This window comes from Gossypium hirsutum, chromosome A05, assembly GCF_007990345.1.
Source record: "Gossypium hirsutum isolate 1008001.06 chromosome A05, Gossypium_hirsutum_v2.1, whole genome shotgun sequence".
Classification (NCBI taxonomy): Eukaryota; Viridiplantae; Streptophyta; class Magnoliopsida; order Malvales; family Malvaceae; genus Gossypium; species Gossypium hirsutum.
The window spans coordinates 5,634,394-5,776,543 of NC_053428.1; the positions used below are offsets into that span (position 1 = coordinate 5,634,394).

At 33.8% G+C, this 142,150-nt stretch overlaps 16 protein-coding genes, 2 long non-coding RNA genes and 3 pseudogenes across 22 annotated transcripts in view; 12 read left to right on the plus strand and 9 right to left on the minus strand.

Annotated features, from left to right (window-relative positions):
* Positions 1-3,862, minus strand: part of LOC107959011 (uncharacterized) — a 5,309-nt gene extending 1,447 nt beyond the window's left edge. Inside the window, exons 1-6 of one of the 4 annotated variants that reach the window (XR_005926951.1) lie at positions 3,068-3,860; positions 1,282-1,338; positions 1,114-1,176; positions 938-1,006; positions 314-795; positions 88-174 (exon numbers count right to left, since the gene is read on the minus strand). Coding sequence is in view for 1 of the 4 variants with exons in the window: in XM_016894955.2 (XP_016750444.1) it covers positions 559-795; positions 938-1,006; positions 1,114-1,176; positions 1,282-1,338; positions 3,068-3,421 (780 nt within the window). In the remaining 3 variants the exon portion in view is untranslated. Of the gene's footprint in view, positions 1-87; positions 796-937; positions 1,007-1,113; positions 1,177-1,281; positions 1,339-3,067 lie in introns of those variants that run through there. The other 3 variants (XR_005926953.1, XR_005926952.1, XM_016894955.2) reach the window with 3 other exon arrangements.
* Positions 3,863-18,295: 14,433 nt separating this feature from the next.
* LOC107959010 (probable receptor-like protein kinase At1g80640) lies at positions 18,296-21,928 on the plus strand. Of its 2 annotated transcripts, XR_005926954.1 has the most exons (11): positions 18,296-18,831; positions 19,179-19,352; positions 19,462-19,712; positions 19,806-19,938; positions 20,042-20,105; positions 20,185-20,281; positions 20,428-20,530; positions 20,744-20,862; positions 20,965-21,054; positions 21,273-21,391; positions 21,468-21,644. XR_005926954.1 is itself a non-coding variant. In XM_016894954.2 (10 exons), exons 1-10 carry the CDS (start codon positions 18,669-18,671, stop codon positions 21,606-21,608), a joined length of 1,335 nt encoding a protein of 444 aa, XP_016750443.1. In that variant the 5' UTR covers positions 18,298-18,668; the 3' UTR covers positions 21,609-21,928. The 2 variants fall into 2 exon arrangements, 1 of the variants encoding a protein (XP_016750443.1); XM_016894954.2 differs by lacking the exon at positions 21,273-21,391 and having other exon boundaries at positions 18,298-18,831; positions 21,468-21,928.
* A 15,732-nt stretch (positions 21,929-37,660) lies between these two features.
* Positions 37,661-39,679, plus strand: LOC107960826 (probable receptor-like protein kinase At1g80640; annotated as a pseudogene).
* A 126-nt stretch (positions 39,680-39,805) lies between these two features.
* Positions 39,806-43,560, minus strand: LOC107959008 (aspartate aminotransferase, chloroplastic-like; annotated as a pseudogene).
* Positions 43,561-45,109: 1,549 nt separating this feature from the next.
* LOC107961371 (uncharacterized) lies at positions 45,110-45,961 on the minus strand. The gene is made up of 3 exons (XR_001701274.2): positions 45,685-45,961; positions 45,430-45,552; positions 45,110-45,349 (listed from the first exon to the last, which is right to left on the minus strand). It is a non-coding gene; the product is annotated as an uncharacterized lncRNA (long non-coding RNA).
* Positions 45,962-49,201: 3,240 nt separating this feature from the next.
* On the plus strand, positions 49,202-50,428 carry LOC107959007 (protein PPLZ02). Its single transcript, XM_016894951.2, has 2 exons — positions 49,202-49,556; positions 49,657-50,428. The coding sequence occupies exons 1-2, from the start codon at positions 49,474-49,476 to the stop codon at positions 50,129-50,131; spliced, it is 558 nt and encodes a 185-aa protein (XP_016750440.1). The 5' UTR covers positions 49,202-49,473; the 3' UTR covers positions 50,132-50,428.
* An 8,748-nt stretch (positions 50,429-59,176) lies between these two features.
* LOC107960825 (uncharacterized) lies at positions 59,177-63,853 on the plus strand. Its single transcript, XM_041112988.1, has 2 exons — positions 59,177-63,447; positions 63,521-63,853. The coding sequence occupies exon 1, from the start codon at positions 59,371-59,373 to the stop codon at positions 60,523-60,525; it is 1,155 nt and encodes a 384-aa protein (XP_040968922.1). The 5' UTR covers positions 59,177-59,370; the 3' UTR covers positions 60,526-63,447; positions 63,521-63,853.
* Positions 62,867-64,332, plus strand: LOC107959006 (uncharacterized protein At2g39795, mitochondrial). The gene is made up of 3 exons (XM_016894950.2): positions 62,867-63,447; positions 63,521-63,852; positions 63,951-64,332. The coding sequence occupies exons 1-3, from the start codon at positions 63,229-63,231 to the stop codon at positions 64,108-64,110; spliced, it is 711 nt and encodes a 236-aa protein (XP_016750439.1). The 5' UTR covers positions 62,867-63,228; the 3' UTR covers positions 64,111-64,332.
* A 2,028-nt stretch (positions 64,333-66,360) lies between these two features.
* On the minus strand, positions 66,361-67,903 carry LOC107959004 (zinc finger protein 3). The gene has a single exon (XM_016894949.2). The coding sequence runs from the start codon at positions 67,370-67,372 to the stop codon at positions 66,494-66,496; it is 879 nt and encodes a 292-aa protein (XP_016750438.1). The 5' UTR covers positions 67,373-67,903; the 3' UTR covers positions 66,361-66,493.
* A 5,115-nt stretch (positions 67,904-73,018) lies between these two features.
* LOC107959002 (two-component response regulator ARR12) lies at positions 73,019-77,192 on the plus strand. The gene is made up of 6 exons (XM_016894947.2): positions 73,019-73,387; positions 73,833-73,985; positions 74,228-74,620; positions 74,929-75,005; positions 75,092-76,246; positions 76,841-77,192. The coding sequence occupies exons 1-6, from the start codon at positions 73,258-73,260 to the stop codon at positions 76,910-76,912; spliced, it is 1,980 nt and encodes a 659-aa protein (XP_016750436.2). The 5' UTR covers positions 73,019-73,257; the 3' UTR covers positions 76,913-77,192.
* An 87-nt stretch (positions 77,193-77,279) lies between these two features.
* LOC107959003 (brassinosteroid-related acyltransferase 1-like) lies at positions 77,280-79,561 on the minus strand. The gene is given in 4 exon segments (XM_016894948.2): positions 77,280-77,956; positions 78,258-78,725; positions 78,930-79,285; positions 79,288-79,561. Coding segments are annotated over 4 exon segments (1,413 nt in total). The 5' UTR covers positions 79,379-79,561; the 3' UTR covers positions 77,280-77,458.
* A 3,180-nt stretch (positions 79,562-82,741) lies between these two features.
* LOC107959001 (probable CCR4-associated factor 1 homolog 7) lies at positions 82,742-85,617 on the minus strand. The gene is made up of 2 exons (XM_016894946.2): positions 84,015-85,617; positions 82,742-83,910 (listed from the first exon to the last, which is right to left on the minus strand). Exon 2 carries the CDS (start codon positions 83,800-83,802, stop codon positions 82,978-82,980), a length of 825 nt encoding a protein of 274 aa, XP_016750435.1. The 5' UTR covers positions 83,803-83,910; positions 84,015-85,617; the 3' UTR covers positions 82,742-82,977.
* A 75-nt stretch (positions 85,618-85,692) lies between these two features.
* LOC107959000 (uncharacterized protein At2g39795, mitochondrial) lies at positions 85,693-87,707 on the minus strand. The gene is made up of 3 exons (XM_016894945.2): positions 86,687-87,707; positions 86,281-86,612; positions 85,693-86,169 (listed from the first exon to the last, which is right to left on the minus strand). The coding sequence occupies exons 1-3, from the start codon at positions 86,903-86,905 to the stop codon at positions 85,992-85,994; spliced, it is 729 nt and encodes a 242-aa protein (XP_016750434.2). The 5' UTR covers positions 86,906-87,707; the 3' UTR covers positions 85,693-85,991.
* A 1,846-nt stretch (positions 87,708-89,553) lies between these two features.
* On the plus strand, positions 89,554-92,186 carry LOC107958999 (U-box domain-containing protein 45). Its single transcript, XM_016894944.2, has 2 exons — positions 89,554-90,551; positions 90,933-92,186. Exons 1-2 carry the CDS (start codon positions 89,932-89,934, stop codon positions 91,858-91,860), a joined length of 1,548 nt encoding a protein of 515 aa, XP_016750433.2. The 5' UTR covers positions 89,554-89,931; the 3' UTR covers positions 91,861-92,186.
* Positions 92,187-95,995: 3,809 nt separating this feature from the next.
* On the plus strand, positions 95,996-97,769 carry LOC121229256 (uncharacterized). The gene is made up of 2 exons (XR_005926955.1): positions 95,996-96,175; positions 97,387-97,769. It is a non-coding gene; the product is annotated as an uncharacterized lncRNA (long non-coding RNA).
* Positions 97,639-100,019, minus strand: LOC107958998 (stromal cell-derived factor 2-like protein). Its single transcript, XM_016894943.2, has 6 exons — positions 99,340-100,019; positions 99,115-99,255; positions 98,535-98,675; positions 98,384-98,433; positions 98,167-98,296; positions 97,639-97,932 (listed from the first exon to the last, which is right to left on the minus strand). Exons 1-6 carry the CDS (start codon positions 99,451-99,453, stop codon positions 97,849-97,851), a joined length of 660 nt encoding a protein of 219 aa, XP_016750432.1. The 5' UTR covers positions 99,454-100,019; the 3' UTR covers positions 97,639-97,848.
* A 79-nt stretch (positions 100,020-100,098) lies between these two features.
* Positions 100,099-103,146, plus strand: LOC107958996 (NADP-dependent glyceraldehyde-3-phosphate dehydrogenase). Its single transcript, XM_016894942.2, has 9 exons — positions 100,099-100,513; positions 100,647-100,840; positions 100,922-101,050; positions 101,217-101,336; positions 101,479-101,615; positions 101,873-102,028; positions 102,135-102,513; positions 102,615-102,731; positions 102,855-103,146. Exons 1-9 carry the CDS (start codon positions 100,366-100,368, stop codon positions 102,966-102,968), a joined length of 1,494 nt encoding a protein of 497 aa, XP_016750431.2. The 5' UTR covers positions 100,099-100,365; the 3' UTR covers positions 102,969-103,146.
* Positions 103,147-103,552: 406 nt separating this feature from the next.
* LOC107958997 (uncharacterized) lies at positions 103,553-104,439 on the plus strand (annotated as a pseudogene).
* Positions 104,440-107,426: 2,987 nt separating this feature from the next.
* On the plus strand, positions 107,427-115,828 carry LOC107958994 (midasin). The gene is made up of 15 exons (XM_016894940.2): positions 107,427-107,627; positions 107,793-107,905; positions 109,640-109,843; positions 109,932-110,113; positions 110,703-110,829; positions 110,912-111,106; positions 111,457-111,504; positions 111,614-112,513; positions 112,649-112,756; positions 113,708-113,781; positions 114,135-114,186; positions 114,317-114,403; positions 114,474-114,517; positions 114,782-114,859; positions 114,937-115,828. Exons 2-15 carry the CDS (start codon positions 107,804-107,806, stop codon positions 115,505-115,507), a joined length of 2,772 nt encoding a protein of 923 aa, XP_016750429.2. The 5' UTR covers positions 107,427-107,627; positions 107,793-107,803; the 3' UTR covers positions 115,508-115,828.
* A 3,344-nt stretch (positions 115,829-119,172) lies between these two features.
* On the plus strand, positions 119,173-127,766 carry LOC107958995 (E3 ubiquitin-protein ligase RBBP6). The gene is made up of 14 exons (XM_016894941.2): positions 119,173-119,726; positions 121,504-121,707; positions 121,798-121,979; positions 122,565-122,691; positions 122,774-122,968; positions 123,335-123,382; positions 123,538-124,437; positions 124,573-124,680; positions 125,649-125,722; positions 126,061-126,112; positions 126,242-126,328; positions 126,399-126,442; positions 126,726-126,797; positions 126,875-127,766. The coding sequence occupies exons 1-14, from the start codon at positions 119,625-119,627 to the stop codon at positions 127,443-127,445; spliced, it is 2,766 nt and encodes a 921-aa protein (XP_016750430.2). The 5' UTR covers positions 119,173-119,624; the 3' UTR covers positions 127,446-127,766.
* Positions 127,767-141,425: 13,659 nt separating this feature from the next.
* LOC107958992 (transcription initiation factor TFIID subunit 5) overlaps positions 141,426-142,150 on the minus strand; it is a 5,152-nt gene continuing 4,427 nt past the window's right edge. Inside the window, 3 exon segments of the mRNA XM_016894937.2 lie at positions 141,426-141,695; positions 141,822-141,897; positions 142,001-142,096. Coding sequence (XP_016750426.2) covers positions 141,642-141,695; positions 141,822-141,897; positions 142,001-142,096 — 226 coding nt within the window. The 3' untranslated portion in view covers positions 141,426-141,641.

The following is a 142,150-nucleotide window of genomic DNA, read 5'->3' on the forward strand; positions in this document are numbered from 1 at the left end:
ATCGCTGACAAAAGCTACTGAGTAGCTACTAGCACAAAACCAAACGCCGATTGTGGCCATGTATACAGCATGTGGTCCAGGAAAAACTTATAGAAATTTGACTAGCCATGAAGATTATATAGAAATAATATCGATCCTGTCCCCGAGTTCCAAATAATAATTGAAAAAAGGGAGCTGAAAACAGAGTTCGTAACAACAAATTTCTGAAATCAGTTTTTAACAAGTTAAAAGGGCCAAGCCATCACGTTACACCTACAAAGAATCACAGTTATTTTCTATATAAATCCGTAAACATCAAGCAACGAGGGTTTACCCCCAACGAATATTGGAGGAGCTTGGATTTCTACACTGCCCTCAATATCTTCTCTGTAGCTGGTCATCTTCTTCTGCTTTTCAAGGGTTGGCGACTGGAGCATGCTCAAACTGTGATTTTGTCGCTTGGCCTGAGTTAATCAATAACAGTTCATTGCCTTGGCCAGTGTCACTAATTTCCTGCAAGACCACCTATTTCCTCACAACCTTCGGCTGTGAGAAGGGAAAAGTAGTCAACTCATCTTTTCAGCTACTCCCATGTAAAGTCTCAGCGCCAGATTCATCTTCAACAGGCATCATATTGAGATCAGGCAGTAAGGCCTTTCCGATATTGCAAGAATCTAACATGGCTTTGCAATCATCAATGGCATGTGAGGGTGAAGTTGACATAACATAGTCAAGAGACGAGGGTACACGTGGATGGGGTTGACAAGAAGGTACTTCCTCAGGTTCATTCTTTGCAGTGCTCAAGTTCAAATCACGCTGCAATAAATATAAGTTTACATCAAACAATGAGGGCAGCGGAAGAGTATTTCCCAATAAAAAGTAGTTAGTTTTGGCCAATTATAAGATATTGATCAATGAATTGCCAAATTAGTACTTATTACAGAGACATTTTGCTGACCTTGATTCTTTTCAAGTTCTCATTCCTGGCTCTCTGTTCTTTGCAAGTAGCACGCATTGATGCTATCTCCTGTTCAACGAATAAGAAAATGACAGTAAGATCATCTAGCTGCAAGCTGCAATCAACAGCACATGATGAATTATGTAAAACACCACGACGTATAGCCTTCAGCTCACCTTTTTCAAATAAATACTTTCCTTCACGAGCAGACTCTCCTCTTCCTTAAGTTCAGCAAAAGTCTGAAAAATGACGGATTCTTCCAGTTAATAATAATACCCATGAATGAATCATCTTCGGATTTTCTTTCATAAAACATTAACCACCAAAAACATGAATCACTTTACCTTCTTTCTTCTCGATCTCTTAGTGGTTGTGCTAGTGGTTTCATGAGCAGCAACGCCCTGCAAAATACATCAACTGATCAATATAATTTTAAACGCCCACAGCAAGAACCAACAAATTGAAAAAAAAATGCTATAGGATAATTTGGAATACTAGATGGATTAAAAAGAATAAATTTCAAAAGTGGATAAACAACTGAACAAAAGCTTGGAGATTTGGTGGCGGCCCACCAAAAACCCAGGCACAATTAAAATCTAATTTTGATAATAAGCTTTCAAGTGTGTTCCAATGGCGGATTTGGAGATATTCGTGTACGACAGCGGCGTAGAAATTGGGAAGCCAAAGCCAGTCTACTAACCCAACTGCTCCTACTCACGAAAGTGGGCCAATAGTAACACGGCACGTCACGATGTTAACACATGCTTGAATTTAAAGCCTATATCCATCTATTGTATTTCAACTGTCCAGGTCACGTGACTTTTTTATCATAGGCAACCAGTTATTGGGTCACTACCTGTGTAAACCTACGGTTCCCAACACCTAATAAAAAATTCACTTCCACCTTACAATTTTCCACAAATCAGACGGTCCAGGATCCATCATACTCATAATCATATATGTTGAGGAAGTGTGGCGCCCAACGCTAAAGATATTCCCATCTCGGAAAAAGGAAAGGCTAAGGCCATGAAAAAAGTAGAAAAGATAAACGTGAGAAGAAAACCCCGATAATAGATGCAAGAGGCAAGTACAGTTACAGATAGTGATGGGAATGGAACACCCACAAAATTCGACCGCACCCGCGACACACCTGATAATTTTTCTCTTCACAAACAAAAATAAAAACGCTCCATCCGCCTGCCTCTTAACAACATTACACCAAACCCGAAACGCAGACCAACACCCTTCTTTGGTGGACCCTACGTAATTTATTATGACCAAAATGCCCTTGAAGGAGATCCCCTACGGGGAAGTTTCCTGGCTCTTACGGTGAGGAGGTAAAAAGGTTCCTGTTGAGAACTTTTTTCTCTCTCCTGACGAAATTGTCCGGTCTGGTGAGTATAATCTAAGAGGGGTGTACGGTTTGGAAGGGCGAAATAGTAAATCTAAAAATAGCCAACAATAGTATGACAGGTGACCAAAAACGAGGCGAGAAGAAAACGTCAAAGCAGTTCCAATCTGCTTAAAGTGATGTCCTCGCGTAGAAAATGTAAAATCTTCAAAAACGGCAGGGTATTCTGGTCCAGTGGCAAAAAAATATGGCACTGCTTGTTTAATGGTTATTTATTTTATTATTAATGTTATCCTGTTAAACAGATGGTCCGAGAGATCGAGTTCGAGCCAAACTGAAAAGTTGAAGATGACGAGAAACATATCGAACAGGGCAGATTTAAGTCATTGAATCTCGGTAAGTTCTTGAAAGGGAAGTTTCGCCGGCTGGAAATGAAAAAAAAAAACGGTGCAATTGAGATTCTAGAATTCCAAAATCATTGGTTAAACATGACGCGAAAAGAAAAAGGAACGGGTAAATAAGGAGATTAAATAGGGGTTCAATGGTCATTTGACCTGAAAACTTGGAATTTTACCCAAACAAAAAAAAAAGAAAAGAGAAGTGAACCAGATAGAAAAGAATGTCTCGTCCACGGGATACAAACGGAAGACGACGGTGGTGGCACGTAATTTGACATTCCGTACAGGGACATTTCCGTCAATACCGGCCAAGGTATGATACAGCGAAAGATTAGCTCCTGAGAGCTGAGAGAAAAAATGAGGGAGTATGTGAAAACAAACCTTGGATCTGGAAGGTGCGGCTAGTGGGGAGCGTAAGACTTGTTTACTGGTCTCTTCAAAGCCATCGGCAGCGGAAGGAGATGCAGCGCCGCCGCCACCACTCCAAGAAAGGGGCGTAGTGGGGCTACGTCTAGTGCTAACGTTGAAATCTCCGTCTCTCTTGGCGTCACACCGCATCAACATAGATTTAGACCTCGGCTGACGTATCCCCCATTTAAGTGCAACCACCGCAGATTTCGGAGCCGGTGGCGCCGCCTGCGCTTGTTTGAGCCTCACCAACAACTCCACCACCACGTTGTCATCCGTCATCGCCGCCCGAACCCACTCATCTTTCACCGTCATCCTCGTCATCATTACCAGCACCAACACCAAACGAAACAAAAAGAAGAAAAAGAAGAAGAAGAGGCCAGATGGTGACAAAGAGTGAATATGAAGAAAAGATGATATATGGGGTTTTGAAGAGAGAAGATATTAGGGGTGGCGAGGAATGAGAGAAAAAGGTTAAAAATGTGAAAGAAAGTGAGGGAGATGGGTGTGGGCAACGTATACATACGATACGAGGGTGCCTTTTTCTCTTTTTTTTTTCTCTCTTTTATTTTGATTTTGATAGAAAATAAAATAATAAAAAATGTTCGGAAAGTTGTTTTGTGTGGTGGAGTAGATTCCAGTTATTCGGTTCGATTTCTCGTTTGCTTAATATATAAACAACACTTACACAACCCTCTTCCCATCTCTCGCTGTTGTTTTAAGAGGGTGGCGAGAGAGAAGAGAGCGATGGGTGTGGGTCTGACTCTGACCTTAATTTTTTTTCCAATGAGGAAAAATATATATATGTGGGGTCCAAGGATGACATGTGGAGCTGAAAGGTTTCAAAATTCAATTGTATTAGGGTTCTAGGGCTTCGGAAACTGATAAGTGATGATAATCCACCGCCGTTCAGTGCCCTTTCCAACCTTGGTTAGCTATTTAACGTTTTCTTCTGATCTTTTTAAAGGAAAGGGGCTAACAGAATACCCTTTTTGGTCATTATACCATTATTAATGGATGATGAATTGAGTTTGAATAATTATAAAAATATTTTATTAATTTTAAATGATAAAACAAGCTGAAAAATTGGCTTACTTTTGATCCTGTGTAAATTATATATACTATATTCAAAAAACTATAATTGAATTATATCTAAACTTAAATTAAATTAGAATAACTTTTATAGAGCTTACGTTATATTTACTTGAATTGAATTTGAATTACATAAATCTCAATTTTTCATTAACCCACCAATTAACCTTAGCTCTATTTGATTGCAATAATTTAATAGCATGTTAAATGTATACGTTTTCTATTTTATATTTTTTTATAAAAAATTTATCATTAAATCAGAACGTTAAAAAAAAATTAGACGTCTACCTTTTCCTTTATTATTATTATCACTTAATTTAAAATTTTCACTTTTGAAAACAGTGATATACGGAAACATCGTGGAATTAAAACTTTTGTCTATCTTTTGAAAATTCATGATAGCCGATTATCATTTCTTTCTCAAACCAAATAAAATTTTGACTTATTTTTCAAAAATAAATAAATTTGAACTTGTTTCTAAGTTCATCGCAAGTGTTCATTACCAATCACGTGATTCATCTTATAAAATGAATTTCCCATGTTGGGGTTTCATGCCTTTCTCGGTTTAAGCTATCATAAAGCCCAATTTAATTTGGTTAAATGTATTATTTTACGAGCTTAAATTATAAGTCTCTATCTTTTTTTTATATAATTAAATTTTAATCTGTTTACTTCTACCAAATTATTTTTGGATTTTAAACTAAAAATTTAATCATTAATAACATTAAATTCTATTCTATTAAATTTAAGTTCATTATTGTTGATTCAAGTATTCAACAAGGAATAGAAGTTGATGATATTAAAGAGAGACAGTTCATCTAAATAGGTGGAGAGTCGAAACAAGGAGTAAGGGACTAAATAAGGCTATATGCAGATGAAGGCTTAGGGCTGTTAAAAGGCTTTATATCCTTCTTTCATCGTCTTACATAATATTTATAGGGCGAAGAACCCTGGCTAGTAGTGCCACTTCACCAATAATATGGGTGGTGGCCCGCTCGTGTGGTTAACTAGGTGACAACTCGATTATCTTTGATTTAATTCAATTATTGATCTAAACTGTCCACCCCATGCTCGAACCAGTCGTCAAACCTAAGCTACAAGATGTCACAACAGTAGACAAAAGCATGTGTAAATAAATTTCTCAACAACAATAAATAATTCAATATAAATAGGTTAAGTCAACATTAAACATGCATTACAAACAAAAACAAGTATTAATCGGGCTTATGAAAGCCCTCAAACAAGCTCGAAACTAAATCAGGACCATTTTGAAACTTTTACAGAAAGAGAGGTAAAATAATGAAATAGGGGTCACACGGCCGTGTGGTGCAATCACACAGTCGTGTCTCCGACCCGTGCTAGAGACTCATGTCATGTAATCCAAGGTCACACGATTGTGTCGTTAGGTCGTATAACAAACTATGGCCGTATGAACCAAAAATCAACCTAAACGTGTTAAACACACGGTCGTGTCAACCAACCATGTGTGACACACGGTCATGTGGTAGCTTTTGTGCAGCCTAAATGACATATTTTATACCATTTGCATACCATCCATTCAGTGACCTAAAATGTCATTTTGTGCCAATCAAACCAACACGAAAAATATACTCATTTCAAAGTTAAAACACCAATTTACCTACTCATTTTAACAAATAACCAATATGCTCTCATTGGCACCAACAGCTCAATAAACTCAATACTAAAACAATTCAGATCAACGCATTTTAATCATTCCACAACATTACCTATTTCATAAGTATAATACCATTCAAGTTTATGTCATTTTCACCAGTTAACTAACTGTCAAATTGGTATCAACCATTTAGCACAAACAAGTTACATATAAAAGTGTATATACAAGCTAATATGTCAAAACATGATCACCAAATAGCAAAGATTAGCCATCCTATATACATGGCACAAGTAACCAACTTCAAAATATCAAAAGTCTACCAAATCGAGAGACAACAAGTGTGAGCTTCTCGCTAATTCGATTGACACGTTCCAAGCATCTAAAATCTACAGAAAAGTAGTAATACAAATAAGTATATAATTACTTAGTAAGCTCATACAATATAGCCATTTACTTACCTCAATCAATTTAATACATACAATTCATTATGTATCTCAAATACACCTATCAAGATTCAAACAACAACATCAACTTAAGTTGGGTTTCGTTGGGCGATTGGGTGCGGTGTGGTGCATTTAGCTTACTTTTTGTGTTACGCTACAGTATTTAATCTCACCGCTACCACTATTTTTACATTAACCGCAGCTAAATGCACCGTTCATCTAAACTCACCCTTATAAGGTTTAGAGCTCAATCACATATACAACATCAATTGTTCTAATTTTCATTTCAAACCAACTTATACATATATTCAAATCATATACATGATATTGCCAACATATAATGACATACCATCTCATTTCATTTACAATATTCCTGATGTAACTTCGTAAAAGAACTCCATACACAATTGAAAATAATAGTGCCTGGTTACCTCTTAAGGTTGATCCTACATAATAAATAGCTTGGCCAAGGCTTAATATTATTGTATTCTTAAGTTCGTAGCATATGTAGTAGCTCGAAACCTAAACCTATATTTTCAAGTCCGCAACGCTTGCTGGAGCTTGGAACCTATATATATATCCTCGAGTCCACAACATATGTAGGAACTTGGAACTTGAGCAAAAACTGATAACCTCGTATATGAGACTTTTACTGATTTCATCACAATTCATTTCACATTATAACACAATTCCAATTCACCGACAATCAATATTAACAAATAAAATATAACACATTAGCACAGGAAATTTAAATTGCATTGTATGAACTTACTTGATTTCACCGTAGCAGTTTAGCTAATAGGGACTAGTCCGTAATTTTTCATTTTCCTCATACGTCTTTCAATTGTTGTAGTTTTTGATCTAAAGCATGATTTAACTCAATTAACTACTCCAATCATTATTTAACAGTAAACTACAATCATGCCTCAGCTCAATTTCATTTATACCATAATTCTCTAAATATTACATTTATTTCAATTTAATCCCTAAAACCAAAAATAATATAACTTTCACATTTGAGCTTTAATTTCTTAATCGATCTCAAATTCATCCTCTTATAGTCCATTAGAACAAATAATTTTCATAATTTTTACACATATTTCAAATTTATTATATTTTAGTCCCTAAGTTCAAAATTACTAACTTTTATTTTACAAACTAATCCATTAACGTATCTAAGCTTCAAAACTAAACAAATAGCTAGAAAATATTCAAGAAAAAATTAATGAAAACTTTAACAAACTTTAATAGTTTCGTGAAATAGTCTCTGGATTAGCTAAATCAAGCTACTGAGATTCCAAAAATATAAAAATTTCAAGAAACCGATAAAAAATAACTTACCAATTGAAGTTTGAAGCTACACGTGAGCTAGGCCTCCCTTTGATGAAATCAGTTTTAGGTTGAAGATTGTAATGAACCAACAGTCACGAGTTCTGGAAATTGTGTTTCCGGATTATTGTTTTCGTAAATTGGGTTAGTAAATATTTATTACAAATATTTACGAATGTTAGTTGAGTGATTAATTAGATTTTGGTTAAGTGAATTAGCTTGAATTAAGGTTAATTTAGTATAAGGACTAGATTGAATAAATTGTGAAAGTTGAATTATAGAATAAAGAAAAGTCAATGGACTAAATTAGTAAATAAACCAAATAGAGACAAATGTATGGTACAAGGTTAATACATTTGTAATAATCATATTTATACAAATGTAATATATATATAAGTATTTACTTAAATTTTAAGCATAAGATATATCATTATATTAATTATTAATTAATTAAAAAATAAAAGAAATAAAATATAAATAAAACATAAAAGAAAAGCAAAGAAAAGAAACAAAAGAAACAAAAGGTGGGAACAAAAATTGAGGAAAGAAAAAGAAAAGAGAAAATTAGGGATTTGAAGCTTGAAGTTTAATTTGGTAAGTCAATTAAGTCCCTTTCCTTATAATTTTGATGTTTTTGGAGTCTTAGAGTTGAATATTATTAAATTTAAGTGGAAATTTTGAAAGATGGTAGATTTTTTAGTAGGGTTTATGTTGAACAAATGATTTAAATTGGGGTTTATTTTATAGAATTATGAATTAAAATTGATTAAATGATTAAATTATAAAGTAGGTTATAAATTTTATGTTGGAGGGATTAAATTGAAAGAAACTTGAGATTAATATTCTACTATGAATATTTGATGGTTAGCGTGAATATGATAAGAAATTGAATAGAGGTAAGGTATAAATTGAGTGATAAAAAATAAATGAGTTAGTTAGAACCAAATTGAAAATTAAGGTTTGAATTTAATAGAAATGAATTATTTATTATGAAATAATATTGTATTAATAGTGTAAATTGCTTAATTTCGTAGCTAACGTAGTACCAAAGATATCGACAAAGAAAGGAAAAGAGAAGGTTGGCGAAGAGTAATCCGAGAATTATGGTTTGTATTTTTATAAACCAGACTTAATAATTAACTGTTACTTTTATTATTTAATGTGTATGGTAAGAGAGATAGAGGTAAGAATTGCTATTTTTATATTAGATCGAATTAAGTTATGAATATTGAATCGAAGTGTGAATTGACTGTTATCTGAAAATTGAAAGTGAATTGAATACCCTATTAACAATGTCGAGCTAAGTCGAATATAGTTGGCATGCCATAGGATTGGAACTATTTAGGGATACTTCGACCTTGAGCTAATGAGGCACTATAAGTGTCGTACTGTTACTGTTATTTCGATTTAATCTGATGAGGTACTGAGTACCGTACTGTTACTATTTACTTCGGCAAAGCCGATGAGGCACTAAGTGTCGTACTGGTGTGTTGGTTGGATCCGTGTATCTGACCAGGTCCGAATTATGTTAATAGGGGTAAATTACTGTATTGAACAACTGAATGAATGTACTACTGTACTGTATAACTAATTGTTATTGATTGATATTGAATTGAATTGAATATTTCTTTGAGAATGAGTTGCGAATGTAGTTATTGCCATGAAACTGAAATCTTATAGTTTAAATGCATTTGAGTTAATAATTGATTTAAGTGTTGGTTTATAGAAATATCACTGAGTGCATACTCAGCGTACGGTTTGTTTCCATGCGCAGGTTAGGTACTAAAGTGACAAACGACTCAGCATCCAAGCCAATCCCGAACTCAAATACGTGGTGATGTATTTTCTCTATTGAAAATGGCACGTGCCTAGGTTGTTAGCTATTGTCATTTTGATATGTAAACATTAGGGACAAATGATGGATTTGGTTGTTTCATATAAATACATATGTCTTTAATATTATCTACTTCGTATTATTAGTTTTTTCATAATTTAGATGTGTAATTTCATGATTTGAATTGGTTGGAATTGAGTTGCTTGTGGTTTAAAACTTGCAGGGTTGGTAACTTGAATTGAAAGGTTTATTTTGAGTCCGCACGGCCTGGCACACGGGCGTGTGATCAGACCGTGTGAGACACACAGCTTACACACGAGTATGTGGTTAGGCCGTGTGTCCCCTGCATCTTAAATATTGTAAACAAGACACTCAGATATGGCCATACGGGTAGAGACATGAATGTGTGAGGGACACGGCCACAGCACACGGGCATTGTGCCCTGGCCGTGTGAAAATTGCACTAGATTCGAACTGAAAATAAATCCACATGGGCTAAGCACACAGGCTTGTGTCTTGGCCATGTGAAACTAATTTGTTCATGAGCAATAAGTCAGAGAGTTACACGGGTAAAGGACACGGGCGTGTCTCCTATACCACATGGGTGTGTGGGTATTGTTCATAAGAAATATTTTGAAAATTTTACGAAAAATTTTATAAGCTTCTGATCGGATTCCGGTTTGTTTCTAACTTCTTCTTTGGGCCTCGAGGGTCTATTAAAGGGTTAATAAGACAAATTACTGAATGTATAATATTATTCTTGTAATATTCGTGTTTGAAATGTAGTGACTGGTAATACTCCGTAATCCTGTTCCGATGTTGGAAAACGGGTGAGGAGGTGTTACAAAAATGATGAATATAATTTATATTTTCTTTCTTTTACTTTTAATAATTTCTTTTCATTATAAAATTAACTAAATAATATAAAATAAACAAACATTTCCATTGATTTTTAAGCTATCTACTATCCATGCTTTAAAAAATATGGCTATTTTCCATATAAAACCAGTCAAACTTGTTTTAACAAACATTTAGTACATGTAATTCAATAGTGATTAACTTTTATAGTTTTTACGATTTAGTCCTTTTTTCCTTAATTAACTAGCCAAATAAAAAAATTATCAGACTAAAATTTAATACGACACTTATATAACTTCATAAATATTAAATAAATAATATTTACTAACTCTCAAGTCAGAATTGTGGTCCCAAAACTACTATTTACAAAATACAATTAATTTTTAACATCACGACCCCCAACACATTTAATAGACTCATTACTAGAAAGGTCCTTAGTACCATCAGGAGCCTTGAGTTCCCCACTCGCTTCAGCATCCGGGGCCCCTAAACCCTCACCCTAAAAAAATCAAATACACATAAAGGTCTTATTCTCTCTGAATACTCATCCCACTTTGGACCATTAAGATAAAAAAAATATCAAAGCCAATGTCCTTCTCCTCGTAACTTGTAATACTCTCGATGGGATTGATATCTAGGTTATACAGATAGGTAAGCCCATGGTGTAGTTACGTCCTCAAAATGGCATTCCTCATACCTGAGTCTAATGCATTCGCAACCTTCTTCTCAATCTATGACTTATGAGGGCATGAGCCTGTTGCTCCATTTTTAACTCATCCTTTTGAGCTACTGCTGCTTCAGCTGTGTCTCATTCAGTCTTGTATTTCTCAGCCTAGTCTCGCCAAAACTTGACATCTTCATAGTCCTTCTTCTCAACAACCTTCCACTTCTCAGTTGCAACCAAGGCCTTGTCCTAAATAGCCTTAGTAGTATTAGATGACCTATGCAAGTCTATGATAGTCCGCATATACATCTCAAGAATAACCATTATTCCTTTAAAGAGATCTTCAAAACTTGCGCACAAAAATCATAGTATGACCACTCAAAGACCTTTAATAAGATCATAAGAATAAGAAATTGCTTACCGGGTGGAGCCTTGAGAGTATTTTGTAGAACACTAGGTATTGTTGGCATAGAAACAACGATAAGAAGAGTAGTAGGGTTAGCAACGCTTTTCTATTTACTCACTACAACAAGAGTAGTAGACCTTTTACCGTCAAGAGGGGTTTTTTGTTGACCTACCCGTCAAATCACCACTTATGGGGGCTTTCCTTGTAGCACCTCCTAACCCCAAACCGTTACCGGAACGAGGTTATGAGGCATTACCGGACATATCAGACAACTTACTAATACTTTACAGTTAATATAACTTTTATGGTATAATATAATAACTGAGTCCCTATCTTGAACTCTCAAAGTTCAAGCACGTGTTAAAAGTAGAACGGAACTTGTTCGAATATTCTGAATTTTTTTTATATAAAAATTTCGGTCTGCTTATTTTTACCTAAAACCTTCTGCAAATTCAAACTAAAACAACCAGCACCAATTTTTCACATTCATATAACTAATATTTATATCATTAACATAATTTCAACTTAATAACTATAATAGCATCATTCAAAATTGATTAAAAACTTCATTCATTTAACAACTTAATGTTCATGTATCAAAATATCATATACTTTTCTTACCATTTTATTTAACCATCTAAATCTTATAATTCAACCTTCACTACCCAAAGTAATATGCATATTCAAGTGACTATATAACACCTATGTACATGCCACCTTTACCCAAAAGAAAAATATACATCACCAAATTTGTGTTGGAGTCGGGAATGTTCTGGTTGCTGAACCGGGACACTTGACTTCTACTAACCTGCGCACGGAAACAACCGTACGCTGAGTATGGATATACTCAGTGATATTACCATAATTCAAATTATATCAACAATAGTAAAAACATAAATATTAAAATACCTAACAATTAATGTCATATGTACTAATTCATAAATCAATGTATTTTCTCAAACTTAAATTTATATCACTTATGAATATACATTTCATACTTTTCTCTTATTATCACAATTCCAATTTCAATTCGTAATTCAATTTATTTTTCTCGTTTCAATGCCTCAAATTCACATTTCAATTTTTCACCCTATTAACGTAACTCGGACTTTGGCGGATACACGGATCCAACCAAACACACCAATATGGCACCCAGTGCCTCATCGGATAGTTCGAAGTAATAGTTGACACCCAGTGTCTCATCGGCCTAGCGGAAGTAAAGTTGGTACCCAGTACCTCATCGAATCTATCCGAAGAAATATAGTGACACCCAGTGTCTCATCGACTCGAGGTCGAAGTATCCCTGAACACTTCTAATCCTATAGCATGCCAACTATATCCGACTCAGCCCGACTAGTTAATAGGGTATTCAATTCACTTTCTCAATCCTATATCACTTTCAATTCACAATTCAAATCACCAATCATTTTTCAATCAATATGCTTTTCAAATAATTACATCTTCCATAATTCACTTATTCAATTCAATTTGATTCAATTTGCATCACTTTCATTTTCACTCAATATTCATATCAATTTCACATACTTACCTCAAGTCTTACTTACCATACATAACAATAAAAAAATTCAGCAATCAATAATAATTAAAATTCGAATTATAGTAATACACACCGTAATTCTCCCGTTTTAGTACTCGATGACTTTCTCCTTTCCTTTCGATGCTGATGCTTCAGGTTCTTTGTTGGCTACGAAAATAATAATTTATAATCATCAATACAACATGATTCAATTTAATTCATGAGCCTAAACATGCAAATTTAACCATTTTTAATGTATATATATAATTTCACCATTAAGCTGTCTACTTGAGTCATTGTTACTAAATTATTTATATCTTGAGCTACGAAACTCCAAATTAATATCCGTAAATTTTCCTTAAAACTAGACTCATATATCTTCTAATCATAAAATTTCCAGAATTTTTGGTCTAGCCATTTAATACAGTTTATTCGTTAAATACTCCCCTGTTATTTCATTTGACAGTTCTGACCTCTCTCTACTAAAACTAAATTATCTCATTGTACAGAACTCGAATAAGGTTCTTGTTTATTTATTTTGAAACTAGATTCATTAAGGAGTTCACATATATAAATTACACTCCATAATAATTTTTTTACAATTTTTAATGATTTTCCAAAGTTAAAACAGGGCATCTCGAAATCACCCCGAACCAGTATTACAAAATTTCAAATATCTCTTGATTCATCAATTAATTGCTTACACTGGTTCTACTATAAGAAATTAGACTCAATAAGCTTTAATTCCATATTTTGTTCATCCTCTAGTTCAATTTATAAAATTTTTAGTGAATTTTCAAAGTCAGACCATTGCTACTTCCCAAAACTGTTTTGATGAAAAATATTAATAACCAAATTTATAACACCAATTCACACCTTATTTCCCCTTTTCTTTCTTTCTCCCCTGTTCTTCTCTGTTTCGTTTGCTTTCATTCTGTTTCTTTTAACTTATTTGTTTCTTTTATATATAATAATATAATATAATATAATATAATATACTTAATTATTAAATAAATATATATTTTTTTAATTAATAAAATCTTTGATATTTTCCATGTTAAACCGCCTTAGCTATAGGAAATGGTTTAATTTCCTCTTAAGTCCTTCTAATTTTTCTTTAATCTATAATTAAACTTTTACTCTTATTCAATTTAATCCTTTTTACTAATTACTCTAAATTAAGCTAAATTTACTTAATTAAAACCTAATTAAACACACTACTAGACTCATAAATATTTTTAATAATTATTTTCGAACTTATTTCACTAAGACGCAGGCCCGATAACACACTTTTCTGGTGCCCACGGATTTTGGGTTGTTACATTCCTCATAATATCTCCTCTCGCAGTAGAAGACTCCTTTACAAACTCAACTTTCTCCCAAAAATTGGTGTAAAAAAAAGTAAAAACAAAGGAAAGTGAACTATTTTCAACTCCTTTTACTTCCTCTCTTATGTAAAAAAAATAAGTTATCCAAATAAAAGAAAGTAAAATCCTTTCCTTTGAATTACTTAAAGTTTTCTTTCTCTTACCTCAATCCATACCGAGAAAGTGAATTAGCAATTAGCTTATTTATTTTAGAATGTAGACATTGTTGGATATGTGAAAATATGAGATGAAGATAGTATTTATGAATGTTCTATTAGAATATAAAATTATCTCAAGAATGTAAAGTAAGTTAAAACTCCTAGTTGAAAAATACTATATTCCAAAGAATAATTAAAGTAAATTTTAGTATACTAAAATTACAATTCACATTCAAATATTAGTTGTTGGTTTTTTAATAAACACGTCTCTACCCTCCACCAAACAATCAATAAAAGTAAGGGAAATAAATAGTAACAATATATAATGACATGATTAGAGGGGGAAAGCTTAGGTTAGCGTGGCTGACAAGACTGTCTTTCGGCGATGCACGTCTGTGAGTTAGAGGCGCAGGCGCTCTCTGTTCTTTTCTTCTTTTTAGTACTCCCGTCCCCTGTTTCTCTGTCGGCCTATCGCTACTATATAAGCACTTGCATTCCCATTTTGTCTTTCAGTTGTATTTCCAACTAATTATCACTGTTCATTCTACCTTCGCCTTTTTCATTCCTTTTCCAGCTTTCCATCGCCACTATTCAAAGATTAGATTTCATAGCTTCTGAATCTTATCTCAAAGAATCTATAATTAAGAGACTTTAATAATCGCGGCCACAATTAATTAAGGTTTAGGGGGTGGGGAGTCGACGGGCCTTGGGAAGTAAGATCAGCATTTCCTCCATCCCTTACCCCTTAATGATCCAATAAACCAACCAACCCACTCTTTTTTCTTTTCCTTCGCTTTTGGTTCTTTGGGTACTTCCATATACTTAGTTTATCATTGTGGAAGAAAATAGTCCGAATGGATCTGTCTATCAATTGATCAGCCAGGGGTTAAGAAACATGTAGGGTATGTTTTCCCATCCCAAATAATAGTGAGAATATGTAATTATTATTTTAGTCATTATGTCATCTTGCAATTACAAGGGTTTTAATTTCTTCAAAATCTCAATGGAAAAGTAGAATGCATGTAAATGTAACTGGAATCCATTTCTAAAGACAACCATAAATTTAGTAGTTGAGTAATTCATTAGGTGGAAAAAAAGAAAAGAAAAGCAGTAGGTAAACCACAAAAATGCATAACCGAACTCTGCATTTTTTTTGGACAATTATTGTGGTCGTCTCATTAATGACCCTCACGATTTGCTACTTTGTCCTCTGAGGAATCATTTAATAAGAACATTAAGGAGAGAGCATTTCTCCATATCCTCCACCCTGTTACAAAATTTCTAAGCTCCAGCCCCAGTTGGTGGAGCTTAAATTTATAGACGTGGTTCAATTTATTCAGCAATAAAGGAGCCCTGTTTCTGGGACCGGCGTTATCATTTTATATTTCGAGTGGCATTGCACCTCGTGTCAGCCATATAAATGGGTGCTTCTTTTTTCTTAAGCACCTGGACAGTGAAAAATCAGAGCTATCATTTAATAATTTACTGCCTTTCTCCAAAATCTGCCAAATAGAAAACAACAAATGGCCGAGCAGGTTGTTTCACTAGGGGATTAAAAACTTGAATTTATTCTATTTTCCGATAACAGGATGGAGATTTTTATATTAGGAGTCAATTTATAATTTAATTTTTTTAATTAAAAATAAGCGAATTAGTTCCTGTATATTAGATTAAAGAGTAAATTGGTCATTTCTGTTAAAATTTCTGTCTATTTGTACTATTAAAAACTAACGTGGCTGATAAAATAATAAGACAGTGACACATGATGTGCCACATATACCACATGTTAACATATGAGATCGGTTTTTAATAGTAAAAATGAATGAAATTTTTAATAGAAGGATCATTGTATTCTTGGATTTAATATACATAGACTACTTTGACCATTTTTTTTAATACAGGAGCAAAATACAATTTAACTATTAATATGGAATGCAATTTTTCATAAATTGTAATTGCAGAAATGAGAAAGTAATAATATTGGGTTATGCGGATATATATTGTTGGGCCTGGTTTAGGCCTTTGGAAAAGTTCATAACTTTCATTTTCTGCTGAGACCATGAGCTTATGAAGGTTCAAGGAATAAAAAATTTAAACCCGTTTTTAACCTATATTCTGTCTGTATTTAATCAATTTTAGAGTCAAATACAGTGCTGATTAAGTTGTATACGTAAAAAATATTTTTTTAAGTATAAATATAATAAAATATAATTATAGTACATATTTAAAAAATTATAAAATATGCTAAATCAATACAAATAACAAAGAAACACTAAAAAAAACATATATAATCCGACAAAATCTGTATATGACAAAGTAAAAAGTACCATAGAGATCTTTATACTAAAAGTCAATTTTTTTTGTCTCCTCTATTAAAAATGACAAATTAATTTACGTATATTAAATTAAAGAGCAAAACGATTTGTCTATTAAAACGTTCATCTATTTTTATTATTGAAAATTGATCTCATAAAATACACATAGCATGTCACGAGTAAATATTTAGCTATTCCGTCACACCACTTTTTAGCAATGGAATTGAATAAATCTTTTAACAAAAAAGATTAATTTTACAAAAATTAGTTAATTAATTTTTAATTTACTCACATTCCAAATATAAAACCTAAAACTCTAAAAACTTTTAACTTTTGCCAACGGTACAAAATTGATTTAACAATTGACTTACTGTGCATATATTTGTTTCTGGTCTTTTAATAGGCTCATGTGTCACCCAATATTCAATGTTAGTCGACCCAACTGCTACACTTTAGTGGTCTACTTTTAATAAAGAAATTGGGTTGTGACTGAAAATATGCCCAAAATTATTTCGAAACAAACTTGATTATGCTTTTCTTGCATCCTTGTATAAATTTCAACTTCATCATCCACTTGATTTTAATACTCGAAACGTTGTCGGCACAACTACTTGTATATTTTATTTGGATCATACCCTAAGAATCTTACAATCAAAATGATCCAAAAATTTAAGCTTTATATATAAGTAGGGTCATTTACTCAGTGTGATATGTTTCTAGGTATTAATGTTGTGCATGTCTAATCCACAAATGTTGTTTAGACGATTCATAATATATCCATGTGACTACTTGTATAATTTAGTTTTATTATTGGTAGCACTATTAATTAAAAAGAAGAAGAAAAGAGATATATAGGGGTCTCATATCCTAACTTAAATGAATGAAATAGCTTTTATAATATGTTTGATGCTCTATTTCATAAATGGGATTGAATTGTATTTATTTATTTTACTTAAATTCTTAAAAAGTTAATAGAACAACAATTTAGACCAATTTTTTTCCAGGAAAGTTAATAGCATTCTCTGGAAATGAAAGGAAAAAGACTATAGAAGATTCAAAAATTGATATTTATTTAGGGTTTTAACTTTTAAAGACTGTAAAACAACATCCTTTGACCAACATTTTCACATACTAATTCTTAGCATATTTATTAGGAAAGCGTAAAGCATCGAATTTTACAATAAATTTAAGGTTTTTTTTTAATTAATTTGCTTTGCCTGAACGTTGTCAAAGTGAGAGTCCCATGAAAACGAAAGAATTCCGTCCTTTTATTTAGGGTTAATGATGTTAAGAACCCTGGGAAAACGACCACTTGCTTTCATGTTGTTTAAATTAATATTTTTTAATTATAGTCTCTACTTTTCAATTCTTTGTTCATTGGCATAATTTTTGACAAGAAGGAAAACCCAAAATTTGTTTTTGTTTTTTCTTGATATATTTTGTTGACGAGGGAATTTTGAACATCGATCATACAAGTGGAGTAGAGAAAAAAAAAAAAAAGACACTATGAACAGGTTGATGAAAGTAGATCAATGGTATTATTTTAAAAAGGCTGCCCACATGATTGTATTGCGAGCTTTGCCTCTGCCCCCACTCCCAACATAAACAGCTTTCCTCTGCATTCTTTTCATTCCTTTTTTGCCTTTTTTTTTCCCTACTTTTCAAGATAAACGACAGTTAAAAGAAGAGCAACGCAAAAGTCTAGACCCTAGAAACCATAGCCTATACAAGTCTACAACATCCAAATTCCCAAATATAGTCTTAGTCTTTCTCTTTCTCTTTCTCTTTCTCTTGTCAGTCATATTTGAATTGAACCCACAAATTACAAAGCCTGGGACTTTTCTTCTATTCATATCTTTTTTCTTCATGTTTTCCTGAAAATTTGCTTTTACTGTTAACAGTAAAAAGGTATTATTATTGTTTGAAGAAGGAAGAGATGAAGAAGCTTCTGCAGGTGTTTCTTTTCCTCGTTTCACTTATTTTTACTCATGAAAACATGATTGTTGTAGCCGTACAAGGTCCTCTTGCTTCCTCTTTATCCCCCGTTTCATCGCCCTTTTCTAGTCCCATCTCTGCTTCAATGTCTGCCTTTTCTCCAGGTAGTACTACATTTTTGGTCATGAATGTAACTGCCCATTTCCTTCCTCTTTTTTTTTTTTTTTTTGGTTTCTAGTCTGTCAACTAGTGGACATAAAATACTTGTTTTTTTTCGACCGGCTAGTTAAACGACGGTCTTATCACAGTTCAAATTTCCATTCGGTGCATTTAATATTATTTTGAATGTGGACAGTGTTCGTTTTGCTTCATGGAAATCTTACCCAGTTTATAAACAACCTTTTAAAAAAAAAAGTATTTTTGAACTTGGTGGAAGCTTTCCTTTTTTTGTTGTTTTATATCCTAAAAAAGTTGTATTTTTGACTCTATAAAGTGGTTAATGGGATAGCAGGATTTCAACTGGGAAGTGAAGAACACACAAAGAAGGATCCACCCAACAAAATGTTAATCGCTATCATTATTGGTTGCTGTTCCTTGGGTGCAATTATCTGTTCGTTGTTTTGTTTATGGATTTATTACAGGAAGAACTCGCCCAAGTCCACCACAAACGATGCTAAGAACTCAGGTAACAGCCCATACCCTTTCAGTTTTTCTTCATAGTTCTGGAACCATGAGAGCTTGGGTTTAGGACTGATAATTTCCCCTGCTTCTTCTCTATGGTATTAAAATTGAAGATGCTGAGAAAGGGAGTGGTTTGGCACCATTTTTTGGTAAATTCAAGGCAACGAGGACGGTTTCTAAAGAGGGTTCTGCTTCATTTATGGAGTATAAGACACTTGAAAAATCTACAAACAAGTTTCATCAAGGTAATATTTTGGGTGAGGGTGGATTTGGGTGTGTTTACAAGGCTCAATTCGATGTTGGTTCTTTTGCTGCTGTTAAGAAGTTGAACTGTGCAAACCAGGATGCAAAAAGAGAATTTCAGGTATTATTTTTTATTGAATTCTTTTCTTTTTTTTTTTCCTTTAAAGAAATTTATTAGTTCCTTTTATGTGTTGAGTTACTGATGGAATTGCAGAATGAAGTGGATTTACTATGTAAATTTAAGCATCCCAATATAATTTCGCTGTTGGGTTTTAGTAGTGAAAACGAGATGAGGTTTATTGTATACGAATTGATGCCAAATGGTTCTTTGGAAACACAATTACATGGTAACTTTTTTCTCCCCCCTGACTCTCATAAACAACTTAAGAAATCAACACTACAAAAAAATGTATTAATTTTGTTTCTGGAAAATTTTAAATTATATCGCAGGACCTTCTCGGGGATCGTCATTAACTTGGGATATGCGGATGAAAATTGCTTTGGATACAGCAAGGTAAGGCTTTGTTTTGATTTTTCACTTATTCCTCTTAGATAATGAGTATATTCTTTAATAAATTTTAAATGTTGACCAGAGGATTAGAGCATCTGCATGAACATTGCAATCCACCAGTCATCCATAGAGATCTGAAATCATCTAATATTCTTTTGGATTCAGCCTTCAATGCTAAGGTAGTAATTATAGTGTAAATCATTAGACCTCCTACACTTTTTTAGTATACTGTGCATTATTATTATTATTGCTGCTGGACATTCATTACTAATGTCCTATATTAAGCCTATTGAAGCTCACATTCTGTCATTATGGCTCCATACAGCTTTCGGATTTCGGACTTGCAGTAACTGATGCAGCCCAAAACAAGAATAATTTGAAGCTTTCGGGAACTTTAGGCTATGTTGCTCCTGAATACCTTTTAGATGGTATACTCTCTGCACTAATCAGCTCTCATTTTCTGATCTCAATAAATATATAGGCTATAAGACAGCTGCACTAATTTTTATTTCTCTTTCATACTATTGACTTCAAAGGGATCTGGGAATGGGATATCAGCACTCATTTCACTTTCAGTATGAGTGAAATGAAGTTCATAACTCTTTTCATAAGAAGCTTAAATGCATTATCTGGTTTTGTAGGTAAATTAACAGATAAGAGTGATGTGTATGCTTTTGGTGTTGTGCTGCTGGAACTTTTATTGGGAAGAAAGCCTGTAGAAAAACTGGCACCAGCTCAGTGCCAATCTATTGTCACATGGGTAAGTAGGCCTTGCTCTTATGTTAGTTCAGGTTTAAAAAAAAAAAAAAAAGAAGAAGAAAGAGATTGAATGTTTGAAAAGCCATATTATTATTGAATGCAGGCTATGCCTCAGCTTACTGACAGATCTAAACTCCCTAGCATTGTGGATCCTGTGATACGAGATACAATGGATCTAAAACACTTGTATCAGGTTGGTAAGCTGCTAGTGAAAAAAATGTACTGTGAGTGTCATTACTTGGTTGGAAGCTTGATTTTGATTCTAAAATCTAAACCCAAATTTGACTTACTGTGTCAGATAAGTCTTACTGGTTAGGTTAGGTAGGAACGAGTGAACTGAGAAACACCCATTCTTTCAGTTTGGAGACTGATTTTCTTTATTTTGCTTAATTTGACTTTGTACCCCTTTAGAATGAAGATTCCTGAGCAAGCAACCACATAGAAAGATTTGTCCATTGTTCTTATTAGGCTTGACTATGCATGTCCTTGGGCAGAATTATTCTTCCATTCTGAAAAAGAAAAGAGGAAAGGTTGTAGCTTTCGGTCACTATCACTAAAGATCTGCTTAATGCTTTGCTAATTACATAGTGGAATCATGATATGCAGGTCGCTGCTGTTGCTGTGCTATGTGTGCAACCCGAACCAAGCTATCGTCCATTGATAACTGATGTGCTCCACTCGCTTATCCCTCTTGTTCCTATGGAGCTTGGAGGGACTCTAAGAGTTACACAATCTGCAACACCTTAACCCTACAAACTTCCTCTTCTATGTCGACTGTCTCCAAATCAAGTATTTGATGATTCCATGTAATCCCGGGCTTTGCCTCAATTAAATCACGCATGCACATCAGTTCCATTGCCCAGATTTGATGATAATTTATACCGCAAAGTGTAGTCGGTCGAGCTGGTGTGGAGGGTTTTCTGATTGTTGTTGATATCCTTTGTAAATTGCACTTTATTCGTAATGCTTTCTTTATACAGCAATTTTAGATTCATACAAGGATAATTTGAACAAAATTTTGCCTTTGCTGTCCAAATCAATTGAATATGGCTAAAAGGATCGGTAAATCTACATGGAGCAGATGAGATATGATGATGTATGTGTTAATTTAATGCATATTAGGTACACCTGCATGGGAATTGGAAGGCAAAAGAAGAAAAAAAAAGTATTTTGTGGAAATTAATGGGTTATTTTATTTTATTTTTATGGCTCCCACAACTACGAAGGTGTAATACCCTTACCCCTATTCATTGCCGGAATAGGGTACGAGGTATTATCGGAGTTTACGAATTAAATTTTTTTTTTTATATATTCAATATAGCCCTTTTATAAATATCTAACCTTCCCTGTAATATTAAATCGAGACCAATCCACATCAACCAAATCAATTCAACATATTTTCATGATATATTCATGCATTTATATAAGATAACGTCATCACCTATCTATAACCAAGTTTGTTAACCATACTAATGGCTAACTTTACATTCATTTCACGTTAACGTTTACTCTGTTAGCTTATACATGCCATTGATTTCCAAAATAAAGTTTCTTTATATACCAAAATCCTGAGGTTGACAGTGTGATGTGTCTCTGACCAGATCCGACCTCCGAGCTCTTAACACTACAAAACAGGGAAAAAGGAAACGAGGTAAGCACTTTGTGCTTAGTAAGCTCATGTAACAAGAATTATACTTACCTAATATTTTCAATACAATACAATAAACATCCATATATCCATTCAACGCATTATTACCCTAATATGCACAAACTCAACATTCAAGTTGGTACAATAATTTCCATGTACCAATAATATATACTATGATTGATGAGCTCGTCAATACCATGATTTCCATTTCCTTGTTATTTTTCCATATTTATCCCGTTGAATTTATCAGAATTTCGATGGATTTTCAGAGGTACACATTTATTGTACAATTCCGGGTCCGTCAATTCATATTCATGTGCGCACATATCCATTTCAGAGAGCACACTCCCGCGAACCTCAACCTTGCAGCGGGATTACCAGTCCAGGCTAAATCCCCTGCAATATAAACTCATAGAGTATTGTCGGGATTACCAGTCCGGGCTAAATCCCCTGCAACGACAATTACTCTAATGAGCTTGGATCTGAATTACCAGTCCAGGCTAAATTCAGACCCTAATTCGGATTACCCGTCCGGGCTAAATCCATTTTACACATATTCTTCGGGAGGGCTATATCAGGATAGGATCACCCGTCCGGGCTAGATCCTTTTTACCGTCAATTCCTTTTCAGAGATCCATCGAATTTTCTTTTCATTCAACCGGGATTTCTTCCCATTTTATCAAATATATCAATGTTTCATAAATTTCCATATAATAAACACTCAAATCATATTCACATCAATAACATACAATTTCAAGCATTTAAGAATATAATTCAAGTTACATGAACTTACCTTAATACTTGTTTGTAAACAGTAAAAATCTACTAATCCCGAACTTTTTCCTTTCCTCGATCTAGCTTCGTATTTGAATCTTCTGGATCTAAATAAATAAATTTAATTATCAATTTAATACATTTCATGTTCATATGCAACATTCTCTATAATTCAACTATTATTTATAGTTCATTCAAAGCTGTCTACTTGAGTCATAGTCACTAAATTATTTATAACTTGAGCTACGGAACTCTAAATTAAGATCCGTTAATTTTCCATGAAACTAGACTCATATATATTTTTACCATACAATTTTAAGAATTTTTGGTTTAGCCAATCAGTACAGTTTATTCTTCAAAGTCACCCCTATTCTGTTGTCTAACAGTTCTGACCCTTCTTCACTAAAAATAAATTATCTCTTTATACAGAATTCAAATGATGTTATTGTTTGTTTATATTAAAAATAGACTCATTCATAATTCTAGACATATAAATTTAAGTCCCTAATTATTTTTATTCAATTTTTTATAAGTTTTCAAAGTCAGAACAGGGGAACCCGAATTCATTCTGACCTTGTCTCACAAAATTCATTATATCTCAAAATTTAAAAATCCATTGCTTACACTATTTCTTCTATGAGAAACTAGACTCAATAAGCTTTAATTCCATATTTTTTTCATCTTCTAATTAGATTCCTACAATTTTTGGTGATTTTTCAAAGTTAGTCTACTGCTGCTGTCCAAACTATTTTAGTGCAAGCTGTTTATTACCATTTTTCCCTTAAGCTTTTAATAAATGATAATTTCGTCCCTACTCAATTAGCCTCTCAATTGAGCTGATTTTTCTCAATTAACATTTTATTCTATCACCTTAAACTAGTTTACAACCTTTAGGAATCAGAATTTCAGCAATAGACTTTAATTCCAAACATTTTCACAATTAGGTCCTAAAAATCAATTTCCATTGAAATTGCCTAATAAAATCATCTCATAAACAAATTAAAGCTTTAATTTCATTCTATTTCATCATAAACTTACAGCACTCAACCATGGTGACTTTCAATTTCATCCATGAAATCAAAAACTAATGAATTTAATAGTAGGACCTAGTTGTAAAAGTCTTAGAAACACAAAAATTACAAGAAAAAGACAAGGATTAACTCACTTGGTGCAAAAATTATGAAATACCAGCTTAGAGAACCCTCCTATGGCGTTTTTAGCTGCTGGAATTGAAGAGAAATGAAGAAAAATCTAGATATTTCCTATTTAGTCCTAGTTTTATTTAGTTAATTTTGCAATATTCCAATTTTACCCTTAATTTATCAATTTTTCTGCTGATTTCATACCCTTGCCGTCCAGCCCAAATAACTTTTGGGTCTAATTTCCTTTTAAATCCTTTCTCATTAGACTCTTAAGCTATTTAATCACTCAGCAACTTTTACACCTATTACAATTTAGTCTTTTTCATTTAATTGACTACCCAAACATTAAAATTTCCTAACGAAATTTTAATACCACATTAATAACATTTCATAAATATTTATAAAATTATTTTCGACTCGGTTTTACTAGATAGAGGTCCCGATACCTTATTTTACCCAATTTCTTCAATAATTTCTTTTTCTAACTAATCACTAAATCGATAAAATTTTCCTATCAATATTTTCATACGATTTTCCTATCATATCAATTTTCAAGAAAAAATATTGAAATAAATTTCTCTTTAAATCGGATCTATGGTTACGAAACCATTGTTCCGATAACCTTGAATTTAGGCAATTACAACTCTCCCCCCTTTTAAGGATTTTCGTCCTCGAAAATCTTACAAGTAAAGAGGTTTGGGTATTGTTTCCTCATTGCCTCCTCCGGTTCCCATGTTGCTTCCTCAATCCCGTGCTTTTGCCACAATACTTTCACCAAATTTATCTTTTTATTTCTAAGCTCTTTTGTCTCCCGTGCCAATATCTTGACCGGTTCTTCACTGTAAGTCATATCCGGTTGAATCTCTACTTCTATCGGAGAAATAACATGTGAAGGATCTGATCAATATCGTCGTAACATAGATACATGAAAAACATTATGGATTCTATCAAGTTCCGATGGTAATGCCAATCGATAAGCGACCGGTCCAATTCTTTCTATGATTTCATAGGGCCCGATAAATCTTGGACTCAATTTACCCTTTCGACCGAATCGAAGAACTTTCTTCCAAGGAGACACTTTCAGAAATACCTTGTCACCGACTTGAAATTCAATCTCTTTTCGCTTCAGGTCGGCATATGATTTTTGACGATCGGAAGCTGCTCTTAGACTATCTCCAATAACCTTTACTTTTTCTTCTATTTCCCGGATCAAATCAACCCAATGTATCTTCCTTTCACTGAGCTCTGTCCAATATAACGATGTTCTACATTTTCTGCCATACAAAGCTTCATACGGAGCCATTTTAATACTAGACTGATAACTGTTATTGTAAGCAAATTCAATCAAAGGTAGATACCTCTCCCAATTACCTTCAAACTCTAGTATACAACATCGGAGCATATCTTCCAATACTTGAATTACACGCTCAGATTGACCATCTGTCTGAGGATGAAATCCAGTGCTGAAATACAACTGAGTACCCAAGGCTTCTTGCAATTTGTCCCAGAAACGAGACGTAAATCGAAGATCTCTATCTGATATAATGGAGACAGGCACTCTATGTAACCTGACAATCTCAGATATGTACAGTTCAGCTAGTTTATCTAAAGAATAATCCATACGTACCGGAATAAAGTGAGCTGACTTTGTTAATCGATCAACAATCACCCAAATAGCATCTTTTTTCCTCGGAAACAAAGGTAGCCCCGATACAAAATTCATAGTGATTCTTTCCCATTTCCATTCCGATATAGTAATTGGCTGAAGTAACCCTGAAGGTACCTGATGTTCAGCTTTAACTTGTTGACATATTAAACACATTGATACAAACTCAGAGATATCACGTTTCATTCCCGACCACCAGTACATCTTTTTCAGATTATTATACATTTTATTACTCCCCGGATGTACAGACATAGTACTACTGTAGGCCTCGCGTAGAATCTTCTGTATGAGCTCTGAATTCTGAGGTACACATACCCTACCTCTGAATAATAAACAATCATCAGAACCAATCTGAAATTCAGAATCATTACCTGACTCACACTATGCCCGTTTAACCTGTAACTTCTCATCATTCTTCTGAGCTTCACATATTTGCTGTAAAAATGTCGGTTTAGCTCTCAATTCAGCTAGGATTGAACCATCATCAGTCAATGATAACCGAGTATTCATAGCTCGTAAAGCAAACAGAGATTTCCGGCTCAAAGCATCTGCTACAACATTAGCCTTACCCGGATGGTAATCAATAATCAAATCATAGTCCTTTATCAGTTCAAGCCACCTGCGCTGTCTCAAATTCAAATATTTCTGTGTCATCAAATATTTCAAGCTTTTATGATCAGTATAAATATGACATTTCTCACCGTACAAGTAATGCCGCCATATCTTCAGCACAAATACAATAGCAGCTAATTCAAAATCATGCACTGGGTAATTTCTTTCATGTGGTTTAAGTTGTCTTGAAGCATAGGCTATTAATTTACCTTCTTGCATCAAAACACAACCTAAACCATTTAATGAGGCATCACTGTAAATAACAAATTCCTTACCCGGTTCAGGCTGCACTAATACAGGTGCTTTCGTTAATAGGTCTTTCAATCGGTTGAAACTTTGTTGACATTCATCAGTCCACTCGAACTTTACATCTTTCTGCAATAATCGAGTCATTGGAGAAGCTATCATAGAGAATCCCTGTACAAATCTCCGATAATAACCAGCTAAACCCAAGAAACTTCTAACTTCAGATACATTCTTCGGTGGACTCCAATTGACAATAACTGAGATTTTACTCGGATCTACCCTGATGGCTTCGGCAGATACAATGTGTCCAAGAAAACCCACTTCTCGAAGCCAAAATTCACATTTACTGAATTTAGCATACAACTGCCTCTCTCGTAGAATTTACACAATTCTCAAATGTTCTGCATGTTCTTCTTCATCCCGAGAATAAACCAAAATATCATCAATGAATACTACTACAAATCTATCTAAGTACGGTCTGAATATCCGGTTCATCAAATCCATGAATACTGCAGGTGCATTAGTTAGCCCAAACGGCATAACTAGAAACTCATAATGCCCGTACCTGGTTCTAAAGGCTGTTTTTGGCACATCTGACTCCTTTACCCGTAACTGATAATAACCTGATCGAAGATCAATCTTTGAAAACATAGTAGCACCTTCAGCTGATCAAATAAATCATCAATCCGGGGTAACGGGTACTTATTCTTTATGGTTACTTTATTAAGCTGCCGGTAATCGATACACAATCTCAAAGACCTATCTTTCTTTTTCACAAACAGAACCGGAGCACCCCAAGGTGAATGACTCGGTTGGAAAAAACCCCTGTCAACAAGCTCTTGCAAATGTGTCTTTAAGTAACAGCCTAATTTTCAGTGGTGTCAGAACAGTGATTTGAGATCACTAAATCCGACAAATGAGTAGGAAATATTATTAATTTAGTGAGAATAAGTTAAATTTGAAGTTAGGGAAAAAAATTTAAAATAGTGAATAGCGTACTAAAAATAAATATTAAAATAATTAGAATCGAAAAATGAGGTATTAAGACCTCAGGAATTTTAAATCGAGCCATAAATATTTTTATAAATATTTATGGAGCGTTAATAAGTTAGTATTAAAGTTTCGTCAAGAAATTTTAAAGTTCTGATAGTTAATTGAACAAAAAGGACTAAATTGTGTCAAATGCAAAATTATGAGAAATGATTAAATAGCTTAAATGATAAAAGAAAGAGGGTTTAAAAGGCAAATAGACCCAAGGTCTCTTTGGGCTGGACGACAAGGCATGAAATCAGCAAGAAAATAAGGAGAATTAAGGGCAAAATTGGAAAATTGCAAAATTTACTTAATAAAGCTAGGACTAAAGTGGAATTATCGAGATTTCTCTTTATTTTTCTGCATTCTCATCAGAAAAAACACCATGGAAGAGTTCCTTCAAGCTGGTTTTTCATATTTTTACTTCAAGTAAGTTCAATTCTTGATTATTTCTTGAAATTTTTGTGTTTTTGTGACTTTTACAACTAGGTCCACTTGTTGAATTCATTAGTTTTTAATTCTATGAAAGAAATTGAAAGTTTCTATGAATATGTGCTGGAACTATATGATGATTTGGCATGGAATTAGAGCTTTAAATTGTTTATATGCTGATTTTATTGAAAGAATTGAATAGAAAGTGAATGTTTAGGACCTAATTGTAAAAGAGTTTGAAGTTAAAGTTTCATGTGGAAATTCTGAATTTCAATAGTCATGAAATAACTTCTAATGTCTAGGAAAATTATTAATTGAGAAAATTATCTTAATTGAGGGGTTAATTGAGTAAGGACTGAATTGTATGAATTGTGAAATTTGGGGAAAAATGAAAATCAACACTTTGCACTAAAACTGTTTTGGACAGTAGCAGTAGTCTAACTTTTAAAAATCACCAAAAATTTTAGAAATGGAATTAGAGGATGAATAAAATATGAAATTAAAGCTTATTGAGTCTAGTTTCTTATAGAAGAAATTATGTAAGCAACGGAATTGTAAATCATGAAATATGATAAATTTTGTGAGACAAGGTCAGAATGATTTCGGGTTCTCCTGTTCTGAATTTGAAAAATCATCAAAAATTGGATAAAAACAATTAGGGGCTTAAATTTATATGTTTAGAATCCTGAATGAGTCTATTTTCAAGAGAAATAAACGAGGACATCATTCGAATTCTGTACGAGAAGATAATTAATTTTTAGTGAAGAAGGGTCGGAACTGTCAGACAGCAGAACAGGGGAGATTTCAATGAGTAAACTGTATTAATTGGCCCAACCAAAAATTATGAAATTTTTATGGCAAGAAAACATATGAGCCTAGTTTCTGGGAAAATTTATGGATCTTAATTTCGAGTTCTGTAGCTCAAGATAAAAATGATTTAGTGACTATGACACGGATGGACAGCTTGAATATTCACATAAGTAAATAGTGAAAATTATGGATGATGTTACTTACAAGTGTGTTATTTATACTAAGGATGTGGATGGAGAGGAGGAGGAGGAAAAGTAAATATATATATATGAATGACTTGATCACATGCCCGATTATAATCGATAAATGTTAAATTAGAAATGATATAATGTTTTATTTGGAATATTTATTATGAAATTATGAATATCGTTATAATACAAAAATCGTACTTGTGAGTTTGTATAACTAAATTTTAGTGACCATTTGTTAATTTTATGAATTTCATGATGTGTTATTTTATATGTATTGATGATAAAATCGCGAATAATGTAAAAACATGAAAATTGAATAAATGATCAAATTGAGCATTACAATTCAGTGACAAGATGAATTGAAGGAAAAGACCATGGTTGGACCATGGCAACAAGTGATAAGTGATAGCTTCGGCTACACTTATCTGATCAATGACAAGTGAAAGTGATAAGTGATAGCTTCGGCTACACTTATCTGATCAAGGACAAATGAAAGTGATAAGTGATAGCTTCGGCTACACTTATCTGATCAAGGATAAGTGAAAGTGGTAAGTGATAGCTTCGGCTACACTTATCTGATCAAGGACAAATGAAAGTGATAAGTGATAGCTTCAGCTACACTTATCTGATCAAGGACAAATGGCAAGTAAAAAGTGGTAGCTTCGGCTACCTGATCAATGAAAAGTGGTAGCTTCGGCTACCTGATCATCGGCTACTTGATTAGTGAAAAATGGTAGCTCCGGCTACCTGATCAGTGAATAGTGATAGCTTCGGCTACAAGTGACAAGTGATTTCTGTGTAAGACCATATCTGGGATAAGACATCAGTGTGATATGTGTATAAAATGTAAGACCATAGCTGAGCTATGGCATTCTAGTGAAAAGACCATAGCTATGCTATGGCATCAGTGATTGTCAGTGAAATTCAGTGCATACCGGTGCAGACCAATTCTGTAAGATGTTCACTAATTTGAAAAAGTTTGGTAAGTATTACATGGAATTATTTGACATAAGGAAATACGAGTTGATGAGACATGAGCATAAAACCGATTGATGAATGAGTTCATTTGTGATTATATATTTCTACGCCTTGAGTGTATTATCCGTATGAATTGGTATTCCAAATGAGTTAATGAGAAAACTTCTAGTATGAAATAATCTGAGTTCGAAATGAAATATCATGAAAACGTACCTGAAATACATTGGTATGTCTTGTATATGCTATTTGAATTCATGAATGTGGAAAGTAAATGTATGTGGAAATAAGAGATGATGATATCTGTACATGGAATTTATTGATGAATACGTACATCCAAATTTATACGATAGATTTTAGTGTACATTGAAATTGGGCTCAATAAGTGATTTGGCAATTTAAATCGTGATTGGCAGGAAGAGTTAGTGAATTGCAAATTTATGAATTGTTACACGTATTTGTCTGAAATACGAGGAAGTGATGGCAATTGATACATGTAAATTTGAGACTATGATATATATATAAAAACATGGAATATGTTTGATAAATGTGTTCATTTATAACTACGGAATTATGTACCTCATGTGTGTTATTTGCATAAAGATGATATTTCAAAGACTTTAGTGAATAAAGCTTAAATACGAAATAGTATGAAATCGAGACAAGTTACTATGAAAATGTATTTAAATTATCTATAAGTGTTTTGTGCTTCTCGGTAATGCCTCGTACTCTATTCCAGCGACAGATACGGGTAGGGGTTGTTACACTTTAACTCTTTTAATTCTATAGGAGCCATCCGGTACGGAGCTATGGAGATCGGAGTAGTTCCCGGAATCAAATCTATAGAAAATTTCACTTCTCTTTCTGGTGGCAATGTAACACCTCCTAACCCCAAACCGTTACCGGAACGAGGTTATGAGACATTACCGGACATATTAGACAACTTACTAATAATTTACAATTAATATAACTTTTATGGTATAATATAATAATTGAGTCCCTATCTTGAACTCTCAAAGTTCAAGCACGTGTTAAAAGTAGAACGGAACTTGTTCGAATATTCTGAAATTTTTTTTTTATAAAAATTTCTGTCTGCTTATTTTTACCTAAAACCTTCTGCAAATTCAAACTAAAACAACCAGCACCAATTTTTCACATTCATATAACTAATATTTATATCATTAACATAATTTCAACTTAATAACTATCATAGCATCATTCAAAATTGATTAAAAACTTCATTCATTTAACAACTTAATGTTCATGTATCAAAATATCATATACTTTTCTTACCATTTTATTTAACCATCTAAATCTTATAATTCAACCTTCACTACCCAAAGTAATATGCATATTCAAGTGACTATATAACACCTATGTACATGCCACCTTTACCCAAAAGAAAAATATACATCACCAAATTTGTGTTGGAGTCGGGAATGTTCTGGATGCTGAACCGGGACACCTGACTTCTACTAACCTGCGCACGGAAACAACCGTACGCTGAGTATGGATATACTCAGTGATATTACCATAATTCAAATTATATCAACAATAGTAAAAATATAAATATTAAAATACCTAACAATTAATGTCATATGTACTAATTCATAAATCAATGTATTTTCTCAAACTTAAATTTATATCACTTATGAATATACATTTCATACTTTTCTCTTATTATCACAATTCCAATTCCAATTCGTAATTCTTCTCATTTTAATGCCTCAAATTCACATTTCAAATTTTCACCCTATTAACGTAACTCGGACTTTGGCGGATACACGGATCCAACCAAACACACAAATATGGCACCCAGTGCCTCATCGGATAGTTCGAAGTAATAGTTGACACCCAGTGTCTCATCGGCCTAGCCGAAGTAAAGTTGGTACCCAGTACCTCATCGAATCTATCCGAAGAAATATAGTGACACCCAGTGTCTCATCGACTCGAGGTCGAAGTATCCCTGAACACTTCCAATCCTATAGCATGCCAACTATATCTGACTCAGCCCGACTAGTTAATAGGGTATTCAATTCACTTTCTCAATCATATATCACTTTCAATTCACAATTCAAATCACCAATCATTTTTCAATCAATACGCTTTTCAAATAATTACATCTTCCATAATTCACTTATTCAATTCAATTTGATTCAATTTGCATCACTTTCATTTTCACTCAATATTCATATCAATTTCACATACTTACCTCAAGTCTTACTTACCATACATAACAATAAAAAAATTCAGCAATCAATAATAATTAAAATTCGAATTATAGTAATACACACCGTAATTCTCCCGTTTTAGTACTCGATGACTTTCTCCTTTCCTTTCGATGCTGATGCTTCAGGTTCTTTGTTAGCTACGAAAATAATAATTTATAATCATCAATACAACATGATTCAATTTAATTCATGAGCCTAAACATGCAAATTTAACCATTTTTAATGTATATATATAATTTCACCATTAAGCTGTCTACTTGAGTCATTGTTACTAAATTATTTATATCTTGAGCTACGAAACTCCAAATTAATATCCGTAAATTTTCCTTAAAACTAGACTCATATATCTTCTAATCATAAAATTTACATAATTTTTGGTCTAGCCATTTAATACAGTTTATTCGCTAAATACTCCCCTGTTATTTCATTTGACAGTTCTGACCTCTCTCTACTAAAACTAAATTATCTCATTGTACAGAACTCGAATAAGGTTCTTGTTTATTTATTTTGAAACTAGATTCATTAAGGAGTTCACAGATATAAATTACACTCCATAGTAATTTTTTTACAATTTTTAATGATTTTCCAAAGTTAAAACAGGGCATCTCGAAATTACCCCGAACCAGTATTACAAAATTTCAAATATCTCTTGATTCATCAATTAATTGCTTACACTGGTTCTACTATAAGAAACTAGACTCAATAAGCTTTAATTCCATATTTTTTTCATCCTCTAGTTCAATTTATAAAATTTTTAGTGAATTTTCAAAGTCAGACCATTGCTACTTCCCAAAACTGTTTTGATGAAAAATGTTAATAACCAAATTTATAACACCAATTCACACCTTATTCCTATTCAAATTTCATTTAAACTCAAATTTAACTATTAAATTTTCAACATATTTTCTTAATTCTGAATTTTCCTGAATCTAGTCCCTAAAACACAAAACTTATAGCTTACTTTGCAATTCAATCCTTATATCTATTCTAACTTGAATTTCGTTCAATTAAACCCCTATTTCATCATTTTATTCAACATGAACTTTGTTTAAAAACCTAAGAACTTCCAAACTAACAACTTAATTTCATCAAAAACTTGTTTTAAGACTTCTAAAATATCAAAATTATGAGAAAAGGACTTGATTGAGCTTACCAATTAACTCCAAGCTTCATAAACCTTATTTCCCCTTTTCTTTCTTTTTTCCTTTCTTTCTCTCCTGTTCTTCTCTGTTTCGTTTGCTTTTCATTCTGTTTCTTTTAACTTATTTGTTTCTTTTATATATAATAATAATATAATATAATATACTTAATTATTAAATAAATATATATATTTTTAATCAATAAAATCTTTGATATTTTCCACGTTAAACCGCCTCAGCTATAGGAAATGGTTTAATTTCCTCTTAAGTCCTTCTAATTTTTCTTTAATCTATAATTAAACTTTTACTCTTATTCAATTTAATCCTTTTTACTAATTACTCTAAATTAAGCTAAATTTACTTAATTAAAACCTAATTAAACACACTACTAGACTCATAAATATTTTTAATAATTATTTTCGAACTTATTTCACTAAGACGAAGGCTCGATAACACACTTTTCTGGTGCCCACGGATTTTGGGTTGTTACAGGCAATCTGGTAATTCTTCTGGAAACACATCGGAAAATTCACATACCACTAGAACTGCCTGTATCTTTGACTCAGATACCTTGGTGTCGAGTACATAAGCCAAGTAAGCATCATACCCCTTTTTGACATGCCTCTGTGCTGCCATTACTGAAATCATATCAGATAACCCCTCTGTCTGATCAGATTTAACCCGGAGCAACTCACCATTCTGACATTTTAGCATAATATATTTTTGTTTACAATTTACTACCGCATCATGCTGGGTTAACCAATCCATACCTAATATCACGTCAAATTCATCAAATGGCAGTAACATCAAATCAGCCGGGAAACAATAACCTCTTACCATCAGTGGACAATTTTTACAAATTTTATCCACTAACACAGACTGGCCCAAGGGGTTTGAGACTTTAACCACAAATTCAGTAGGTTCAACAGATAAATTTTTAACAATTGCAAGTTTAACACATATATATGAATGCATAGAACCAGGATCAATCAATGCAGTAATATCAGTATCAAGTAAAGAAAATGTATTAGTAATAACATCGGGTGCTGAAGCATCTTCTCTGGCACGAATGGCATATGTCCTAGCAGGTGCTCGTACCTCAGGCCTACCTATAGTATCTTTTGTAGCTCCTCGACTACCACTGACATTACCGGATGGTCGAGGTGGTCTGCCCCTCGAAACTAGATTACTCGGCTTCGATATATGTTCAACTTCTTTTTCAACCCTTTCAGGACAATCTCTGAGGAAATGGTCAAAAGAACCACATCGGTAACAAGCCCCACTCTTAAATCGGCATTCACCAAAATGAGCTTTATTACAGTACTGGCATCTCGATTTAGGAGTGCCAACACTGCCAACACTGGTCACTGATGGAGTAGAAGGCCTTGGATTAGTGCGTTGAGAACTTCGCTCTTTGCCTGAATACCCAATGGCTGAAGTAGAACGATCCTGATATTTCTTCAATTTCTTTGAAGCAGAAAACTGGGATTTTCCCATCGGTCTTTTACTAAAAATTCGAGCTTCCCTCTCAGCCTGTTTCTTTTCTTTGCTCAATTCTTCTGCTTTATAAGCTCTCTCTGCCAATGTAGCAAACTCTCGAATTTCAAGAATTCCGATCAGTAACTTAATGTCTTCATTCAACCCTTCTTCGAATCGTTTGCATATTTCAGCTTCTGACTGTACCCATTCTCGAGTATATTTACTCAATCAAACAAATTCTCTTTCATATTCAGATACTGATCAATTGCCCTGTTTCAGCTCAATAAATTCTTTTCTTTTCTGGTCAAGGAACCTCTGGCTGATATATTTTTTTCTGAACTCGGTCTGAAAGAATTCCCATGTAATTTCTTCTTTCGGAACAACTGAAGCTTTAGTATTCCACCAATGGTAAGCTGTATCTTTTAGCAGTGAGACGGCACATTTCAGACATTCTTCTGGTGTACAAGATAATTCTTCCAGAACCCGAGTAGTGTTTTCTAACCAGAATTCAGCCCGTTCGGAATCATCATCAACTGCTGCTCGAAATTCTTCGGCCCCATATTTTCGAAATTTATCTACTGGAGCTTTTCCTTTTCTGACAGATTCAGTACCTGTACCTTGTGGGATCTCGGGAACCGGTGGAGGAGCAGGAGGAGGAGCTTGAACTTGTTGCACTACAGGGTTAGTTCTTAAGTTAGTCTACTGCTGCTGTCCAAACTGTTTTAGTGCAAGCTGTTTATTACCATTTTTCCCCTAAGCTTTTAATAAATGATAATTTCGTCCCTACTCAATTAGCCTCTCAATGGAGCTGATTTTTCTCAATTAACATTTTATTCTATCACCTTAAACTAGTTTACAACCTTTAGGAATCAGAATTTCAGCAATAGACTTTAATTCCAAACATTTTCGCAATTAGGTCCTAAAAATCAATTTCCATTGAAATTGCCTAATAAAATCATCTCAAAAACAAACTAAAGCTTTAATTTCATTCTATTTCATCATAAACTTACAGCACTAAACCATGGTGACTTTCAATTTCATCCATGAAATAAAAAACTAATGAATTTAATAGTAGGACCTAGTTGTAAAAGTCTTAGAAACACAAAAATTACAAGAAAAAGGTAAGGATTAACTCACTTGGTGCAAAAATTATTAAATACCAGCTTAGAGAACCCTCCTATGGCATTTTTAGCTGCTGGAATTGAAGAGAAATGAAGAAAAATCTAGATATTTCCTATTTAGTCCTAGTTTTATTTAGTTAATTTTGCAATATTCCAATTTTACCCTTAATTTATCAATTTTTCTGCTGATTTCATACCCGTCCAGCCCAAATAACTTTTGGGTCTAATTTCCTTTTAAATCCTTTCTCATTAGACTCTTAAGCTAGCAATTTTTACACCTATTACAATTTAGTCCTTTTCATTTAATTGACCACCCAAACATTAAAATTTCCTAACGAAATTTTAATACCACATTAATAACATTTCATAAATATTTATAAAATTATTTTCGACTTGGTTTTACTAGATAGAGGTCCCGATACCTTATTTTATCCAATTTCTTCAATAATTTTTTTTTCTAACTAATCACTAAATCGATAAAATTTTCCTATCAATATTTTCATACGATTTTCCTATTATATCAATTTTCAAGCAAAAATATTGAAATAAATTTCTCTTTAAATTGGATCTATGGTTACGAAACCATTGTTCCGATAACCTTGAATTTAGGCCATTACAGAAGGTGACGAGATTTGCAACGTAAACGTGTGCATTAGTTGCTAATCACCATAGTGATAAACAAGAGATCTGATTTAATATTGTGATTTGATTTCTTTATAACCATGGGTGGGAATGGGATGTAATTAATAAAAACGTGTTGCATTGATACCATTGATGGGATGCAATATACACAAACAGCAATTAAATGGAATTGAGAGGATATTTTTATAAAATCTTTGATTGATTAATTGCCGCAAAATAAAATAAAATCTTTAATTGTTGTAAAAGAGAAAAAAAACCCAAAATTTATGGACTCTTATATAGTCTCTGGTTCTAATTCTTATCGTTGCATCTTTAATTTAATGGCGGCTTTATCTCGAGGGGCGCTCTATTTATTTGATTCCCTCTAATATCGTGCTTTATTTCTGGAAGGAAAATGGCAGCCTAATCAATCAAGTTTCCTTTAATATGTATTTGAAATCTATTATATGCTGGCTGGATGAGAAAAGACTTGATTTCCTTGATTGTATTCCTTAAATGAATCAAATCCCAGTTTATTCTCTCATAATTGTTGGAGATTTCACCTCTTTTATCTCCGAAATATTAAATTTACTCGGATTTCAAAAGGCATTTTCCTGCAAAATTTCACCCTTTAAGTTCATATCCTTTGGCAAGTTTCAACTTTTGAGTACCGAAAAAAAATGGATCCAATACGCAAGAAATTGCTCATAGCAGCATTTACTATACTTTGTTTTTCATTTACTGCAATTTTATTGTCTTTGGTTTGCTTGTGGAAGATTCATAGGAAGAAGAAGAAGAAGAATTCAGAAAAACTACTTACTCAGGCTGATGACCAGAGCCTTGGTATGTTTTATTAGTCAAAATTAACGTTTGATTGGTATGATATTTTGTGAATCTTTTTATTATTATTATGGTCTAATGACTTCATGTTTTGGTAGAAGATGCTGAGAAGGGGGTTGCATTATCACCATCATCATTCTTTGCTAAATGCAATTCATTGAGTACACTGTCACTCAAAGGATTTGCTTCATTTATTGATTATAAAATGATTAAGAAAGCTACTAAAAATTTCGATAAAATCAACATATTGGATGAGAGTGGATTTAAACTTGTTTACAAGGCCATACTTGATAATGGTACTGAAGTTGCTGTGAAGAAGGTGTTTTGCTTAACTAAGGGCATACAAAGATAATTTGTGGTATTACTATTGAACTACTTTTTAAAACATTTAGAACCCTTTTTTGTTGTTGTTGTTTTTCTGATTATGCTGTAATGCTTGCAGAATGAGGTGAAATTATTGAGCAGATTTCATCATTCCAATGTAATTTCTTCTTTTGGATATAGCATTGAAAATGAAACAGGGTTTGTGATGTATGAATTGATGCACAACGGTTCCTTGGAAACTCAATTGCATGGTACAAAATTTTTCCACCCTTGTTTAGGAACTCTTTTTTTATTTTTTTACTAACCCAATTCTCCCTCTTGATTTTAGGACCATCTCGTGGTTCTCAGCTAAGTTGGCATAGGCGACTGAAGATAGCTCTTGATATAGCAAGGTGAACATTGGGCAGTGAGCTTTCTAGATTTTATTAATTATAATATGATTTTAAATAATGTTTAATATCTTGACTTGTTTGCTCAGAGGATTAAAGTATTTGAATGAGCTGTTCATCCCACCCATCATCCATAGAAATTTAAAACCCTCGACTATACTATTGGATTCCAACTTCAATGCTAAGGTAAACAATGTCAAATGATGTAAACAAAATCAACTATTGAAATGTGTGAGTGTAAATTTATTTGCGCAGTTGGTACTGAATTCTTGGGTTTGCATTTAGATATTGTATTGATATTTTGGTGAGCTTTGGTTTCTTTCTCATCATTTGTATGGGATCCAGATCTCAGACTTTGGTATGGCTGCTGTTGTTGCTGGTGGTGGTGGCAAGGAAGGCGGGCTTAGTAGAAGTCTTAACTTTTTGGGCAAAACAGTCCCAGTAGTTCCAGAATCCATTTTGAATGGTATTCTCGTAAAATTTTCATTGGTTCTTCAGAATCTTTGGACAAGATACTGTAATTACAAAAATTTGTCACATTTTCTGCTACTGTACTATGATCTTGTTAGGGGAGAAGCTTACCTGTTTTTCCAGGTATATTAACAGATATGAGCGACGTTTATGCTTTTGGTGTTATACTTTTGGAACTTGTATTAGGAAGAAAGGCTTTAGAAATGTCGGAAGTATCAGGGCAGGAATGCCTTGTAAGATGGGTATGTCCGCGCCTGCTCCCACATTTATTCGCTGTAAGAATGTCTGGATTTTAGTACATTTAATATTGTCATTTATGAATGCAGGCCAGGGGTGTGCTCACCGACAGACATGTCATGCCCAATGTTGTGGATCCCGTGGTCAGAGGCACCATGAGTGTCAACCACTTAAACCAGGTTGGCCTAAAATTTGAATTTGATGCTATCATTCATCTAGACCGAGCTGATATCATATATGCTTACCACATTCAGGTTGGAGTGATAGCTTATCTATGCCTTGAAGACGAGCCAAAATATCGCCCATTGATAACCGACATTTTGCACTCTCTGGTCCCTCTTGTTCCCGTGGGGCTTGGAGGGACATTAACAGTTTAGCTGCGATTCTTTTCAAAGTAGTTTTAGTTTCTGAATTATCTCCTTGCATTTGATTCTGAACTTAATATATGGAGAGGATAGTCTACTTGTTTATAAACATCTGCATTTTTGTATGTTGCAATATGTTTTGTGAGACGCTTTGTGCAGCACTTAATCTTTTGCTCTCACACAAAAAATCAATCCTTGATAATCCCAAGATTTAAACACAATTATTTAACATTTGAAAATAACATTACACAACAAATTATGAAACCTAAATTTCAACAGTTATCTCTATCATCAGTCAGGAACTCTATTGTAGGAGGCAATCTTATAATAAACAACCATGCGTTCTAGATTTGCTGGAAAACTACACCAGTTTCCACATTCAGCAAAACAAACTAGAGGATGCAAATTACCTCTATCAAAACTTGAAATATATGAGTGTTTAACGCCCAGCTAACACACGTTATTACAAAATCCTTTTTTGTAAAATCACCTTATGGTTTTCGGTTCAAATCAACTAAAATTCCAAGTTACCATCATCCCAGCTTTTCATTAATTTTAACTGACATTGTGGTAAGAATCAATGATGGCATCGGCAAGGTATTCACACTTGGCCAACGATAATCCTGCAAGGGATATCCTTCCATCCTTGGTCATATATATGTGCCACTTGGTGGTCATGTTATCACACTATTAAAAAAAAAAAACCAAATAACCATTACTAAGAATATTGCCTTATGATGCCTCAGAAAACTTATAATATGATACTTCTATTATTGACATGATCCAATTTTAACCAGTCAGGTATCTGAATTTTGAATCCATTTATCATGTTAACTCAAAGGTAACAGTGTTTAAATTCTAATACGTCAAAGGCCTTGCAAAACATGAACCCAACGCGAGGTTATAGGTCAAAGATGTGGTGATATAGAGAGTGCAATAAATGAATACTCCAAAAATGAAAAAGAAAGGTGAGAGCAAGCTATTACCTGAGCTTTATTTAAGCTGGTGAATGAAAACATTCCAATTTGCTTAAGAACAAATGACCAATCCTTCCCACTTTTATCTTCGGAAGAAAGACTCGAATAATTTGTCTCTCACATTCTTGATTCTCCCAGCCATCATTTCCATCTCTGCATTCCACTCCTTGAAGAGTGCTGCATCCCCAACAATATTGGCAACAATCCTAGCCCCATGAACAGGAGGATTTGAGTACATTGGTCTAGCAATTCTTTTTAGTTGGCTCTTAACCCTGAAATAGACAGACAGAATAGAACACAGCCCTTAAACAATATATCAATTACCGTTCACAAGGACTAGAAGCCAGTATTAAATTATGTGTAACATGCGACTCATTTGAATTAATATTCATTAGAGCACTTGGTGAAGGAACCTAGGATGTGAAAAGACAATAATTCAATGGTTATAACTTTGCCAACAGATTCACGATGCAAATTAAACATAACCATCAAGTATTTTCTGTAAGATTAATTCTCTATGTATCAGAAAGTTAAGAGTGTTAAATATGACAGCATATTTACTTGAACACAATCTTACCATTGTCAAGAATGAAGGGAAATTAATATATCCCCGCATGTAACACAGCAAAATTACAGAAAAATAAAAGAAATCTAGCTACATGGCCTATTCTTGATTTGCATGCATTTCTAGTTGTTAGCTTAATTGACGAAAAGGTTCATTACATAACATTCCATGATGTTAAGTACAACTGCACCTTGCAGCAGCATCTGGTGATGAGCAAATGACATTAATTGCTCCAATCCTTTCTGCATAAAGGCCAAGATTTTTACTGTATGATTGAGCAGCAATGACCTCCATACCACGGGCCACAAACATCCTCACAGATGCTGCATCAGCACCAAGGCTTCCACTTGCAAACCCCTATCACCAAAAGTAAATAAACGAGCTCTCTAAATATTATCTTTACCAGAACTCTATATAATGGTACAATTTTAGACCACAACCTTAAACCAAGTTTTATATCAGGCAACTAATACCTGGTATGCAATATCAAAAAATGGAATATGGTTCTTCTCTTGGATAACATCTGCAATTATTTCCCACTGTTCAGGCGTTGGATCAATGCCAGTTGGGTTGTGAGCACATCCATGAAGAAGAATAAAAGATCCCTCAGGAGCTGCCTGCAAAGTGCAATTTAATAAATCCTTTGAAGGGGAGAGATGATATTGGTATTTTTTCTTGTGAGCTTTTTAAGGCAGAAGATGACCTTGATGTCTGCCATCATCCCTTCAAAATCCAAGCCAACTGTTTTAGGGTCATAGTATCGGTATTCTGACCATGGGACCTTAGCATCATTGAAAATGTTCTTGTGATTACCTGTGAGACAGTTTCATTAATGATTAGAGTACATACTATTGAACAAATTTCCAAGCTAAGTTTAAGATGGTAAATTACCCACCCCACGTGGGAGATGATATCAGAACTTCTCCCCCGGGAAAATATCGTTCTATAAGCGCAGCAGCCAATCGAAGTGAACCAGTCCCTGAAAGCCCTTGAACTGTTGCAACCTGTTAAATTAAATACATACATTAAAATGAAACAAATTCAATCTTCTCAAACTTTTCCTTAACAGCAAAATTCTTAGGTACCCTTTGTTGCTTTATAACTGGGTTGTCTGCTCCAAATAACAAATCTGCTGTCACCTTATTGAAAGCAGCCAAACCTTCAATCGGGAGATACTACATGTGAAAATAGTCTACATTTAGAAACCTTAAAAGAGATGATGATTTCAGTTATATATGCGAATTAGTAAATTAAGTTACCTCCCGGTTTTCCCCCTTCTCCAGTAGAAGTTTATCTGCCTAGGAAACGGACAGTTTCCAGAATAAAAATAATTTCAGCTCAATTTATAACTGTTGAAGAAATGAATACTCACACATACAGCAACAAGCAAAGTAAATTAAAAGCTATGTCAATGAGAACTTAGAGGCTAGAGCAGACCACCACTCATAAAATTATATGAACTATCAACTACTTTAGGAAAGAACTCACTAACCTTTTTAACCACATCAAGGACATAGGGCTCTAGCTCTTCAGTTCGATAGGCCCCAACTCCAAGGTTGAGCTTCAACTCATGGTTGTCTGCTTTGAAAGCTTCAGAAACCCCAAGAATTGGATCAGGGGGAGCCATTGTTATACCTTCAAAACGAGACACATTGGAAGCGACAACCATTGATATTCGACCAAAAGACTGCAAACAACCAAATAACTCGGATGAAGATGCAAAGAAAGGGAAAAAAGAAAGAACAAAAATCCCAGCGGCCCGCAGTCGAATTATGTAAACCCTGCAACATAAGTGGATTACTACATACATTGATATAGGAAAAATTCCAATTATAATTACTTAACTACACGGAGAGTTGATCTACAATTGCGAATGGAACAGAAAATTATAGGAAGAAAAAAGAGTACCTTTATTTTCATGAAGGGATTGTTTTTCTCTTTTTTGAAGCACAAGCTGGTATTTCTAAGATTCAGTTTTCCCTGTGAAGATATCTTCCCATTTCTCAATAACCAAACAGTAAGTAAAATAAAAACAGAAGAAAGGGATCAGAAATACCTTTTCAATGTCATGAGAAGAAAGTGAAGCAGAGGGAGTTGCAGAAGCTAAAGAGAACACCGATGAAGCCATCTGGAAATCTAACAGTCAGATGAGTAGTTGATTGAACCCTAAACTTTAACAATGTGAATTTGGGAAGGAGAAAGGAGATGAGTGGGGTTGGGTTCGAAAGGAGGTGAGCTCTCACTTAAGAACGATCTTAGTGCTCCTTTGGATTGAGGTAGTGAGGCAGTGAGTCACCTTTGAAAGAAAAGATGTGCCAAACTCACTGCATTTGTGTTTGGTTGGGGGTATCAGTGCAGTGAGGTTGCTTTTCAACCACACTGATCAGCTGATTTTCAATTGGAGTAAATACTAGCAGGTAGAGACTTTCAGTGCAGTTGACATTATAACAGACCAAAATAGTCTTCCATATCCTTTCTGTGAATTACACGTTTATCTGTTTTATTATTATTCTTTTTCGACATAATAACCTTTTTAGTCCTCCAACTTTAGAAAAAAATTTATTTGAGTATTTTAATTTATAATTTTTGTCAAATCATTCTAAAATAGATAAAAAAATTAGCATTTGTTAATTTTATTTGACAGAAACATGAAGAAATTGTATTGTAGATAGATTTTTAAGCAATAAACATGAACCAATAGTTCTTGCAGATTTTTCATTCTATTATATATCAATTCTGATGTCTGTAATAGTCATTTTTCATTCTCACCTCACCGCTACAGCTGCGTTTGAATCCAAACACACACGGACCACTATTGTTTCTAATCTCACCGCTACAGTAACTAATCTCAACGCCACCGCTGTTTTTAACCTCACCGAAGGTAAACACACCGCCCATCCAAACTAGCCCTTAGAGAAATAAAGGGGCGATGAGTTCGAAGCGAAAGCACGTGATGATCAAAATTCAAAACTGGGTCTATTTATTATTTATTAAGCTAAAAAAAATTAGTTAAAACCGTGAAATTGGTGTTGGAATCGGAAACCGCATGCGTGCCGTCACTAGCGAGATTGTGATTTGTGAAGGGGTAAAATATCGGTCATTCACGAAATAGTTGTAGTAGACTTAACAGTGAGGCATAGTCACTTGCCAAATGTCATTTGATAGGAAGGTTATATCGTTCACCCGACTCAGATCTGAATGGTTCAAGATTGATGACCGTGTCCGATGATGGATTCATCATGTCTACAGAAACAACAAACTCCAAATGTTAATTGGCACAATGACTGTTTTTTACGCCCTTTTTATTTCGATTTGTTATTTGATATACGGGTGAACGGGATTAAAATATAATCATATATCTCATTTATTTATTTATTTTTAAAATATCAAATGAGTACATTTGGTTGTTCCTATATGAAGAAAATATGACAATAATTGAATAAATAAAAAATCCCAATCTGGGTTTTCTTTGTAGTCTAAATCAGTGAGAGCTGTTGGAATTGGAATCCATAGGATATTGAGACCGTATCGTGACCTGACTCAGACATGAATGGTTCAGATTTGACGATACTGTCTGATGTTGGAGTCAGAAAAACTACTGTAAATGTCTAATCTGCCACTGATTCATACGTGGAACTGATGACGGTAAGCATCATGCAATATCAACAACGATAAAATGCCCAACATCTGTAACCAATGAACTCTCTCAAGTTTCTCACAAAATAGTTACTGACAATGCACCATTCATCAAGTAGCACGTTCGTGATTTCAATTACAACATAAAGAACACAATGCCATATCTGAAGACGTCATTTTGATCGACTATGATCATTTTCATACTTCACCAGGCAAAAGAAATTGAAACAAGCGACCATGATTATGCTTAAATCATGCTAGAATATCCCATGATTTCCTACTCAAAGCAAAACTTAAATCCAGAACTCATTAAAAAGAACTCATATAGTTGAAACAAAACCTGAATTCAAAGATTATCTTTAAACCTTAACCCATACAATTTCCTCACACAAACTGGAATTTACTTGATTTAAATACAAACCCACAAGTTGTGTATAATCTATTTCTTTAACTGTAACTAACTAACCTAAAATTAGTCACAAATCAAGCTACAAAACACAAACAACAACCAAGAACCTCAAAACCCGAGCTTTGTAGACGCCAGTGCCTGCGCTTTGCATTATACCTAATAAAAAACGATAAAAATTAAAATCCGAAAAGAACAATAGCAAGAGATTAAAAAATAAAAATAAAAATAAAGGAAACCTGAAGGTATTATCTGTGCGCATTCGGATCCAGTGAGGGATAGGCCTATTTTGCCTCTTCTTCTTGGCCAACTTCTTCTTTATTATGAATGTCTTGTGCGACGGCTATTCATTTCGGTTCCATCTACCAAAATCAACATCAGATTAAATCAAAGAACTAATGTCAAAAGGAAAAATATCAAACCAAACAATCAGCATGTATATTAACTCATAAACTTATCACAAGATAGAGAGAAAGGAAATAATATCAAATTACCATTTTGGTTTTCTTCTTCTTTCGATCGGCTGCTCGGACCGACGACCGAAAAATCCCTGATTATAAGAAAAGAGAAAGAACCCTGGGAAGACGGAATTGAAATTGGCCCTAATTTATATGAAGACCGAGTTTGACCGCCATTAAGTTTGGGGCGCCGAATGCTAGTGCACTAGCTCAATTCGTAAAGAGAAGTATATTATTCTTACGAAGAGGCCCAAGAAATGTGAAGAAAGAGAAAAAAAAAGTTGCTGATACAAATGGGGCGAAGATTCAACTCAAATAATCCGATTAGAGATTGTGCGCTATATTCCAGTGGATGGGTTCTAAGCCTAAAACAAATGGATCCTCAAAGATATTGCAAAGCCCAAAACCTTGAAAACAAGGAGGATTTGTTTTTAATATGCTGTTATAGACTAGATTTGTACACCATATAACCTTACAATATCACCTCATTAAAACTCTTTAATACTTCACTATAAATCCTTACCAGGTATCATTTTACGTGCTTTTAGGGTTTTACCATGGATTGAATATTTTGATTTAATTTGTAATATTAGTTAGAACATTATATTATTGGTTAATTTGGATAGATTTTAGAATAATATTTAGTCATTAATATTTTAATAAGTAATAATTCTTTGTGAAATCGATATGTTATACTACTTACGTGTGCAATTTTTAATTAAAAATCATATGAATAGCTTTTAAGGTAATCAAATTATTATTGATAATGTTACAAATTGCCACAAAACTCACATATTCACATAATCAATCCCCATTGTTCACTCTTCCAATTTTGTTTCCTGTGAAAATATTTTGTGTTGTTTTTATTAAATTCTAGCCATTTTTGCTTATCAATTTTTGTTTTCACAATAACTCTTTCTGAGGTAGTAACATTTCTAATTCAAACCACAAGCAATAATGTACTTCAATTCTTTAATTCCCTTCAGTTTTCTATTAACTCATATATTCCAAATTGAAATACATTTTGATGAAAAACAAAACATACAATGAACATGGCATGAATATAGGTCAGAAATAGTTTTTATTTTTAAACTCTAGCTTGAAAGATTAATATATCTATTAGGAAGAGGAAGAAGTGGCAAACAAAGCAACACATGATCTTTCCAATTAAATACATAGTTAATTGCAATACATATAGCAATATTCCTATTCCAGCCACATGATTTTCTTCAATCAACCATCACGCATATGAAGTTTTAACTTGCCAACACATGTGCTTCTGCTTCATCAATCACCAACTTCTTTTTGTACCTATTTTGAAGCTACAAATTTTTTAATTTATGTTTTCATTTCTCTACTAACTTTATTGTCTTTCTCTTTTCCTTACCTACCAAGTTAGTTTGATTCAATATTTTGGTTGGATTTGGCTTTACACTGTGATTGGAAAACAAAAATAAGCAATCTCAAGTGTTATTTTTAATTATTTTATCATTATACAAATAGCATAATTCTAAATGGGTTTGAATGATGTACAAAATAATAATTAAGTCTATTGTTTTAAAATTTTAAATTCTAATATATATATTTGTTTAAATTCATTACAGTAGTAATCAACGTATATATGGTAGCTAAAAGGGTCAGAGTAATCAACGTATATATGGTAGCTAAAAGGGTCAGAGAAACAAAACAGTGACATGATCACATGGAGATTATGGGATATCATTTTCATGTCAAAACTAATGATGGGATAAGTTGTACTGGGTTTCCAAAAAATTCAAAGAACCAGCCTGGCTAGCTGACCGCCTAAATCCCTTAGACTGCGGCCTGCTTCACGAACACAACATTTTCCTATCACATCATCTTCCTCCCCCTTTTTCTTCTCATCTCATCAACCCTAATCAAACTAAACCACACCCGAATATAGAGAATAAGAAACTTGTTTCAATTTCCTACGTTCATAGCCGTGAGCATGATTTAGCAGACTCTAATGGTAATTGGATACGTATAAACAAATGTGGTTAGGAAAATACATAAGACAAGGCAAACAATAAATGTTTGAAAATGACGGGTGTTCTTATCCCAACAAATTTTTTCTCAAACAAATTCTATTTCGTTCAATCAAGTGTGTGAGTGGGCGAGTTGAAGGGAAAAGAAGCTGTGAAAATAGACAGAAGCGTGTATTGTCAGTTAATAGGGTGGGCGGCTGCGGCTTCACCTTGAGAAAGATTTTATGGATACCCACACAGGTTGGATATGAAACGACAGCCATATCCATCACCTTTCATCACCCATGTTTTATGCTTTCTTTTTTTTAGTTTTCTTCTTTTTGGATTCATCTTAATACGCGTCTGTGCTGAAGCGTGGGTCCTCTCATTTTTTTTCTTTCTTTCCAATTTAGGCCTTAATTGATTTACCTCTCATTTCATATTTTGACTTCTCTGAATATAGAATTTATAGGTTAGGTTTAGCTGTAAACCAAGTTTGAGACCAACTTTTTAAATGTTTTTCTATCCAATTACATGCTGTTTTGCTGCTGTGGCTTCTTTTTATGTTTGCATCCGTGAAAGAACTTGCAATTGCAAGCGTCTGTTTATTATATATACATATGTGCTGTTCAAAATAAAAAAAAGGGTCTATTTTTGGATATTTAGGGTTAAATTGAAACAGGTAAGAGTCCAAAAATAGAGCATAAAAACAAACATCAAGTTGCCAACATTTGCTCAAGATATGTGTGAAAAAGTTAAAACACCACTGTCTTATTGTATCATTTAGTTATTCATTAATCAAGTAAATTAATTAGATAAAAATAGCGGCTAAGAAAAAAAGTAACTTGAGCAATACTTGCTTACTTGCTTTTAACTACCTTTTAACGTGCCTTTTACTTTGCGAATTGATATATGCATTAATAACCTTTTTAATCATAGTCGCACAAAACATAAAATTTTCATCGATTATATATGTTCAAAGATAGGGGATAATCCCAATATCTCTAGGATTTAAAGGGGGGGGGAATTGAGCTGATAAATAGTGAATGAGAGAAAAAGAATGAAATCATTTAGATTTGTATGGTAATTATGACTGTCCAAGATTCTTCGATTCATACATCCAACATAAGATTGACTCAAGTATTCCAAGCCTAATTGATGCACAGAATTTCATTTAGGCAACAATTTGCTTTGCTGGTTTTATTACATAAAAATAATAATCTGCTCAAACTTCCACATGAAACACCAAATGGTTGCAACAACATGATAATACGAAAATTTTAAGATTCTTTAAAATATTATCATCACAAAACTGTCTAATAAAAATGGTTTTTGTGATATGTTAAAAGATTTTTTTTAGAGTTGAAACCAAAATTATAAGCTTTTTGTATTCTTTGTTGTTTTCTTTTTATGGAGCAACTTGTAGCTTCTGCACTTAAGTCATTATGATCTGAATTTAAGAATCTATGGGGATTTGACCTTAGAATTTCTATATTCTAGAATTATTTTTTTGAAACAAGATATATTGTTATAATAAGTTCATAAGCATGTGAATTGAAGTTTGAAATTTGGCTTCTCCTATACATTTATTCAACAATCATCACTAGGCAAATGTAACTAAATAGGTAGATAAAAAAAAGAACAAAAGATAGAAGACCCTTGAAACTCTGTGGGACCCACCAATTTTTCAAATTGCGTGACAGTGGATTTCCCCATGTCTGTCCTCTACAAAAAGGCCCCTCCCCTCCCCTCTCTCCCTAGCATCATCACTCTCACCCGTTAGCTCATTCAGGCATTTCCGCAAACACTTTCTCAAAAGAAACGTTTCTTTTACACTAACATGGCTAGACCGCAACAACGATATCGAGGTGTCCGACAAAGGCATTGGGGTTCTTGGGTTTCTGAAATTCGCCATCCTCTTTTGTAAGTTAACTTGAGTTTCGTGAACCCTGAACATTACAGCTCTTCAGGCATGGGTTTTCTGTTCCTTATGGGTACTAACAGAAGCGTTTGGTTTATGCAGGAAAACTAGAATTTGGCTGGGAACATTTGAAACGGCGGAAGACGCGGCTCGTGCCTATGATGAAGCTGCAAGGCTTATGTGTGGACCTAGGACTAGAACTAACTTCCCTTACGATCCCAATGCACCTCAGTCATCATCATCCAAGCTGCTCTCAGCAACTTTGACAGCTAAACTACATAAATGCTACTTGGCTTCACTTCAAATGACCAAACAACAATCAGTGCAGAAGCCAAAAAGTGAGCTACCGACTCCACATATCATCACCAACAATGGCATTGCAGATAGAGGTAGTGGGACGGGAGTTCGCCTGCTGGAGAAGAGACCATTGCCAGTTCAAGAGACAGAGGCCAATAGGGTTGTCAAGAAAGCTCAAGTAGAAAGAACCCAGCCGTTCAAGTCTCTTGAAGAGGATCACATTGAACAAATGATTGAGGAACTGCTTGACTATGGCTCCATTGAAATATGCAATGTCTAGGCCAAACCTTTCTTCTCTTTTCTCCCTTTCACAGGTCAATGAAAAGTTGGGTTGAGGTTGATAAACTGTGTTGCCAAAGCAAACATTGGCCTTAAGGAGTTAAGGCTGGCTTGGTTTTTTACATTTTCTTCCATGCCAATGGCATTGATTCGCTAATTTAACCCATTCTTCGCAACCTTGAACCTTCCCACATATTATTTTCCAAGTGTTGTAGATCGTCTCTGTAGGTTCTAGTGTCTTACCTTGTGATGGTGTACATTAAGTTCCGTTATGATATATGTTACTATGTTATTATCACCTGCTCTGTCTCTTACTATTCAGTCATGGATTCGGAGGATGAACCGTAGGAGTTTTCTCTTTTCATTCTTCTCTCTTCTGCTAGCAATGTTGCAAAGTCGTGTATGATAAATTACTTTCATTGCTTTATTTTCACAATTCAAATGGACGTAGCTATCTGCCAAGATTAGGCAAGTCATGCTAGTGTTTTTCAGAGCAACAATAAAACCGTCATCTTTTGTTTATTTTCAAGGTTTCCACACCAAACGGTCGAGCTACACGCCCATACCAATAAACAAAAACGTTACTGTCATAGGGTTTTCCGTGATGGGCGGATCTTCTTTTAGTGATTTTTCTTCTTTCTTAAAACATGTAATTCACAAGGTTTTAGTATAATATGATAGAAACATCTCTGCCTTTGTTTCTTGGCAAGAGTCTTTTGTAGTTGATGAGGAAGCATTAACATGATCAAGAGTTCGGACTTGTGAAATAATAATGTTTTGGAAATTAATCAATGATCATCAAATGAACATTATAGATTCAGAACAAAAACTAGAAAACATATTAATGAAGAAAATATTACATGGCTTACGAGGATCATTCAAAAGTCAAGGATTTTCACAGTTTTTAAGATGCTTTAGCAATGCACATCATGAAGCTCCCTTGTGAGGACCATGGATGATGAAATGACTGACCTTTTTTTTCCTTTGTTAGGTTTGAAAGGGGAGGGGATGGAGGGGGGGAGTTAGGTTCCATTTCAACCAAGCGCAGGCTTTTAGCTGGGGATTGCCGCTGCTAACGATAAAGGAAAGGGACACTGAATGTGATTGAGTGGGTATTCTAATGATTTTAGTAGGCCCATCTTTCATATCCTCTTCTCTCTCTCTGATGATTTTCAGGTAAAGAAGGCATGTTAATTATCTTAGGCAGTATGATCTTCAGACATAGCTTCGGATCCTGTCAAGCCAAACCCACAGTCACTGTAAGACAAGCAAATTCTTTTCTATCTTCATTCCCCCACTTTAATCTCCACATAAAGTAAGCTGGCAAGCACTTCCTACCATTATTCTAAGTTTATCAAACAGTATATCTAAAAATGGTAGCCTTTTTCACTTTCTAAATTTGGTAAGACAACAAATGAAACAACCCCATGAATGAAGAAACAAAACTAGAGCATTAATTTAAAACAACAGTTTCTAACTGATGTAGTCTTAAAGCATAAGCAGGGATTCCCCTGCTTTTTTGGATATAGAGAGACCATTTAACTTGATCCAAAAGAAAATAAAATCCCTTGTAAACAGCTCTACGAGCAATATAATTCAACCTATTTTTCAATGATTAAGTTGCATGGATGGTTTATTTTAAGTATTAAAAATGAATGTTTGCTTTTTGGTTCTTGGTGTGTAGTCTCCATCAATGAAACTTCATGATGGTTCACCTGTTTGGGAATTGATTTTGCTCCCCACAACCATTAAAATAAAGTTGTTTTTATTCTCATTATATTGTTCTTACTTTTGATTCAGCAAAGGTGATTAAATCATGGCATGATAGTGAGTTTACTATCATTAAAAGTTTGAACTTCTGTCACCTTTGGCCTCTCGACATTTTTAACCTGACCTACCAATTTCCTTATCTCAATAAACTTGATGCAATGCCCACCAATTACAGCATTGCCCTGCTACAATCATTTTCATATATTCGGTTGGTAAACTGCTTAGAGACAAAGAGTGTAATTGCACTTTATTGTGAACTGATCAATTTTCCGGATAAGTTTTCAAGTTAGCTCTTTAACTTATATATCTATATTAAGAGTAGTAGAATCCTATTTTACCCTGATATTTCTGTATATGTATGTGTTGTATAATCTTTCAAATCAAAGATTTGAGTCAGTTTTGGCTCTTATGGGCAAGTACAAATTTCATACAAGTACAATAATCTGGCAACCTGTATGAAATGAACTTGTCACGAGCCAATACCGTCTCAAATCAACTAAAACATAGAAAAAAAAGAAATGTTGAAACAGTTTGGCGAGTTTTAGCAGGATGGTCTGTTATAAGATTTCTAATCAAAGAGTTGATGCCAAACGGGCCTGTTGGTAATTGATGTTGAAAAGCAAGTTCTGAGTTGAACATAACCGAGTTTGTCTGGTCAAATAAGTGGAGTGCTCCATGTTACCAACCTAGTAAAAAAAAAAATCGTACAAACTCAAAGTGAAAGGTTTGCTTTGAATCACACTTCTTCGTGAAAAAAAGAGGGAAGAACACAAGAGTCAAGGATGAGATCTTCCTTAGAAGAAAAGTGGTCAAAAACCAATCATGGTGTACAGAATCTCGTGAGGAACTGTTGGGGATAGAGGCAATCATATAGCCTTAAAACCCTTTCCAGAAATCACCCATTATTAGTGCTGAGATTGTCTTCCTAATGGGGTATTATCTTCATTTTAAATGCGGTGTAGGAAGTGAGTCATGCAAAAATCCAAAAGGCTAAAACATATTTTTCAAGAGTGCTACCAAAAGGTAGTTGGCCTACACCCTGAAAAGGCCAAAACTACTTTCAACAAGTTTTGGAGCATGAACTCTACCTTTAAAATTTTTCAAGGAGAAGCTCATCTTTTTGTATGTACTGGTAGCGCCTATAACATCATGGTGCAGTGCATGCCATGCCATGGCATGTCATGGTCTTCCCCTTTTCTCCATTCTGTTCACATGGATGGTTATGTGAATGCCAACATGCATATGGTTCAGCTCTTAAATCTCCATTTATTTATGTTAAAAAGACAAGACAAAAAAGAAAGAGGACCCTCTTGTTCTTCTTCCTTTCCATCCTTCATTCCCTACACCCTTTCTTACTCTTGTCTTTTGCTCTTTTCCATTCATAAATCATGCTCATATTTATTATTAAGAATCTTTAATGTAATTAATTATGCATCAATTGATTGTAAGTATCATTTTCTTCACCTAGTGGCATCACAGCCAGTATCATTGAAGCTCTTATATTGAAACCTCTCTTAAGCAATACCTGCCCTGTAATCTACTAGTATCAAATTTCAATTCCCTGAAAGACTTAATGAAAAATACAACCGAAAATAGTTCAAATGTTGGATTTTCAATTTCAATGGTTTGATTAGATTCCATTTTGATGGTGACTGCTTTTTTCTATAGCATTTTTTAGCACGGTTCATTTCAATCAGTTATCAATGACTGCAATACAGTATAGTTGAAGATGGTAAGGAAAATTGGAGGCATGTCACTTTATAGATGATTTTTCAAGATTAGGTAAACTGTAAACAGTTTTATGTTAGCTTGGCAGGACATAGGAGCGAGCCATTGATGAAGAATGCATTGGGGCACATTCTTTTTTCTGATTCATTTACTACCCCACTATCAGACCAAGCAAGAGTTACTTTAGAGCTGACAGAAAACACTTTGTTTCAGCTCCACTGCCTTGTCTTAAGTCCAGTCCTTAATGGTATATTACTAATAACAGCTTATCTTTCAGTACAATATAAAGACATGTTTTGGAAGTAGGTAACTGCTACTCCAGCAGAACACGAATGTGTAAGTTCTGACAGCTATTGCCACTGTTTAAAGATGTTAAAAGAAAAGGATGAGATTAAGTGATAAATTGTTGAGAGAAAAGACATACTTTAGTTTACCTTAGACCCTATGCTAGAAGTGATATTCTTTATCTTTATACAAATGATTTTCCATTAATTAATACAGCAAAATACTAAAAAAACCAGTCATTGCGTGGTGCCTAGTTAATGCCTTAATGGGTAGCCCGGCCTGGTATAATAAGTCATGATTGCGGATTAGGGCTGACAGCCTTTCAGTAAGGATTATATCTTCCAAGTTCAAACCCACTTTCGGATGTTAAAGTTGGGCTCAGTCTTATTTCCCACTGAACCAGACTAGTAGAGTTCACGTGCCAGATAAGTCGCCTTTGCTCTTTACTGTACAACCTCAACATGCTTTGGAATCTTGCAGCATAAAATTATTTCTGTCACAAAAGAAAAACAGAACATTATATATGTTTAGAAAAATAAATTATGCTAATGAATAATTAAGGAGATTTTAATTAAAAGTGTTATCAAAATAAAAATTAAAAACTTTTTTAGAATTTTACATGTTATCCATGTTCAAGTTTCATAGCTGTTCCTCTTAATAATGCCACTTTCAAGATTTGAATCTATATTTTCTATCGAGAATGCAATGCACCTTATTACTACACCTAACACTTGTTGGTAATAAACATCTAGAATGGCTAAACATAAATTTAGCATATACTAAAAAAATGCATGGTATTTGAAGAATATAAAAAAAATCTAGGGGGCTAAACATAAATTTTTTAATAAAGATGCTAAGGGCTGAGAAAGAGATTAAAATTCTAGAAAGGGCAAAACATAAATATTCCTTTTCTGAATGGAGGTAGGTGCCAAGCCTCCCTTCAGCTGCTACTCCCCTGAAAAGATGGGCTTATTGCCAGGGGTTAAAGCCAGTTCCAACATTTGCAAAACTTGGGTGATTATGTGTTCTTAACGCATGCAAATATGCAATAATATAGAAAACGGAAGTTAATATAATATTAGGTTTGTTGTTAGTCCCTATATTTTGATAAAATTTGAGATTTAATTTAAAATTTTTTATTAGACTATCCTTATATGATGTGGCATATGATAAAGCAGAAAATAAAATATGTTAAATTGATAAATTTTGGTAGAAATTATCAATTGAAAAAGTAATAAGATTGAGTTTTTTAACTTTTAAAATACAGGGACCAAATATAAAATTCTATGCAAGTACAGGGACTAGAAGCAGACTTTAACCATAATATTTTCATGAAATTGTAAGATTAAAATTTATAACCATTTCTCAGTTTAGCTTTAGCAGCAGCCACAGTTGAAGAATAAAAAATTCGAGGGCAAGCCATATATTGGTCAATAGTCATGTATTGGTGGAATCCCAAATCTTATTGATGGAAGAGTTCAATAGTCATATATTGGTCGCTCGCTCACTCACTCACTCACTCACCAACTCCATTGTTATGGGGATCAGAAAGATTGAGAAACACCCTAATAAATTAAAGTAGTTTTAACATTGACTTAATTAATAAGCGAGAAATACAAAGGCATCTATTGGGTAGTGTGGTAGCTGGCATATGTAGCAGCAGGAACAAGAGTTTGGAGAATATCTAGGTAATGAGTTAGCTTTGAAGTTTGGATGTATTATATTAAACTATCATGGACAGAACCTTCCTTCCTTTCACAAATCAGTAAATTAATTATCAAGTTAGCAGGTAGCTAGGTTTTTCGTTCAAAACCTAAGGCCATTGATTTTTGAACCATTGTGTGTTTGAGGTTAATATAATTAACTTTTAGTTTCTTTTTTTGCCCAGCAAGCTGTTTGGTATGAACAAAATTCACAAGGGATCTTTTCATTTATCTTGGGTCTGTGTTTCTGCTGCAAATTGCTTCTTGGGTGGGGCAGAAATAGATTCAACTTTGACCATCAAAGTGTTCAACGCCTTTACTTTGAGTCTTGTGGTCAACTTTCTCTCTTCTTTACTTGACAATTTACTTTGACAAGCCACCTGGTTTAAGTCTTCTACACTTCAATCGTTAATTGTTCCGTGGATTAGTTAATTTGTATAATAAAATCCCTTCAAGTTTCTCAGTGATCCAGGATTCAACTTCTCACTTGGGAAAAGTAAAGAGTTTGGATGATTCTTTAATTTTAGTTTGGGTTAGTTCCTTGACTAACAACATTCCTAGGCTCAAAAGGTAAGTGAATTCTTTCTTTGCAAGAATTGAAAAGTCAGTTGCGAAAAACAGAAGTACTTAGAACTGATCAAGTTTAACCCAAATTAGTAATGTTATATTAAAGGGTCAATTTAGACATCCAATTGTATCAATCCATGGGATGCAGGCTGCCTGAATTTTATGACGCCGTCTAATTTTATAAAAGATCATACATACATCTTCCGCCCCGCACACATTGACTTGTTATTTACAACTACGTTCCTACTTCCATGATGCTTCTACTTGCTTTCTTTTCTTTTTCGGTTCATCTGATTTTTGAGTTCGTTGGTCAATTTTAACTGTTAACTGTCATTGTATGGTTTAACCCCATTACAACACTAATTTATGACGATCTACTGAAGAGTGAAATGAAACCACAAAATTAAGAGTGGAGGAACATTGTCGATTGATCCACACTCATGCTAATATCCGTCAAATCAATTGCGGATTTTTGGTGAAAAAGTAGGTCAGTTAGAGGATCTGCCGAAGAGAGACGAGGAGACCTAACACTGCCTAATGCAAATAAATAAATAGGTCTTTTAAATTTTTTCGTACATAATTTGTTAATTTATCCAAATTTGTAGCGTTCAATAAAATAACGTATCATGTTTTCATGATATCATATTTTGCCAGATACCTAAAATGAAAAAAAATAATCATAAATAAAATGGTCTGACACAGTAAATATTCTAAAATTTTGGTTGGATAGCATTTGTTTATTATACACGTGTAGGATAAGAATGTAGTATAATGAATGTGATAAAAACCTATTAAGTGTAAAGTCTAGGGATAACGCTGGATATAATAAAATCAAACAAGTCTTGAAACATTTTCCTGGAAACTTCACCGACTCCAGCAAATTGGGCCGTGGGAAATTGTATTTTGGTGACGGAAGGATTGCAAATTTACAACCTAAAAGGATATAAAAATAAATAAAGGGTCCAACACAATTTCAAGTACATGGATGTACCAGCTGTCCGAATTAAAAGCAAGTAAGGGACACCGAGCAAACGAGGAGACAATGCCAGCTTCGCTGGTAGAGTTATCCGGTAATGGCTAGAAATAAATAAATACGATGAATATGGCTGGGACACGGCTCCTTCTTATCTTGCGGATCATCATTTCCATCACTCCATTTTCGATGACCCTACTTCACTTAGCAAATGTTGTACAATTAGATGATCTTTTCTTTAATGAAAGAGCAAGTTATCATCGTCATAGCAGCAAGTGTTTAAATCAAACAGTTTGGGATGTCTGTTTAAAGTAATTTCTGTTTCCATTTCCAGCATCATACTTGGTTAACAACACGTGTTATGTTCCAAAAACTATTAAGAGTACTGTCCCTTCATATTAAAGTTAAAATCTATCCTTTTTAAGGTATGTTTAAATAATATTGAGTAATTGAATGAAGATATAATTATATTCTTTTAGACATGTTTGGTTGACAGTGTAATGACATTATAATTTTTTATGTTATGTTTAGTTATACAAATTGTTATTACACAGTTACATGATTTATATTTAAAGAAAATATTAATTATTATAAAAATCATTAGCAAATTTTTTTTTTAGAATTACAAAGGTCCTCTCAACCATATTTCGAAACCTTAAATGTTTCACATTAAAGAGTTAATGAGTCGTCTCTAGTGCCTGTGTCTAACTTAATTATTTCAAATGATACCATATAATATATGGATTCACGGTGCAAATAGTTTGTAGTTTTAATTATAAAAAACTTATATAAACTTAATTTTGAAAAAAATTATGCTATGTTATTACCATTTTATAATATGTAGATAAAAGTAAAAAAATAATATAATATTTATAATATATAATTTTTTTTATAAACTATCTAATAACTTTCTTATCATTTCTTATAAATAATATAATTTTTATCTAATTTTAGATAGTCATTTTTTTACAAATAAGTTTTGGCAAAAAAAATATAATACTTGTCTACAAATAATATATAGCATGGACACGTAAATAAATTATGTTCATACTTCTCGACCATACATTTTTATTAATAAATATATTATAGCATTTTTATGATTTTTTATATAATTTTTTAACATAAATTAAAAATAGGATTTAAAAAATATAATTTTTTGTTATAACTTTAAAAAAGACACATAAAATATTTGTATAATATAATTTTTAGGATTTATAATATAATAAATTTTTTACCATAATTATCATAAACATCCATATACATTCATGCTTATAATATAAAAATTTATAAGATAATATTGTATATAAAATAAATTTTAAAAATTAGATTTGGTTGTAATTACCTGCGTAATTACTTTAATTCGCATCTTCCTCTCAAAATTAAAAAATATATTTGAAGTATTTTAATTACATTTATCCAATAAGCCTCATAAATTACAATGATTATTTAAATATTTCGTAATTAAAATTAATTATATTAATATATATTGTACATGTTTTCCAAACTTGCGGTCCTATTCTAAGCGTTGGTTTGGACAGTCGAAATAATGCCATTTAGTGGCAAAATCTATCCTGACCCCTCCAAACGATCGAGGAATGGGTTTGGATTTAAGAATGTGGCCTTCATTAGGTCTTTTAGAGTGTATAAAAATAAAAATAGCCTGCACATGTTAGCTTTAAAAAATTATATTTGTAATTTTGTATAACCATACCAAATAGTTACGTTGACTTAGAAAGAGGTTTGAAGTCGGCATAGAGAATCAGGGTAAATTCACGGGCTTACCTGTTATTGTTTATGGTAGATTCATTCAACCCGCTTTGTTTAAAAAGTAGAGAGAAAATTTCTTAGTAATTCCCTATCTCTTCGACTCAACAAGGCTTGCTTACTTACTGGCTAGAAATTATGGATTATTTTAAAAATATAAATATAATAAATTTGGTTTGACCTTGGTCAAACTTCAAGAAACATTAATCTGTTTGTTAATTTACTGGCGATTCCTTACCAAAAAAATGTATTGACCTTCAAAAGAATGGTATTTAATATGGTACTGTTTGAGTTGATTAGTGTATTTTCTTTTTCCAAAATAATCAGGTTGGAAAGTGTCAAGTCTCCACCCCTTAAAAACCCCCACCCTTCCAAGATCCTGCCTCCAATCCATCTAAAAACCCCTTGATACCTGAAGCTTCCTTGGCACTATCTCAAACCCAACAAACCATGTCGCTCCAATGCCACCGCCATTCTCCTACTTTCCCTTCTTGCTTTAGACCTTGCGCCAACGCTGACAACAACTTCTTAGCACCTCCTCCACCGCCGCCGCCGCCGCCACCACAATCCTCAGGTAAAACGAATCTTGCTACGAGTCTCTACCACACAAATCTAGGCCTTTTTTCCCTTACTTGGTCCCGCTCCTTCCTTGGTCACTCCCTCCATCTCCACCTCCATCCTGCCTCTCACTATTCTCCCTCTTCTCCGCTCTCTCTCCCTGCCTCCCTTTCCTTCTCCACCCTCCATTTTCATCTGCATATCAAACCTTTTATTTTTTGGAAGAAACATGGACATAGGAAACTCAGCAGCGCCACAGTCCCTAATGTTCAAGTCTTCTGGGACTTCTCCAGAGCTAAGTTCAGATCCGGGTCTGAGCCCGACTCTGGATTCTATATTGCTATTGTTGTTGATGGAGAAATGACGCTTCTCGTTGGTGATTCTGCCAAGGAAGCTTATGCCAGAGCTAGAGCTCAAAGGCCTGGGAAAAGCCAATCTCTCGTTTTGAGAAGAGAACACGTACTTGGCAATAAAGTGTACAACACAAAAGCCAGGTTTGGAGGCAGAAACAGGGAAATTTCCATTGAATTTAAGGCCAACGAGGATGGAAAGCTATGTTTTAGCGTTGATAACAATACGGTATTACAAATAAAGCGACTTAAGTGGAAATTTCGAGGCAACGAACGGATTGAAGTAGATGGCGTCTCAATACAAGTCTCCTGGGACGTGTATAACTGGTTTTTTGATCAAGATTTGAACAATGGGCATGCTGTTTTCATGTTCAAGTTTGAGAACGAAGGCTCTGAAATTCTTGAAGGTGATTATCAGCAAGACGGGGTTGAAGAGGTAGTTGGTCCTTTCAACGAGAAGAATGAGGTCGTCTTGTGGCAGCAAAGTTCATGTAATTTTGGCGTGAATGGAATCGAATGGAAAAAGATGAGGAAAAGCTTCTTGAGAACTGCAAGAAGCTCATCCTCTTCTTCCATTTCGATGTCTTCAGCTTCATCAGCAGGCAGCTCTTCCGTAATGGAGTGGGCAAGCGTGGAGGAGAGCGAGTTAAGTGCTCCTACTGGCTTCTCATTGCTTGTCTATGCCTGGAAAAAGTGAAGGATTTTTCCTTGTCCTGATGCTCTCCTACATTACTTTTAATCTTTTGTTGATAATGTCGCTATTTGATTCCTCACTAACCCCATTTGTTCTTGAACATAGTACAATAAGAAGATTGTTACAATAGGAGAACAAAATTATAAAGAGAGAGAGATTTATACATAGATAGATCTAATCCTTTCCCCCTTGTGTTCTCGAAAGAGATTAATATGTTTACGTGCTTCTATATGGAAATTATTGCGATTGTTAGTTTTGTTGGAGCCCCTTGTTGTAATCCATACATGCAGATTCAATGAGCTTTCTTAATGTTTCTGTTCATGTTTACTGTTTCGTTCTAATGCTTTCATTGCTGTAATGCATGCCTTTTCTGCTTTTCCCCTTTCCTTGTATATGTCAAGTCTTTGCTGTTATGATTGGAACAGTAATTGTAATGGGAAATCTCCAAGTTACCAATCTTGGAGAAGGTGCAAGGAAGATGTAGATCTCGTTTTGCTTTAAATGAGCTTCCTTGGGGATGCGTGTAAGAACTAATAACCAATGTTTTTGGATCCTATAACAGCCCAAGCAACCCTCAATAAGGTTGACTAGACCCTGTCTCGGATCCCTGAAACTGCAAGTTTCTTCATTGGTCCGTAATCTTAAACCTTGAGAGCATTGGTGGAACCACAAAAAAAAAAAGAGAGTAGTCGTACAAGATCGAACGGCACTCGAAGGATGTTGGAAATGGCCAAATTGTATAGTGTTTGACTGTTTGTCTGACAACATGGCTGTCTTTGTTTGTGGAAACTGGAAAGCCAATCTGGTTCGTTAATTTCAGGCCACAGATTTTCACCTTGAAAGGAGTGTTCTTTTTTCTTTTAAATAAACCAAGACTTTTTTAAATGAGATGAGACTGTGCTAACTTTATCGGGCGGGACTCGGAATTAGGCATAAGTTGAGATCCCAACTTGTATGTATACGGTTTTATTTTAGGCGCGTCGATAATAAAAAAGTTTTGTTAGGCTGTGACTTGTCTTGTACTTTAGGATTAGGTGTGAATTTGTTTATCCATTTTATAAATATTGTTCTGCTCTGGGTGGTTGAGTTGAAGGGGGAAAAACCTACCCTTTAGTACCCGTTTCCATATTTATCTATTTGGCAAACCCTAAAGATAATAAAACCCCAAGATTTTTCATTTTCCAAAGAAAGAGATGCCAAGTATAAAGTATTTAATCTAAGCAAATCATTGGGAACATCATAATATTTTAGTGATAAAATACAACGTTGATGCTGTTGTTGGGTTTCTCTTTTTAAAGTTATATTACACTTGCCAACTGTTGGAACATCAGCAATAACATGGTGGGGTGGGTTCAAATTTTCAACTCAACTCCAAACTGTATTGAGTACGATCCAAAAAAATGAGACCCATCCTTACAGTGGAATTCCATATATTTGGGGACTATTGAACATAAATTGTTGCTGTGGAGTGTGAGACACCCGGGTTAAGGTCGGAAAACCATGGATCTTGCCTGTTTTGGGGATTAAGGTAGCTGGACATAACTGGCATCCATATATTCCTCTTTTACAAATCATTTAGTCCTTAAAGTAGGAAACAGAATCTAAACAACACACACACACACAAAAAAAAAGCCATTACCTCCCTTTTCTTGCAAGCTTTAATTGGCTTTTGTAAATGACTGGTGAACAACTGAAAGTTAGCTCCAATCATTTGACAAAAACCCCTCAATTGGGATATCACTTACCAAAATGTAGGAATCACGCACAATATTATTGTTACTATTATAATTAGGACATAGTTCAACTTTGTAAGTATCAGAAATCAAACTGTTTCACCCATTCGAATGGATGAATTCATTTGACGTGGATTTTATATTCAATGGCATTGCCAACTGTTCACATGCAATTAGGATAGCCATTGACATCATCGACTTTCATTTTTTCTTGCTTATGGCGACCCAGTGCAAGTTGAACCATATCCACCATATACCAACCAAACCCACAGTGCGTTAGTTGAAAGTTTGAAAGCAATATATAAGATACCATAATAATAGAAAATTCATTCCCAAACCATAAGGTAAAGATGCAACGTATTTAGGTACACAACAATGGACAAAGAACATTGCATCATGAACACACTAGTAAAAATGCCATATCATCTTAAAATGAATACATTTTATTATTATTAAAGGTTATATTATCAGGCTTGGTTGATTGCAGAAATATGGGCTTTTGACATTGAATCTGCTTGAAGCAGGATGGGCTGTTGGATCAAGATTTTCAAGCCTTGATTGCAGTCTTCGTCCAACAATGAATTTTGAAGGGAAATGGAAACCGGGAAATCGGATGTAAATATTTGGCTGCTTATCAGGATTTCAAATGGGGATACATCTTACAGCCACCTCTCAACACTATATTATGAAGCAATGGTTTCTTAACATTTAAATGATTATTTTTTCACTCCAATTTGTAAACAAATTTATAAGAATTTAAAGTTTAAGAAGAAAAATAATTTTTTTTGGTAAAGATTAAAAAGAAAAAGAAATTCAACATATTATAATTTTGTTCTCCATTTATTAGTACTATTTTTCCCCAAAATTGAACTTTGCTTTTCCTGATTCGTTTAATCTTTTAAACCCTAATCTTAAAAGCTAAAACCCCATTTCATTGATTCGGGAAACTGAATTCCCAACAGTCAAACTAAAAATGGCTCGCTTCATTCCAACAGCTCCAAGAGCATTTGTCTCTGCTGCTTCAAAAACCCTAACTAATGGCAGCCAATCACGAACCGCATCTGCATATTCACTACTCCAATTTCATCCCTACGCAACCTCCCAAACCCACAAATCGCCTTTCACTGCCAACATCATCAGAATCCTAAGCAACGAGATCGAGTACCAGCACGACTACGCTCCTCCCCATCAGGTAACTATTTATTTCTATCAAAGTAATTTGCACCCAAATTTTATTTCATTTCTTTTCTTCACGATTTATGTAGCCGGCTACGAGTTTCAATTCATTTACGGTCCAAGACCGACCGGGAGAGAAGTGGATGACAATGAGGGGAAAATGCGGAGAATATGAAGAAATTAAAATTGAAGCAACTATGTTTGACGGTTGTGTTTTTGTTCCTAAGCCTGGAGAAGATAGCACCGGGGAGAATTTGGTTCTTCACATTAGCTTGCTTGTTGATATTTCCAAAGGTCAAGGTTATCCTGATATGGAATTTTTGTGCTCAGCTTGGCCTGATCATTTAGAAATCCAGAAAGTTTACTTGCTAAATCGCGATAAGACTATTATTAACCCTTACATGGGACGTGATTTGAGGAGGTATGTTATGAGGCACAGCTTGCAAGCTTGTATAGTACAGTTTCTACTTCCTAATGTTAATTGGCAAAGTCAACAGTGATATTTTGTTGTTATTTCAGGAAAAAGAATAGGAAGCTTCAGAGGACACTTGGTGATTACTTGGAAGAAAGGGGAGTAAATAATGAACTCTGTGTTTTCCTGCACGAGTATATGATGAATAAGGATAGGATTGAATTGATCCAGTGGTTGGGAAATGTCAAATCCATTGTGCAGAAATAGAACGAGGTTTGCTTATAAAAATTTGATCTCAGCTTTCTAGTTTTTTCCCGCACGAGGTTCATAAGATTTCTGTTTAGGTTCCCCTATGATTTGTAGCGGCCTATATGAAACATGAAATACAAATTGATTGACCATATTTTGGCATTGGACTGTTATACAGAGTTGTAAAGGTAAGTAATCTTACTGGTGCAGGTAAAAATAAGTTTATGAGGATTCTATGCATCCGCCAACTCTCTCTTTTAGAGCTTGGATATGTTGTTAAATATATTTTAGGGTCTCAGAGTAGTGAACAACCTTTATTTCGGTGTTCTAGCAATCCTTGCCCAGTAATTGCAATTGCATTGCTTCATTGTGTTCCTCAAGTAATGCATGATATCTGCAAGACTCAATTCTAATGCATGCATATGAAAGGGTTGGTAATTACTGAAAAGACAGTAACTTCAAAATAAAACTAACTGAATTGTTGCAAACCTTCACCTTGTAAAGGAAAAAAAAAAAGAACAAAATGTATCAATTTCTGCTAGCAGGAAGCTACATTATTTCTTGAGCCATTTGATGGATGCAAGCTTGTGATTGAGTAACCTTTGGCCTATTTTAAGACCATTAACTAAAAGTGCTGCACTTTCCATCAACTCTCACTTGGTGTTGCAGGGCTTTAAAAAGTTGAAGGTAGCTTAGAGTTGTTTTATATTAGGTGCTTTGTTGGTTTAAGACATAATAAATTGCTGATTTCTTCTTTGCTTTCTTGGTTGTAAGGAAATTATACTAGTGATAAGGCCGTGTATGCTCCATTTATTCTTTTGATTTATGCAAAGGATGTGAGTTCAATGTTCATTTCACGGTGGGGATGTTTTATAGGTGTTAAACCATCAAAATTTGCTCATGAGTTTGCATAGAATTGCGTCGCTGATGATAAATTCGCTTCATGACATGGTTTTTTCTCCACTTTTTTCTGGTTTCTTACAAAGTAGGCCAAGATCTAAGGAGAATTTGCAAGTTTGAGGATCAAACTCCAATCTTGCTGGTATTTGTCAAAACGGATGAACCATTTGGGTCTCTTTTTTTTTTTTCATATTAAATGGTGGTGATAAACACGTGTCTCTAAACTCGGGTGGGACTTTGGGTTGAGAATGATGACATTCAACTCTTTCGAAACATCATTTATTTAATGTTGTGAAAGTTGAGACGTTGGTACCAGGCATGCCCCGAAGTTGTACAGTGGACCACTAATCTCCTCAGATTGCTGTGAACTATTAGTTTCACAACAAAGCTGCTTGCCATCCCGACCTCCCCACCAATCAAAGATTATTTATATCTAATGTCGCTGTATAATTAAAACTGAGCCGTCAGGTTAGCTTGTTTCGACCAATAAAGCAAAAATCAATTTATCCGAATAAAACAAAAAATATAATAAATGTGTTTGCTTTTTAACATTTTATTATCATAAAATCAAATCTTTTTTAGATCTGGAGGGATTAGTTAGTGGAGATGACACAGTACGACAAAATCATAGTCGCTGACCTCAAAACAACGTTGTATTAATTTAGTATTTATCTTGGAAATTTGTGTTACAAAAAAAGGGGAAGATGAGAAAATGTATTTTAAAAGTCATTATTGATATATTTTTTGCGGAATCTTTTAAATTTACATGTAATATTATGTGTTACAAAAATAAACTTTTTTAAATCCATGAAATTTTCATTTTAGAGCTGGAATAGATTAATTGGTTAGACTTAAAGAACCGGTGGCTTTACCTGATTAAGAAAAAACGAAAATTGAGTTGAAAAGATTAGTGTTGAATTGATATATGATTTTTTTTGTTTATATTATTGAACCAATGGCCCTAATTAGAAAATACTAAAATTGTGCCCACAACAATATTAAGCAGGTCCTAATTAGAAAAGTCATAGTTTTGTTTTTGTTGTTGTTAGGAATATGATTACATCTTCTAAATTTAATGTAATTATTGGAAGATTTTCATGTTATAGTATTTATTTTATTATGATTTGAAACGAAAGGGACTGTGGGAATCCATTCCTCCAAGACTTCCTGAAGTGAATTTCCGGGTAATTATCTGTCAATTGAAACTGGTCTGGGATTCAAAACTTTTTTCGATTCTGGAAGTTGTTCCTAATTGGGAAAATTCGCTCCGAAAAACAAATAGTTTAAACTTGCAAGTATGTTCTAAACAGCTTAACCAAAAATAGGATTTGCAGAAAATGATTAACAGTTCCAACTAGGGAAAAAAAATAAGGCTAAAAAAACTTCTCTATTATAAAAATATACATGACAATTGCTACAAAAGAAATTAAGAGTAAACTAAAATCTTAACTGGAATATATAAATAAATATATATATATATTCTCTTAAAAATAATACTGAATTAAAGCTTGAGGGATAGATCAACCTTTTGCATCTCTTCCTTCTTAGGCTTCATACTAGCACCAGCAGACCACCAATAATTACTCGTCACTTCATCAGCTGGTGAACCCATCATCATCCTCGTTATGCTAAATTTACCGACATTTGCTCGACCCGATGGTCCTGCTCCTGTTGCATAGTGGTTCTCCATTGATAATTTCCCTATAGCCGGTTGTTGGTCTATAGGAGGCCTAGACCAACTATGGTGTCCATACGCATTTCCGAAACCAGTTGATGAAATATGAGAAGAAGGTTTATGGATCATTGAATGCACCTGAATCCCCAGAGATCTATTATACGAGCCGTGCAGCGGAAGAGAAGCCAAGCTAGAGTGGTGGTTGTGGTAAAAGTAAGGATGGCCGAAAGCTGTAGCCTGAGGTCCTCCCCATCCCATCCTTTGCCCTCTTTTCACCAAAGTCCTCTCTCTTTTGTGGGCATTTTGGTGGCCTCCAAGAGCTTGTGAACTGTAGAATTTCCTTTGGCAATAGGTGCAGGAGAAAACTCGTTGCTCACCATCTGTAGCTTGAGGAGTTTCTGGTTCTGGTGCTGTACTGTCGGATGAACCTGCTGCGTTTAAGGAATCAATAAGGTTGAGTTCTTTATTGAACCCACCAATATCGTCACACTCACTTGTGGTTAGCTTTAGATCTAGTTGGAAACTGGGTTTTGCTGCTTCTTGTTCTCCATCTTTGATGACTTCATTTGAAGCTTCTGGTATAGAAAGGACACATGAGGTAGTCTCGGAAGCACTAGGCTTTTTACTTAGAGATTCCATAGGAGTGTCTACCACACGCTCAGCTATGTTGTTGGGCAGACGATGAAATGTTTTTGTTGATAACATAATACAATAAAAATCTTCTTTTTGTTGAAGACAACCTAAATGCTTTTTGTGTGTGCAAATAGTACTATGTAAACAACAGTGTTTTCCCTTTATTTAAAAAAAAAAAGAGAGAAAAGAATGGTAGATTTCTTTTTCCTTTTATCACTCACAAGGAAAGCTAGCTTTATTTGGAACTCCACAATGTACTTGTTAATATCAGAAAAAAGAAGAAAAAAAAAACAGTCTAGTTTTGCTTTCATCTGATCACTACATTATTGCTTTTTTGACTACTTTCTGATCAGTAATCAGTGAACAATATTGTTGTTATCCCAGGGATACACTCTTTTTTTTGAGGTTTCATATCTCCCTGCAACACCATCAGCCTCATGCTGCACTACAGTTCCTTTTTTGTTAAATACTATGCTTTGCTTTGAGACTGTCAAAAGCAATACTTGCCTTGAATTGCTATGGTAGACTAAACATGGGTTTTAATAGTGTCGTACGTATTTATTATAGTTGTTGCTATATATATATACACATTTCAATTCAGGTCAAAAATGGCCAATCATGGGTATCTATCTATGTACAGTAGACGACACCACTATCCTATGTACTTAACTCCATCAAACAGAAGCACCATGTCCCAAGCCAGTTACTTTGAACGTGGATCTTTACACATTTCTTGGATGTTTTGCCCCACTCTTTCTGTTGCTATTATTATCGAAAACAACTCACAAACTCAAAGAGCGTTAATGTGATTTGATTGAATGCTAATTGGGGGCATTGGTGGGGAAGGGGGATTGCGACCCCTTTATAATAATGTACATGGTTTGAATTTTATATTATCATCATTTAAAATTTCAAACCATCATCAAATATAAATATATACGTGGGTTGTGAATAAAGTTATTGGAGAGTAGAACACAGTGCGTGAAAATATATTAGGGGTCGGGGCCGGTGACAAATGGCCGACAAACAAATGGTGAAGGTGATGAGCCCTCATGGCATAAACTAGGGCCATCTTATTGGTTAAACCGTGAAAGAAAAAAAAAAGTAGCAAAGGATTGATTAATTGACCCTTGAGATAAGCATAAGTTTAATTATTGTGAGAAAGCAAGAGTTATTTTAACCAAACCCCACAAAACAAGCCACATGATTTTATAGTCTAATAAATAAATTCAGTCGTATCTCTTTTTGAGATTTCTTTGTCTGCCTTTCTATAATCTACATTTAAATAAATATCACTTCCACATCATATATCTAAACAGATCTTCAACTACTTTTAAAACACCACATCATACTTCTCCTTCTTCTCCCACCCAAATCCATCACTTTTTATCTGAGACAAATAAAAGAGGACAAATGCAACAAAATAGGAAGCAAACAATCAATTTATTAGGTTGTTGGTCTTTTTCCAGAAAGCAACTCCATGGATTTAAAGAAAAACATGAATTGAGTTAGGTTCTGGCTTTTTTATCTTTTAGAGTGTGTGATTGATAGATTCAAATCTCAAACACTAGGTTGCTGTTGGCTTCTGATATACTTTGGCTCTTTCACTTTTCTACAATTGGCTGCTTCTAGTTAACCACTTGCTCCGATGAATTTTGTTGAACCACTTCAAACACAGTACGCAATGTATAAACGGAATCCTCCAAAATCCAAACACAACAGCAAAGCAACATAGGTTGTCGGTATTTCCAGAGTTCATGCACCCTTTAACTTCGTGCATTCAAAGGTCAAATCAAATTTCCTTTGTTCTCTCCTAACTTAAATCTATATTTGTTTGTTTCTTGTCATGATTTGCACGTTTGTCCAAGTTTCTAAACGTTTCCCTCTGCCTCTATCATGACCCCCTTATATCCTATTTTCCAAAGTCCAAGTCCATGTCTCACCCCCAACTCCACACTGCCCCATGGGTTAAGTGTTTAAAAAATAACTATTACTTATACTAGATATAGTTTTTATATTTTAATTTTCTTTGAATTTGTTAAGTTTGATTTTATTATTAGTTTTATATTACGTGTAATTTGTGAATTTAATATCTATTAAATTTTTATTTTTAATATTTTTTCGAATTTTAAAATTTCAACTTTAACTCTAATAATAATTTTAATTAAAATAAAATGACTTTTCTTTGAATATTATAACTTTTGACATAACATTAAATATGTAATAATATATTTATCCCATAATATTTTAAAATGATAGGAACTAAAATTTAAAAATGATTAAAAATCACTAAATTAGAGTATAAACACTAATAACCCACCCATTCAAAGGTATAATTTGCATAGGATGGGGCGTTACTATTGAGCCGGATGCATTAGCCCAAGTGTCAAAGTACCGAAGAAACACGTGAGGATTCCCTTAATTCCACTATTCTAATTTGGACTGGAAGTTCCCTGCAACAGTCAAAGTGTGGCTTTGTTTCTTTAAGGATGGAGAAAGAACTAAAAAATGAAGCCAAAACTAATGAAAAATCACGTGCATTGCTCTCCAGAGTTGGCTGATTATGGCTTGCCTGCATCTTATCGAGCTCCTGCTGCTGCTATAGCCACATATTTAGATTGGGCTAAATCTCATATGTTTTGATTATCATAGAAAACGGGATAAGTTCAGTGGTATACTAATGTTAATGGGGTTGGGGGCCTGGATATGCAGACAGAGTTACTTCTTTGTGGACTCCTAGACCGGGTACGATGATGTTTGGTCCAATGTGGAAGGTTGAAGGGCTTGGATACATAATGATTAAGGTGAGAATTACATGCATTAATTTATATATTTTCCGGACCATTTAGGTCGTGTTGCTATCTTGAAAGGTTATTGGCATCAAAGTCCCGTAACTTCACGAAGAAACACAGGTTTATTCTTATTCTATCAATCAAGTTATGAGTAGGCTGTTTTTCTCCATGGTACCCTTTTGTCATGTGACCTTCTTACAGAGCAAGGAATCTCAAAGATTTTGCACCCAACATAAATCATCTATATTTTTTTTTTATTATACTCTAATCTCTATATATGGACTATATTTTATATGTTTTTTTCGGTGAAAAAAAAAAGAAAAAAGAAAAGAGGCTTGGCGTTACCATGCAAAGTGGGAAGGACCATTTAAATATATTTTGACATGAGATTGTGAAATAATGATAAAACAATTTCATTACATTTATCTCTTGGTATGTCTACCATCCTCCAAAACGTGGATGGATGGATGCTGGTATTCCTGATTTTAGAGGTGGTTGCGTACATGGCATCCGAGTATCTATTTCAGAACATGTTTCAATACTTACATTAAAACTAGTTTTGACTTAAATATGAACATATGTTATTCTGGGTAGTTAAAATGAGCATAACCGCATAAGATATGCACTAAAACAAAACCAAAACTAACTTCGATTTCTTTTTACTTAAAGAAGAAATTCAATTTTAATCCTACATTAATAAAATTTATAAATGATGAATGATGAATGGCAAAAAGGAATAAAGCCGAATGAGCAAAATGTAGTTTCAGTCCATCAGTTGTGTGGGGAAAAAGAAAGGGGAGGGTTGGTAGGAAAATGAGGCAAGTGCAGTTAACCGAAACAGAAACAGAAAGGTGGTTCATTGTTTGTTAAAAAGCTTTGCTGGTATGCGCTGCCCACAGTATCATTACTATATTATTTCAACTTGTAATAATAATAATCACTGATTAGTGGAACAGTCGTTGTCCGGTAGTCTTTGGAAGCATTCTTATGATCTTCTAATCTGGATTAAGTTTTGATCCTTTTTTATTTTCTCCATGTGAATGAATTTCATTTCAATTTGGATGAAAAGGAAGATTATGTTTTGTTGTCTTTTTGTGTAGTGATCTCCACTAAAATGGCACAGTGGCCATTCATGCAAAAATTCTAGCTTTTCATCATAGTATGTAATATCTAATATCTCATATCTCATTTATTCACTTTTCTCCCACTAAACTAGAAAATTAAAATGAAAGTCCCTAAAAAGTATACAAAACTCAAAAAAAAAAAGGTAAGCAAAGATAGATTATTAGAATAAGATTAATAAATTAAAGGATTAATCAGAAAAAGTTGAAAATATAACAGCCTTATACATATGGCTGAGGCACGAGACGATCACTTTATTTGGTCACAAAGCAAAGCATGCTCTCGCGTCGCGTGTCTCTGTCTCAAACCATTGTGTTCCCCTTTCCCAACATACTCACTAAACTTGGAATTTTTCTTGTTCTTTTGTTTTGAAAATACAACAAATTGTATTATATTATTCTTTAAATATATTTACCTCATTGAAGGGCTCTCATAAAATAGAAAAATTTTAATTTAAGTCCTTTATAATTTATAAATTTTAAATTAGTAATGATAAAGTTACAATTTATTCTTCAAAATAATAAAAATTTAATTTAATCATTTAAAAATTATAAAAATATAAACTATTAAAATAATAAAATTACATTTTTACTATCATAAAAATGTATAATTTAATTCACTCCAAAAAAATTTCTAACTTCACTCTTGTCCCTAAATCATGTTTCTCAATCCGTATTCTAAACCTAATCCTTATTATAAATAATTCAACGAAAGAAAACTTACTATAGATTTAATCCCTACCAAAAAGCTTTGTTTTTTTTTTTAACCATATCAGCCTTCTTTTCAGTCTCATCTACATTCAAACAAATATTTTTTCAAAGACACTACAACAAAGTTTACTTCCAAAATAATCTGTATTTTTATCCCTTTTTCACATAAATATAAACCATAAATATTCATTATTTCTTGTATTCTAATGTTCTTTTAGGAATTTTTTCTCTTATATTTACTGATAGTAGATTTAGAATAAGTAAACAACGTAGGAAAGCAAAATTCATTATTTAATGACTTATACATATATATATATATATATATGAGAACTAAATGTTAAATTTTATAATCACTTATTATTTACAATTACTCTTATTTGCAATTGTGGAGTCGTGGGTTTATTATTATTATTATTAAATTTTGGTAGTAGATTCTGTAATTTATTTGTAGGTTTAGTATATGTATTTTTATTTGATCATTTTTAGTCTTTTTACTTTTAGAATTTGAAAATTTTAGTCCTAACTAAATACTAACTATTAAATTCATTAAGTTAAGTTCAGTTGTTTTTAAATTTTGATATACCAAATATATTATCACATGTGTAATGCAAGACTAGATCTATAACTTTACCCATAATACAAGACTAATGACATAATTTAACCAAATGTATTTTATTGTTACCATTGAGTCAAGACTAAAATTTTAATATTTGAAAAGTGCAGGGCTTAAAATTGATCAAATTGAAGTACATACACTAAATCCGCAATTTACATAAAATGCAAGGTTTAATAGCAGAATTTGACCATTGTTTTTTTGTAAAGGAGAAGTTGGGTTGAATAGATTTTCATGTACTAAACACAAATTTTAAATGAACGTGGAGGGTTTCTTTATAAAAAAAATTAATAATAATATTCTTATTCTAATTAAAAATTAGGAAGAGGATATGAAATTAAAACAAAATCAAGAAAATTTCAAAAAAATAATTCATGGTAATTGAATTAATTTCAGAGAAAATTCAGCTTTCACAGTTAATTACCATGTTTAATTTAGTTTCCATATTATATTCTTTACTCTCACTTTCACATATTTAGAATGAACAGAGTTTGCCATTTCTTTTTCTAGTATTAAAGGCATTTTCCACATCCTGAGCTTACTAATCACTCCCTATCCTTATCTCTCCTTCTAAATTAACCTGTTAATGACAATCCAAACTTGTTCCCTCACTTTCTCTGTGTCTCGAATTTCCGTGGCTGTTAGTTTCTGGGTTTTGTTCGAAAACCTCGAAACATTGTGTTAATTTTGTCAAATAGAAAGAAATACAAGCAGTAGAAAATGAGAGTAGGGCGAGTAATCAGTGACGAAAATGATTCGTTTCCAGTTGGTATGCGTGTTTTGGCGGTAGATGATGATCCAACTTGCCTTTTACTGCTCGAAACCTTGCTTACTAAGTGCAAGTATAATGGTTCGTTTTTAGTTCATTTGACATAAACCTCACTTTTGTTGGGGTTATTGGTTTTGTGATTTTTTTTTCTGTTGAGTATTTACAGTTATTCTGTTTGTTGGCTTGGTTTCCGTTAAAGTGAAACCTTTGTGACTTAATTCATTGTAAAAATCTAAACAAAGATATCATTTTTCCGGCTCTCTTCGATTTTGTAGATAGCCATTAGACTCGGGTTTTTTTTTTGTTTTTTTTTTTAATTTTTAAATGAGGTTCTATTCTTGATTTGGTGACTTCGTGTTATTTAATCTCCCATAACTCGTACATTTGGATACAATTTTGGATTCTGTTTCCACGAATCCTAATTCAATCTTTTTATTTTGCTATTTTTCATTTATTGATTCAGTTGACTGTATGTATGGGTTTTCAATCTTTGAAAATGTTAGTGTGAAAATTCTGTAATTTGCAGTTACCACCACTAGTCAGGCTATTACAGCATTGAAGATGTTGAGAGAAAACAAGAACAAGTTTGATTTGGTTATCAGCGATGTCCATATGCCCGACATGGATGGTTTTAAGTTGCTTGAGCTTGTGGGACTTGAGATGGACCTGCCTGTCATAAGTAAGCTAGTAATTATACTCTTTGGGCTTCTTTTACATTCTTTATGCATTTTTTATCAAGTGTTTACTATTTGAAACTAAATGCTTATTCATAATTCCAAAATTTGAAGGTTTTGCATAACATATGATCAATTACCTTTTTTTTTTTTTAACCTTAGCTAATTTAAAGTCCATTATAGTGCTGAACAATTCATGAAGTTGCTAATTAAAATTGGATCTAATGGTATGATAAAATGCCATCAGTGTTGTCTGCAAATGGTGATACCAAGCTTGTGATGAAAGGGATTACTCATGGGGCTTGTGATTATTTGTTGAAACCTGTTCGAATTGAGGAGCTACAAAATATATGGCAACATGTAATCAGGAGAAAGAAATTTGATAGGAAAGACCGGAATGGTTCTGGCAGCCAAGACAAGCCTTATATTGACAGCAGTGAGGCTGCAGGGTTAGGAAATGTTGATCAGAATGGGAAGTTCAACAAGAAGAGGAAGGATCAGAATGAAGATGAAGATGAGGAGCGTGATGAGAATGGACATGATAATGAGGATTTGTCAACCCAAAAGAAACCTCGTGTTGTTTGGTCAGTGGAGTTGCATCGCAAATTTGTTGCAGCAGTTAATCAACTGGGCATTGAGAGTATGTTCTTAACTATTACTATTGTTGTTTGTTGACTCCCATGTTGATCCATCATTTTAAATTTCTAGCAACCATTATTATTATTATGATGATTTGAGATGATATTCTTCATCTGCTTGAATCCCTGAATTCTCACATTCTACTCCTAACATTTATTATTCATGTTTCACTAATCAATGCCAATGCTTGGGTTAAAGATTCCTTTTGGGGAAGATTCAGTTCTAGGTCCTCTGGTTTATTGTTTCATCTCACGGGAATTTACTTATGCATGGAGCTTTTAGTTAACTTCTTATGTGATTGTAATGCAGAGGCTGTACCTAAAAAGATCCTAGAATTGATGGATGTTGAAAATCTTACCAGAGAAAATGTTGCCAGTCATCTCCAGGCACTATTTCTTAACTTAACTGACTTAGTTACTGTGATCCAAAACATATACCAGGAACCTAACTAGTTCCTTTTTTGTGGTTGCAGAAATTTAGGCTTTACCTTAAAAGAATCAGCTGTGTGGCAAACCAGCAAGCCAATATGGCGGCAGCCTTAGGCAGTGTAGATTCTACCCATTTGCGGATGGGAACTATGAATGGACTTGGGAATTTCCATACATTGGCTGGACCTGATCAGATTCACAATGCAGCCTTTAGATCTTTCCAACATAGTGGTGTGCTCAGAAGATTGAACACACCTTCTGGGGTAGGTATCAGTGGACTTCCTTCTTCAGGATTGGTTCAATTAAGTCCGGTTCAAAACTTGGGAAATACCAGTACCAATCAGAGCAAGTTGCAATCTTTTGTAATTCCTGGTAACCATAATGCTAACATTCTACAAGGGATGCCAATGTCATTAGAATTTGATCAACTGCAAAATAACAGGGCAGCTAGCCATGTTGGACAGTTTCCATCTGTTGATAATACAACTGTTTTGCCCGTTTCCTCCATTTCTGCCAGTTTAATAGATGCAGGCTGCTCCAGTAGTCCTCTTCTTGGTGTTACTAGCAACTCCTTGTTGTTAGAGGGAAGCTCGCAGCTGCCTACTTTGCATGCTCGTAATTTGAGAGACAGTGTTTCTGGCTTCCCCAACAGGAGCACCTTGTCCGACTTTACTTCCATAGCTCCTGCTTCCAATCAATTACATGGTTCAAAAGCAGATATACAAGACCAAGCATCCCCAATCAGCTGTAATGCGGGGAAAATAATCAGTAGTGCTCCTCAAGACTGGAATGCCCCAAAGAAAGATGCCCCTTACCAATCAAATGTTCCAAGTTGTTCAATAAACTCTTTACGGGCTGTTAATGGTGATATGGCTTGGTTGGGCCAATGCTTGGATCAGAATAACCCAATTTTCAACAGAAACGTGGGTTTTGATTTTGTTGATCCCTTATCCATCAAGTTTAGTGAAGGTGAAAACTTAGCTATGGAACCATCAGTTATTGAAAAGGAAGGGTATCTTATGGTCCAACCTAGTCGACAGGGAAGTTACATTCCTGATAATGAAGATGAAAACTTTGCAATGGAACCATCGGTCATTGAAAAGGAAGGGTATCTTATAGTCCAACCTAGGCGACAGGGAAGTTATATTCCTGGTAATCTTGGCTCATTGGAAGATCTGGCTAGTGCAATTACGAAACAGGTAAGCATAATCACATCTATTTCCTGTGGTACTTTCTTCTTTAGCTGAAGCTTAAATTATATTTTCATAGTTTTGGCCATCAAATTAGCCTGTATAAAGATACTCAAGGCTATGAACCTCTCCAATTTTACTGAGATGGTATTAGGACTTACTAGCATTCTTGTATCAATGGACATTCATTTTACACTAACATTATACATTGGTGAATAAGTAGAAACGATCTCTTCTAATGAAATGTTTCTTAAATCGAGAGTTGATCTTTTCCTTAAACTCATCATCAATCCTTCCTGTAATATCTGGATGTTTATTAACGTCTATACTATTAGCTTTATAGTTACTCCAAATGTCTGTCATGGTTTTAACAGTTTCATTTATTCCACCTATCATTTTATTACATGGTTTCCTGATAAATTCTCTCATTTTTTAAATTTAGAAAGAAAGTTCTTGGTCTTCATCTGTTAGCAGTTTTAAGTAAATCTCTTGTTATTTTCTGTTGAATATTGGTCATCAATAACAATATCTGCGTCAAAGATGCATATACGATTTTGACCATTTAAGTATAAATTTGGGGTATTATCTTTGTCTCTGATGCAGGACCATGATAAAGGGAAACCAACAGATGGTGATTTTGGATACAATGATTATTCTCTCAGAACGTGCATTTGAGATTAGAATGTAGACGCACTAACAGCGAAAGAAGTATCTGCATTGCATGCCTTTCTCTTTGATAGTTTTGCTTCATGTAACTGATGACTAATCTATCTGTTATCTTATTTCCTCCTTTTATCAGCCTTGTCGTTTTTCTTTTCTTCATTATTCCTTGCAACTTTTTGCAGTTTTTTTTTTTTTGTGTAGTGTTAGCCCAGTTTTCCTAGCTCAGACAAGTTCCAACTTCTGCAGCAAAGGCCTGTCCAATGTTGTTCAATGAATAAATATTAATTGCTTATTTCCCCAAATATGCATATTATGGAAGATTTATAAGGTTTGCTTGCACTTGCAATGCTCATAATTAAAGATTAAAATCGGATTCTTCAATTAGGACCAAATTTGCTAGTTGAAGAAATGAGTGAACTTTATTTCTTAGAAACAACAGTAGCATTCGAAATATCATTCTCAGGACATAGTGAAGTAAGTAAGTTATCACCCGTTATGCACTTCCCCTTTTAAACAAAGAAAGATGGTATAAAATTATTGTGGGATAAAAGTAGGAAATTATTGTATATTGGTGAGGAAGTAGTGAGAGAAAGCATTGAGGGATTGAGGAAGTAACCCAATCCTCATATCGACGCCTCTGGAATCGATGGGATTCTGCATAAAATAAGCAACTTGTGGAATTGGAGAAAGCAATGGAGATACATAGGCTGCTTCTCCGTGAAAAAAATCAATCTTGTGGAATGGCATCCTAGTCCAATCAGAGACAAGGGTGAGTTGATTCAGTGGAGGGAGAGTGCCCTGAGGCCCATCTAACGCCTGGTTATATGCAATCACATAGTCGTTGCTAATCGAACGCTTGGCTTCTTTTATCTTGTCTACGATATCTTCATGGCTTCCTGCCTCCAGTTCTTCAGCTGTTAAGGCAGCAGAGGCTAATACATAAGCGTTGCCACTGAAGCCTTCTGGCAGTGGGGGCACCGTCTTCTTCCTTATGTCCACAGCAAATTGCAAGCATACCATTGATCCTTTCATCACTCCTAATGCCTTGGTTCTTGCCTGGAGTCCCAAAAACCAAAAAACACTAGTTCATTATTGTATAAGTGCACATTACCTGTGTAAATAGCATACGATCATCTGCATAAAATTGAACCATCAAATTATTGTGCCTACATGATTTAGTTTTTGTTATCAAAACATAAAATTCTTCCTGTGGGTGCGCTCATTCTAGTTTTGTCTCTATAGCCTCATGGAGGATTGAAAATTTTACACTTAATATTATGATGATTTATATAGCATAAAAAACTAGGAAAGACCTATCCTCTGAAAACTGAAATAGGTAGTTAAGAAATTAATTTACCTTCCATACGTGAGCAGCAAGCAGCTCAAAGGATGAACATGAAAAGCTGCCACTCCAGTCACCAAAGACCTTGCTTTTTAAGCTTTCTATCATTGCACCACTGAGGTGGAATGTCTTGAGAACAAGATTAGAGTTCCCCACATCAGGGAGTTTTCCGGATCCAAACATCGTATCTGGACCACAAGTTTGACCACTCATAGCCTGTTTTATCAACTGGTATAGGTGATCTATGGCTACAGCCCTTGTGGCCGAGCTCCCACTTTCAGGCAACTTTGTAATCCCCGGATTTTCCAGTAACAATGCCCCCCTCTCATGCACGGGTTTGTAAAGCTTGGTGCCTTTCTTTTGTTTCAAAATAGCAGAATTAAAAGCCCATGCATGGAGAAAATCATAGGTGGCTGGTCCATCAAACAAAGAGTGGCTCGAACCAATACCGATTGAATAGCCTCCACACCCGAACCTGGTAACCTACATCATTTAACAAGTTGTCCAGTCTGCTAAGTCCTTCAATATAATGCTATAGCTTGATGAATGGAACCTAACTTATCAATAGGGGGAGGAAATAATTAAAATCCGTCGAGGCAGGACATCAGGGAATTTCATCTCAAGATTTTTGTTATCAGTTAAAAAATGGGTCGAAACATGTATATATATATGTATATATAAACTCACCTGAGCAACAACTAATGGCATCTCCGAGAAGTTGCCATGAAAATCAGGCTTGTAAGCCAGATGCTCGAAGAATTCATTGTATTGAGAAAGATCTCCAAGTTCAATGATCTTAGCACTGGTAACTGCCTCCACTAGAACTGCACCATCATTGCTGCACCAAAGGTTAAGTTTACCATCACTCGGGTTCAAGCTCAACCTACCTGCAGCTGGATACCAAATCGAAAGAGTCTCTTCCAACCCAGATTTTAAGCAACTAAAAATTGAATCCAGAGACAGATTCTGGTATGCAGCAGAAGATTTGTAAAAGAAAACCACGTACATTAGCAGTGGACACTGCCTGTCCAAATTAGACAGATGATCGTTTGTGTTGGATTCAAGGATTTTGGGAGTACGGAAACTGTCTTAGTAACCCGAACAGTTGGATAATTCTCATCATGTTGGGTGGCCATGGATGTTTCTTTTGTTGTTGTGAGAAACAGAAGAGAATGACAATGTACATTTATAAAGAGAAGAGCTTAGATTCCTAGGAGCCAACCTATATCTCTTTATGGATTTATTTTATGTTGTTTTTATGAGATGGGGAATGGTTTGTAGTGCTTGCCTTATATTAAACTAATGCTTTGCATGGTACTGTGTTTGTTCTTTTGTACATATAAACGCCGACTGTATTATCTGGCTCGCACTCCCAAGGGATTGATGCTGACCTACTATACCTATTATATATATATACACTCCGAACTCTTGTAAAAACATCAAATGATGGGCCCTGAATGTCTATAAGATGAACCCTTTGATACTAGCTAGAATGTAATGAGTAAATTAGGGTTTCTTGGGTTATCATTTTCATTAAACACAAGTATTTAAAAAGACGAAGAAAAGAACAGGTAAGTTAATACATATATGTATGTTGTGTTTTGGAATTGTTAACTGTTATCACCATTAATGTGTAATCATAAGTGAATGATTGAGATCAAATAACCGATTAACCATTTTACGCATGAAGAAGAGCGTGGAAAGCAAAAGGCAGCACGAAATCCCTACATTTCAATGAGCTTTTGTTCGGTGGCATAGTTAAATAATAACGAGATTCTATACACACTTGGACAATAATATATATACCAGTAAAATCAAAGTTAAAAAGAAAAGTAGAGCAGTTGATTGGAGAGAAAGAAAGGTAGTAGATGGAAAAACAGGTTGGCATGTCATGAGAGGTGCGGGGGTGTTGCTGTTGTAAGAAATAAGAATAGCAAATATATATCAAATTAAGCATGCGTATATATGAACCCCTGACTTGTGTCTGTTTGTCTCCACTTTCCCAGCACTTTGCCTCATTTCCAGCTTTCTTTATTTTCTCCCCCCATCCACCCTTTTCATGATTTCTTTCCGCTATAATCTCTGTCACTGTGGATTCAGTCTTAAAATGGAATTAAATATTTCTTGCTTCCAGCTTAAATAGATATGTTGTCTACAAATGACCAGTGCTTTACTGAAACTAGAATACGAGTGAAACATCGTGCTTTCTACTGTATTGGTTATGATGGACTTTCAATTTAAGTTAATAATTAAGACTTCTTTGAACTAAAACAGATACATGTACACTCTTCTACTCTTATATATATTAATTAATGTATCATTTGTACTAAACTTTAGGCCGCATACTATATATTTTATGTTCATTGGTTTGCTTCAAAGTTTAATTGATGAACTAAAGATTTGTTGAAAGTTCAAACATTTAAAAGGGCAAATAGTATTAACTTATTAGCACATCTTTAAGCAACAGAAACCTCACTTTTGTTTCCTTTGCACCTAATTTTTATTAGGTTAAACTTGTCACTAAATTTCATTTTTAGGATTTTAGAAATTCCGCATTACCCTTCGGATTTCTTTGCAATATATAATCTTTAAAAAATAAATGATGACCAAAATAAAAAATTTATTAAATTTGGGCGACTAAAATGAAAGTACAATAACATTGAACTAACAGGGTGACCAAAATGAAAACTTAATAAAGTTAAGTAGCTAAAATGAAAACAGCTGTTAACTGTAATACCCAATTTACAAAATTTTTATGTTCGTACTGAAAATGAAAACTTATCAAAGTTGAATGATCAAGTATGTAGTTTACCCTTTTTAGTAAAGTTAATTTGCTTTCTTCTTCGAAGATATGCAGAAGTGGCCAATATGCGATCTTCTCAATTATAGGATTTAGATTGATTGATTTTTCAATCTTTAGAGGCAAAAATTAAAAAAGTACATACCAGAAAACCTGGGATTGTGTTTGATTGTGTTTTATTATATGAATCTTGTATTATAATCCTAACAGATTAAGTGACAGATGACCAAACGAGGATGCTTCAGTTGTGTGTTGTTCGTATTTCAATTGTCTGATTCGTTTTAAATTTTTATTTTTATCCCCCCCCCCAAAAAAATGAACATTTAGATTTGATTTAGAACTGATTAATGCCTGCAAAAAAATCCTTTGAATATTACGCCATCAAAAGTTACTTCCGATTTCACTGTGCTTTGCCGCAATCTGTGGATTACATGGCGATTTACTTCTCTGTTCTTTTTGTATCCAGGCCCGAATCTTAATCCACGATTTAGATGCCATCTTAAAAGAGGATCCGACCCTGTTAAATCCATGTCAATTTCTTATACAGTAGCAGCTTTTTGCGGCTCAGATTCCATTGGTGAGTCCTCCATCTTAATTTCGTCTGTGATTCCGTCTGTGGAGAGTAGAGGCTGCTCTGAAATACGAGGACAGGGCTCTGCGGGTGGATGAATCCAAGATGTGTCCCCACAAACTTACTTCCGTAAGTACTTGGGAAAACCAAGAAATCTGTTAATTAAATACCCGACTCCTGATCTCTCTTGCTATAATTCTCCATTTCCACTTGATCTTATATGTCCAAGACCCTTCAAAGAGAATGATGTTACCTTATTGTATGCTGAGACAATTATAATCGATCTGCATCATCGCTGCAAAATTTTCTTCTGATGCTGCATAATGATAATTTTAGTCATCCCTCATCAGCAAAAGCAAAATAGGGAAAGAGAAGTGACCACACAACCATTCACCACTACTCTTTAACCAACACAAATAAAGCACGTAAATTCGATTATGAACTATATCCAGTCTATAGATCATTATCCAGTTGTCTTTTCAAGGAAACAACCTATGGTTAAAAGGAGGAAAATTTGCTTTCTCCCTGTGATGGATTTAATTCGTCTTGTATATGAGAATGACGTGTGATAAATAATGAACAAGAAATAATCACCCTAAAAGTTTATGCTGGAAGGAACTGCAGCTTACCGATTATATCTAGTAGAAGGGATCCCTATAGACATTTCATTTGACATATCTGCAACCTTGTCTCCCTTCTCTTGTTCTCATCCTAAGACCAAAATCAAGGATGAGAGCAAATAGTTAAGTAGGGAACCATTTGCAAGCAGCATCTAATTTGAATGTTCATACAACAGCTAACAACCAGACATAGCATTGGACAATATGCTTGTTTTTCATAGATTTAACATAGAAACAGGGAGTTAATGCCACAACAATACGATAGCATAGGAGTATGCAACTTTTACGTATTCTAGTTCTTAAAAATCAAGAGGTGAAATCCTTTTCAAGATTGCTCAAAGAACCCCGTCACTCATAGCTATAGAGAGATGACAAACAGGTTTGTTATGCCCACACTAAAACAGATAATATAGTTTTTCGAAAGGATCCCCAAAACAGAATTTCTCTTTTCCAAAGACTAAGCACAAATTAACACAAACGAGGAAATAGATGAAGAGGATATCTGAAGTGAGATGCCAATGGTTCAAATTATTATTGAAACACTAACTGCATAATTTATACATGACTTTCAACTAGAACTAGAATAGAAAACCAGTTAAGGTTTCAGTTACAATGCAAGCAAAGGAGATAAGCTCACAACTAAATTAACAATAATTTTTGCCAATGTATACAATGAAAATTAAAAAGTCTCACACTCAAGTAGTCTACATTCATCAACCTTTTCCCAATTATTATTTTTTCTTTCTAATTAGTAGTCTGTCCACTTTCGACCCCCAGGCCATACAGTACACCTGCATATTTCTCAGTGGAGCCATTGAAAAAGTTATCTCTCAACTTCCTAAACGTGCACGATGTGAGCAAACTATCCGAGCCAGCTTGATGACACACACCAACTCTTTCCACTTCCAACAACTCAGCAAGCTTGTTCAAACCACCATGCAGGCTATTGCAAAACTTCATCATATGCTTGATATCGTACAACATGGGAAAATACATATTGATCAAATCAAAGAATCGCGCTTGATTATCGGGCAAACTCCTGCAAGTCAATAGCTTTAGCAAATACCCAAAGTCATATCCACTATGAAAAGTTACCCAATGCACACCATCATTCAGCACAATCCCGGAAGACATCAGAAGCTCGCCGAACCGCTTCACGTCAATACCCTTCTCATTGTTCTTCTTAAAATCAATCCCGCACTGGCGCAACAACTCAATGGAATCACTAGCAAAGATATCTTCGCTTATGTTGAACTCGCAGAAATTGAATTGCCAAATGCAAGAGCTGTCAGTTCCACAAGAGGGAAGGTTGCCATTCTCATCCGAGAAAGTGAGCCCTAATTGGATCAACTTCAACATATCCACGTTATCTTTCAAAGTTTGGTAGTTATAATCACTGATATTCTTGAAAGAACCAACAGGACGTAGAACTACACCCGGGAACTCAGTATCCATAGCTACGTAATTATAGGTATCAACAATTTCACGGATCAAAGCAAACTCTTCTTCTAGATTATCGTTCCAAACTTCTCGAATATGAACTGAATCACCTTTGGGCAAAATCGACATTTCCAGTAGACCAAATAAAAGACAAGCACATCCAAATTCGAAACCCTTAAAAATTGAATCTCCGAGTTGAGTTCCGGAAACGGTCGCGTTTAGATGCTGGAAGCAGATCTGAAAACAAGGAAAAAAGAAACAGATTTTGAACTTTAACCCATGGGTGTCGGTAACAAACCCTAGAACCCAAAAAGAAAGCGAGGAAGGAAATGAGATCTAACCTTGAAATTATGAAATCGGGCCTTGGAAGTAACAGATCTAGAGGTTGTGAACACGGTGAGTCGAGAAATTTCGGTCAACGAGTAAAGGGAAATGAGGAAAACGCGGACGAGGCTTAGAGCCCTTTTACGACTTGGGTGTCATCTTAAAGGCAAGGAAGGAAGGACAGAGATGTACAAAGGGAAAGGGATGAACAAGGTCAAAAACGACGACGTTGTAACTTGAAACTCATTAATACGACGTCGTTCTGAGGTTGGCTTTTCCAGTCTTAAAAAACCTGCTAAAATAGGAAATATTTTATTCCCGCATGATTGATGATGAGAGAGAACATTGTATTTGTAGTGATATTTATATATTGGAGTTAGGACTGTACTAGAAAATAGCATAGCATATATCCTACCACGTCAGTGTCCAAACAAACATTTTTATTTTGTAACAGATTTCTTTTATAATGAATTGACTCCCTAAATATTCCTTTTTTTTTTACATTTCGTCTTTGTCAGTACTGTTAAAAAGAATATTTTTGTAAACAAATAAGTTTGCATTTTTTTTTTATTCTTAAAGCCAATCAATATTACATGTGCAGGATTTACCGTTGTTGGTATCGTGAATAACGTGTGGTTTTAGAGATTGACAAGTCAAACCCTTTACAAGAGCCCCCATTGTTAGTAAGCTGAGTGGACTGGACCAGATGTTTAGGTGATTGGTTAATGGTGGAATTAAGGTGACGTGTATGGGGCTCAATTATTTTATCAAATACTGCTTTCATTTCTATTTCCGCCTCAATTCGGCTGAAATTCATTGCATGTTCGGACCATCCTATTCACTTGCGTCTCTTTCTATTAAACAGTTTAAAGGAGTTATGTATTATTGATGTGCATTATTAAAGCCATAAAATACATGGAATTATTTATTCCATTTCTATTTCTATTTTTATATTTCCTGGCCAATTAGCAAATCTGTTCTAATTCTTATTTATACGTAAATTAGTTGGACAAAAAAAAACTATAGAAATCAAAAATTGGTATTAGTGTGAATATTTCAGTCAAATCGAGTAAAAAATTTTGAATTAATCAAGCTGGTAAATTCTATTTTTTTAACTATACTCAATTTAATCAATTTATAAAAAATTCGAATTGAGTCAAATCCAATATATTTATTTGAGTTAAATTTTAAAAAAAATACATTCATCAAGAACTTAAGACTGCATGCATTGTTGTTCAAAACAAAGGGGTCCAATAATCCGTATTTCAGACACGGTTTCAAAAGTTATACATTGCATAAGTTTATTTGTAAAGGTAAGACAGATTGCTTTGTAACAGACAAAACAGAACCGTGTGAAACTTCGACTAATTCTCTTGTATGTTTCTATATATAGATTTAGGAACTAAAGACGCCATTTTAACTCAAGTTTAATTGCTGTCTTATTTGGTTGATAACAAATGCAAGGTTACTCAATCACATGCTTGTATCCATCAAATGGCTCAAGAAATAATGTAGCTTCCTGCTAGCAGAAATTGATACATTTTGTTCTTTTTTTTTCCTTTTCAAGGTGAAGGTTTGCAATAATTCAGTTAGTTTTATTTTGAAGTTACTGTCTTTTCAGTAATTACCAACCCTTTCATATGCATAAATTAGAATTGAGTCTTGCAGATATCATGCATTACTTGAGGAACACAATGAAGCAAGGCAATTACAATTACTGGGCAAGGATTGCTAGAACACCAAAATAAAGGTTGTTCACTACTCTGAGACCCTAAAATATAGTTAACAACATATCCAAGCTCTAAAAGAGAGAGTTGGCGGATGTATAGAATCCTGATAAACTTACCTTTACAACTCTGAATAACAGTCCAATGCCGAAATATAGTCAATTTGTATTTCATGTTTCATATAGACTGCTACAAATCATAGAGGAACCTAAACAGAAATCTTGTGAACCTCGTGCAGAAAAATACTAGAAAGCACGGATCAGATTTTTATAAGCAAACCTGATTCCATTTCTCCACAATGGATTTGACATTTCCCAACCACTGGATCAATTCAATCCTATCCTTATTCATCATATAGTCGTGCAGGAAAACACAGAGTTCATTATTTACTCCCCTTTCTTCCAAGTAATCACCAAGTGTCCTCTGAAGCTTCCGATTCTTTTTCCTGAAACAACAACAAAACATCAAAACAAAATATCACTGTTGACTTTGCCAATTAACATTAGGAAGTAGAAACTGTACTATACAAGCTTGCAAGCTGTGCCTCATAACATACCTCCTCAAATCACGTCCCATGTAAGGGTTAATAATAGTCTTATCACGATTTAGCAAGTAAACTTTCTGGATTTCTAAATGATCAGGCCAAGCTGAGCACAAAAATTCCATATCAGGATAACCTTGACCTTTGGAAATATCAACAAGTAAGCTAATGTGAAGAACCACATTCTCCCCAGTGCTATCTTCTCCAGGCTTAGGAACAAAAACACAACCGTCAAACATGGTTACTTCAATTTTGATTTCTTCATATTCTCCGTATTTTCCCCTCATTGTCATCCACTTCTCTCCCGGTCGGTCTCGGACCGTAAAGGAATTGAAGCTCGTAGCAGGCTACATAAATTGTGAAGAAAAATAATTGAAATGAAATTTGGGTGCAAATCGTTTTGATAGAAATAAATAGTTACCTGATGGGGAGGAGCGTAGTCGTGCTGGTACTCGATCTCATTGCTTAGGATTCTGATGATGTTGGCTGTGAAAGGCGATTTGTGGGTTTGGGAGGTTGCGTAGGGATTAAATTGGAGTAGTGAAGATGCAGATGCGATTCGTGATTGGATGCTATTAGTTAGGGTTTTCGAAGCAGCAGAGACAAATGCTCTTTGAGCTGTTGGAATGAAGCGAGCCATTTTTATTTTGACTGTTGGCGACTTCAGTTTCCCGAATCAATTAAATGGGGTTTTAACTTTTAAGATTAGGGTTTAAAAGATTAAACGAATCAGGAAAAGAAAAGTTCAATTTTGGGGGGAAAATAGTAGTAATAAATGGAGAACAAAATTATAATATGTTGAATTTCTTTTTCGTTTTCCTTTTAATCTTTACCAATTTCCAAACCCTTATAATTTGAAGCTCCGAGTTGACTTCAGGAAACGGTCGCGTTTAGATGCTGGAAGTAGATATGAAAACAAAGAAAAAAAAATCAGATTTTGAACTTTCAGCTATGGGTGTTGGTAACAAACCCTAGAACCCAAAAAGAAAGCGAGGAAGGAAACGAGAACTTTGAAATTATGAAATCGGGCCTTGTAAGTAGCATATCTAGAGGTTGGGAACACGGTGAGTCGACAAATTTCGATCAACGAGTTAAGGGAAAAGAGGTAGTGAAGGAAAACGTGGACGGGGTTTAACAGACCTAGCCTTGTAAGCATAAATTTGTAAGTTTCCTTTTGACTGGCATATACGGCTGCTTGCTTGCTTATATGGGTGGGCGTCATCGTTGTGGTAAAGAAAATTTGAAGTTATATTGACGATTGTCTCAAAAGATTGGAGAGGGAAATATTGCTCCATCCAGAAGCAATGGTAGAGAGTGGCGAGCTTGAGGATAGGCATCGAACTCGTGTATTGTAGAGGTAAACCATGTGTTTTGAGGTATGCGTGAGATACATGATGTGATGGTGTTGGGTTGTTGACGAAGCGGCAGCAAAGCTATAGATTTGAATGATTGGGGAAGGAGAAGTAAGCAACTTAAGGGATACGATTTGGGCCTGGACGAACAACCTTTTATTTTCCATTGCAGATGCCCAAGAAAGGAATTTCTTCTTATAAACCTTGGGCCTTGAATATGGCAAGAAATAATTGGACTGTCGTACACACTAGTGGGCTTTTATTTCAAAAATAACGTATTATAATTATTGGAAAGTAGTAAAAGAGAATCAGGGTCGGCTGGGGGTTGCCTATGCCGATGCCACATGGACTTTTTTGGGTCGATCCAATGTCAGAGAATAAATGCGGCTACTTTTCCAAAGTCCAATCCCCCGTTATGTATATTTAACCCAAAAAAATCCCCTGTTATATATATTTGTATACGCTTAAAGCAGGGGGTGGAGTGAGAACTGAGCCCAGAGTAAGCCTGTTTTGATGATATCAAATGAACGGCACCAGATGAGATGACAGCAGCTATCCCATTGCATCCTCTTACACACTATCAATACCCCTTTTGCACGTTTCCCCATTTCTCTTGTTATTATAAATCCGTAACAATTTTTCACTAAACAAAACACAAAAAAACACATTAAATATAAACGCACGATGGCTTCCCTTATAAGCCTTTCCACACCCAGTTTACTTTTATCGTTTTCCTAATTTATTTTTTAGTTAAAATAAATTAAAATGTGTGGATTGAGTCTTACGCCTGTATTTTTTTCAAAAATCCCCTGATTTTTACGTCCTTTTTAATATGCATTGACAAAATGTAGGTAATATACTACTATTTTCAATAGATTTTTTTAACTTTATAAATGATGTTTTACGAGGTTTGATAATTTAATTTAATTTTTAAAATATATTTGAAAATACTTAGATATTAATTACTTTTTAAGGTAAAAAAAATTATATACGTAGTTTTTTTATAAAAAATTATTACTTTTTAAGGGAAGTATTTTTTTTAAATGCTATTTTTATTTTGAATATAATAAAATTAATATTTCCATTTTAACTTATTTAATTTTTATTATTTTTTTAAGTGTTTTTCATGATTAAGTTGATATCACTTTTATTTAAAATATCAAACTCATATAAAAAATTATATGAGTATAAAGTTTAACTTATTTGATATTTTTACTTTTATTATTTTTTATTAATTTGAAAATCTTGATTAAGTCAGTGTCATCCTCAATCAGATCATCAACTCGGTTAAAAAATTAATGAGTGTTTTTCCGTAATTAAAATAAGTAAAATTATTTAAGAGTATTTTCTTACTTTCACTTAAAAAGTCAATAAAAATATGTATATAATAGGATTTAAATCTACACCAATTACATTAGTAAAATATTTAATTTACCATTAAACTAAAACTTTATTTTGATATTTTTATACATTGCAATTTTATGATACACACTTTATTACCTCCATTAGTTGCATATTTATACTTATCATTATTTAAACTATTGACTGAGTTGATGTCACCAACTCGATTAAGAAGTTACGAGAAATCTTTTTTGTAATTTTATTATTTTAGAGTATTTTAGTTTTTTCACTTTAAAAAAATCAATAAAAATATACACATAATGAAATTTGAATCCACATAAATTTATTAACTTTATTAGTTGTGTACATGAATAATTAAATTGATGACAAAAAATTATCTCGATATGGACTAAGATTGATGACATCATAATATCTGATTTTTTTATTTTAATATTATTTATATAATGTGTTATTATTAATTAATTTTTTATAGATATTTATATTTTAAATTTATGATTTTGTTATGAAAAAATTCCAAATTTTAATAATATTATTAGTATTTTAAGTCATGGCAGCGAGAGAATAGATGTACTTAAAAAAGTAAAACCGATCTAACATAAAAAGTAGGCACTCAGACAGCCGTTAACGCTATCCAAAACACCCCGTTTTTTTTTACGGTGTTTTAATTATATTTTCACCGTAATAATTTTCTTTCTGACATATGCAGATGTAGTTATAAATAAACAAACCGAAAAAAGTAAATATATAAATTCTCTATTTTTGAGCTCTGAAAAAAAGTGAATAAATTATTAATAAAAACTAAAATAAATAAAACAGAGTGGAATGATTACGAAGAATTAGCCTTTCTTCTTCCTCTTGTTGAATTCCACTTCTCTCAAAGCCAAAGCTCTGTTCTCTTTTTCTTTTCCAAATGTGAAGCTTGTTTTTTCTTTTGCAATAAAGAAAAAGAAAAATGGCCAAGTGTCACAGAAACGACATCGGATCCATAGCCCTCGATCGCCCTTCCACCGCCACCAGTAGTACCGGAAACAACTTCAGATTATGGACGGCTTTTACCGGCGCCGCATTCCGAAGAAAAATCTTCGACGCAGTAAGCTGTGGAGCAAGCTCCCGCCATCGCCACCAGCTCATGCAAGAAATGCTCAACGACACTGGCTCTCAGTCTCAACCTCCGCCACCCACCACCACAATGAAGTCGGTGTTGAAAGAGTTCAATGATCCGAAAAAGGCAGACAAAGTAGTAAAGAAACCCAACAGCAATGGCAAGTCGGAGAAGCTAGCCGATCTCTTGAACTTGGTTGAAACTGAAACTGCTGCTGAGACTAAGAGGAAAGTGGAAGCTTTGGAGGAATTGAAGCGCGTGGTTAAGGAGTTGCAAGTGGAAGACAAAGAGAGAAACGTACAAGCAGCGGGTAGAGTCAGGTCTCTTACTAAAGAAGACTCAGAAGCCAGAGTGACTGTGCCCATGCTCGGAAGCATTCCGCCTTTGGTTGCAATGCTTGATTTTCAAGATTCTGATTCACAGATCGCTGCTCTCTATGCTTTGCTTAATCTAGGAATCGGAAATGACGCGTAAGTTTCCTAAATTTGCCATTTCTCTTTTTAAAAAAAGTTCTTTTCTGAGTTTAATAACAAGCCCTTTTCTAATGTTTTTAATCTTAATCTAGAATTTTTGTTGGTGTTTTGATGGGTTTCTTGCCAGTGTTGGGTTTTTTTTTTTAAATAAAGAGAGAAAATAAAAATGCCTGAAATGATTGAAGGGAATTTGGTCGGACAAGTCATTTTCCATGTTTTTGCTTTCATGCCCTGTTATTTTCTTGAAACAGATCCTGATTTGTAGAATAATGCATTTAAATTGTCTTTAATCTGATTAATTTCCTTTTTCTGGGTACAGCTTTGCTTGTTTGATTTTGTTACTTAAAATATAATTCTTTTATAAAAACCCTCTTGCAGGAACAAAGCAGCCATTGTCAAAGCAGGGGCTGTGCATAAGATGCTAAAGCTAATGGAATCCCCAAACGAGCCAAACCAAGCAGTTTCAGATGCGGTAGTCGCAAATTTCCTTGGCTTGAGCGCCTTGGATTCAAATAAGCCTATCATTGGATCTTCAGGGGCAATCCCTTTCCTGGTAAAATCCCTCAAGATTTTGGACACAAACAGCAGGTCTCAAGCCAGACATGATGCTCTTCGAGCTCTTTATAACCTATCCATCTCCCCATCAAACATATCCTTCATCTCGGAAGCTGATTTGATACCTTTTCTGCTGAATGCCTTGGGGGACATGGAAGTCAGTGAAAGGATTCTTTCCATTTTGAACAATGTAGTATCCACTCCAGAAGGTAGAAAAGGCATTAGTATTGCACCAGAAGCATTCCCGATTTTGGTGGACGTGTTGAATTGGACCGATTCGCCAGGGTGTCAAGAGAAGGCATCGTATATTCTTATGGTAATGGCACATAAAGCATATGGAGATAGACAGGCCATGATCGAAGCTGGCATTGTTTCATCATTGCTTGAGCTAACACTTTTGGGTAGTACATTGGCTCAGAAGAGAGCTTCTAGGATCTTGGAGGTCCTGAGAGTCGACAAAGGGAAGCGAGTTTCAGAAAACTTCGGTGGGAACATGAATGCAGCTGTCTCGGCTCCAATTTGCGGCTCTTCATCATCGTCTTCAACAAATCTGAACGGAAAGGAGTGCTTGGTGGAAGAAGCAGGCATGATGAGCGAGGAGAAGAAAGCTGTTAAACAGTTGGTCCAACAGAGTTTGCAAAACAATATGAGGAGAATTGTGAATAGGGCCAATTTGCCACAAGATTTTGTTCCATCAGAGCATTTCAAGTCACTCACAGCAAGCACGACTTCAAAGAGCTTACCCTTTTGACCCCAAAAAAATGAATTACCTACCACCTTCAGCAATTTGCAGTGAATGGAGAGTGAAGAATTAGAAACCTGTAGCTTTAGTCTTGTTTCTACACACCCATTGTTCCTTTTTTTTTTTTCCTTTTAATTTTAGTTTTTTTGTAGCTTTTGTCAATGTATGATATCGCCGTTGTCAATACTCCATCATAACCTTTGTAGAAACCGTTTCTTTCTTTTCGGTTGAGTTCAAAAAAATAACTCGCAAATCCATGGTGTGTGGGAAATGTGATCGATCTGATGTGATGAGCTCTGCTAGCATTAAATTTAATAAAAACAAACCTTTGGGGATCCGAATAATGAAAGAAGCATGAAGTCATGAATGGTCTGAATGACGAAATATGATCCAAGTGATCTTTGGTTGTCTGTGGTATGGCATGCAAAAACAAGAAAATCTAAAGGTTGATTTAGTCAAGTAGGATTAATGGTGTAGCCAGCTCAGTCCCTACCTCCCTATAATCAAGGTCAAGTCGTCACTTTCAACCCCTTCAAAGTTACAGCTTTGTCCAAAGCCTTGGCCCTACGCCTTTAATCTCCCCATTTATTTATTTTTTTCATCACACGCACCACCTGTGCTGTTAAGCAGAGAGGTGTCGGTCATTTTCTCCTGTACGTAAATCAAAGGACCATTCTTTGCAATTTCCATCTGGGAATCTCTTCCCCTTTGTCAACATTTCTTTTTTTTTTTTTTAAGAAATTCTAACTCTGACCATATTTCATCGGGAATCTCTAGATTTACAGAGTCGAATTCAAGCTATTTTTGCATCTGTGAGGGGAAACATTTCTATAATTTATCTTCTGCATTGACATTGTTTACAGAGCCATATTATATTTTTTGACTTCTAATCTATTCTCAAGTTAAGATCAGGAGAAGGGTTAATAAATAAATGGGAACACAAGGAAGAAGAATCTAAATTGTTAGGCTGAAATAATAAATAAATTATTTGCATTTTCTAATTTCTACCCTCCAGATGTATTTTATTCCTTGGAAGCTCATTATTGTTTACTAGTTACACCAGTCATCTTTATTTACCTATGGCGACTTAAGCCACTCTTGTTGTCTCATCTGTGGTGCTTGAAATTGAGTTTTGTTGTTTGGTTTGTATATTCTATATGGGAAATTATGATTTTTCACGAGGCTAATGAAAATTTCAGACTTGTCGTTTGTCCTTTCTCTTTCATTTCTTTATCAGCTCATTTTCCTTTTCTCTAAACATGGCCAAAATTCTTCAACATCATAATAACCATGTCCATTACCAATACCATGGATTATTGGCTAAGACAAGAAACTTCGTTAAAAAGGTAAGTCATGTTTGGGGACTGAAAAAATAACTTAAAAAGGTACAAACTTTCACAATGCTTTTGGGTTTATTCTGCACTTAGCTGCATCTAAACATGTATAGTCTACAAAAGACAAACTTAGTCCAATTGATTCATACAATCACACTTAAGAAGTAACACCTCATAAATCTGACTCGGAGATGTGAATCTTAGCATCTTGGCTTTGGACCATTACCCTCTTCTTTAAAAAAATTATGACATTCTACATCATGATTCATAGCTTTATAAATCACAGGCTTTTTAGTTCAATCACAATGGTAAAGTACCAGACTTTGGTGTAACTGTATTCTTATAGTTTGTCAAAGACAACTATAGAAGACAGAGTTGCAGCTGTAAAGAAAGACAAAGTTAGAGAAATACTAAATACTTCATTAAGAATCTACCGTGTTCTGTTCACCAATTGCTTAGCAAAGACAGGAGATTGAATTGAAAACCAGCTTCAGAAGCTTAACGTTCCAATTTTAACGTTAAAGACAAAGTATACGAACGAAACTTGAAATGCCTTCCGGGTTGATAGTAGTAGTAGTACTAATTTTAGGTCCATATCAGCCAGTAAATGAGCTACTGTGGGTGCAGTAAAAGCATATGTATATAGTCGATAGATCCAAACACATAAATGATTATCTATGATCTTTTGTTTCCTGCTGCAATAACTGACGCCTTTCTTTCCTTTCCCATAAATATACGACTGTAAGAAAAATAATAGTGACTGAGCTCTCTGAGAGAGTGTAAAAAGGACATGAGCCGTGGGGCTGCCTTTTGTCAACCACTGTTGAATATATACTTTGCCGTGAATAAATCTTCGATAATCAACTCTTAAGATGAACCCCACCTACACAGGCTATACCATTATTATTACAGCCTTTACCTATCCATGCCACTAGATGTTCAATTATTCATTGACCTCCTTTCCCCCCTAATTTAATAATTCTTTTAAAGGATTGTTGATTATATAAAAACAGAATCGCCTCTGGTTTCCTTCCTTGATCACTAGTGATTACAGCATTATTGATAATATTAAAATTCGCAGTTTAACTAAAAAGGTTTATGCTTGGATTATGGTGATTAGTTTATTCATATTTATTTCCCACCACTCGATGGGAGAAAATCTACTGTGCTAGACTTTAGACAGGCAAGTATGGGGTGTTAATAAAGTTATGGAGCTTTTCATTTAAATCATAGACACATGCATTGATCACCCCGATGAGATGTCGGTGCTAAATTTTGAGATGCAAATATGGGCATTGGTCAAAAATTTTATTTTTATGTATAAATTTGGTTGATGGAAACAGATTTGGTTCTGCTTCAGTTATGAGAATATCTAACAAAGTGGGTGGAAATGGTTTTTCATGTGTTAATGGCAGGTCTTGAATGAGGATCGAGCGAGGTACATTGTTTGGTCATACATGAATATTGAATATAAGGGGGTGGAAATTGGCATTAAATAGGGGACAGTGGACACCATTTTTTTGTGCCTCACCTAAGTTTAGTTATTGGTTCATGTAATGTTGGGGCCATCTAAGATTTTAATGATTCATATGTAAAGGACCCATCCGATGGTAACCAAGTTTTCAGCCTAGATTTATGGGACTTTTTTTAAAAAATTCACAATACAAATCAGATTATTGACTGTAAATATTGAGATAAATAATTGAGTTAAACTCAATTATTGATTGTGGACCTCTTTTTCCCCCGAATGTCTTGGATTTTAGTCATTAGGAATGAAATATGATTTTAGTTATAAGACCCGAGGGATAAAAAGGGTTAGGTAGGCAATGATTAGTTGGAATCCATGGTATATGTTGCTGCCATGATATTAAATGCTGAGGATAGAGAAATGGGATGGGTGTACTTTTTATTCAAAATAATAAAATTCGAGTTTTAATTCAGTTGACATTAATATTATTATCAGTTTAAGAAAACGTGAATTTAAATATACTAAAACACGTTATTATCTTATTTAAAGGTCAAATCTTGATACTACACTCTTATTAAAGGAAATAAGTCAAAAAAAATTATAAATCAACCATATAATGAACATAGAAATTTCAATGGAAATCCGTCCCTCTTTTGTGGGGCATATTATAAGCCCAATTATACATTTCAACCGGGCTGACTTTCCACTTTTACCCCTCAACTTCTTTTCTTTGGTTTCATTTTCCCTTTATTTTAACACTCATACTTCATGTTTTTGATAAACTGCATCGATCAATAACTTCAATTAGTTTTTGTGATTATTTAAAAGTGATAAAAATATTCAAAAAAGATAAAATTTATTATTTCAAATTAATCCACTATACTTGTTTCTTTTATCTTTAAACTTCATGCTCTTTGTAAAAAAAATGATAAAAGAAAAGTTTTTTTTGAACAATATACTATGATTCTCTTTCGCATTATAGAAAAGAGGTTGAAGATAAAGAAGTAAAGATCGACGGTACCCCCAATTACAGACTTTTCATATTACCAAGTGGACCACTCTCAACTCCATTGTCAATTGCATACATACATACATACATACATACATACATACAATCAAAGCAACATATAGCTTATATGTTGCCTGGAAATTGTTGTTTCTGATTTATGAAACCAAAGATAAGAAAAAAAAAAGGAAAAAATGGGAAATAGAAAGAGAGTGAGCAATAAAGGCTAATGATTAACAAAGCAACCATCTTTATACAAGGATTCATGTTAGTCCACAAAAGCTTTAATACGAAAATGGAGACTTTTTATACACATGGGAATGGGGACTACTTTTATAATCTTAGGACCATTTTTATTTCCTCCCGAATAAAGTTAAAGATTTGGTCGCAATGTTAGGATGCAAATACAAGCGCGTGGGATTGACAAGAAACAACGAAATAATGTGGTGTTCTTCTCTCGGGAAAATGAAAAGCAGGGCAGCTCGGTTTAGGAAAGCTAGAGAGAGCTTTTGAAAGGTTAATCTCATACCCCTCTTATGCCACTATTTCTGTAATGTAAATTACCCATTACATACTTTTATTGTCCTTGCTACGTTTATTTCTTCTTTTTTGGTTGATTACAGAAATCTTTCTTTCTCGAAAACATAAAATCTTTCAATTTTATTTTTATATTTTTAGCTAACAACACCCTAGATTGGTTGATAAAAGACAAAAATTTTAGATTTTGAGGACACATTTTCGAGACCTATTATGCATAATTAAAATGTGTGGACCTTCGAGTCTCATCTTGAGTTGTTAATGTGTAGATTTTAATTCAACTAGTTAACCTTAAGTCTGGATCGATCTATTTCTTAGTTTAATTTTTATTTTAATTTTTAATTCGTTTGTACAATAACAGTTTGATTATGTATCAAGTGATTATTTGGATATGTATTTATACTTTATTTTAATTATCTTGTAATTGTAAACATAAAAAAAAAACTTTTAAAATATTTACATTATTAATTTGTTTTATATAAATACTGATATATTTATGTACACCTATCGTGTTGATGCTATTTTTATAACATGTGTACTATTCTAAATAATTTATCATGATAATTGAATTTAAATAATAATTTATATGTTCGTGTTGTAATTCTGTTGTGCCTATATTCATCTTACATTTTATATTTTATAGTTTATATACATACATATTGGATGTTAATTTAACGAGTAGCAACAATGTCGATTGAGTGTTAATTTGATTGGCATGAGTATTGTTGTCAATATAAAAGGACGCGTGTTTGAGTGCGTTGAAATATATTATTTTTCTGTTTATGGATTGGAGAGGGGCTATGGGTAGTTTTATTTTAAAAAGAGCAGATATGATTAAAAACTATTATGATATTATTCAAAAAAAAAATCATAAAATGAGTTTGTTTCTTTGTTTTCTTCATTTTCAAGATATTAAATAAAAAAATTTAAGATTGCTTATTTCCTTCTCATTCAAAAAATATATGTTTTCATGTTAATTGTTTTACGTGAATTTTGAGGCGTTTGTATATTTGTGTCATATTTAAAAAGAAAATTGTAATATCATGTTTAATATAGTTATTTTTATGTTGTCTTTGTGTTTTACAGTTATGTTTAATATTATGTTGAAGTCGTTTAATCGTGTTATGTATAAAATTGTTGTCGGACAATAATTCTCAAATTTGCGTCATGCATATCGTGCTTCAATGAAGATGCAAAATTGGAGGGCACAAGATTTCATTTTTGCGGCTTCATGCGTGTTGATAGAAATGGGAAAGCCATTGCTCATGAACTAGCCAATATTGAGCGGAAGGAAATGTCCATTCAAATATGGATAAAATTGAAGTATTTTTCATGTTCATTTTAGGATTTATAAATATTAATATTATTAAAATTTATAGATGGCCCTCTTAATAATGTTGTCTTTGGAAATAAAGTTGCTCTACTGAAAAAATTATATATAATTAATCATAAAAAGGGGTATATCTGATTAGTATCATCTCAAGGTACAAAACCATGCATGATAGGGTATTTAGCAGAGAGTTGTTCTGCAAAACATATTACTGATTTAGTAGAATGACTATAAGCTACTAAAGCAAACAGGCACCAGTCACCTACAAATCCAAAATCCATGCACCTGCTTTCACATTGTAGTAATCTCCTAAACATGTATACTACTTGCTTTCAGTAATGGGGAGGTACACACCCTCTGCAGCCAACCATACATTATCAGCACGCTTTTCTCTAACGCCACAAACCTGCACCATAACGTGAAATGGTTTAACATACTAACAAATAACAATGACCAGCTCGTGTACCATTAGCAGAGACTCATGTCTAGCAAGCAATAAAAGTAGGCTTTTACACTCAATGATGAGTTAACTAGTAAGCATCAAATATTAGTATTGTAAAATATGATGGAAGATTAATATGTTCCTTAGAATGGAATTTAAAATCAAGAAAAACACTTATTGATATATTTCCATTCTCACCTCTTGCTGTCCACCAGCTATTCTGGCGTATTTCTTGTCGTGACTATGCAGGTAACCGCCAGTGTCAATATGTTGAAGCCGAATCCTTTGATCTTGCTTCCAACTCTTTCCACTTCCCTCAATCAAGAGCCTGATAGGATCCTCCCAACAATGTAGCATTAGCAGGAAAAAAACAAAAACAGGGAAGTTAAATTAAGAAAAGAAATATATGACTCACTTCCAATAATCGCCGGTATCCGATTCTGATTCTCCTCCAAAGCAACTGACCTACAACCAACACCAAAAAAGAGTAAAACACTATCTGTAAGTCTGAATGATGATAAGAGACCTAGAAGTTATGATTGGCTGTTGAAACATGTGAAAAATACCTCGAGGTTTCCGGATATTGGGGATGCATGCAAGTGGCTATGCAGCCATTTTCGGGTCCTCATGTGTTGCAACCTAATAATTGCCCCATCGGGGATGGTGTCTCCTTGTTTAGCAGATGTATCGGGTGGAGGCCTAACTATCTGCCAAGCATAGTCCCAAATGTAATCGGATGATGAAGCACTCATCGCACCATTAAACCAGAAATTGACAGAAAAATAAAAGCAATTAAAAATTACCAAACCTGAATTCAACTTTCAAAACGATTTCAAACTTCAACAAGAAAGAATTGTAGAAATGAAACAATGGCACTAGCCAATTGTAATACAGTTTAGAAAACTTTTCATGTTCTTCAACCATACACGATAATATAATTGCATGGTTAACTAGGGATTGAAACAATTTACAAACAAGCATGTTTACTATAAGCTTGGAAAAGTTCATTGATCCACTATATTAACCATCAATAGAGAATCTGATAGCAGCATGTAGCTAAACAACAACACAAACATTAGCAGAACAAAAACTCAACTTTCAGAAACTACTGCGGAAGATCAATCAGGCAAGATAAAGAGGGAGTACCCAGTAGCTGTTGGAGTCATCTACATTAGGAAAGCCGGTGACAGATTGCTGTCCACTTCCAGAACCATAGGGCACCTCGTGTGAATGAAGCCTAAATTTTGTTTTCTCGTGCATCAGCTTTAAAACCGTCCCATAAGTAACCTGTTTCATTCATTCAATTTAATTAATTTATGAAACAAGGAACAAGGAAAATTTTTGAAATAAGTCAAAAAGGATTTTTGAAACCTGGACGTTTTGGGAGGAGGAGGAGGAGGCGGCGGAGGCGGAGGAAGGAGAACCTTGATCGAAATCGAAAGCGAGGAAGAGGAAGAGAGCAAGACCAAAGAACCCCATCGCCATCAAGAACAGCAATCCGATGAACCAATTCTGTTGCCAAAATGGATAATCGACCTTCAGATCCTTCCTCAAATGTTCTCTTTGCTCAGCTTTGCTCGGACCACTATTTGTTGCAGACGACGAAGACTGTTTCCTACGAGAGACGGCTTGCGACCCCGACGACGCCACGGTGGAGGAAATTTGTTTCAGGTTCAACGGAAAATTAACTTCTTTGTCTTGTGAAATGGCATTTTAACGGATCTGGCTGGGAAATATGGGATCATATGCTATTGCAGGAAGGGGGAAGAACACTAAGAAGTTGGAAATTTTCTTCAACAGGTGACACGTTTGAGTGACATGATTTTCTCCAATAGGAACGTGACATTTGGAACAGTGATGACGTGGAGGGTTATGGGTGGGTGGAATTGGTTGTTAAGTGAACTCCTTTTCGGGTCGAAATCGGGTCTTCTAGGAAGCTTCCAAGCGAAAACGATTTCTTTTTATATTTATTTCTCTACTTCAGTGAACCATAGCTTCGGGCTCTATTTGGGTTTGGGCTTTGCTTTTCAACAATAAAATTGTGAAACTCCAAACCGACGAATCTTTGTCCACAATCTCTATTTTACAAATATATAACGTTAAGAGCACGCCAAGTTAGAAGAATATAACGTTAGAATCCTGTCTACTAAAGGGTACATTCTGTTAAAATGGCAAGTTATTCAATTTTTCTGACGTATATTGTGTTGAAGTGTCGAGATACAACCAAATGGGACATATTTTAAGTCACCTACCCACCCTGCCTCACTTAAACTCCCAAGTGTATGGCCCCAAATTGAAAGCGATCAAAATTTACACCTCAGACAAAGTCGTCTCCCTATAAAGCTTTTCTTGTTTTTCTGCGATTTTTACTGAAGAGGTTAATTGAGAGCAAGAACAATGGCGGAAACAGGGGTGTTTGCTGAGCTAGTTGATGGAGATGGTGTGTTCAAGTATTACTCATCTGGGGAGTGGAAAAAGTCATCTTCAGGGAAGTCGGTGCCAATCATCAATCCAACCACTAGACAGCCTCACTTCAAAGTCCAAGGTGATATAACGATTGTGTTTCACTTTTTCCTCACTTCTTACTTCATTGATGACCACTTCAAAGTCAACGCTAGGGCATGAACATGATCGTTACATATCTTCAATTTTTTTTCTTTCTACATGATTTGGAACAGCGTGTACTCAGGAAGAAGTAAACAAGTTGATGGAGGAAGCTAAAACAGCTCAAAAGTCATGGGCTAAAACTCCACTTTGGAAAAGAGCAGAGTTGCTTCACAAAGTAGCAGCTCTCTTGAAAGAGCACAAGGTTCCCATTGCAGAGTGCCTTGTCAAAGAGATTGCAAAACCATCAAAGGATGCTGCGACTGAAGTGAGTTCAAATATCCTTTGAATTGTTGGTTTCTTTAGCATGCTGTAACTATTTTGGTGGTATACCGTTTGATTTAAACAGGCGGTAAGGTCTGGAGATTTGGTGTCATACTGTGCTGAAGAAGGGGTTAGGATACTTGGTGAAGGGAAATTTCTGGTATCTGATAGTTTTCCGGGAAATGAGAGGACCAAATATTGCCTCACTGCAAAGGTAATTTGTTTCAGATCATGTATACGCCCACTGTTTTCAGGTTCCACATTTTGACCAAGTGTTGCTTTCATGATAATGAAACTGTCATGATTTCTGTTTTCTTGCTGGCCTATTTTGGTTGAGAACTGAATGCTTCAATTCCATATTTCTTATTTGGGACATGCAGGTACCTCTTGGGGTCATTTTAGCTATTCCACCCTTCAACTATCCCGTTAATCTTGCTGTTTCAAAAATTGCTCCTGCGCTCATTGCTGGAAATTCTATTGTGCTCAAGCCTCCAACCCAGGTTGGATATAACCCTTGCTGATTCATATAAATCTTCTTTTCATTGCAAAATTAATAGTCAAGTACGCATTTCGTATACCATAGACCATGCCTCTCAGTTATAACTGAATAATGGGACAAGTTTTTCTGGAAACTACTTCCAGGGTGCCGTAGCTGCACTTCACATGGTACACTGCTTTCATTTAGCTGGTTTCCCCAAAGGTCTGATTAGTTGTGTTACTGGAAGAGGTTCGGAGATTGGTGACTTCCTGACAATGCACCCCATGGTCAACTGTATTAGGTATTATCTTAATTACCTTGAGATGATGTCCTCCCTAGATATCATTCTGGAACAGCATATGCTCGTGATAGGAAACAAAGTAATGATCTTGTGGAACTGTATCTGCATTGTCCTGATGTTCTGATTTGTGGATTAAATATATTCTGTTGTTGGTAGTTAAGCACGCTTTCTAGTCGCAAACTAATATAGATACAGATCCAAGTTCCTTTTATTCGCATGTTAATTTTGTCTACCATCATGCATGCATGCCTACTCAGCTTCACTGGTGGAGACACTGGAATTGCAATTTCAAAGAAAGCAGGCATGATACCTCTTCAGATGGAACTGGGTGGAAAGGATGCTTGTATCATACTCGATGATGCAGATTTAGATTTAGCAGCGGCTAACATTGTGAAAGGAGGATTTTCTTACAGGTGAGAGAAATCATTATATGAGTCCTTCCATTTTGATTTTAGGTCGAGTATGGTTGCAATTAGCATGATGTGTTGATATTGAACAATTTCCTTTGTCAATTATCAGTGGTCAAAGGTGCACAGCCGTGAAGGTCGTGTTGGTCATGGAATCTGTGGCTAATGCTCTTGTAGATAAAGTTAAAGCTAAAGTTGCAAAATTGACTGTGGGGCTACCAGAAGATGATTCTGACATCACTCCGGTTGTTACGGAATCCTCTGCTAACTTCATTGAAGGATTAGTCGTGGATGCCAAACAAAAAGGAGCTACATTTTGCCAAGAGTACAGGAGGGAGGGCAACCTTATATGGCCGCTATTATTAGATAATGTTCGTTCTGATATGAGAATAGCATGGGAGGAGCCATTTGGTCCCGTTTTGCCTGTTATAAGGATTACTTCAGTTGAAGAAGGAATTCATCATTGTAATGCTAGCAACTTTGGCCTGCAGGTATAATTCTTAAACCGTATTTTAAATGCATACACTTCCATTTAAAGTTGTTTAAGACTTACGAAGTCAAATACATACTTGGGGGTTGATTGGAATTGCAGGGTTGTGTCTTTACAAGAGATATAAGTAAAGCAATTCTGATCAGCGACGCAATGGAGACTGGTACAGTTCAGATCAATTCTGCTCCGGCACGTGGACCCGATCATTTTCCTTTCCAGGTGATTTTATTTTATGATCATTTGTTCCTTTCTGATGCAATTGCTTTCGCAACTCTAAAAGTTTATTTCTATGGTATCTTAACCACCTATCGATTAACAACTTAATCGTTGAGTTTGTGGCAGGGTCTCAAGGATAGTGGCATTGGATCTCAAGGAATCACCAACAGTATCAATATGATGACGAAGATCAAGACCACCGTAATTAACTTACCAACACCTTCCTACACAATGGGTTGATATGAAAAATTTTCATAAATTCGACCGATGAAATAATGTACTAGCTTGTAAAGTCAACCAACATTATGAGCTCATATGCTTGTTGTCTGTAGGAAATGAAATGAGTAGTAAGACTATAACTTGCATAAGTTGAAATCTTCCAACTTCCAACTTTGTTAATCCACCTCCTTTTTCTCTATTATTTTCTTTCGATTTGCAATTCTGCATAATTTATTATTTTTCCTATTTGTTTCTGGTAATCAGAATTATACTTGCAAAATCTATAATTCAAACATAAAAAAACCAAACCTTTTTTCATTGCCTCTTCTTTGTATTGGTTTTTTTTTTTTTTTACCATGGAACCTATCACAAGGAAGTTGAGCCTTTTGAGATATATTTTGGAACGTGCTCTTCTCTTTGGTGTATTCGTCATTGTAATCCGATTCACTTACATTGTTACTATCAGGGGTGAATCCTGCAATCTCAGTGACTTCTGCTTTGTCTCGTTGCCACATAATCTCAACCCCATCATCCTTCACACCGAAGCTTCCGCTATCGTTGGAAATGACACTGCTCCCTGATTTAATCCGCATCGCCATCTATATACCACAGAAGATTGGATTAAGATTGTCCATTTCTATTCTTCAATCTTCAAAGAATTGATATTTGAAGGTTATCTCCTCGCCTCACTCTAAGTCTCTCTGCATAGAGACTACTCTTGGACAGGAAGTTTTCGCCTTGAAAAAGGTTGGAGTGGAGGACTTAATTGGAATTTTCAATAAAGCGACCAAACCTTTGGTTATTAAAGGAGAAGGTCATCAAATACCATTTGACTTCATATTCTCTGGCGGAGGCCGCCTCGACATATCAGCTCAACCATTTGATTTTGCATCAGAAATTGCTCGAACCTTGAAACCTGAAGGGTTTGCAGTGCTCCACACCAAGGTTAATGATACATATAGCTTTAATTCTTTTCTTGATTTATTCAATTCTTGTAAATTAGTTATAGTGTTTGAGATTGGTGGCTTCAATCCATCAATGCCTTATATTAGAGAAATTGTATTGAAAAAAGAGAATGAAATTCTTAACCATGGGTATAGGAAGACGCTCGACGGTGATTCTGATAAGAAGTGCTTTATTTAAGGTCATAACAGCAAAGTCGTTGATTGAGGAAGAACCCTTGAAGCCATGGATTTCCTTAAAAAGAAATATTAAGAACGTGAAGTATTTGCCATCAATAGTAGATGTAAGTTTCATATTTTGATGTTGGGACTAGGAGTTATAGTTCTAGTATTGGAAGTTGGTTTATGAAACAATATCCCAAACAAAATAAAACCTTTCAGGTCTATGCTATTGAGGCTGATAAAGTTTCTCATAAACAATATGAATGAATAAGATGGTTACATTGTTCGCCATTTCTAGTACAGGTTAGGAGTAGACCTGATTATGGGACAGAGAGGGTCAATGCAAAATTTTAGATTTGTTTTTAATGTTTCAGGCTCGGCTTAGCCCGAAAAATAGCCTAAAATTCTACCCCAAACCCAACCTAGATTAAAAATACTAAACTCGAGCTCAACTTGACTTGTCCATATTAAATACTTTTAGATTATTTTTTTATATAAAAATAATTTAAAAAATATAATACATCAAATACGCCAAAAAAATTAACATAAATGTTTCGCAACAAATTAAAAATACATTAAACAAAGTTACTTAAATAACACTAAAATGTTGCAACTTAGCGATCAAATGCCTTTAAATAAAACAAGACTTGTACAATATCCAAACAATACCATTAAAATTATAGCAATATAATAGCGAAATGACAACAAAACAGAAACATTTAAAAACTGAGTCTTATTTTTGTCCAAGCCCTTTTTCGGATCTATATTTTCGTCCAAACCCTTTCACATTTTGAGTGAGCCTTCAAGTTTGGATGGGTAACTCAACCCATGATCAAGACTAGTTAGGAATGAGACATTGTCGTTTGAGATTAATTGCAATCCTAAACAAGAAAAGGTGAATGAATTAAAACGCGACCGCTTAACTTGGAGAAATCATCGTGATGTCGTGACTTTCCATGCATGCTCATCATGTTGTCGTCATCACATTCATTTGAGGTTTCGTTGTTTGTCTGCGCGACGTCGCCTCTATTTTACCTCTTATTCAGTAAATCGTCCAACATATTCTTAAATATCTACAAAACATCTAATAAATGCAAAACACACCCCCACATATAAAATTATTTTTGAGTGTGTTTGAGTGGATTAATAAAATATCATGTATTTTTATTGATATTTAAATTTTTTAAAATTATATGAATAAAAAATGATCTTTTAATAATAAATAATGTTTTTAACTATTTTTATTGTAAATTTTTCTACCATAAGTTTATTAAATAATGTTTTTTTGAAAAAATAAGTTTTTTAATTAATAATAATACATGCATATTATGTATATGTCTAAAATTATAAGGCATCGAGGTTGATTGATTATCATTTGATCGCCTTTTTAAAGGTGAGAGTAATATTAATTTTCAAAAATGTCTTAAAAGTGTTATTTAGAGCTTTGGTTTAATATTTTAAGTGTTTCATATTTTTATTAAAACAAATAAATTTTAGTTGAAAAATAAAATATCGATTTTAAATATATATACTCTTAATGAAATTAAAAAAATAATTATATGATAAGATTCAAATTTACATTAATTGAAGTAATAAAATATTAAATTTACCACTTAACTAAAATTATATCTTAATGTTTTTCTATAACCAATTAGGAGTAAACAATTATTAAATACCCCGTCAATCATCTTGTTCATAATCATAACCAAATTAGGAGTAAACAATTATTAAATACCCCGTCAATCATCTTCTTCATGTCAATTATGTGAAATGTCTAAATTAAAAAGAGAGTTAATATTCGCTCCCTAGATAGCTTCTATAACGAAAGGAGAGTTCATTCAATCACGTTAAAATTGATCGCTCTCTTCCGGAGGAACATACCCATAAGGCACAAGTCATAATTGATCTCAGTCGCTTGGACATCATTGGGACCCAACGTCGTGCCAAAAGCCGTTGGAAATCTAGCTCCGTGATAGCAGGCCAAAACAAACACAACCGAGAAAAATAAAACCTAGATGAACCAAAGAATTGACTGCGCAATAGCGAGCATGCACCATCGGTATAAAAAACTTGTACTTACAAATGGCGTAGATAGTCGGCAAAGGCAAGACCTATAGGTATTATTATTAGTTCTTTAATGACTGCAAATTCAGTTCTTCTCAAGTTTGATTTTGGACAAATTAATCTCTTTAAAAAATACAGTAGTTTAATTCCTATCAATTTTAAAAGTAAACAATTAAGGACAGTTAATCACAATATTAATATTTTCCATATGTTGTACTTAATTTTATTTGATATAATAACAAATTAAGCTCTCAATGTTTAAATATTTTATCAATTTAGTCCTAATTCTAAAATAGTTATTTGAAAAAAAAATGTATATCTTAAAAATTTAGAAAAATTCAAAAGGAATATACAAAAAACTTTAGCCTAAAAAAATAATTATAAAAATAAATAAAATGTGTAAATTTTGAGGACTAAATTTATTATTATACAAAAAATGACAAAAAATTGAATACTGTGATTAATTATCTTTAGATACTCACCATCAAATTGTTCGGGATTATATTACTCTGAATTTTTTTAAAAAAAGAACAATTTATTTAATATTGAAATCAAAATTTTTAAATTTGGACTGTTGATCAAATCTATTAGACTATTGATTTGTTAGTCCAACCAGTTCAATTAAATAAATTATTAAAAATTTATTAAAAAATAAAAAAATATTAAACATCTAAGGGTGAGTTTGGATGGGCGGTGCATTTAACTGCGATTAGTGTAAAAATAGCGGTGACAGTGAAATTAGATACTGTAACGATACTGTAACTTGAGGTAAAAAGTAAGTTAAACGCACTGCAACGCAGTCAATTGCCCATCCAAACGAAGCCTAATTCAACTAATTTTTTATCCGATTCAATCAATCCGTATCGATTTTTGAATCAACCGAATCAACACCCCTCTCTAAATGATCAATTTTTTATCACCATAGATCCAATCTATTTTAAACTAGCTTAATTGAGATAGAGGGGAATTCATTTAACATATAAATATATTCTAATATAATTTTTTTGGACGATAATTTAATATATATATATAATAACTTAGTTGTATATTTGTATCGTCGTAAGTTGCATTTCTGGCAAAAAAAAATGTGATCAACAAAAGCCGGAAAGCAAACAAGGTAGGTAACAATAAAATCAAGCGGTCTAAAGAACTCCACGAGTTCCCCGCGTCCACAGAATCAAAAGGTGGATTTAAAGCGTGTAATTTAACTCCAATTCATAAGCGCGGCGGAATCCGAGCACAGCCTCGCTGGATTCTCCTTAAAGCGCACAAAAATACACACAACAAAATCGATCAAAGAGAGTAAGGAGGAAAATGAAAAAGCTAAAATATTTAAAATTATAAAATTTATCTTTTACTATGTTAAAAAAATTATCTTTTACAGTATTCCCTCTGCAATTTTTTAATTAACCAAAAAAAAAAAACCTCACCCCATCAACTTCAGCTTTCTCGTTCCGGGAAAAAAAACCGGAAAACCCTAACTCTCTCTCGAGTAAAATCTCCTTCTCCCTCTCTCGCTGAATCCACCTTTCGTTTTACGTTTTATGGCTTTTCGCGTGAATTTGTAGGTTTACAATGGTGTGAAATCGAGGCCTTAGATTAAGATTTGAAGGATCTGTTTCTGTATATTTAGGTGCAAAGAATTTTTTTTTTGTAGAGAAAAAAGCTATGACGGCATCTGAGAAAGAGCTGGAGCTACAGTTAATGGAGGCTGGAAACAGGCTCCTCGAACCCCCTTCGTCAGTCGCTGAGCTCATCCCTCTCCTTGACGTAATCCCTAATCCATCCTTTTACTATTATTCTTAACTTCGTTTTGCTCTTCGTTTTTTTTTCTTATTATTTGATTTGTCTGATTTTATTATGTATGCGTTTTCGAAATTTTTCGTGTGGTTCTTTCTATGCTATTAATTTAGTTGGATTTCCCCCATACTGATCTAATTTTACCTTTTTTTTCTAAGATTTTCTTCTTTTGCATTGTTTTCACGTACTTATTTCTGCTCATTTCTCACTGATGTAGGATTGAATCAGTTTAAAAGTGTTTTCTGCTAATGGATATTGTTTAGCATTCTTCAGTCTAAACTATTGTAATTTATATTTATTGTGGATATATTGTCATGTCTATGTTTTTTGAATTTGATGAATTACTGATATGAACGACGTGTTTGCTTTATTAGACTTTAACCGCTAGAATATCTTTGTTTTTGGATGCAAATGCTATGCAGTAGCTAATATTTGGATGAAATGATACGCAGTTTCGAGATTTCTTTTGAATTCAAAATTGCGCAAGCAGCATTTAAGTGATTGTGTATGTAAAATTGTGCATTTTTTGTGTCCTTATTTCGCATGTCAGGCTTTAAGTTTATGAAACCTGAGGATTAGTATATAATAGATATATCATTATTTTTTGTTTAGATAATTAAGCACCAGCTAAGTTTAGCAATTAATTTCTGACAGGCTAGTTAAATTTTTAATGACCAACTTGTGATGACATTGAAAGCGTTGAAAATTAACATGGAAAGGATGTGTAGATATTGTGTGAAACGATTCCTTGTAAGCAAGGATTTTGTTGGACATATGAGATTACGATTTTATTGCATAAAACATTTATGTTAATTATATATATTTGTAAATATCTAATCTATTTGCTTAGAGGGGTGATGCATGGAAATCTGTTATTTTTAATGAATTTCACCTCATCTTCTCTATACCGCTGGGAAGATCCGTCCTGCCAAAATTTTGTGTCCCAACTAAAGAGCTATTAAAATCCACTATGGATGCTTGTAGGATAGAAGTTTAACTCCATACTTGATGAAGTCCTTTATTTTTATGGTCTTTGCAACCTTTTGGTTTTCTTCTGCCCCAGAACTCCATTTACAAATGATAACAATGTCAAAGAAGATTCTGGAATTGTGATATTCCACACAACTCTGTTGCTATTCCATGTTTAGACAAAATTATGTGTACTCATGATGTCAAGCAAGAAAACTTTAAAGAGGATGGGCAAAAACAGTGATACTAGTGCAACTATTCGTTTTCCTTTGGTAGATTGTTTTGTCTGGAATCAATGTCTCCTTTAAATCATCGCTTTAGGTTTAGTGTTTTACTACTTGTTCTTGAGTAGGTGGCTGCTGTAAAACCGTGCATGAACTCTGTTTTAGAATGCCCTAGGAATTTAGTAATGACTGCAGTGTGATTCCAGTGATGAGTGCGTGCTGAAGTGTTTGGTTTTTAGTCAAAATTTTAAGTATTTTGGTTTTGCTCTCCTTATTTCACTAGGGGATAATTCGTGTTGGTTTTTTTTACTGCCAGCTTTACCCTTCCAGTAGGCTTTATTTCTGTTCTTGTGGAGCATTATAGGTGTATAGGTATTTTTTGCACTTCCTAATGATATGTGGGATGATTAATTGTTTGAATTTTTAGGTGCTTTAGCATTCCAGTGCTTTTTATAAATACTTTTCACATTGATGATTATTGTTTATTCTTTTCTATCCCTCGTGAATATAGCAAGTTGAGAGTTGTCTTTCAAGGGTGGAACAATCACCAAGCCAATCAATGCAAAATGCACTGTCTCCATCACTCAAAGCATTGGTAGCAGAGCACCTTTTCGGACATCCTGATGATGATGTAAAAGTTGCAGTTGCTGCTTGCATCAGTGAGATAACAAGGATAACTGCTCCTGATGCTCCTTATGATGATGACCAAATGAGGGTACGTTGACTTCATTGTTTCAGGATGCTTTACAGATCATGGCCATTTTAAAATCATTCTGTATTTATTGCTATTAATATGTACGCAGGAGGCTTTTCAACTGATTGTGTCATCCTTAAAGAATTTATCTGACAAGTCCAGCCGTTCATTCATTAAGAGGACCTCAATTCTTGAAACTGTTGCCAAAGTCAGATCGTGTGTGGTGATGTTGGATCTTGAATGTGATGCGCTTATTATTGAGATGTTCCAGAATTTCCTCAAGGCAATAAGGTAAAAGCGAACTTCTTGAATGGAGAGTTCATTCTCTTGTTGTGTTTCATCATTGTTACCCTTTGGCTATTGTCTCCTAGTTACTGTCTGATTTGATAGTTTTATTTTTTTAAGTTTATTGCTTTTGAAAATTTGCTTGTCAGTTTTTTCTCTTTGTCTCTAGTGGATGAACCTGTGCTTTTGCAGAAGCTGCTCTTCTAATGTCAAGTGATGATCATGGCCACTATGAATTTTTAACTATGGGTTTAAAATGATAGACTGCTATATAGGTTCCTGGAGAATGGAGATTATGCTCCCTCTAGAGTGTCTGGATTTAAACCTGTCATTAAGTAGTTGCCTATGTTAGGTAATCCGAACAAAGTTTAAGTGTTTTTTTAAGAATTATAAGTTTTTTCAGGGAGCTTTGTCTTGGTCTAGTTTTTAATAGAGTTTGTTTTCATATCAAAATTTTGTCATCATCCAAATGTACCGCTACTTAACTAGAGTATATTACTAGTATGAAAAAGAATAAAAATGGTTTAGTATTCTATGTAGAACGTGTATTCTGATCCTTTATTTTCCTTATGATTCTCTTTGTTTATTTTTTCAGGGATTATCATGCAGAGGCTGTCTTTACATCGATGGTGACTATTATGACCCTTGTAGTGGAAGAAAGTGAAGATATCCCTACAGAGCTGCTCTCCCCAATCTTATCTAGTGTAAAGAAGGATAATGAGGTCTGTTGTCATACGAGTAAGTTACTGCCTTTCACTTCTGCTATCTTTACTTAATTCACCTAGGGTTTCTATTTCCTCTCAGGAAGTTCTTCCTGTTGCTCGGAAGTTGGCAGAGAAAGTGCTTGAAAACTGTGCATCAAAGCTTCAACCATACCTAACCCAAGCTGTAGAGAACTTGGGAATTTCTTTTGATGATTATAGTAGTATAGTTGCTTCTATATGTGGGGCGACAGCTGTTACTGTGGAGCGGGATGATGCTGCTGTTGGAAAACTTTTGGTAATTACCTCATTTGTATCTTAATGTAACTGCTTAATTTCAAGGTATTCTGTTTGAGGCAATTATTTACTTATTTTGTGCTGTGATTTTGTATGAATTTCAACTCAGCATTATTTGCTACTTAATTATACAAAATTTAAAGCTTTTTATTTCTATATTTTGTGTGTCAACGCTTTGTTCATGGGCTTTCTGTGACCTATCTTTTAATTTTTTCTTTTGTTCAAACTATTCTTCAAATCAATAAGTTTTTGGCTTATGCTTACACCTTACTGATGTCTTCTATTTTTTTATTAACATAACTTAGTCTCCTACTCTCCTTATGTTTCTCTTTTTGGTTTGATTTGCTGTAGGATGATAAGAGCATACCAGCAGACGCACCTTTGGAGAAGGCAGCCCAGGTTTGCGTGTGGATTCCAGTCCTTTCTCTTTTCTTTTAATGTATTTTATTTTTTTTTGAGAATTTAATTCCTGAATTTTTCATTTATAAATCTTCAAATTTCCTATCAGGGGGACAAAAAGATTCCTAAAGAAGCAGTTCCAATTGAACAAGTAGCCCTTGTAAATGAAAAGTCTCCTGTGCCAGTTGCTTGCAATGGCATTATGCAAACTGCTGATTCAATCTCTGTAAAGAAGCAAGAGGATGATCACATTGCTTATAAGTCCGAGAATGAAACATCAACTGCTGCTGAACCTGATTTATTGGAAGCTGAGAAAGTGGTTGATCCAGATGTTAAGTTAGTGCAAAGTACCCGGGAAAAGGATAGGAAACCTGATTCAAAATTAATTGAACCTTCCGACAGCTCTCATGTTGATGAGAAGGAAGTTGAGACTATACCAGATCGTAAACATGACAGCAAGGATGACGCTGGTTCTCCATGTCGAGATGTGTCTGTTGATGGGGATGTATCCTCTGAAAATAGAAGAGAGACAGATTTTCAGCATTCCTCTCCAAAAGCAAATGAGGATAAATCGACTGATGTTGCTTCCCAAACACCAAGTGGTACTGTAGTTGATGATGGTCATTCCAAAAGGGTATCTAGGCCAAAAAAGAAAGACAGCGTAAGCAAGGAGACAACGTCTTCTGTTGATGATGTCTCTAAGAAGGCTTATGAAGGGGCAAGTGATTCAGAAGCAAAATCAAATAGACGACCAGGAAAAAAGGGTGCTACTGTTTTTTCCAACAAGGATAATGCTCCAGTTAGTGTAGATAAAACTAAGAAAGAAAGTGACACTGCAAGTGATTCGGAGGCAAAATCTCTAAAGAAGTCATCAAAGAAGGTAAGTTGTAGTGGTAACAACTTAGATAAATCATCTGTAAAGCAACTGGAGGATAAGAAAAGGCGAACTCAGGGGAAAGTTGCTCCTGAGAAGGATGGAACAAAAAACTCAACCAAGAATGATGATGAGGTAATTTCTTTTTGGGTTATAACTTGTTATTTAGCTATTGTAGTAATGTTGATTATTTAAAGCTTTGTGATTTATTTGTTTAGCTGTACTAGATCCTTCAATCAAGGGAATCATTCTTGCTTACTATTGATTTAGGAAGTGATTGGATCTCCAAAGTCAGTGAAGCCAAACAAACAAGATTCTCACGTGGAGGGAACCCCTAAAACTACTTCCAAGAGAAAGCATATGCCAAGTAAAGAAAAAGTAATGTCTTTTTGCATCTTTAAGGTTGAAATTGTAGTAGAGGTGTATTGTAGTTTAGGTAGGTTGCATTTAAATAAAGGTGGCATCGATGTTGCTACTATTGTTCTTGTTTATTGATGTAGTGTGTTTGTTACTTATGTCCGACGCATATCTAGACATAGATATGGGCCTAAGTACTTGCAAGGGGCCTCTAAATACATGGAAAATTTGAAAAAAGTAAGCATACCTGTGTCGAGCACTAGCATCTGATTCTGAGAAACACAGGCCAGCATTGTAGGTGGCCTTTGATGATGTTTATGGGTTTGAACTCTTAATGATTTCTCCATTCTTGCATCCTTGATGATCATTTTGCCATTCACAGGCCATTTATCTTTTCTTGCTTTCTTCTTAGTTCTCATATTGGCTTTTTTCTGATTATTCCTGTGATTGTCTAGATTTTTACCTTTAGATTTTCTTGAAGTGTTTAATTTTAGCGTTTAAAAAAGTTGTCTTTAATGTTGGTTCCTCATTTTTTTTTTCCTTTGTTTCTTAAAGATTTTTCTTCTTTGAAAATTATGCCTGTCTAGCGACATGCTGCATTTAACCATCTTTGAGGTAATTTTTCTTTCAAGAGCCATTTGACAATAGTTTGATATTTTCACAAGGTTCCAGTTTGTGTGTTTCTTTGGAAACAGTATGCCTGCAAGCTGTCCTTATTCCTTCCTAGAAAACCCACCAATCGAATGCTCTGCTGCACAACTATTGCATTTGTGTGAGTGCTAACTTTTGTATTTTCGTTTGTTGTTTCTTGACATCATAGCTAATTGTGTTTTGTCTGCAATATTGAAATTTGGAGTAATCCTTTTATTCAACTCTCTTCATGCATGCTGCAGTGTGAACATGGTTGAAGCACTGATATTACATATCATTCTTCTGGAGACAAATGATTTTTTTTTATTAATTATTTTCCAGGCTTCTGATTCTATGGAGTATGGTGAGAATCTTGTCGGCTTGAAGGTGAAGGTCTGGTGGCCCAAAGACCGTGAGTAAGTATATATATTTTTCAATTGTTGCAGAAGTGATCCTCCGAATTTGAAACCATGAATTTTATTTGTTTATATATTCTTTTTTATGTGGATGCACATGCGGGCATTTTTCTCAAATGTGATTGTGCTTTTATATGTGGGAGCCCCTATCCCTCAAATTATAATGTAAATGAATTAAAGTTGGTCTGCCTTGAAGCTTATTATTATCATTATATAAGCTCTTTTTCCTTTATTTTCTCACACTTGAATCTTTTATTTGCTGCAAGAAAAAAAATTGATAAATGTAAAGTGTTCTCTTTCAAACGTGGAATGTCTGCTATTTTCTTTCTCCCCTTATGGATATTGTTTTGCAGGTTCTATGAAGGTTTTATTCATTCATTTGATTCCGCTAAAAAGAAGCACAAGGTGACACGTCTAATGAGTAGAAATTCATTTTAATGTTTTCTTTTCCTTAGTATGTTACTGGAAGTTTTTCCTCTGACCATTCATGCTAGAATGTTTTAGATTATTTTCTTCAATTTTCATTTGTTTATAGGTGCACTATAATGACGGTGATGAAGAAATTTTAAATCTTAAGAGAGAAAAGTGGGCTGTGATTGAAGACGAATCAGGGTCAGATGAGGTGGGCAGTTCATAAGCAATTGATTATTTATTTGTTCATGTACTATGTTGCTAATGTTTCATTGAAACAGGAAGGTGCAGCAAATCCTCCAAGTCCTGATGGTTCATCTGACATGTAGGTGATTCCTATTTGTATTCTTGAATGTTAAATTTGATTGCACGACCATTTTGGTCCCAGATGGTTGTGTGTATTTTGGTCTTGCGTGATGAACCTTTGCGTAGTTGGCTTCTATGGTTTAAGTTGATTCTTTTCCATTCTTTAGCATTGTTAATTTTCTCTGAAAGGTGGAGTTTATTTCACGTGTTATATCTGGTTTAAGTTTTCTGTTTCACATTCCTTGTTTGGGCTTATCTTCTTTTCCTTGTGATCATTTTTTAGTGGCAGGCCTCAAAAGAAGAAGGCAAAAACAGCTGATCCCTCGAGCAAGAAAGCTAAGATGGATGCTTCACCAAAAAGGTTATTAGATTCTTTCATATGAAACCCTTGATATGTTCTTTATTTGATTTCTGAAAATCCCAATATTGGATGGTCAGGGGTGGAGGAACTTCGTCGGGGAAATCCAAGGGTAGTGCCACAAAGTCTGGTCGCAAAACAAAGGAAGATGCTAAAGTGGATGGGAAATCCAAAGATGGTTCCAAGAGTGTCAGTAAATCTGGCAATGACAGTGTTGCTAAGTCCAAGGATCATATCACCCCCAAAACTGTTAGTAAACCAGTTGACAGTGCTTCAAAAGTAGACAAGAAGTCCAAGAATGAGGAGAGTGGTGAAACACCTAAGTCTACGAAATCCAAGGATGATGGAAGTGCCACACCAAAAGCTTCCTCAAAGTTAAAACAAGACATTCCAAAGACGGCCAATTCCAAGCAGGAAACCCCCAAAATTTCGTCCCAATCTAAGGGTAAGCCTCTTAAGAGTGGGGCCAAATCCAATTCTAATGGCACTGGTAAGTTAAAATCTGGTTCGTCAAAGGTGAAAGAAAGTGAAAGCGTGAAAGAGAGCTCAACTGATTCAGCAAAAGTTGTGGGAAGTGTGAAGCGGAAAGCACCAAGTTTGTTGAAGGCGCAGGGAAGTGATTCGAAGTCTGGAAAAAAGCGGCAAAGGTGAGTTGAAAGTTGCACCTACTGCATTGTCATTGCCAAGGGTTGGTTCTTCTGCAATGTGGAACTTGGGTGAATTGTAGTATTTATTGTAGCATTTGGGTATTTGACGTAGTTCATAGGTTTGTGGCTAGCAAAAATTCGTAGTTAATGCAGTTTATAGTGGTTGTACTTTGTAGGGTTAAGATACCTTTTTTATATAGATATAGTTTTTTTCCTTTTCCTTTATTATTGATGTAGGCAATAGGATCACATTGGGTTTAGAGTTTTTGCCTTTGTACTAAAGAGTTGCTTCTATAGATTAACGTAATAGATTCGATTCAAGAAACTGTGGAAGCAGTGGTGGCGTATCTTTTTCTATCGAATGCCTTCCCTCCACCGCCCCCCTTTTTAACGATTTGCTTTTTTTTTTTTCGTTTGGTCCGATTACATTTTTTTCTAAAAGTAAATATAAAACTTAACTGATAGCACACGAGATAAGGTATTATCTATTTTTATATTTATAAAGTTTTTCCTATTCTTTTAAATTACAATTACAAATTGAAGTGGTGTCAACATTGTTGTTTAGTTACTGTACTCTACGTAGAAGTAAACGAAATCGAACAGGTTTTGGATTTTCATCTTCGTTTGATATGAAGAAGTGCTCGTCTGGGTGAAGATTGTGTAGATGGATGGGTGGAGTTAATTCTTACACATCGATTGGTGATAAAGCAAATGAGAAAGGGACTCGACAAATTCTGGGGAAGGCCAACGTGGGAAGGTTGAGGTTCAATGGCTTCACAAATGGATGATCACCGGCATTTGATTGTTTCATTTGTTTGAACTTTTTGGTGGATTTATTTCTTAATTTTGATTCGGTCAATTTCAGGTTTTTATATTTTTATATTTGGTCAATTTATTTATGAAGTAGTTCTATTTTTTTGGTTTTTGTTATATGATTCGACTAATAAATGTTTTTATCAGTGGATTGTAAACCATATGTTAAGAAAATCACTGACACAAATTATACACCAAGAGATTAAGACTTACCTTAAGAATATTTCTTAAAAGTGTTAAAATTTTTTAATTTTTGAAAAAAGTGTTTTCCGGCTAATTTTTTACTTAAGGGAAGTATTTTTTCTTTCAAACAATGGTTTATTTAGAATATTCTTGTTCCAAAAATACTTTTTGTCACAAAATATTTTTTAAAAGTAATACTAAATTGATTCTAAAAAGTGGTAGATGTATAATTCTTAGCAAAGTAAGAATCAATGACGATTATTAAAAATTATAGAGATTTCTGACACATTAGATACCACCAAAATTTTCTGTCAAATGTAATAAGGTCCATAGAATTAAAAGGGTCGCTGCTCTGGTCTAATGGATTGTTATGAAAAATAAATTGAGGTTACAACCAAAGTTTAATGTATTCGATTTAGACTTGTTCATAGGTCGGGTCACTTGAAAAATGAGAGGATTTGAGTAAAAATATAAGTCAGAAAATAGGTTTGGACAAAAAAAATAAGACCCATTTAAAAAACGAGTCAGGCCTTGGGTAAAGCTTTTTAGCCCAGGCCCATTCCAGCCCAAATATGAAAAAAAAATTACTGCTTTTCCTTGTTGTTTTTTACTCTCTTTTTTGTGGTTGTTATTTTTTCATTATTTTGCCGCCATTTCACTATTGTGTTAGCACTATTTTGTAGTTATTGTTCGGATATTGTATAACTTTTATTTTATTGTTAATTTTGTTACAATTTTAAAATGATTTGCTTGTTAAATTGCACCTATATTTGTGTTATTTAAGTATACATATATATTTATTTTCAATTTGTTGGGAAACATTTATTTTATTATTTTTAGTATTTTTGATGTATTATATGTATTTTAAATTTTATATAATAAATAATATAAAAAATTAATATAGGCGGGCCAGACCTGAGTTTTAGCATTCTTATCCGAGCCGGGCTTAGGCAAAATATTATGCTCATTTTTGGGCCAGGTCAATTCTGGGCCCAACAAATGGGCCTACATTTTTTGTTGGGCCCAACCTAGCCCATTGACACCTCTAATTCGATTGTGACAAATAAAACTATCATATATCAATTCTCAAATTGGATAACGGTTAATGAACATCTATCAATAGTTGTTTTAAATTATCTAGGGTTTAGGGTTTGATTATGGAACTTTATGCAAAATTAGATATAATATACAACCATTGAGAAAAGACATTACATTGCGTGAAGGCAGATCAGTCTTAAGTCAATATGTTATCGGACCGATTGTTGAATAAATTATTTACTGAGTAAGATTTCGTAAAGTAAAATTATTTTTCAAATCTACGTTGACAAAGTTTATATGTCTACAATTGATAACTTTATCTTGTTGAAACGAATGTAAAAACATTTATTGAGACAATTTATTTAAACATAAACTAATTTACATAGAAAATTTTGATAGAATTTAGTACATTTGATGTTTAAAAATTCAAGTAAAAAAAAATGCATTACCTTATAAAGTCAACCAGAAATATCAACGCTATTCTACTATTGTTTGGATATTTGTAAGAAATAAAACAATGAAGTATTGAAAATCATTGCGTAATTCGTAAAACAACGTTTGACCTGATTTAGTATATTTATTAGCCATTTTTTATAATCACATTAAACAAAACCAATATACATGAAAACGTAAATCAACAAAGAAATTGCAGTAAAAGAAAACTTATTAATAAAATCATTAATTTTCTTTTTCTCTTTTCCATTTAAAGATAATTTTAAAATAAAATAATCTCATACGTTGAAGTGAAATCACATCCACTCAACCAAGAAATAGAAATACAAGTGTTAGAAAGGGACTACTCTCTCAAATTAATTATATCTCATCCATTTTTAATTTAATATAATAACATATAACAATAATTAATCACTATAGTTAATATTTATTTATTTATTACTTTAAATATAATAATAAATTAAGTTTTTAATGTTTATATATTTTATCAATTTAGTCTTAAAAATACATATAAAAAAAATAAAAGTACACATTTTGAGGGCTAAATTTATTATTATATAATAAATAAATAAATATTAATATTGTGATTAATTATCATTAAATGCTCACTGTTAAAATTGACAAGGATTATACTATTTTGATTTTTTTTATAAAGAACAATTTATTTAATATTGAAATAAAAAATTTTAAAATTGGACCACTTATCGAATTTATCATACCACTAATTCATCAATTAAGTTAATTCGATTAAACAGATTATTTAAAAATTATAAAAACAAAAAGATTAAACGTGTAGTTCAATTGATTTTTTGTCTAATTTTATTAATCTATAACAAATTTCGAATAATTTATTCTGGTTTAAGTTGTTCCACCAATCAAATGGAGTACCATTCAAACAACCTTAATTGAGATAGAGGGGAATTCATTTTACCTATAAATATAATTTAATATAATATTTTTGGACGATAATTTAATATAATTTAAAATAACTTAGTTGTATATTTGTATTGCCGTAAGTTGCTTTTTTGGAAGAAAATGTCATTTCAGGCATAATAAAAGCCGGAAAGCAAACAAGGCAACAATAAAATCAAGCGGTCTAAAGAACTCCACGAGGTCCCCGCTTCCACAGAGTCAAAAGGTGGATTTAAAGCGTGTAATTTAACTCCAATTCATAAGCACGGCGGAATCCGAGCACAGCCTCGCTGGATTCTCCTTAAAGCGCACAAAAATACACACAACAAAATCGATCAAAGAGAGTAAGGAAGAAAATGAAAAAGCTAAAATATTTAAAATTATAAAATTTATCTTTTACTATGTTCAAAAATAAATTATCTTTTACAGTATTCCCTCTGCAATTTTTTAATTAACCAAAAAAAAAAACCCCTCACCCCATCAACTTCCGCTTTCTCGTTCGGGAAAAAACCCCGAAAACCCTAACTTTCTCTCGAGTAAAATCTCCTTCTCCCTCTCTCGCTGAATCCACCTTTCGTTTTACGTTTTATGGCCTTTCGCGTGAGTCTGTAGGTTTTCAATGGTGTGAAATCGAGGCCTTAGATTAAGATTTGAAGGATCGGTTTCTGTATATTTAGGTACATACTACATAGAATATATATTTTTTCATAGAGAAAAAAGCTATGACGACATCTGAGAAAGAGCTGGAGCTACAGTTAATGGAGGCTGGAAACAGGCTCGTCGAACCCCCGTCGTCAGTCGCTGAGATCATCCCTCTCCTTGACGTAATCCCTAATCCATCCTTTTACTATTTTTCCTTAACTTCGTTTTGCTCTTCGTTAATTTTTTTCCTTATTATTTGATTTGTCTGATTTTATTATGTATGCGTTTTCGAAATTTTTCGTGTGGTTCTTTCTATGCAATTAAGTTTGTTAGATTTCCCCCATACTGATCTACTTTTACCCTTTTTTTTTCTAGGATTTTCTTCTTTTGCATTGTTTTCACGTGCTTATTTCTGCTCTTGTTCTCACTGATGTAAGATTGAATCAGTTTAAAAGTGTTTTCTGCTAATGGGTATTGTTTAGCACTCTTCAGTCTAAACTATTGTAATTTATATTTATTGTGGATATATTGCCATGTCTATGTTTTTGAATTTGATGAATTACTGATACGCACGACGTGTTTGCTTTACTAGACTTTAAATGCCGGAATTTCTTTTTTTTTTTTTGGATACTAATGCTATGCAGTAGCTAATATTTGGATGAAATGATACACAGTTTTGAGATTTCTTTTGAATTCAAAATTGCCCAAGCTGCATTTAAGTGATTGCATATGTGAAAGTGTGCGTTTTTCTTCTCCATATGTCACATGTAGGCTTTAAGTTTATGAAACCTGAGGATTAGTATATAATAGATATATCATTATTTTTTGTTTAAATAATTAAGCACCACCTATGTTTAGCAATTAATTTCTGACAGGCTAGTTAAATTTTTAATAAACAACTTGTGATGACATTGAAAGCATTGAAAATTAAGTTGGGAAGGATGTGTAGATATTGTGTGAAAGGATTCCTTGTAAGCAAGGATTTTGTTGGGCATGTGAGATTACGATGTTATTGCATAAAACATTTATGTTAATTATAGATATATTTGCAAATATTTAATCTATTTCCTTAGAGGGATGATGCATCGGAATCTGTTACTTTTAATGAATTTAACCTCATCTTTTCTATACCTCTAGGAAGATCTGTCCTGCCAAAATTTTGTGTCCCAAATAAGGAGCTATTAAAATCCACTATGGATGATTGATAGGATAGAATTTTGACTCCATACTTGATGATGTCCTTATTTTTATGGTCTTTGCAACGTTTTGGTTTTCTTCTGCCCCAGAACTCCTTTTACAAATGATAGTAATGTCAAAGAAGATTCTGGAATTGTGATATACCGCACAACTCTGTTGCTATTCCCTGTTTAGAAAAAATTATGTGTACTCATGATGTCAAGCAAGAAAACTTTGAAGAGGATGTGCAAAAAAAGTGATACTAGTGCAACTATTCGTTTTCCTTTGGTAGATTGTTTTGATTGGAATCAATGTCTCCTTTAAATCATCACTCTAGGTTTAGCGTCTCTTAGGGTTTTACTACTTGTTCTTGAGTAGGTGGCTGCTATAAAACCGTGCATGAATTCTGTTTTCGAATGCCCTAGGAATTTAGTAATGACTGCAGTGTGATTCCAGTGATGAGTGTGTGCTGAAGTGTTTGGTTTGTAGTCAATTTGAAGTACAAAATTTTAAGTATTTTTGGTTTTGCTCTCCTTATTTTACAAGGGGATAATTCGTGTTGCATTTTTTTTACTGCCAGCTTTACCCTTCTATTTCTGTTCTTGTGGGGCATTATAGCTGTATAGTTAATTTTTGCACTTCCTAATGATGTGTGGGATGATTGATTGTTTGAATTTTTAGGTGCTTTAGCATTCCCGTGTTTTGCCTTATGCCAGTGCCTTTTATAAATACTTTTCACATTGATGATTATTGTTTATTCTTTTCTATCCTTCGTGAATACAGCAAGTTGAGAGTTGTCTTTCAATGGTGGAACAATCACCAAGCCAATCAATGCAAAATGCACTGTCTCCATCACTCAAAGCATTAGTAGCAGAGCAACTGTTCAGACATCCTGATGATGATGTAAAAGTTGCAGTTGCTGCTTGCATCAGCGAGATAACAAGGATAACTGCACCTGATGCTCCTTATGATGATGACCAAATGAGGGTACGTTGAATTCATTGCTTCAGGATGCTTTGCAGATCATGACCATTTTAAAATCATTTTCTGTATTTATTGCCTTTAATATGTATGCAGGAGGTTTTTCAACTGATTGTGTCATCCTTAAAGAATTTATCTGACAAGTCCAGCCGTTCATTCATTAAGAGGACCTCGATTCTTGAAACTGTTGCCAAAGTCAGATCGTGTGTGGTGATGTTGGATCTTGAATGTGATGCCCTTATTGTTGAGATGTTCCAGCATTTCCTCAAGGCAATAAGGTAAAAGCGAACTTCTTGAATGGAGAGTTCATTCTCTTGTTGTGTTTCATCATTGTTATTCTTCAGCTATTGTCTCCTCGTTACTGTCTGATTTGTAAGTTTTTATCTTTTTAAGTTTATTGCTTTTGAAAACTCTTGTGGATGAACCTGTGCTTTTGCAGAAGCTGTTCTCTTAATGTCAAGTGATGATCATGGCTGCTGTGAAATTTGAACTATGTGTTTAAAATGATAGACTGCTATATAGGTTTCTGAATAATGGAGATTATGCTCCCTCTAGAGTGTCTGGATTTAAACCTTTCATTATCTAGTTGCCTATGCTAGGTAACAGATCCTCAGTTCCTTCTAATCTGAACAAAGTTTAAGTGCTTTTTTAAGAATTCTAAGTTCCTTTAGGGAGCTTTGTCTTGGTCAAGTTTTTAATAGAGTTTGTTTTCATATTAAAATTTTGTCGTCATCCAAATGTACCACTACTTAACTAGAGTATATTACTAGTATGAAAAATAATAAAAATGGTTTAGTATTCTGTGTCGAACATGTATTCTGAACCTTTATTTTCCTTATGATTCTTTTTGTTTATTTTTTCAGGGATTATCATGCAGAGGCTGTCTTTACATCGATGGTGACTATTATGACACTTGTGCTGGAAGAAAGTGAAGATATCCCTACAGAGCTGCTCTCCCCAATCTTATCTAGTGTAAAGAAGGATAATGAGGTCTGTTGTCATACGAGTAAGTTACTGCCTTTCACTTCTGCTATCTTTGCTTAATTCACCTAGGGTTTCTATTTCCTCTCAGGAAGTTCTTCCTGTTGCTCGGAAGTTGGCAGAGAAAGTGCTTGAAAACTGTGCATCAAAGCTTCAACCATACCTAACCCAAGCTTTAGAGAACTTGGGAATTTCTTTTGATGATTATAGTAGTATAGTTGCTTCTATATGTGGAGCGACAGCTGGTGCTGTAGAGCGGGATGATGCTGCTGTTGGAAAACTTGTGGTAATTACCTCATTTGTATCTTAATGTAACTGCTTAATTTCAAAGTCTGTGGTTTGAGGGCAATTGTTTACTTATTTTGTGCTGTGATTTTGTATGAATTTCGACTCAGCATTATTTGCTGATAGATTATTTGCTACTTAATTATACAAAATTTAATGCTTTTTATTTATATATTTTGTTTGTCAACGCTTTGTTCTTGGGCTTTTTGTGGCTTATCTTTTAATTTTTTCTTTTGTTCAAACTATTCTTCAAACCAACAAGGTTTTGGCTCGTGCTTACACCTTACTGATGTCTTCTATTTTTTTATTAACGTAACTTAGTCTCCTACTCTCCTTATGTTTTTCTTTTTGGGTTGATTTGCTGTAGGATGATGAGAGAATACCAGCAGAGGCACCTTTGGATAACGCAGCCCAGGTATGTTTTATTTCGTATATTTATTGTCAATTGTGTGATTCTTCTCTTTGCGTGCAGATTCAAGTCCTTTCTCTTTCCTTTTAATGTATTGATTTTTTTTTTTGAGAATTTAATTCCTGAATTTGTCATTTATAAATCTTAAAAATTCCTATCAGGAGGTTAAAAAGATTCCTAAAGAAGCAGTTTCAGTTGAACAAGTGGCCCTTGTAAATGAAAAGACTCCTGTGCCAGTTGCTTGCAATGGCATTATGCAAACTGTTGATTCAATCTCTGTAAAGAAGCAAGAGGATGATAACATTACTGATAAGTCTGAGAATGAAACATCAACTGTGGCTGAACCTGATTTATTCGAAGCTGAGAAAGTGGTCGATCCGGACCCTAAGTTAGAGCAAAGTCCCCAGGAAAAGGAGAGGAAATCTGATTCAAAATTAACTGAACCTTCTGGCAGTTCTCATGTTGATGAGAAGGAAGTTGAGACTATACCGGATCGTAAACATGACTGCAAGGATGATGCTGGTTCTCCATGTCGAGATGTGTCTGTTGATGGGGATATATCCTCTGAAAATAGAATAGAGACAGATTTACAGCATTCCTCTCCAAAAGCAAATGAGGATAAATCGACTGATGTTGCTTCCTCAACACCAAGTGGGACTGTAATTGATGATGGTCATTCCAAAAGGGTATCAAGGACAAAAAAGAAAGACAGCGTAAGCAAGGACACAACATGTTCTGTTGATGATGTCTCTAAAAAGGCGCATTCAGGGACAAGTGATTCTGAAGCAAAATTAAATAGACGATCAGGAAAAAAGGGTTCTACTGTAGTTTCCAACGAGGACAATGCTCCAGTTAGTGTAGATGAAACTAAGAAAGAAAGTGACATTGCAAGTGATTCGGAGGCAAAATCACTGAAGAAGTCATCAAAGAAGGTAGATTCTAGTGGTAACAACTTAGATAAATCCTCTTCAAAGCAACTGGAGGATAAGAATAGGCGAGCTCGGGGGAAAGTTGCTCCTGAGAAGGATGGAACAAAAAACTCAACCAAGAATGATGATGAGGTAATTTCTTTTTGGCTTATAACTTGTAATTTAGCTATTGTGGTAATGTTGATTATTCAAAACTTTGTGATTTATTTGTTTAGCTGTACTTGATCCTTCTATCAAGGGAATCATTCTTGCTTACTATTGATTTAGGAAGTGATTGGATCTCCAAAGTCAGTGAAGCCAAACAAACAAGATTCTCACAAGGAGGGGACCCCTAAGACAAATTCCAAGAGAAAGCATATGCCAATTAAAGAAAAAGTAATGTCTTTTTGCATCTTTGAGGATGAAATTTTAGTAGTGGTGTATTGTAGTTTTGGTAGGTTGCATTTAAATAAAGGTGGCATCTACGCTGCTACGATTTTTCATGTTTATTGATGTACTGTGTTTGTTTCTAATGTTCGAAGCATATCTAGACATAGATATGGGCCTATGTAATTGCAAGGGGCCTCTAAATACATGGAAAATTTGAAAAAATTAAACGTACCTGTGTCCAGCACTAACATCTCAGTCTGAGAAACATAGGCCAGAATTGTAGGTGGCCTTTGATGATGTTTGTGCGTTTGAACTCTTAATGATTTCTCCATTCTTGCATCCTTGATGTTCATTTTGCTATTCACAGGCCATTTATCTTTTCTTGCTTTCTTCTCAATTCTCATATTGGCTTTTTTCTGATTATTCTTGATTGTCTAGATTTTTACCTTTAGATTTTCTTGAAGCGTTCAATTTTAGCCTTTAAAAAAGTTGTCTTTCATGTTGTTTCCTCATTTTTTTTCCTTTGTTTCTTAAAGATTTTTCTTCTTTCAAAATTATGCCTGTCTAGCGTCATGCTGCATTTAACCATCTTTGAGGTAATTTTTCTTTCAAGAGCCATTTGACATTAGTTTGATATTTTCACAAGGTTCCAGTTTGTGTGTTTCTTTGGAAACAGTAAGCCTGCAATGTTGTCCTTATGCCTTTCTATAAAACCCACCAAACCAATGCTCTGCTGTACAACTATTGCATTCGTGTGAGTGCTAACTTATGTATTTTCTTTTGTTGTTTCTTGAGATCGTAGCTAATTGTGTTTTGTCTGCAATATTGAAATTTGGAGTAAATAGGCTCAAATAATTGTAAACCTTTTATTCGACTCTGTTCATGCATGCTGCGGTCTGAAGATGGTTGAAGCAATGATATTACATATCATTCTTCTGGAGACGAATGATTTTTTTTTTATTAATTCTTTTCAGTCTTCTGATTCTATGGAGTATGGTGAGAATCTTGTCGGCTTGAAGGTAAAGGTCTGGTGGCCCAAAGACCGTGAGTAAGTATATCTATTTTTCAATTGTTGCAGAAGTGATCCTCTGAATTAGAAACCATGAATTTTATTTGTTTATATATTCTTTTTTATGTGGATGCACATGCGGGCAAATGTGATTGTGCTTATATATGTGGGAGCCCCCATCCCTCAAATTATAATGTCAATGAATTAAAGTTGGTCAGCCTTGAAGCTTATTATCATTTATAAGCTCCTTTTCCCTTGTTCTCTCACACTTGAATCTTTTATTGCTGCAAGAAAAAAAATGATAAATGTAAAGTGTTCTCTTTCAAACATGGCATGTCTGCTAATTTCTTTCTTTTCTTATGGATATTGTTTTGCAGGTTCTACGAAGGTTTTATTCATTCATTTGATTCCGCTAAAAAGAAGCACAAGGTGACCCGTCTAATAAGTGGAAATTCATTTTAATGTTTATTTTCCTTAGTATGTTACTGGAAGTTTTTCCTCTGACCATTCATGCTAGAATGTATTAAATTATTTTCTTCACTTTTCATTTGTTTATAGGTGCACTATAATGACGGTGATGAAGAAATTTTAAATCTTAAAAGAGAAAAGTGGGCTGTGATTGAAGATGAGTCAGGGTCAGATGAGGTGGGCACCTCATAAGCAATTGTATTTTTATTTGTTCATGTACCATGTTGCTAATGTTTCATTGAAACAGGAAGGTGCAGCAAATCCACCAAGTCCTGATGGTTCATCTGACATGTAGGTGATTCCTATTTGTGCTTCTTGAATGTTAAATTTGATTGCTCGACCATTTTGGTTCCAGATGGTTCTGTTCATTTTGGTCTTGTATGATGAACTTTTGCGTAGTTGGCATCTATAGTTTAAGTTGATTCTGTTCCATTCTTTAGCATTGTTAATTTTATCTGAAATGTGGAGTTTATTTCAGGTTTAGGTGTTATATCTGGTGTAACTTTGCATTTCTGTTTCACATTCTTTGTTTGGGCTTATCTTCTTTTCCCTTGTGATCACTTTTTATTGGCAGGCATCAAAAGAAGGCGGCAAAAACCACTGATCTCTCTAGCAAGAAAGCTAAGATGGATGCTTCACCAAAAAGGTTATTAGATTCTTTCAAATGGAACCCTTGATATGTTCTTTATTTGATTTCTGAAAATCCCAATATTGGATGGTCAGGGGTGGAGGAACTTCGTCGGGGAAATCCAAGGGTAGTGCCACAAAGTCTGGTCGCAAAACAAAGGAAGATGCTAAAGTGGATGGGAAATCCAAAGATGGTTCCAAGAGTGTTAGTAAATCTGGCAATGACAGTGTTGCTAAGTCCAAGGATCATAGCACCCCCAAAACTGGCAGTAAACCAGTTGACAATGCTTCAAAAGTAGACAAGAAGTCCAAGAATGAGGAGAGTGGTGAAACACCAAAGTCTGCGAAATCCAAGGATGATGGAAGTGCCACACCAAAAGCTTCCTCAAAGTTAAAGCAAGACATCTCAAAGACGGCCAATTCCAAGCAGGAAACCCCCAAAATTTCGTCCCAATCTAAGGGTAAGTCTCTTAAGAGTGGGGGCAAATCCAATTCTAATGGCACTGGTAAGTCAAAATCTGGTTCGTCAAAGGTGAAAGGAAGTGAAAGCGTGAAGGAGAGCTCAACTGATTCAGCAAAAGTTGTGGGAAGTGTGAAGCGGAAAGCACCAAGTTTGTTGAAGGCGCAGGGAAGTGATTCGAAGTCTGGAAAAAAGCGGCAAAGATGAGTTGAAAGTCGCACCTACTGCATTGTCATTGCCAAGGGTTGGTTCTTCTCCAATGTGGAACTTGGGTGAATTGTAGTATTTATTGTAGCATTTGGGTATTTTACGTAGTTCTTAGGTTTGTGGCTAGCAAATATTCGTAGTTAATGCAGTTTATAGTGGTTGTACTTTGTAGGGTTAAGATACCTTTTTTATATAGATATAGTTTTTTTCCATTTCCTTTATTATTGATGCAGGCAATAGGATCACATTGGGTTTAGAGTTTCTGCCTTTGTACTAAAGAGTTGCTTCTATAGATTAACGTAATAGATTCGATTCGAGAAACTGTGGAAGCAGTGGTGGCGTATCTTTTTCTATCGAATGCCTTCCCTCCGCCGCCCCCCTTTTTAACGATTCTTTTCTTTTGTTGTCCGATTACATTTTTTTTTAAAGTAAATATAGAATTTTAACTGATAGTACACGAGATGAGGTATCATCTATTTCTATAAGTTCTTCCTATTCTTTTAAATTACAATTACAAATTGAAGTGATGTCAACATTGCTGTTTGGCAACTGTACTCTACGTAGAAGTAAACGAAATCGAACAGGTTTTGGATTTTCATCTTCGTTTGATATGAAGAAGCGCTCGTCTTGGTGAAGACTCTGTAGATGTATGGGTGGAATTAATTTTTAAACATCGATTGGCGATAAAGCAAATGGGAAAGGGACTCGACAAATCCTGGGGAAGGCCAACGTGGGAAGGTTGAGGTTCAATGGCTTCACAAGTGGGTGATCACCGGCACTCAATTGTTTCATTTGTTTGAATTATTGGTGGATTTATTTCATAAATTTGATTCGGTCAACTTCAGTTTTTATATTTTTTTGAATCGGTCAATTTCTTTCTTAACTGTAGCAATTAAATATGTTTATTTAAATTTCACTATTAATTTTGTACTATGTGCAAAGTTATAAATTTAATTTAGGATCTTTGGATTATTTTGTCTTTCTATTTTTTTGAATTACAAGATTTTAATTTTGATAAGAATGACAATCCATTAATTCATTCACCTATTTTTTTTGTGATTAATATAAGGAAACAATACACTAAGATGGTATTGTATGTGTATACTATGTTTGTCACATTGGATTTTAGGATTAATATCTAATAGATTTAACAACTATCATTTGTTTATGATAGAAATTTTTAAATTTAACAGCTACGTTTATACTCTAAGAAAGTTATTTAAAAAAAAAACTAAGAATTGAAAATGACCAAATAAAAGTATAGGTATAAGGATGAATATTCATAATATACATACAATATAGAGACTAATAGCATAATTTAACTTAATATTTATTGTTCAGGTGTATATATTAAATGCTTGTGAAGTTGAAAGTATGGCGAAATTCACGTTGACCGGAGTGATTTTTTTTTTTTAAGAACATGTAAATTGAAATGACCAAAGGCCCTAGACATTCAGTGTAGATATTATATTCGAATAAAAACAAAATGTAGAACATCATATTTCATCACATCAGCCCAAGTCCTGGGCACTCGGTGTAGTGTTGCACCTGAATTGTAGTACAACTCAGCTAATTATACCATTCCCTTTCCCTCTTTTTTTTTGGCATGTATTAGAGTTGTCGAAGCTATGAAATAATTAAGATGCAGTAACAGGAAAAATTTTGTTATTTCCCTTTGAGGGCCAAAGTAATTGCTTGAATTTTTCAAGATAGGGTTGCAGCTCATTGTATATATGTTATGGTGGTAGTAATTTGTGGCTACTTTTTTCCACTTGGAATTCTGGCATAGCAACTACATCATCGCCATGATTACATTCAATGAACATGTAGACTCACACCTTCATCATCATCATAATATGCTTATCCAATTTGGCAGCTTTCCAAGAACAAAAGCAGTTTCCCCAGCCTGTTGACTTACAAGGTGACCAAATATTCTTTGCAGCCCACTGTACGTAGTGGTCGTGCAGCCCCCCATCTTACTAATTACGCATTATATGGCAGGTTAAATAGTAGTCAATTTTTATTACTGTTAACTTCTTTCTCTCTTTTGTTCTAGTGAATTATATGATAACTCTTAAAACTTTTGTGGCTATGGCTGCAATCCCCATTTGTTTGCCCCCCCACTTGGGCTCACCATTGTCATTCAAGTTGTAGATTTTGAAGCTCAAAATTCAAAAACAACATAATATTTTATGTGGATGGGACGGTGCAATTGGGTATCGAGCTCCTTTTTCATTGGGTTTTTTGTCGTTATTGTAGTTGCTCGTCTGTTTTTGGTCGTTTGGTTTGGTTTACTTTATTTGGTCAATTCTTTCTGCTCTGCGAAATGTCATATAAACTCATAACATATCTTTAAAGAGGATGACAGAAAGAAAGACATGAAGATACGTTTCATGAAGCGACGGTGACCACTAACTTGATCTAAAGCTATTGGTGCTGCTGATGCAAATGCAAATGCAAATGGGTGCTGCTGACCCAACAAAGAAGAGAATATGTGTTAAACTGTAGTGGATGGGGTAATATAAAATAGAAACCCTCACATATATTATGATTGATGAGGAAAAATAAAAGTTGGTTTTTAATTTCGACGGATGAGAAGCAAAAATGAGGAGAGATGATTCATTGTTCACAGACAAAGATTAACTAACACATATGTTTGACTTATATATAATCGTGGGCTATTAGCAGCAGCCATTATGGCCTGTTTAGGAAAAGGTGATGATTAGATAATATATTTATGGGTGGAGTTAGATTTAAATAATTTTGTTCAACTTTGAGTCAAACTCAATTTCGTACTAGTATTTTCAAACTTGGATGGACCCTAATGTTTCTGGGGGAGTGCATGATGGGGACATATGCCTTTGTAAATGATATTAAAATGCAAATCCGTTTATTTTGAGGCACTAGAGCTCCTAGGAAAATGCAATTTGTAGCGCATGATCATCAAAGTACTGATATGATGCCGAGATAGTGGTGCTTATTTTACGGCTATTATTATACACACCAGATGACAGAATTATTCCAAAGACCATAAATTAAAATTTTAAGCCTTAAGGAATTCTATGTTATAATATATTTTTAATTTTTTTTTTACAAAATAGATTAAATTGTTTGATTAATATACTTTTAAAAGTAAAATATTTAAAGGATATTAAAATAAATAAATAAAAATTTACTCTTTTATTATGGAAGATAAAAAATGTTCTACAATATTATTTTTTTCAATTGATTTATGCAATTGTATCATATAGGCCTGAATTTTCAACATTTGAAATCTATTCTTCTATTTTTAGATGATTATTATTATTATTATATTTTGTAAATAAAATGAGATCTCATTGGAAAAATGGCAATAGTTTGAAGAATTTTCAGCCTGCAATTTGACTTATACAAGTTTTTTTTTTTAAACTACTATTTGTTATAAAAAAAACCATTTTAAGAAAAGGAAAATGAAAACAAAAAGTAAAAAAAAAAAAATCAAGAATTTTAAAAGATTTAATTTTGAAAGAATAAAAAAACACACACACACATATTTTTGAGACAAGCCATATAATTGGGTTGAGGTGGGGTTTGAAATCCAATTCCAAAGATTCTTACCCAAACTCTTGCATGTATAACAAGATATGGCTATTTTATTTCAATGTAACCTTGTAGAATTAGAATAACATAGTGATTAGTGACATACTTTGCTCCCATCTTCAAAACTGAGATGGGACCATTTCTTTTCTTACTAAAAACAAACTCTATTGCTTGGATCAACTTGTAATTTGGAAGGTGGTCTTAAATTTAAATTATAATATTTGCTTAATATATTCAATAAATATGATTTTTGCCAATAACGTTTTGATTTCATTAGTAAATGTAGAGGTTATTAGTTAAATGTGGGTTTTCGTACAATTCAATTTGTTGGCTTGAGTGCTTGTTGACACTAAAAAAAAAAAATTTTAATGTAATTTTTAAAATTTTATACCTACAAATATTTAAAGATAAAGTTAAGAAGTTAATTTTTTTTTTGAAAGTTTTTCTATATTAAGTGATAAGTATAACTCCTTATATGTTTATCATTTTCACTTTATACTCTTTAAAATGAATTATGAAACGTATTTAAAAATTTGAATTACTAAAAATATAAATTTTAAGTTAATTTATTTTTTTTAACTCAAGCCTTGTTTAATAAAGTGTTGAAAATATTCAATCAACCGAAAATTAATAATTTCAATAATTTAATTTTCTAAACATATTTGATAATATAAAATGAAATTTACTACATAAAACTTTTTCAAAAAAATATTACTTTATAGAGAAAACATTTAATTATTAATTTTTATTTTATTCTAATAGTTTAATTATAATTCGTATTTAATTTTATCTAATACACAAACCAATTTTATAACTTAAATTTAATATTTGAAATTTTAACATCTATTTTTTCTCTTCAGTATCTAGAAAATGGAAACAAGTTGGAGGGCGGAGAAGACAATTAATTAGGAGTATTGGTGGCAATCAAGGGTTGGGCAGTGGAATAATGGGTGGTCCATCATCTATTCCTAAAGTTGTAACGCTTTGAAGTAATTCAAATGAGATATATAACTGTGTGGGACTTTAAGGGCGTGGTCTCCGCTGCCTATAAAATAACATTCGAACGTTCGAGATGAGTTTAGATGAATAATTAGGTACGATTTATTTTTTTATTTTACACTATAATATTTTTATAATGTTTAATTTTATTATCATAATTATTTTTACATTAATAATAAATAATCGTATCATCCTTCTAAATTTACCCTTACTTTCTGCTAATACAGTGGTAGCTTTGAATTGATTATTACCATCCAAAATTATGACGTGACGTCACCATTTGTACGATAAAGACAGTTATAACCTCGTCAGGCACACAATCTGATTGGTCCCTAGTGGCGGTTGTACAGTACTAATCTCAGCTCCCACGGTGGTGATGAAGATGAACCACTACATACAGTAGAGGCATACACTATTTACGTGTATGCTATGTATTGATGATAAATAATTATAGTAATATATGTTTACATACTTGTAGAGATAATGTATTAAATATCGTGTTTCCATCAAGGGACGGTAAGGAAATCAGCCCGTGTTTAAATATAAACATAAATTTACTAAACTTTATTTCCATTATATATTAATTAGGAGTTTAGATCGTTTTTAATTTTATTTAGGAAAATAAGATTTTTTTGAAAAGAGAGTATGAAAGTGCATTTAGCTAAGTGTGATTTATGCAAAGATGGTAGGAAAGTGCACTCAACTGGACGTGATTTTTTTTAAGTTACGATTTTTTACATGTTTAATATAATTAATTTCTTTGGTCGAATATTTAAATGATGATAGTTTTATCCTTAAATCTCATATTTGATTCTTCTTCTTCTCTCACTCACATTTATATGTTAAAAATAATCATTAAAAAAAACTTAAAACAACATGAAATAAAAATTATAAGTATGAGTGAGAGAGAAATCAAACCTAAGACTTAATGACAAAACCATCAACATTTAACCATTCAACAAAAAAAGTTAATTATATTAAATAAGTCAAAAATTACAACTTAAAAGAAAAAATACATTCAACTAGACGAGCTTTCTTACCACCTATATTTTGTTACTCTCAAACAACAGTCTATTTTCTTAAATAAAATAAAATAAAATAAAAATGACTTAAAAGACCTAATTATTATTTTTTAACTTATTTAGCCATTAATCTCAACCACTACAGTCAGTTCCAACACACAACTCAACTCTATCTCTCTCTCTTCACTTTCTCTATAAACTGAAAGCTTCTAGTACCTGTACTCTATGATTTGTCTTCCATCTATTCCTAAATAAAATAATAATGACGTTAATTATTTATGAAGTTTATAGAAGTTTGGTTAAAAAATGATAAATGTTTTATTTAATTTTTATCATATTTTATGGGATACATATTAAATTTGTCACATATATAATAAACATAATTATATGTTATTATTCACTACCATAAAAATATTAGTCTAAATTAAAAATGATCTAATTTGGATAACGTTTATTAAATTGTAGCTATTAAATAAAGTATAAGTCAAATATGTGTAGGTACTTTAGTAACTAATTTCTAATTGAGGATGAACTAATTAAAAATTAGGGTTAATGTGCAAATACTATAAATATTAGGATTATGGTCCATAAATTATAAATATATATAACTTATCTAATATCTCATATTTAGAAAAGAAAATAGAAGAGAGAGTCACTTTCTCTAAATATGTTAATTTAGAAGATTAAAATCACAAGATTAAAAATTTTAAAAAATTAATTAATTTAAATATATTTCCACAAGATAAATCCGGATTTATTAAGAAATTTTAGGGCTGTATAAAGAGAGTTTATAAATTAGTTGATTTAATTGGAAGTGTAAAAGGACAGGTGTGACCGCCACCAGTACGTTCTGCCTTTGTTTTCTCCTATCTTTATAATGAAAAGTTTTGTTAATTATGATAAACCCAGGTAAAGAAATTTACAGAAAGAATAAGTGAGGCATTTGTTTTGAGGAATGAAAAGTTTTGTTAATTATTACAAGGTTATGATAACCCAGGTACATCAACAATAACTCAGGCTTTCGTTTTCAGGTTTAGTTGAAATTATATATTTACTTTTTTATCTTTTCAAATAATATATTTTATTATTTTACAAAATGATTGAGTATTTTGAGTTAGAATTTAGCTGATGGGTAAATATCAACTCAAATAATCATTTAATATAGAGTATAAATTAAAAAAATATATATGGCAAAATCTAAATCTGTTTGTGAAGTTAAAAATTTCTCAACACTTATGTACCTAATAATTACCCATAAATAATTTTATCTTAACGGTTAATATTTGGTATATTGATAATGTACATTTTTTTAATATTTTTTATATTCTTAAAAGACACTTATTAATTGTTGATTTTACCTGTAAAATCTAAAATCTCACTAAAATAATTTTATCTATTACATATGTTTAGATTCCTTCACAAATCTAGCATTTTTTTATAGTGTTTGACAACATTGTTTTTTTTTCTTTATAGTTGAAAATATTACATTTAAAGATATATTTATACATAAAAATTTAAACAACATCTTTAATACACCTTCTTTAGAAAAAAAAAATTAGTGATTATTTACAATCATAATCTAACTATTAACCATTAAATATTAATTTAATTGATATTGTTATTATTATATCAATTTAAAAGCATAAGTTCAAGCTTACAATTAAATCTATATTTTTCTAGAATTTAATGGTTTATGAATTTTTTAAAAATATTATATGCTTAAATATATTCGAATATATAAAATTAAGACAATAAAAAAGTTATGTAGTTGAGAAATTAAATTTTAAAGAATTTTAAATAAATTTACACGACTTTAAAAGAAATAAATTTAACTCGAATCTATGACATGAATCATAAAAAATATTAAAGTTCAAATATCACAATTTAAGATTTTATAATCTACTAACAGTATAATTTCTTTTATAAATATAATTTTAATATTAATTTTTTATGAAGACATTTTAATTATATAATAATTAATAAGTTGATTATTTAATGACTATGGTATAATTTCAAGGAGAAACCACGTATATCCATTCTATATAATAGCCCTCTCACAATGAAATCATAAAAGGACAAGATAAAAGGGTTTCTTCTTTTCATTCTTCTGTCCTTCCTTCCGTTCCTTTGGGGGGGGGGGTGTTCTTTAATTTTGGTTTTTACTTTGGCATGAACAACAAGAAAAACCCTAAAATTGTGTGAAGTTCTCCTGGCCACTCATTACCGAAAACGTCATGGATCTTGGATTTTTAAGGTCTTGGTCCTGCTTTTGGCACCTTTTCCTTAAACGGGTTTAGTTTGTTTTCAGATCTGTCTCATTCCTTTTTAATATTTTTCTATGTATTGTGGAACAGTTTGTTTCTTCGTTTTGGTAAATTGTGTGTTGCCTGCCTTGTTTCCTTATATGGGAAATGCTTTACCCTTTCTTCCTTTCATCTAATACCTTCTTCTTTGGGACATAGAAATTGACAGAAGAGAGTGAGCACACAGAGGCACTTGTATAAGGCTATACTTCTGCTTTTGCGTGCTCACTTCTCTTTTTGTCAGTTTCCAGTGCCGGAATTTGATCTTAATTTCCTTTTGGTCACTTCTCGGCCTGTTTTGTTCCACGCTTTCTACTCTTATCTCTTGTCTTGTCTCGCTTATTATCAAATAACTTTCCCCCATTTCCCTCTCTCTCTCTATAATTATTGATTAATCACATGTGATCTTCCGTCTCCTCTGGGACTGGGACTAGTTAATTTAGACACCAGCAAAAATACTCTACTCTGGGAATATGGTCTATGTCTGACTGTGTCTCTCTCTCTTTTCTTTTTTCTTTTTTTTTTTCTATTTAAAATGTTTAATTTATGTTTTAAATTCAATAAATAGCATCAAAGCGTGACTTTTGATGTTATTGACGATGCCTGATCACTGTGCGGATTTAACGGCAAGACTATGAATAGTATAGGACCATTCATGTTATTAATTGCCTATTAGTAGCTATAGCTAGTATGGTCCTCCAACTAACCCTCTTTCTTTTCTTTTTCGGGTTTGTTTCTTGTTATTGTTTCTGCTATCCTCTTCGGTTTTTCTTTCCTTTTTTAATTCCTGCGCATGCGATCATAGTCAGTACCCAGAAATCGTCCTGCTTGGAGCTTGCTTTCACCTGAATCTAGCAGAATCTGGTTGCTTTCACTGATCTCAGTTGCAAATGGAGGTTTCTATTCGTAAGTTCAACTATAAACCCACACTTGAACAAGTGACGTGTTGCTTGTTTAGTGTCTGTGATTAATGGGTGTTGATCTGCAGCTAGTTCTTGCCTCAATTTAGGGAAATCAAGGTTTTACCCATTTTGCGGTGTATTTACCTGCTCTTTTTTGCTCCCATGGTGTGATTTGATGATGTACCGTGAGTGACGAAGAGAAGAAGGGCCCTTGGGGGGGGGGCTAGGGGAACTAGGTTTTAGGTTTCGTAATGAGTTTCCATCAACAGTTTGTCTGGTTTTTCATGTTCCTCTTGCAGAACAGGTTTAATTTTTTAAATCATCTTAAAAACCCATTTAATCTTCGTTCATTTGAAGTACATGCATCCGTCTGTTTTATGAATTGTTTCTTGCGTTAATATTTTTCAAGCTTATCACACTACAACTTCAAACTGTGTCCAGGTCTTTATTATTTCTTGTATATCCTAAAACATCAGTTGGATTGTATCAAGGTAAAGAGTTGCATGCAATCAACAATTCTCAAGCACTCTTTTATTTTTATTTTTTATTTTTGTATAACTACAAGTGTTCTCATGGTTTTACAGGAATCTAATCTTGTTCTGGCCGGGTTGGTATGCAGGTAAAGCTTCCCAAAGTTTAAGATGACTTTTTTTTTTTTTACATTTGTGATTACCTGCAAATAAAGATAAGAGTTTCTATGCATGTGTTATTTGAATGGTTTGATGATAAGTAATTGGGCGTATCAATGTTTTATTGTATGCACCTAAACCGATCTTGATAATGTCAAAGCTGGAGGATAAACGCTCTACAAATATGTGATATTGAAGGCTTTTTAATTACATACTGTTTATCTTGCAGTGCATGTATTGAATCGAAGAAAGGAAAAATGTTTTGGTCCATGTATAGTGTCATCTAGGCATCTACTGTTGTTTAACTTAATCTGTGCAAGCAAAACGAGACTAGTCTTTAATAAGAAATTTTGAAAAGAAAAATTAAATAAATAAAAGAGCAAAGAGTAAAAGATTGAATTAAACGGATTGCAGTGTCTGCTTACTTGATTCTTGAACCAATTTAACAATATGTTATTCCTTTCAGCAGGGATTATTTTCCATTGGCAAAGCCTTGCTCCATGTAATTTGCCTCCTTTAGCTTATTGTCTTTGCTTTGTCCCTTTCTTTTTATATCTATTCACTAGTAAATTATGAAGTAATTTAATCTTCCATACATTCAAGCTCTTGTGATTGATAGAAAACGGAAGCCTTAAATCATTTCCCAGCTATATATGTCTGCATTACTAAGTACCCAGTGGTTAAAAGTTTTTTTTTATCTTATTTCGATTTACTTAATTTCTTTTGCTGAAACCATCAATTAATATGCCGTGCAATGTTCTTCTCAGCGGACGACTGTGAATGGATGGAGTTCTCTCATTTGGTTTTATGGGGATATCACCATCATACACCAAACACTGAAATGCTCAAATCTGATTTCAAGGCTTCAAAGCAAGTAAGAAAACATTGAATAGCTAATATTTGTATAACAAGTAGTATTTGTCTGGTTGCGGGGATGCGGGCCTCCTCTCCAACTATGCTAGGTTCTTGCTGGATTTAAGGGGGTTAAACTTTCTTTTCTTTCTAAAATAATAAAATAATAAATAAAGATATCATAATCGACTCGTTTTCCCATTATATTAGTAAACAAGCTTAAGTGGGCTTGCTGCTTTATGCGAGTGGTTTTTGCCTTTACTGCTTTTATGTTTTGTGCAATGAAGATTTTTATTTTATGTTTTTCCCAATTAGAAAAACCACAAATGACTGGATAGAATTTGTATGGATGATCAAATTGTGGGATCATCAATGTCGGATTGTCTGCATATCCAGCTAGCTAGACTAGCTTTTATGGTTCTTAAAAATGAAGCAACTTTTTTGTCATCAACCTTTGCTGGGAATCTATCTTGGAGCAATATGGCAGAGAGTGACTGCTTCTCTTTTTGATGTAGTGAAACGATTTCTATTGGTCTACATTATTTTATTTATCGGGGAATATCAATGATAGTCGCTACTTGCTATACTTTTTTGTTTTGTTCGTGGAAAGCATTAATATAAACTGCTTCCTCTTTAGTGTTTTAGGAGCTCTTTCAAAAAAGCATCAACTTAAATGTTGTTGCATGATTGATATACACAGGAGTAAAATAGAAGTCCAAAAGTGAATAAAACTAGCCTGTTGTAAAACTTCAGACATTTGTATTTATCATATAGTTTCAGGTATGTGAGTGTGGTAGTTTCTATTAGGCTCAAAACACTGATCTTTGTGATGGATTCTCTTCAGCGACTTGCTTGAGATCTATCAATTTTTACAATGAAGAATGGCGCCGTGGTGCTTTGAAGATGAAAGAAGGAGCTGTTCCTGTTGTTCTAGTTTCAGACCATCTTTTTGACTTAATAGGTCACTTAAATTTGCCCTTAATTATAATCGGTGCCTATCTGTAAATCCCTTATGATGAAGTTAGACACCCTTCACTGAGTATTACAGTAGTGTTTCAAAGAGATTGATCATATGCATGCTTTGGAAAGCCTTAACCTTTGTACTGCGTTTATAATCTATGAGAAAGGTATCAAAGCATGATGGTGCTTCCATCCATGTTTTAAGCCTTAAAAGATGGTTTGTTTCTTTCAAATGTTTTGATTCTTTAGAACCAATTATGTAAATATGGAAAGCACAGAACTACATTAGGTAAGATCAAGCTGTGGGTTTGAGCTTAGAGCTTTTTTACTATTAGCTTGTGGGGGGTTCTGAATTTAATCAAGAAAACAAAATGGTTTTGCCTGAATTCTGGCCAGTGAAATGCTTACTTTGCATAATTTTTTTTCTTAATTTTGGTGTAGTAAATTAGAGATGGGTATAATAGATAAATATAAGGAAGATGAAGTAGTTTCTAAATCTTTAAGATGGCCAAATGTTTAGCATATATCAGTCTAAATTTTGTGTAGAATTTAGGGTATTTATCATGTTGTAGGGAGTTGACCGTCATTGTGTTTAATTATTTAATTTAGGGTAACTTTAGCCTTAAACAAATATGTCCTTATGCTTGAATTTCAGGCAAGAGCTGGTTAGAAATCTTTGTTTTCATGAAACAAAATAATAGATTGCACCTATGACCTGCCCTACTGCGTGCCGTTTGTTTCAAAGCAATTGTCATGGCTGGAATTTAAAAGCATCAAATAAATATATGTAATTCTGGTATTTTGTAGCAACAGATGTTCTAGAAATACCTGGACAAATGCTTGTGCTTCATGTTAGCTGTATGTACTTGGTTGAGTGTACTATTATGAAGAAGAAGAAGAAGAAACTGCAATTTTTCTGTCTGGCTGCGTTCATGGTAAGTGTGGGTGAAATTTAAGGCTTCCTTGAGGATTATGAAATTGTGTGCAACTGTTGTGTTTTTTGTTTTACATGCAGTGGATGATATTAGAGAAAATTGACTGTGATACAAGTCGTATTAGAGAGTACGAGTTAGATGAAATTTCTGTTTTTAAACTCTCTTTGAGACTTATATAATCTGGTACTTTCAAGATTTGCACTCATGGTAAAGGCTAATAGGCGATGATTTGAAACATTGAAGTTCATGCATGTATATATATAATTATATATATCTTACCGTTAAATCTAGATGTTTTTTAACTGTGTTGTAATGGTGACCTTATTACAGTACTGTAGCAGGAGTGTCCAAGAATGTTATTGAATGCCATGGAAGAGGATATATGCAAAGAATATGAGGATAGTGGGAGCCATAGCATATGATTTGTACGACCCGTGGGACTCTAGCACAAGAGACGTCAAGTCCATTATTGCTTTCTCCAATTCGATCTTATCTTCTTGGCCTTCTAGTATAGTAATTTTTATATTTACAGTCAAAGCAACCGTTATTATTCTACTCTTTTATTTTACAGTTAAGTTGTCCGCTTTTTCTGCTTTAACCCCTTTTTTGTATAAAAAAAATTTGGTGTAATAGAGACGGCTTTTTTACGTAATAATCCAAAATAATAATTAAATATCAAAATGAGTCATCTTACAAATTAATATTATCCAAATGAGTTGTTTGTTAGGGTATTTTTAGATGTTGCTTAACTGGTTGATGGCATCACATGGGTTTTAGAAAAAACAATTTTTTATTGGTATTGTTAGACACGTTGATGGCGCCAAATTAAAATATAATTAATGATTATATTTCGAAATAGCTATAATTAATTTAGGTGGTAGAGTGTAATTTTTAATTATGTAATTGTGAGTTTAATTTTCACTGACAGTATTTTATTTTTTTCTCCAAAAGGTAAGTTTTTACTTAATTATTATTTTAACAAAATAATGTTGTGTTAAAAATAATGTTGTCTGTGAGAGTCCATGAACTCATAGTTAAAAATCACACAATTTATTAGCTAAACTAAAATAACTATGATAAATATAATAATTAATTATATTATAATCCAATGTCCCCAATGTATCAAGCTATATCGAAAAATACTGTAGTAAGCGATCTATTTCAGTAGGATGGTATATTTTGAATTTTTTTATTTTTATTTTTGGATTATTGAGATAAAAAATTGATATACAAGTGAAATAATGGGCAATGTTTTAACTGTGAGCGTGCGTTTTGAAATATGATTAGATACGTTTCCTCATCGAGAATCGATCTAGTGAACTAACTAAAAGTACAGCTGACTGTTTTGACTGACTGACAGACACACGGATTTCTTAACTACCCTTAGGTTGATTTCGACGAAGACACTGTCTTCTATGCTGGTACAGGTAAAAAACTACTTTTTTTGAAAAAAATATTTTAACAAGGTAATAGAGGGCGTTTTGCTTTATATAATCGTCTAATGTTTTGAAAAACTAAACACCAAAATAAATAAAACAACAAAAATAATGGGCTAAGTAATTATACTTTAAAAAATTGTTTTGACAAAATCAATCAACACTTTTAGCTTGGCCTTTTAACGGCTCCAATAATTTTTATTACGCTTTTACGGGAAGTGTCGCCTAACCCCTTGAGAGTTGACAACAATAATCAGCTGTCAATTCCACTCGTCCTTTCAACTTTTATTTGCGGGGGATAGCGCCACGCCCACAATCCAACTTTATATCATCCAAACATTTCGAAACCAAATTGCAATTTTGTGACCGAACACAAGATTTCTGTTTGATAAATATTTTCCAAATTTCGTGTCATTACAATAATTATAAAAGAACGAGAAATATATTTAAGACACAGAAGAGAAGGTTTATGTCAATACATCAAAAAAGCTAGTTAGCATCTTGTTTCTTCTGTGCAAGTATACGGTACCTAACAGCACCCAAACATCACAATGGTGGTCATGGGAGAGGTTTTACTGATTACGTGTTCTTAGAGAGCACCACAGCTGCAAATAGCAGGTTCCTTCTAGAAAACTGATCCAAACATAAAGTTGAACAAATATATGTACATAAATGATCAGACAGACAATACAGACCAACCTCAGAAGTTGCATAAAAAGTGGAAATATATACGCATCTGATTCGGAAGAAAAGAATTACCTGTAAACTATACACAGAAGTAGACTTGGTTGCAAGGGTTTTCAATGATCTCAGCCTGTTTGGATTCGTCCCACTCCTATTGATTCACCCATTTTACCATATTAAAAAAAATTACCAGATGATACCATACCATATGAGACATTATCATACAACCAAATTGCTTCACTTGTGAAACCTACTTTTCTTCATTCCTTGGGACCTTTGTGCTTGTTGTTACATCCCACAATTTTATGGTGCAATCCGCAGATCCAGATGCCAGAAGTGAGCCTTCACAACTGGATGTCCAGCAACAGGAAAAAGATGTCAAGAAACTCGGGCGTACCATCATC

Bases quoted from the DNA above. Each gene is read 5' to 3' on its own strand.
- LOC107959010 (XM_016894954.2), top strand. From the start codon at position 18,669: ATGAAGAAGCTTCTGCAGGTGTTTCTTTTCCTCGTTTCACTTATTTTT. The intron at 18,832-19,178 runs GTAGTACTACAT...ATGGGATAGCAG, and splicing joins AATGTCTGCCTTTTCTCCAG to GATTTCAACTGGGAAGTGAA. The intron at 20,531-20,743 runs GTATACTCTCTG...CTGGTTTTGTAG, and splicing joins TCCTGAATACCTTTTAGATG to GTAAATTAACAGATAAGAGT.
- LOC107959007 (XM_016894951.2), top strand. From the start codon at position 49,474: ATGGCTAGACCGCAACAACGATATCGAGGTGTCCGACAAAGGCATTGG. The intron at 49,557-49,656 runs GTAAGTTAACTT...TGGTTTATGCAG, and splicing joins GAAATTCGCCATCCTCTTTT to GAAAACTAGAATTTGGCTGG.
- LOC107960825 (XM_041112988.1), top strand. From the start codon at position 59,371: ATGTCGCTCCAATGCCACCGCCATTCTCCTACTTTCCCTTCTTGCTTT.
- LOC107959006 (XM_016894950.2), top strand. From the start codon at position 63,229: ATGGCTCGCTTCATTCCAACAGCTCCAAGAGCATTTGTCTCTGCTGCT. The intron at 63,448-63,520 runs GTAACTATTTAT...CGATTTATGTAG, and splicing joins ACTACGCTCCTCCCCATCAG to CCGGCTACGAGTTTCAATTC. The intron at 63,853-63,950 runs GTATGTTATGAG...TTGTTATTTCAG, and splicing joins ATGGGACGTGATTTGAGGAG to GAAAAAGAATAGGAAGCTTC.
- LOC107959004 (XM_016894949.2), bottom strand. From the start codon at position 67,372: ATGTTATCAACAAAAACATTTCATCGTCTGCCCAACAACATAGCTGAG.
- LOC107959002 (XM_016894947.2), top strand. From the start codon at position 73,258: ATGAGAGTAGGGCGAGTAATCAGTGACGAAAATGATTCGTTTCCAGTT. The intron at 73,388-73,832 runs GTTCGTTTTTAG...TGTAATTTGCAG, and splicing joins TACTAAGTGCAAGTATAATG to TTACCACCACTAGTCAGGCT. The intron at 74,621-74,928 runs GTATGTTCTTAA...ATTGTAATGCAG, and splicing joins TAATCAACTGGGCATTGAGA to AGGCTGTACCTAAAAAGATC.
- LOC107959001 (XM_016894946.2), bottom strand. From the start codon at position 83,802: ATGTCGATTTTGCCCAAAGGTGATTCAGTTCATATTCGAGAAGTTTGG.
- LOC107959000 (XM_016894945.2), bottom strand. From the start codon at position 86,905: ATGGCTCGCTTCATTCCAACAGCTCAAAGAGCATTTGTCTCTGCTGCT. The intron at 86,613-86,686 runs GTAACTATTTAT...CAATTTATGTAG, and splicing joins ACTACGCTCCTCCCCATCAG to CCTGCTACGAGCTTCAATTC. The intron at 86,170-86,280 runs GTATGTTATGAG...TTGTTGTTTCAG, and splicing joins ATGGGACGTGATTTGAGGAG to GAAAAAGAATCGGAAGCTTC.
- LOC107958999 (XM_016894944.2), top strand. From the start codon at position 89,932: ATGGCCAAGTGTCACAGAAACGACATCGGATCCATAGCCCTCGATCGC. The intron at 90,552-90,932 runs GTAAGTTTCCTA...ACCCTCTTGCAG, and splicing joins CTAGGAATCGGAAATGACGC to GAACAAAGCAGCCATTGTCA.
- LOC107958998 (XM_016894943.2), bottom strand. From the start codon at position 99,453: ATGGCGATGGGGTTCTTTGGTCTTGCTCTCTTCCTCTTCCTCGCTTTC. The intron at 98,434-98,534 runs GTATTTTTCACA...TGTTGGTTGTAG, and splicing joins CAATATCCGGAAACCTCGAG to GTCAGTTGCTTTGGAGGAGA. The intron at 97,933-98,166 runs GTGAGAATGGAA...GTTATGGTGCAG, and splicing joins TAGCTGGTGGACAGCAAGAG to GTTTGTGGCGTTAGAGAAAA.
- LOC107958996 (XM_016894942.2), top strand. From the start codon at position 100,366: ATGGCGGAAACAGGGGTGTTTGCTGAGCTAGTTGATGGAGATGGTGTG. The intron at 101,616-101,872 runs GTATTATCTTAA...ATGCCTACTCAG, and splicing joins CCCATGGTCAACTGTATTAG to CTTCACTGGTGGAGACACTG. The intron at 102,514-102,614 runs GTATAATTCTTA...TTGGAATTGCAG, and splicing joins CTAGCAACTTTGGCCTGCAG to GGTTGTGTCTTTACAAGAGA.
- LOC107958994 (XM_016894940.2), top strand. From the start codon at position 107,804: ATGACGGCATCTGAGAAAGAGCTGGAGCTACAGTTAATGGAGGCTGGA. The intron at 109,844-109,931 runs GTACGTTGACTT...ATATGTACGCAG, and splicing joins ATGATGATGACCAAATGAGG to GAGGCTTTTCAACTGATTGT. The intron at 111,505-111,613 runs GTTTGCGTGTGG...ATTTCCTATCAG, and splicing joins CTTTGGAGAAGGCAGCCCAG to GGGGACAAAAAGATTCCTAA.
- LOC107958995 (XM_016894941.2), top strand. From the start codon at position 119,625: ATGACGACATCTGAGAAAGAGCTGGAGCTACAGTTAATGGAGGCTGGA. The intron at 122,692-122,773 runs GTCTGTTGTCAT...ATTTCCTCTCAG, and splicing joins GTGTAAAGAAGGATAATGAG to GAAGTTCTTCCTGTTGCTCG. The intron at 124,681-125,648 runs GTAATGTCTTTT...AATTCTTTTCAG, and splicing joins ATATGCCAATTAAAGAAAAA to TCTTCTGATTCTATGGAGTA.